The sequence below is a fragment of the Cannabis sativa genome, chromosome 5, assembly GCF_029168945.1.
Source record: "Cannabis sativa cultivar Pink pepper isolate KNU-18-1 chromosome 5, ASM2916894v1, whole genome shotgun sequence".
NCBI lineage: Eukaryota > Viridiplantae > Streptophyta > Magnoliopsida > Rosales > Cannabaceae > Cannabis > Cannabis sativa.
In genome coordinates, this window is record NC_083605.1 from 1,193,103 (window position 1) to 1,334,263 (window position 141,161).

At 33.0% G+C, this 141,161-nt stretch overlaps 18 protein-coding genes and 1 long non-coding RNA gene across 27 annotated transcripts; 9 read left to right on the forward strand and 10 right to left on the reverse strand.

Annotated features, from left to right (window-relative positions):
* Positions 1-734: 734 nt before the first annotated feature.
* Positions 735-3,751, forward strand: LOC133037728 (protein OSB1, mitochondrial-like). The gene is made up of 4 exons (XM_061115162.1): positions 735-1,226; positions 1,660-1,798; positions 2,891-2,972; positions 3,114-3,751. The coding sequence occupies exons 1-4, from the start codon at positions 898-900 to the stop codon at positions 3,392-3,394; spliced, it is 831 nt and encodes a 276-aa protein (XP_060971145.1). The 5' UTR covers positions 735-897; the 3' UTR covers positions 3,395-3,751.
* An 855-nt stretch (positions 3,752-4,606) lies between these two features.
* LOC115716184 (probable LRR receptor-like serine/threonine-protein kinase At1g07650) lies at positions 4,607-13,737 on the forward strand. Of its 6 annotated transcripts, none has more exons than XM_030644924.2 (24): positions 4,607-4,906; positions 4,994-5,162; positions 5,317-5,388; positions 5,969-6,037; positions 6,129-6,200; positions 6,283-6,354; positions 6,449-6,520; positions 6,608-6,679; positions 7,262-7,333; positions 7,428-7,499; positions 7,581-7,652; positions 7,831-7,899; positions 8,581-8,646; positions 9,556-9,621; positions 9,705-9,740; positions 9,828-9,862; positions 9,937-10,316; positions 11,061-11,256; positions 11,366-11,506; positions 11,593-11,711; positions 12,002-12,212; positions 12,306-12,537; positions 12,939-13,089; positions 13,173-13,737. In XM_030644924.2, the coding sequence occupies exons 1-24, from the start codon at positions 4,759-4,761 to the stop codon at positions 13,536-13,538; spliced, it is 3,030 nt and encodes a 1,009-aa protein (XP_030500784.2). In that variant the 5' UTR covers positions 4,607-4,758; the 3' UTR covers positions 13,539-13,737. The 6 variants fall into 6 exon arrangements, with proteins under 6 accessions (XP_030500784.2, XP_030500785.2, XP_060971142.1 ...); XM_030644925.2 differs by having other exon boundaries at positions 4,634-4,906; positions 12,309-12,537; XM_061115161.1 differs by having other exon boundaries at positions 4,766-4,906; positions 5,061-5,162.
* A 1,968-nt stretch (positions 13,738-15,705) lies between these two features.
* On the reverse strand, positions 15,706-18,637 carry LOC115716701 (riboflavin biosynthesis protein PYRD, chloroplastic). Its single transcript, XM_030645566.2, has 4 exons — positions 18,370-18,637; positions 17,287-17,670; positions 16,614-16,912; positions 15,706-16,492 (listed from the first exon to the last, which is right to left on the reverse strand). Exons 1-4 carry the CDS (start codon positions 18,454-18,456, stop codon positions 15,868-15,870), a joined length of 1,395 nt encoding a protein of 464 aa, XP_030501426.2. The 5' UTR covers positions 18,457-18,637; the 3' UTR covers positions 15,706-15,867.
* A 980-nt stretch (positions 18,638-19,617) lies between these two features.
* LOC115716596 (uncharacterized) lies at positions 19,618-23,546 on the forward strand. Its single transcript, XM_030645426.2, has 9 exons — positions 19,618-20,002; positions 20,108-20,354; positions 20,570-20,719; positions 21,259-21,316; positions 21,409-21,501; positions 21,661-21,759; positions 22,210-22,301; positions 22,840-22,899; positions 22,991-23,546. Exons 1-9 carry the CDS (start codon positions 19,800-19,802, stop codon positions 23,246-23,248), a joined length of 1,260 nt encoding a protein of 419 aa, XP_030501286.2. The 5' UTR covers positions 19,618-19,799; the 3' UTR covers positions 23,249-23,546.
* Positions 23,547-24,384: 838 nt separating this feature from the next.
* On the reverse strand, positions 24,385-24,780 carry LOC133029095 (uncharacterized). Its single transcript, XM_061116020.1, has one exon. It carries the CDS (start codon positions 24,778-24,780, stop codon positions 24,385-24,387), a length of 396 nt encoding a protein of 131 aa, XP_060972003.1.
* Positions 24,781-28,387: 3,607 nt separating this feature from the next.
* Positions 28,388-29,684, forward strand: LOC133028922 (uncharacterized). Of its 2 annotated transcripts, none has more exons than XM_061115167.1 (2): positions 28,388-29,053; positions 29,183-29,684. In XM_061115167.1, exons 1-2 carry the CDS (start codon positions 28,538-28,540, stop codon positions 29,543-29,545), a joined length of 879 nt encoding a protein of 292 aa, XP_060971150.1. In that variant the 5' UTR covers positions 28,388-28,537; the 3' UTR covers positions 29,546-29,684. The 2 variants fall into 2 exon arrangements, with proteins under 2 accessions (XP_060971150.1, XP_060971149.1); XM_061115166.1 differs by having other exon boundaries at positions 28,816-29,089.
* A 2,054-nt stretch (positions 29,685-31,738) lies between these two features.
* On the forward strand, positions 31,739-37,867 carry LOC115717175 (uncharacterized). The gene is made up of 18 exons (XM_030646127.2): positions 31,739-32,319; positions 33,743-33,910; positions 34,014-34,097; positions 34,253-34,303; positions 34,431-34,487; positions 34,573-34,655; positions 34,778-34,901; positions 34,991-35,050; positions 35,215-35,433; positions 35,673-35,820; positions 35,936-36,063; positions 36,175-36,222; positions 36,334-36,464; positions 36,553-36,635; positions 36,727-36,830; positions 36,935-37,005; positions 37,147-37,451; positions 37,578-37,867. The coding sequence occupies exons 1-18, from the start codon at positions 31,912-31,914 to the stop codon at positions 37,730-37,732; spliced, it is 2,427 nt and encodes an 808-aa protein (XP_030501987.2). The 5' UTR covers positions 31,739-31,911; the 3' UTR covers positions 37,733-37,867.
* Positions 37,868-38,969: 1,102 nt separating this feature from the next.
* On the reverse strand, positions 38,970-40,582 carry LOC115716519 (uncharacterized). The gene is made up of 3 exons (XM_030645329.2): positions 40,263-40,582; positions 39,785-40,029; positions 38,970-39,405 (listed from the first exon to the last, which is right to left on the reverse strand). The coding sequence occupies exons 1-3, from the start codon at positions 40,422-40,424 to the stop codon at positions 39,072-39,074; spliced, it is 741 nt and encodes a 246-aa protein (XP_030501189.2). The 5' UTR covers positions 40,425-40,582; the 3' UTR covers positions 38,970-39,071.
* A 7,628-nt stretch (positions 40,583-48,210) lies between these two features.
* LOC115716521 (uncharacterized) lies at positions 48,211-50,557 on the reverse strand. The gene is made up of 3 exons (XM_030645332.2): positions 50,239-50,557; positions 49,859-50,106; positions 48,211-48,544 (listed from the first exon to the last, which is right to left on the reverse strand). Exons 1-3 carry the CDS (start codon positions 50,398-50,400, stop codon positions 48,253-48,255), a joined length of 702 nt encoding a protein of 233 aa, XP_030501192.1. The 5' UTR covers positions 50,401-50,557; the 3' UTR covers positions 48,211-48,252.
* A 6,740-nt stretch (positions 50,558-57,297) lies between these two features.
* Positions 57,298-58,746, reverse strand: LOC133038531 (uncharacterized). Its single transcript, XM_061116700.1, has 3 exons — positions 58,396-58,746; positions 58,024-58,271; positions 57,298-57,634 (listed from the first exon to the last, which is right to left on the reverse strand). Exons 1-3 carry the CDS (start codon positions 58,555-58,557, stop codon positions 57,325-57,327), a joined length of 720 nt encoding a protein of 239 aa, XP_060972683.1. The 5' UTR covers positions 58,558-58,746; the 3' UTR covers positions 57,298-57,324.
* A 3,603-nt stretch (positions 58,747-62,349) lies between these two features.
* LOC115720284 (uncharacterized) lies at positions 62,350-64,584 on the forward strand. Its single transcript, XM_061116021.1, has 4 exons — positions 62,350-62,613; positions 62,816-62,893; positions 63,005-63,865; positions 64,005-64,584. Exons 1-4 carry the CDS (start codon positions 62,350-62,352, stop codon positions 64,269-64,271), a joined length of 1,470 nt encoding a protein of 489 aa, XP_060972004.1. The 3' UTR covers positions 64,272-64,584.
* LOC115717459 (uncharacterized) lies at positions 64,424-66,789 on the forward strand. The gene is made up of 8 exons (XM_061116022.1): positions 64,424-64,433; positions 64,478-64,626; positions 64,843-64,923; positions 65,055-65,085; positions 65,202-65,385; positions 65,492-65,621; positions 65,762-66,258; positions 66,390-66,789. The coding sequence occupies exons 1-8, from the start codon at positions 64,424-64,426 to the stop codon at positions 66,577-66,579; spliced, it is 1,272 nt and encodes a 423-aa protein (XP_060972005.1). The 3' UTR covers positions 66,580-66,789.
* A 12,782-nt stretch (positions 66,790-79,571) lies between these two features.
* LOC115717249 (uncharacterized) lies at positions 79,572-82,422 on the forward strand. The gene is made up of 2 exons (XM_061116023.1): positions 79,572-80,352; positions 80,833-82,422. Exon 2 carries the CDS (start codon positions 81,583-81,585, stop codon positions 82,420-82,422), a length of 840 nt encoding a protein of 279 aa, XP_060972006.1. The 5' UTR covers positions 79,572-80,352; positions 80,833-81,582.
* A 3,558-nt stretch (positions 82,423-85,980) lies between these two features.
* Positions 85,981-88,295, forward strand: LOC133037729 (uncharacterized). Its single transcript, XR_009687750.1, has 2 exons — positions 85,981-86,233; positions 88,040-88,295. It is a non-coding gene; the product is annotated as an uncharacterized LOC133037729 (long non-coding RNA).
* Positions 88,296-89,096: 801 nt separating this feature from the next.
* LOC115715839 (uncharacterized) lies at positions 89,097-94,146 on the reverse strand. Its single transcript, XM_030644505.2, has 6 exons — positions 94,000-94,146; positions 92,792-93,291; positions 91,553-92,128; positions 90,609-90,797; positions 90,313-90,526; positions 89,097-90,188 (listed from the first exon to the last, which is right to left on the reverse strand). Exons 2-6 carry the CDS (start codon positions 93,287-93,289, stop codon positions 89,437-89,439), a joined length of 2,229 nt encoding a protein of 742 aa, XP_030500365.2. The 5' UTR covers positions 93,290-93,291; positions 94,000-94,146; the 3' UTR covers positions 89,097-89,436.
* Positions 94,147-117,472: 23,326 nt separating this feature from the next.
* Positions 117,473-119,672, reverse strand: LOC133037731 (uncharacterized). The gene is made up of 6 exons (XM_061115165.1): positions 119,070-119,672; positions 118,670-118,989; positions 118,327-118,417; positions 118,066-118,167; positions 117,798-117,969; positions 117,473-117,712 (listed from the first exon to the last, which is right to left on the reverse strand). Exons 1-4 carry the CDS (start codon positions 119,331-119,333, stop codon positions 118,105-118,107), a joined length of 738 nt encoding a protein of 245 aa, XP_060971148.1. The 5' UTR covers positions 119,334-119,672; the 3' UTR covers positions 117,473-117,712; positions 117,798-117,969; positions 118,066-118,104.
* Positions 119,673-119,678: 6 nt separating this feature from the next.
* LOC133037730 (uncharacterized) lies at positions 119,679-124,824 on the reverse strand. 2 transcript variants are annotated; one of them, XM_061115163.1, is made up of 6 exons: positions 124,710-124,824; positions 120,625-120,876; positions 120,316-120,534; positions 120,148-120,240; positions 119,958-120,068; positions 119,679-119,879 (listed from the first exon to the last, which is right to left on the reverse strand). In XM_061115163.1, the coding sequence occupies exons 2-6, from the start codon at positions 120,874-120,876 to the stop codon at positions 119,700-119,702; spliced, it is 855 nt and encodes a 284-aa protein (XP_060971146.1). In that variant the 5' UTR covers positions 124,710-124,824; the 3' UTR covers positions 119,679-119,699. The 2 variants fall into 2 exon arrangements, with proteins under 2 accessions (XP_060971146.1, XP_060971147.1); XM_061115164.1 differs by lacking the exon at positions 124,710-124,824 and adding an exon at positions 120,992-121,112.
* On the reverse strand, positions 120,996-124,716 carry LOC115710489 (uncharacterized). The gene is made up of 2 exons (XM_061116024.1): positions 121,871-124,716; positions 120,996-121,782 (listed from the first exon to the last, which is right to left on the reverse strand). Exons 1-2 carry the CDS (start codon positions 124,165-124,167, stop codon positions 120,996-120,998), a joined length of 3,084 nt encoding a protein of 1,027 aa, XP_060972007.1. The 5' UTR covers positions 124,168-124,716.
* Positions 124,825-130,839: 6,015 nt separating the features above from the next.
* LOC115715691 (uncharacterized) lies at positions 130,840-137,473 on the reverse strand. Of its 2 annotated transcripts, none has more exons than XM_030644351.2 (6): positions 137,330-137,473; positions 134,643-135,142; positions 133,228-133,803; positions 132,287-132,475; positions 131,991-132,204; positions 130,840-131,864 (listed from the first exon to the last, which is right to left on the reverse strand). In XM_030644351.2, exons 2-6 carry the CDS (start codon positions 135,138-135,140, stop codon positions 131,110-131,112), a joined length of 2,232 nt encoding a protein of 743 aa, XP_030500211.2. In that variant the 5' UTR covers positions 135,141-135,142; positions 137,330-137,473; the 3' UTR covers positions 130,840-131,109. The 2 variants fall into 2 exon arrangements, with proteins under 2 accessions (XP_030500211.2, XP_060971151.1); XM_061115168.1 differs by having other exon boundaries at positions 134,643-135,145; positions 137,330-137,435.
* Between the last annotated feature and the right edge of the window lie 3,688 nt (positions 137,474-141,161).

Sequence of the window (141,161 nt, forward strand, 5' to 3'; positions counted from 1 at the left end):
TGAGCTTGTTTAATACATAGTCTACTAATATATCGCTAAGTGTTTCTAAGTTGACACTTGATGGCTAAAAAGGAATACGACTACAATAAAATCTTAAAATTTTACAGTTATTTTTTTTATTAGAGTTGTTAAGAATCATGAGTTTTCATCTCAAAATCAATTAATAATGAGTGGAGTAATTCATGTTCTTAAATATGACTCAATATTTTTACATTTAATCCATGTAAGATAATATTTTTTAATAAAAATTAGGCTAATTAGTAATTTTTCTCCCGAACTTTGACATATACCAAATCATGTCCCCTGAACTTTTTTGGTCGTTAAAAATTCCCCTGAACTATTGAGATTGTTAAATTTAAGAACTTTTATCTAATTTCATTCAATTTTACTATTTCAAGTACTAAATCATGCTCCCAGACTTTGATATCTACCAAATCATATCCCTCAAACTTTTATATGTATTAAATCATGCCCCATGAATTTTTATTCATGTTAGAATTTTTTTACTAAAATTAGATAAAAGTCTTTAAATTTAACAATCTTAATAGTTCAAGGGAAATTTTTAACGGTCAAAAAAGTTCAAAAAACATGATTTAGTACATGTCAAAAGTTCAGAAAAAAAAAATTACTAATTAGCATAAAAAAATTATACGTATAACAATTGTAAATATTAAAAAATTTCCCCACAACTATGCTGTAAAATTATTATATAAAAATATATTATTTTGTGTAAAAATAGTTGTTGGAAACCAAAAACCCAAAACCCTTGAAATACAATCAATGCTACCAAAAACCCAGAAGAGAACAACAACCCAATCCGCCATTGATGACAGTACCAACACCTCCATCCAAGCTTTTCTTTCCAACTAGTCTGTTCTTCTGTCTATTCACTTAGTTATGATGATTGCACTTCGTCTTCGTTATCCCACCAAGGTTCGGAGTCTATTATCACCATTTCAGAGTTTCAAATTGATCCCCTTCTCTTCATCTACGGCCTCTGCTAACCCTACCTCTTCCAACTCAACCGAAAGCTGTATCGGACTCTACAACCACATCCTCAAATCTCAACGCCCTTCTTCGATCACATGGCGGAAGGAGTTTTCCAATTCCGCCAGCTTTATTGGCACTGTGACTCAACCGGTTAAGGTGTTTAGCTCTGACGATCGATTTTGTGCTTACACTGTTCTGAACGTCAGTAGCTCCAATCAATCAAATGCTCCTCTTTGGTAATTTTCTACTGTGTTGTTATTTGTTACTAAAAAATGGTGATTTTTACTCTTTGATTCTCTCATGGCTTAGCTTTATGTATTTTTGTGTGTTTCTAATGAAGAAGAAAGAAAAGAACACTTTTTTTTAGAGGGCATCAACTCAAATTTTTTAAAGGCTAAAAAGGATTTTTTCCCTCGAGTTATTCAGATTGTTGGATTAGAAGGGCTTCGGTCCAATTCCGTTCACTAAAGTTCAGAAAGCACGATTTGGTATATGGACAATCAACTTTGAATGGAATTGGACGAAAAGTCCTTAAATTCAACAATCCCAATAGTTCAGGGTTCAAAATTCTCCATAGCCTTTTTTGATATATGGTTTATTTTTAATATCTGAATCTATTTAGTATTGTATGATCAATTTGGCTGTATTTCATATATGATTTGTGAACAGGGTAGTGTTGAACATGAGGGATGAGATGGGAAAACTATGTCTTAATCATTTGAAACCGAATGATATCATTTATGTTTCTGGTCCTTTAAGGACTTACACAAAGGCTGATCAGAGTGGCAACCTCAGTCTACGCTACAAGGTTAGAATCCTCGTAAGGAGTTTTAATACTTGTTTGCTTCATTTTTTTAAGGGGGTACTAATAGAGTATTTGTGGAAAGTAGTTAAATAGTTCCTTTGTCATCCTTTTACTCTCATTGAAGCTTTTAAAGAATCAATCATTTCAGCAATTATTTTGAGGTTAGATTGTTATTAAGTAAGAATATTTGGTTGATTTTCCGTTGTGAAAACCAACAACATCATGAACTGAATAAAACACAAGCTAAAAGTAAGAATCAAAACTTCTAGAACAGAGATAATCCAATGCTAGAATGTAAACTCAGCACACAAGGATTAATGAGGTTCGAGCCTAGTGCAGTGCTCTACTTCCTCGGGGAGGAACACTCGTAATCTCTTTATTGATCTTCAATGAAATAAATTACAAGATCTTTCAGCTAAAGACTTTGCTCTCAAGTGTTTCTTCTTACAAAACTCTCTCTTTACAAATAATGAATTGACTAAACTTAAAAAACACAGGAAAGACAAGCCTTATAAAGGGATCAAGACCTAACCGATTTTTTTTTGTTGAAGAAAGGCGATAGATATTTCCTTTTCCCTTTCATAATTTTCTTAAATTAGAATAGGGAAAACAAATGCTCTAACTACTAGATAACGAATTACAAATTACAAAAATGAAAAACTGTGCAGAATAATGAGAAAGTAGCACAACGAATGGCACTTTGGAATGATTTTTGCCCACCATCAAAAGGAGCACCGGTTAACTTAAGAGAAACAATTAAACGGCTTTCACTAGTGACACTGATTCTTGTTCCTACTGCTTGCAAAAATTCACCGATCCCACATCACCTGAAATATGGCAGGTCTGTGTTTTAACCATTGAACCATATCCCTATCCAATTGAGAATTACTTAAAACAGCATCTAGCATAGGGCGCTCTTGAACGACCATATTCTGTCCTTGGGCCAAGGTCTCTGCAGCTGCTTCTCCATCCTTGACACCATAGAATGAGTCCAAGCCTTGATAAGTCCGAGCCAATAGAATGAGCCCAAGTGTCAAGTCTTAAATGTATAGTTATTTGTAACCAATCTGAAAATCTCTAAATTATGCTCTTCAGGTTATAGTGAAGGAGTTGAATTATGTGATGCAAAGATGTGGTTCAGCTAGTCGAAAGAACGAAGAACAAGAATCCGACGAAGGTCAATCCCTCTGCTCTGTTTGATCTTATTCTCTATATTTTTAAACTTTGACCTGATTGCCATACATGTTATGATTGAAAATGTAATTACAAATACAAGGAGATTGATTTTTTTTTTTCATTTCGTTTGTGAAAATTTCAGGCCAAACAATTCTTGAGAAGTACAAAAACCGTCTACACTTGTGGCAAGTGTTTTTCGCCAACCCATATGAATGGTGGGACAATCGAAAACACAAAATAAGCAATCCTTTACTCCCTGATTTTAAGCACAAGGATACTGGTGAATCTCTTTGGTTAGGCCGAAATGATCCTCCATGGATTAAGAAACAGCTTGAAAAAGTTGACTCAGCTATGGCAGAACATGGTCCAGTTGATAGAATAGGACGCCGAGCTCGTGTTTCTGAGTGGGAGTATGATTCGTAGCCGTAAGGACGAGGTGTTGAAAAAGAAAGAGTGGTAGCATTACAGCCCGGCCTAAGTGCATGAAGTTTATGTCCTTGCTTGCTCCATTGATGAAGGCAAACTAGCTATCACAGTACAGTATTTTAAACACTGTAAATATTTGACAGGTTTTTGTTTATACTGTAAATTCCTTGTATACTTTTTCTTTTTTTCTTTCTTGTAATTTAAGTTCTTTGTGTACTAATTATACTTGAGACATGGAGAAGAGTGTATTACTGATAGAAACAAATAACTAAACATTGTTTTTTTTTTCTTGTTCAATTACAATAAAGTTTGAATCATCTCACCTTTAAAGGGATAATTAGATTTTTGACAATAGAGGAGAACAAGTTTTCATTTTTTTTTTTTTTGACATGTTAGATTATCATGAATTTCTCAACATATTCACTAGATATTTTAAATAACTATGATGTATATTGTTCCATAAAAAAATAGAATTTAAACAATTTAAATATCAAAAACACGAGATCTCTGACTAAGTATACTCTAAGTTGTCGAATGAATTTAGATTACACTAAATCTACTCAATTATGGAAAAATTGTTTAATCACTTAGAATAACGAGTACTTAAAGAAAATAGTAAAAATATATGTATTTAAATAACTAATAAAAAGTACAGAAATTATAGTGGTTCAGCTCGAGATTTGAGCTTACTCCACTATTGAAAGAGTACTCTTTTTTTTTCTTGCATTATTTTCAGCCCCTTTAATAGAGGTGGATTCACCTAGTGTTTGATTGGAAGGAATGAAAATATAAAAATATAATAAGAATAGAAATGAGAATAGGAATGAAATGGAATAAAATTTAAAATGCATAAAAAAATTGATAAAAAAATTATTAAATTTTTTCTCATCATGCATTGGAATGGTCTTTCCTTCCATTTCAAAATAAAATTATCATTTCACCAAAATAATAGAAAGGCCATTCCAACACTTTAATATGCAACCAAACAAAGAAATGAAATGAAAATTATTTTCTTTCCTTTCCATTCCATTTCATTACCTCCAACCAAACACTAGTAGGGAATGTTACAATGTTTGGAATTACAGAAACTAAAAAAGTTTATGAAATGTTTGAATTTAATGTGGTTGAATTCTTGACCATTCACATCTTTTTCATTGATACCACTGTGTTTATCTGATATTGCCAGGGTCTCTATAGTGAAGTCATTCTCACAAGGGGGGTACTGGGGCTGTACTAGGACTGTGTTGTGGGGGCACTGGGGCAGACCATCATTACTGCACCAGAGCCAGAGCCACCTATCATATGACAAATCTTATCTTTTTAAAAACTTAATCTGTTAATGCATAACCATTTCAGGTGGAATGAAGATGATGAAGATCATTTTCTTTAGCCATGAACATGGCCATGGCCATGTCATTGTTATGTTACTTCTGCTTGTGTGTATGGAATTGGGAGTGGTACCACCAACCACATCCACATCTCAAACTACAACTCTTCCCCACTATGAAGGTACATACATACATACATACATAGCCAAGTTTTGCTAGTGCAAAAATTGGTATTATTATTTATTTTTTATTGAAATGATTGATGCAGTACAAGCCATTAAAGAGATAGCTAAAGAGCTGAATAAAAATGACTGGAACTTCAGTGATCCATGCAGTAATGAAACCACCATTGATAGGCCGCGGATCAGTGATAAGTACAGCAATACCATCATCTGCAATTGCTCAATCTCTGCCAATTTCTGCCATATTCAAAGCATGTAATACACTTTGTTAATTTTCTTTGCCTTTGTTTTTGCTTAATTAGCCTTCTAGACTTGTCACAACACACACACACTCATACTTTGTTGTCTTTAATGTTAATTTTCTTTGATGGTTTCAACTGATCTCTTTTCTCATATTTCGATTTTGCAGCTCTTTCATCGGTCAGTACCTTGATGGCGTGTTGCCACCCTCATTGGCAAAGCTGCCTTATCTTAAGAAAGTGTAAGGAGTTATATATATGTCCTACTCTTTCTTACTTACTACCTCAAATCAACATGAAAAATAACGAGAAAACCAACTTCATGACAACTATAAATAAAATGAAACAACCAAAATAGAATATCGAGCAGTTTATTTTTTTTGAAAATAAGCATAATCATTCAATAAATAAAGCAGCAGTTAGACTTCTCGGTCATTACAAAATAGCTCCTCCGGTAAGGAGGAGATCAAAATAGAGTCGTACAACTAGTGGGTAAAAGCCCACTTAGCCACATTATAGGCAACAAAATTACAAGTCCTATTAACATTAGAAAAATTATAACTAATAAAAGAAAGATGACTTAATACAAAAGGAGACATAGTTATCAAGAGCCCAATGGAGCCGTACAACTAATATCGAGCAATTTATTACTTTTACTGAATAACATATATTTGTAAATAAAAAAGTTCAAACCTTAAAAATTAACTTTTCTCCGCGCGTGTTAACATATTTTTGTAATTCCATTCAAATTTTCAGTGTATTATGTAAATTTTTTTACTTACTATCTTAAATCTGTCACTATTATTTCTTACTTGTTTACAGTATTTTGGAGCAGAACTACCTCACCAGTCCAATACCTCATGAATGGGCTTCTACAAAGTTTGAACACTTGTAATTTTTCTTTACTCACTTGATTCATAGTCTAAGCTAGCTTAAAATTCTCATAGCAAATGTGTTAATGGAAGGAAGCAATCCAATGCAGGGTCATCAGTGCCAACAATTTATCAGGACCAATACCTGGATTTTTGGGCAACATAACAACTCTCTATGATTTGTATTCCCATAACCAAACCTCTCTCTTATCATGTTATTTGTTAATCATGAATGATCATTTTAAGATATTTTTTCCATTTAAGGTCTTTGGAGAGCAACATGTTTTCTGGAGCAGTTCCTAGAGAGTTTGGAAAATTGGTGAACATGGAAAAACTGTCAGTTTTTTTTTAGTTATAATTTTCTTCACTAATTGTCATCTTACTTATGTTAATGGCTGTTAAAGAATGTCTTTGTTGTGAATAAGTGCAGCTATCTTAGTTCTAATAGTCTCAATGGAGCATTGCCTTGGACACTAAGTAATCTGACCAAATTACAAATTTTGTAAGTGCAAAATCATGGGATTTATGTCTCACTCAATATTTCAATATGATTGTTAAGAATCATGGGATTTGTTTTGGTCATGTTTAGGAAGATTAGCAGCAACAAATTCACCGGAAGAATTCCCGATTTAGTCAAGAGTTGGAGACAACTTAAAGTTTTGTAAGATATTTTTCTCATACATAATACTTTTTAAGGATATTTGGGGCGAAATTTTCTTAACATTTGTAATTGTTACACATAAGACCCTAATAAAAAAAGTGGCTGCAAAAGTACTTAATCTTACGATTTTGTTGCAGTCGTACCTTTAAGTTCTAACTCAAAAACACATGACGACATATTATTGGACTACGTATTAAATAATTATTATTTATCCTATTTTTTAATTTAAGAAAAATATACAAATATGAATAAAAAAGCTAAATCACTTTTTCTTTAATTAAAAAAATAAACGTTTTTTTTATAGAGAATTATAAAAGAATTTTTTTATTTAATACGTAGTTTAATAATATGTTACCACATGTTTCTTAGTTGGTACTTAACGAGCTTAGTTGGAACTTAAATGTATAACTGCAACAACGTAAAATAAGATACTTTTGTCGTCACTTTTTTTTTTTATTAAAGTCATATGTGTAACAACTTTAAATGTTAAGGAGATTTCGTTGCAAATATCCCTACTTTTTAGGTCTCTTAAATGTAAAATTCTTGTTGACATTTTGTATGAATAAATGATTTCATTGACAGAGAAATGCAAGCAAGTGGTTTTGAAGGGCCAATTCCTTCAAACCTTTTTGTCTTGAATAACTTAACACAATTGTGAGTAACAAGAGTAGCTAAGCTAGTTCATCTCAAAATCTTTGTGTGCTTTTTCATAATTCATGTGTTGAGATATTTCAATTTCAATTTGTAGAAGGATTAGTGACTTAAACGGCGGCGTTTCAGAGTTTCCAAACTTGAGGAACATGAAAAGCATGGAGAGATTGTGAGACATCTTGATGTTTTAGCATGAAATCTATTTTTTATGATACGAAACCGTGACAATCGAAATATGTTGAGATTGCAGGATGTTGAGAAGCTGTAATATAAGAGGAAGAATTCCAGACTACTTATCTAACTTGACAGAGCTAAAAACTCTGTAATTCTTCTTTTTCCATCAATATTTTTGTGTTGTATAATTCTTATTGATTTGATGGAATATAATGTATACAGCATAGATAACTTTGTACTTAAACCGAAAAACAAGCTTCTTCTAGGTAGCCCTCATGTTTCCTTTGAACAAGTATTTCTTTTTCTTTCTTTCTCTTATGTTGCAGAGATCTTAGCTTTAATAGGTTGGAAGGCACCATTCCAAACCTTGAAGATCTACTGCACTTGGCCGGAATGTAAGTAATGTATGTTAGATAATCGTAAAACAACAGGATACAACTAAGTTTTCGTCTCTAGATCTCTAAAACAGAATGTATTTATAGAGTTAAGGAGGGGACATAGCAACAAAACCCTAGTTGGTGGACTGAGCTTCCTCATCAAAGAATTCAGTTAACTAGAAAAACTCACACTTTTGACTATTGATGACTATATGGGCTAAAATGACAAAGAGCTATTCATCAACCCATATTTTGACAAAACATTTAAAACAATTTCTAGGTCATGTTATGGTTGGAGGTAATGAAATGGAATGAAAATTATTTTTATTCCATTCATTTGTTTGATTGCATTTCCAATAGAATAATTTTTCTATCATTTTGGTGGACTGACTATTCCATTTTGAAATGGAAGGAATGACCATTCTAATGTAAGATGAGAAAAATAACTTTTTTACTAATTTTTTTTTATGCATTTCAAATTTAATTTCATTACTATTCTTATGTTTTCATTTATTTCAATAACTATCCGAATGTTTCGGATCAGCAATGATCCGTCGTCGGATCGGATCACTGACCCGACCCGAATGAATGGATCTTTTTGCCATGCCTAGTTGGACTCAAATTGTGTTTGTAGAAAATACAAGTGAAAAAGTAACATTTTTTCTATTGTTAATGTTATTACATTTTCCTACTAAACAGATATCTGACAAGCAACCAGCTCATTGGACCTATTCCATATTGGATCGAAATGAGAGATAATCGCTAGTATGTTTTCCATCCAATCCTATCAGAAATTATTATTTTTCTTGTTTTGATCTCTTTTCATATTTGTTATCATCATTATTTTTCTTGTAAATTACAAGATTTTCTATGATTAGAAGTGAACTTTGTGAAATGTTTATGCTGCTAATTAATCTAATCAAGAAGATATGACTTTGAAAGTCACCAAAACATAATCATGGACAACATTATTGTCAGCTATTTGAAGTAAGCAATTTGAGATCAAAGAACACGAAATATGTTAGTTGTGACAGTTAAGTGACAGTTAGAGTTAGTTATCTCTAGTTAACTTCTTTTAATTTTAGTAAGTTTCATAGTTAGTTCTAGTTAACTTCTTTTAGTTCTAGTTAATTTGATTTCAAGGGTACCGAATCCTATTGGACTTTAGGTGGCGTTTGGTTGGAGGTAATGAAATAGAATGGAAGGGAAACAATATTTATTCTATTCATTTGTTTGGTTGCATTTTAAAGTATTGGAATGTGGCTCCAATGGAATTACTTTTCCATTTTGAAATAGAAGGAATGACAATTCCAATCCAAGATGAGAAAAATTTTAATAATTTTTTTATCAATTGTTTTTATTCATTTTAAATTTGATTACATTCCACTCCTATTCCTATTCCCATTCCCATTCTCATTCCTATTCTCATGTTTTGGTTCTTTCCAACCAAACGCCACCTAAGTGTCTGTATGAAGTGCCTGATTCAACTTGAAACATAAGACTATTGACTCATTTGTAAAGAGTTAAAAAACCATTCATTGAGAGCTTGAGATTGTTTTGATTCAAAGGCATAGATTCTGGTTATGGTTGCGAGGCATTCGAGTTAGAAGCTAAACAAAATAAGTATTTTCGACTTAAAATTTACCAACTGAAGAATTTCCATTTCATTTGCAGCATCATAGATCTTTCATACAACAATTTTTCCGAGACTTCTATCCCGCCAACTTGTCGAGAAACCTTGTAAGAGCCTCTCTCTTTTAACATTTTCTATTTGATGAGATTTGATTATTTAGTTTCTAAAAATTTGTTGTTAATTTCATCAGAAATCTGTTTCAAAGCTTTTCAGACAAGAAAAACCAGTAAGCTTCAAAAAAAACTACAATGACATGAGTAATTCTTTCACCAACAAAAGTTTCACATAGTCTAATAATAATGCTTCTTTATAGATTACTAAGCAAATGCTTGAGTCCATGTTCAAAAGGTAATCAAATCTCTCTTTACATTTTCATACAATATTATTCCCATCTCCAAATGGAGACTTGTGTTTTAGTGCAGACCAATACTCGTTGCATATAAACTGTGGTGGGAAACAAATGGCCATTGGTAACATCAAGTATGAACAAGATGAAGATCCAGGAGGTGCTGCAAAATTCGTACACAGCGCGTCTGGCGATTGGGGATTTAGCAGCACTGGTGATTTTTGGGATGTTTCTAGTACAACAAAGGATTACATAGCAAATAATGTATCAATTCTTAGAATGAACACTTCTGAGTTGTATACAACTGCAAGGCTGTCTCCTCTTTCGTTAACATATTATGCTCGTTGCTTAGCAAATGGAAACTACACAGTGAAACTTCACTTTGCAGAGATAGTATTCAGAGACTACAAATCTTATTCCAGTACTGGAAAGCGATTTTTCGATGTTTATATCCAGGTAGCTACTCAGACATAGTTTTCAGTGCATTATGTTGATTTAGTACACCATTTAGATCAACTTCTTTGCCTTACCAAGCAAATTTCAGTATTTATTTCTTACCATCAGAAGTAAGGGTGGTAATCTGGGTCAGACACGATAACACGTCTCGAAACCCGTACAAAATAAATGGATTTGGGTTTGCCTTAAATGAGTTTGGGGGATTTTTGGGTTGACACGGCTAACCTGTTTTTTAAAGGGATCATTTTCGGGTTGACATGCTTAACCTGAAAAGACACAATAGTGACCTATGTAAGTAAGAGTATGCACTCTTGAATTTATTATATTTATTACATGTAAATTATATCTTTCAGTTAAATAGGACATAAACATGTCAAATTGTCAATAAATGTATGATAACAAGATTGTAAACATGTTAAAACTTGTTTATGAGTTGATAAGTTAACTACAATTAAGCATGATTCTTTATATAATTGAATTAAGCTAATCGGGTCAAGTCAACCCGTTTATAAACAAGTTGAGTTTGGATTTTAGTTTTTGACACAATTTATAAATTGGTCGGGTTTGGATTTGGCATTTGCTTGTAATACCTAAGCCTCTAAACAATACGAACACGAATTGTCACTCCTAATTAGAAGAAAGTTTGACATTTTACATACTTTTTCATTGTTGCTTTACATGCTAAGCATAATAGTCTAGTGTTTTTGTTCCTACATTTTTGTTTATATAAAAATTTCATTGCAGGGAACAAGGGTGTTGAAGGATTTCAATATCGAAAAGGAAGCGAAAGGAGTTAACAAAGAAGTTATTAAGATCTTTAAAGCATTGGTTGTGAACAAAATTTTAGAAATCCGTTTCCAATGGGGTGGGAAAGGGACAACAAATGTTCCAAAGAGAGGAATTTACGGTTCTCTTGTTTCGGCTATTTCAATGAAGTCTGGTTAGTACTTTTTATTGCCATGTTATATAGTTAATCAACTGAGAAACTCACCTCTATCCTTTGATAATCACCATTACTATTTTTATACATGTTTGGTTGATATTTGCAGATTTCAAACCTCCTGATGAAAGCAAAACCAAGAAACTCATTGTCGTCGGCATTGTTTCTTCATTCTTCCTTGTGTTGATGATGGCCTTAGGAATTCTTTGGTGGAAAGGTTACTTAAGAGGCAAGCCATCAAGAGAGCAAGGTAGGTGTTGTGTACTGTTAATACCTTTTTGTTTTCAATGCACAAGAGTTGTTGGTGAATAAGCAATCTCCATTGGTGTTTGACAGTTCTCAAAGGATTGGACTTGAAAACTGGTATCCTTACATTTGATCAAATTAAAGCAGCCACTAATAACTTTGATGCTGCTAACAAGATTGGGGAAGGAGGATTTGGATCAGTATACAAGGTATGGACCTATTTTCTTAACTTGGATCATTATACACTCAACTCGGGGGACTTTGAGATCCCATAGGGCCACATTTCGGGCCCTCGAAAATACTCTTGCAAAAATGAAAAAGACCATGGCCTCGGCGTAACCACCTAAGCAATCTATGAACATTCGCTTCACGGTTTCTCCACTCCAACCAAGCTTTAATTTTGTCAAGACATTAAACTTGATATAATAGGCCTCTAGTCTTCAAAGGTAAAAACATACTCAAGATGCTTAATATGACACAAATGTTGTTTTTATTGCAGGGTGTGTTATTAGATGGTACTATTATTGCAGTTAAACAATTATCATCAAAATCTAAGCAAGGAAATCAAGAATTTGTGAATGAAATAGGCATGATTTCGGCTTTACAACACCCGAATCTTGTTAAATTACACGGCTGTTGTGCCGAAGGAAAGCATTTGTTGTTGGTATACGAATACATGGAGAACAACAGCCTTGCACATTCATTATTTGGTGAGCTTAACTCATTAATTAATACTTCACTAGCATTTCTCAAGTTATATTTTGCTAAAATTTTCATTGTCTTTCCTTGAAAAATATGGTTAGGAGAAAGTAAACTGAAATTAGACTGGTCAACAAGACACAATATTTGTCTTGGCATTGCAAGGGGTCTAGCTTTCCTGCAAGAGGAATCACCACTGAAAATTGTTCATAGAGACATCAAAGCAACAAATATTCTTCTTGATAAAGATCTTAACCCGAAGATTTCAGATTTCGGTCTTGCTAAACTGAATGAAGAAGAGAACACCCATATAAGCACTAGAGTTGCTGGAACCATGTGAGGAACTCTTATGCTCTCCCCTTATTCTTGTTGGACTCTCATCATATAAGATAGCTTAACGAATGCAATCATAATAGCTTAAAGGGTAAATAGCGGCATAAATACTTAATGTTTGTAAAACTGTAATTTCGTCAATACATGCTTCGTTTTGAATTTATTAAAAGAAAATTTGGAAGTAACAGATACTACATGTTTCCCTCCAGACTCAATGATTTAGAATCTAGATCTTATATATGCCCAGTTTAAAACAATAACAGAGTCTGTACCGAAGAAACTAGAGGAAAATTACAATTTTACGAACATTGAGTACTTATGCCACTATTTACCCGATAGTTAAATGAGACGATTCTTTTACTAGACTTGATAGATTAAACCACAAGTCTCATATTATTTTGCAGAGGATACATGGCACCAGAGTATGTCTTATGGGGTTATTTAACTCCTAAAGCAGATGTTTATAGCTTTGGAATTGTAGCATTGGAACTTGTGGCTGGTATTATGAACACGAAATTCAACTCATATGAAGAGTATGTTTGCCTTCTAGATTGGGTAAGTTAAACCATTATGATCATCCTATTGTTCTTAACAAACATCAAGCTAAAAACTTCAAATGTGTTTGGTGAATATCACAGGCTCTTGTTTCACAACAAAAGGGAAATCTTATAGGGTTGGTGGATCCAAAGCTAGGATCTGAGTTTAACAAAAAAGAGGCCATAAGAATCATTGAAGTAGCTCTTCTATGTACTAACCCTTCACCAGCGCTTCGGCCTACCATATCTTCTGTGGTAAGCATGCTTGAAGGCCGGACTCTTGTTCGTGCTTTGAGCTTCCATCCAAGTGTTCATGGCGATCGCTCAAGATTCCAGGCCTTATCAGAATACATGGACCACTTGAGAGAACCAATTTCGGGAGAACCTCGAAATTGTTTTTATTCTTCTTCTACTACTGAGATTGGCCCTTCCTCTACATCAGAATTGGTTGCACCAAATGAATCTTAAATCCTTAATCTAGTGATTCAATAAGGCACACTTTTACATGATAAAGTTGAATATATGTATGTATATGTCTTTATATCTTCTTGCTAACAATGTCTTCTTTGTTATCTTCCAAATTTGCAAAACCAAAATTAAACTAAGCTAACTTATTTGATATTATAGCTTAATATGAATGCAAGATCACTATAAGGCTTAGTTATTATATTCAGGCTATCACACATATTTCAATATAAAAGAATCAAAATTCATTTTTATGATCACAATTCAATTAGTTTTGTGAGCTTTTTATGGCTTTTAGATGTGGCTTCTCTTTTCTTAAATTATGAGAGGGCTGGTCCTAATATTTGAAAAAATCAATGTCGAAAAAATAACTCTCTGTATTTTTGTAAAAAATAAAAATAAAAATAAGAAGTCGTAAAAATATAAAAAAAAAAAATTAAATTATAGATATGTAAAAATATAATTTTTTCATCATTTTTAGGCATTTATGAAATAACAACTAGAATCTTTATATATAAAATTGTTGGTTTAATGGTGTTTATTATTTTAAAGGTTGTTTTCTTCACTTGCCTCCTCGCATCCATTGTTGCGCCATGACTTTGATCCAATCTGCAAAGTATAGATATCCGCACTTGTGCAGATTGGATTGAATTGAAAAATTCAAAATCCGTACTTCTGCGGATTGGATGTTGATTGACATGTAAAAGTAACTGATCTAATCCAATTTACGCATATTTATAAAAAAATTTAAAAAATTATATATACAAATAACATTTTAATTTTAAAAAATAGTTGTTTAAAAGTCTAATACATATAATATAATTATATTTCAAAACTTAATAGATCAAATGTATATTCTATTCTTATATACAATTTTTTTTCTACATATAATTTAAAATAAAATTATATATTTCTTTATACATGTAATTTTTTTTCTTCCTTTGAATTTGTTATTTGTTATTTTATTTATTTTAATGTGTTGTTTGAGACATAAAATAACTATAATTTATTTTGTTTTATTGCTATGTAAAAAAAAATATTTTTTTTTCATAAATATTAAAAAGTAACCAATCCAAAATAACCGATTCTGGATTGGATTGGATTTGAGCTGTTGTGCGGATTGGATTGGATCTAAAAAATAAAATTCGCACTTAGTGCGGATCGAATGTATTATGAGCAAGGGGTGTACATCGGTTGGTTTGGTCGGGTTATAGTGCATTTTTGCCAACCCAATATAAATTTCGGGTTGTAAATATCTATTTGTAACCCGTCCAATGAAAAATAAAAAAGTGTAACTCGTCCAATGATTTTCGTCGGTTTGGTCGGATTAACTCGTTTAAACGGATCTTTATTTTTTTTATTTTTTTCATTATTGTTAGTTTTTGGTGTTCAAATAATTGATTTGAAAAAATAAATGTATAGTATAGGCCTTTCAAGATTAAAATATTTATAGTTTAAATTAATGTTAAAAAATAAATATAAATTGAATAAACATTAAAGTATTAAACAATATTTTTCAAAAAATAGAGTAAAAAAATATACTCATATCTAAATTTTAAATTTCAACTTCAATTTTAAAATACAATTAAAATTATCAACTATAAATTCTAGATTGTAAATTAAATATTATAAAAAATAAATTTTAAATGTAAAATAGTTTAACTATTAAACTTAATTTATATATATTATATTATAGATAATTTTAGTAAAAAATATATAAATCGGTTTGTTTGTTCGGGTTATTTAGGCGGGTTAGAATAATATTCAACTCACCCAATACATTCATTAGGCGGTTTGAATTTTCGTAAAGTTATTCGAGTTATATTTTTTATCGGTTTATTTGGTTTGGTTTGGGCGGTTTATTCGGGTTGGATAGTTTGTAATTTTTTTTGAACAACCTAAAGCAAAATAGTACGGATTAAATTAAATGAACACCCCTACTGCAAATACCTCAATGTTTGAAAATAATTTAACAGAATGGTAATAACAGAAGTAACAAAAAAATGTAACTTTAAATATTTAATCCATATAAAAGTATAAGAAACTGAAAACATAAGATATTCATGCAGCATTTGATTACTAAATTTCCTTAATGCTCGATTCTCATTTAATTAAACATATTAAAGATGTAACTAGGCATAAATCATTTTTTTAGAAAAATAAAAAATTATTTTAAATTTAAAAAGAATATTGATATTAAATTCAACACCAAAGAGCATTACAAAGTTAAATTCAACAATAAAAACAACTAACTCTAAATGTTCTTAATGGCTAATAAATATAAATTCCAAAAACTAATGTTACTATTAAACATAATTTCTCAATTTTTCACTCAAAAATATCCCTCAAGTAAAACACTCTTACCAGAAATTTTAGGCTTCAATTTCTTAATGTCCAAACTCTTATCCAGATTGCTCAGAGCTGCAACACAAGAGTTCTCACCATCCTTTTCAACCCACTGAGGCAACACATGTATCACAACCTTTTGCAACAAATTTTGCTCAATACCCTCTTTCACTAGCTCATTAATATCATCTACATTTCCTCTCAAATCCAACAAAACACTGCAAAACCCTTGGCGCTTACTGTATTCCAGAATGGCGTTCAAGCTGATTTGATTCAAAACTACTGTTTCTATTTCTCTCTTAACGATTTTCGGGTTTACTACTATCTCTTGGTTACTGAAAACTACCACCTTAGTAGATGCTTCTTTTATGGGCAAATCAAATATTTTATCCAAAGATGTATTGTTAGTATTATTACTTGTTGTGATGATCCAGAGCGGTTGATTGGCTCCGAGTTCTTGAGATTGAGGAATTGATAGCTTGTCAGTTATCGAGGCAGATGAAACTATAACAGCATCATATTCTTGCAGCAACTGCGAGTAGTAACCACCGGACTCTGTAGATCCTTCTCCGAGCTGGTCTACAATTTGGCCATTGACTGAGAGTGAGTATCTGCTGGTCAGGAAGAGACCCTTAAATAAACATATTTTGAATGTCACACAATTAATTCATAGTTTATAAATTTGTAGATCAGTTAACTGAAAGTATCAAAAGTAGCAATTAATTTATTTACCTAAGCGTGACGAAAGGCTTCCCAGTGAGCATTAGGTGGACAAAAGGCTCATTCAAGCTCTTGCATAGCTCTTCTTCGATCCCTACAGTAACTTCAATCCCAGCATTTCTGAGTCTCTCAACCCCTTTCGATGCTACAAGTGGATTTGGATCTACCATTCCAATCACAACCCTTTTCACTTTGGCTTTAATGAGAGCCTCAGTACACGGTGGAGTTCTTCCAAAGTGGTTACACGGTTCTAAGCTTACATACGCTGTTGCATTCTCAGTCGAATCTTTAGCATCTCTAAGAGCAAATACCTATAGAACATGCATGCCCCCTAACTCAGCATTAGAAAAGCTACTTGACCGAAAAGCCACTAGTTCTATAAGCATAAGCTTTAGCTTTAATAATTGAAGATCAAATGGGCTACTTGGGATTTTCACAGCATCAAAAGCTTCAGTTTTTCATGCCAACTTAGTAAATATATGCCCAGAAAGCCATAGCTTTACCAACAGAAATAAGGCTTTTCAGTATTAAAAACACCTAGAAATCAAAGAATTTAACAAACCCCTTAGAGTCAATTAAATCTAGTCAAATCTCCTGATACCATTTTACTACTTTTGTAACAATACAACACTAATATGACTTTAATATAACTAATTCACAGAGTTTTATTATAAGTGAAATTTACCTCAGCATGAGGCTGGCCAGCTTTAGGATGAAACCCTTGACCAACAATTTTTCCATCCTTGACAATAACACAACCCACCAAGGGATTGGGACTGGTACACCCGATAGCCTTTCTTGCAATCTCCACACACTTCCTCATGTAAAACCCATCATCATAATCAAAATCACCATCGCCATCACTGTATCCTTGTTTAGCAGATACCCCACTCATTAACTTAGGCAAAGTGGTTGGTGATATAGAGATTGTTTTGGATATGAGAGGACCAGAAGGAAAATTCGAATTGGATAAGAAAAGTTGGGTTATAGGAAGAAGGGGATAGTTTGAGGAAAGTGGTGTAGAGAGAAGGGCCAAGGGAAGTGACAGTCTTTGAACTTGCATTCTCAACTACAATAGTGATTAGTTGCCAATATGAAAATATAACAAAATCAATATACATGATTGGTTGTGCTGAATTCAATAAAATGGATTTTAAGAACCTCAAGCCAATATGCATATCCTTACAATCTATGTTCTTTGTATCTAGGTAGACATGGTATCAATTATCACAACCATACAATTATATTCAAATTCCAAGATACTAACCTAAATATGTCACACTAAGTTGCCTTACTAGTTGCTCTTTAGTTCAACTAAATAAGAAATAGTGGAAAACCATATATAGTCCTTTGATACAGATTGGATAAATCATACTTATAAGAAATGAGCATGTACTTTAACATTACATAAACAGAGAAAGCTAAATCAAACACAACATTCATGGTTATCATCTAAATTGAAACATTAATTATTTGTTTCCTGAAAAATTGGTAAAGTATCCATTTTTTTCACAAGTGTTTGTTGTGGAAATTGGGTATTGGTTGGCTTTGAGACATTTTATCAAACAGTTGGTGGTGGGAAGAGACCAAATCTTGAATGCACTCTTTACTAACATATTCAGATTTGATTTCAGTAAAACAACAACCACCACTACAAAATTACAAATATATTACACTCATGTACCCAAAGAAAGAGTCTTTAAGATCCAAAAGTTGTGTTCATCACAGCATAATTCATTTGTATATACACAAAAGAGAAAAAGGGTACCTTTTGAGAGTGAGATGATGCGGGGTTGAAGTTGGGTATTGTAGAAAGCCATGAAAATGTGACAGCAGCAACAGAAGTTGCAGCCATTGAATTTTGTGTTTCTCAGAGAAATTTCTCCATATCAATTTTTTTTGTTAGGTGAAACATTCACATACAACACAACTGTTTGAGGGGTATAATCGTCTTTTCGCCCCACCTTGATAATCCGATGGCTACAATTTCAGTCAGCGTAAGTATTTTTACAATCAATTTAATAGATTGTATCTTAGGTCTAGCCTTAGTGACTTTGTTTATTATTATTTTTTAAATAAATTATGAAATTTTATTGATAATAATGAGCTAAAATAATAGTTTTAATTTTTTATTGGAAACATTTGGATTACAATTAAAATTCTAATTTTGAGATCATTTGATAGAAAAATTAAAATAAAATGAGATAGAAAAATATTGCAGCAAAATTTACTAGTCAACTTTCTAAAAAAAAATTACTTGTCAACAAAAATAACAAAATTTAATTTTTCATGTAGAGGAGTGCTACTATCAACCTTCTGTTACAATCTATTAGTCAGTCTTGCACCCGAATATACATGTTGGAATTTTTTTTTCAATTTTTTTATGGCGGTATTTGTTATAGTTACAACATCATACTGCACCTACTAGGTTATGATCAATAAAGTTTAGTGACGACTACTCTGTGAGGAATCACATCAGTCAAAAAGGACAAAGGACTGCACTCATAAAATCCTTACAGAACCTAGGGATTAGACCACGCATTACTTATGATATATTCATTGGGAATGTGTGACTTTACTTATAGTTACAGAAATGCATGTACCTTAATTCTAGGGATCACCTCACAAAAACACTATAAATACTCCCAAAGTTCATTAAAGAGGGTTGAGAATTCTGGGTTTCATAAGAACTAGAAGAGGAAAAAATTTCTGTAATAAATACTATCATAAATACACAGACTCGTAGACTAAGGTTCATTAACGCCTCAACCACGTAAAAATCTCTCTCTTAATTCCTTATAGCTCTCTAAATTATTATTATTATATTGGTTGCCGAAAACCTCGGTCAACATGTAATTTTTTTAATATATAATTACTGAAACAAAAACTGTATTTTTCTTTCTACTTTATATTATTAAAAAAAAAAAAATTAGCGGTTAAACACACTCAAATGTCGTTTACTTGCATTAAATCTTTCATAAAACTTAAAAGAAAAAAAAAAAATAGTTCTTGGGTATTTTTAAAAGATTTCCAAAATTGTTTATGCTTGGAGAGAAAGAAAAACAAAGTCAATTAATTGGAAATTAGGAAGAAAGACACCATTTTTGTGAAAAACCAAAACCCAAAACCCAAAAACCCTTCGATTTGAATCAAATTCAAAACTACCAAAAACCCAGAACTGAACAACAACCAATCAAGATGAGTAGTCTATGGAAGACCAACTCCTTTAGAAGAACTCTCAAATACGCCATTGATACCAATACCAAGACCTCCATTCGAGCTCTCTCCACTTCTTCACCCTCCATTTTCAAACACCCACTTCCTCTTCTTTCCAACAGATCTTCTTCTTCGCCTTATTCGCTCACCGTTCGATATCTCCGTACCGGTCGCGATGGATCCAGGTAACAATTAGTAAGTTTTTGTTTTTCTTGGGTTTTGGTTTGTTATGTGTTTGATGAAATGTGTGAGTGAGTGAGTGATTCCAATTTGTGTTTTTTAATGTTTAGAATCTATGAGATTACGCCTCCTGTTAATTGGGGTGTTCGGATTGTGCCTGAAAAGAAGGCCTTTGTGGTTGAGCGGTTTGGAAAGTATGTCAAGACTCTTCCTTCTGGAATCCATTTCTTGATTCCCTTTGTTGATCGGATTGCTTATGTTCATTCCTTGAAAGAAGAGGCCATTCCCATTCCTGACCAGTCTGCAATTACTAAGGACAATGTCAGCATTTTGATTGATGGGGTTCTTTATGTCAAGGTTTGTTATTGGGATTTCTTCTCTTAATTACTTATTGGGTTAAGAAATATTCAATTTTTTGGTTTAGTTGGTTATTGGGATTTCTTCTTTTTAAGAAATGGGGTTTCTTTTGTTTAATTGGTTATTGGGTTATGAAATATTCAATTTTTTGGTTTAGTTGGTTATTGGGGTTTTGAAAGTTCTCATTTTTTTCATGTGGGTTTTGATTGATACAGATTGTGGATCCTAAATTGGCTTCTTATGGAGTTGAGAATCCCATATATGCGGTTATTCAGCTTGCACAAACTACAATGCGTAGTGAGCTTGGGAAAATCACTCTTGATAAGACATTTGAGGAAAGAGATACTCTTAATGAAAAGATAGTAGTAAGTTTTCTTTATCTGAGAATCTGAATATATCATCTGTTAGTACTGAGTAGCATAGATTTGAATATAAACAAAATGCTGGCAGTATTGCAAGGTATCTGTTGAAGCTTTGTTGTTTACTAAGACAGAATTTAATAATTAAAATTGAAATTAGTTATCATGAAGAAAAGAACTAATTGTTAACAGGTGTTTCACTTGTTTTGTCGTTCCATTTCTTTTTTCCTTCACATTTTTCATCAGTCCTTTTCATTCTCATTCATGTGAATGGTAATGACATAAAATCATGCGGATCACAGATTGTTTGTTTCATTTTTGTGTCTTTTTGCTGCTGAGAACATTTGATGATCGACTTAAAGAACGTAGTATAAGTTTTTTGAGAGTCATTTTTCGTTTATGTCGGTAATTTGTGAATCATGTTATACTTGGTTTTGTATGAATTCAATCTTGTGAGTAGTTTAAGTTAAAGGTGTTTACTAAAATTTCTCATACCCTTGATAATCGAGGACCACTGAATGACTGTTGCATGGCATCTTGTGCAGGAGTCCATTAACAAGGCTGCAAAAGAATGGGGCCTTGAGTGCCTCCGTTATGAGATAAGTAAGTCACCTTTAATGTTCTATGATGGACTTTCTTTGTTTATGTTCCCAATATTTCTTTTATAAACTTTCTACTATCTATCCTTGTTTTAGGGGATATATCTCCTCCTCGTGGAGTAAGGGCTGCTATGGAGATGCAAGCAGAAGCTGAACGTAAAAAGCGAGCCCAAGTTCTCGAGTCAGAAGGTAATAGAAATTAGTTTATATCAGTTATATCTATAAGGAAATTTGATGTGGCCATGGCAGAGAAGTACCTCTTAATCTGAAACCTTGTATTCATAATAATGATATTTAGGATTTTATGACTATTGATTTGTTAAAAAAAAATCTGTTTAATCTTTACAGGAGAAAGGCAGGCCCATATCAATATCGCAGACGGTAAAAAGAGTTCTGTGATCTTAGAATCAGAAGCTGCAAGGATAAATCAAGTCAACAGAGCACAGGGCAAGTTATATTCTAGTTATCCTAAATTTATTTAATTGTTGAGTTGTACTCTATTTATCCTAATTTTGTTTAATTCTGAAAATGCAAGTAATATAAAGTTGTACTTTGTGAGTCACAAAATATATTTTCTTACTTAGGATCTCTAAATGAAGTCTTACTAGTCTTTACTTGTGTATCATTTAGCATGCTCTACTCTGCTGTACCAAGTTCTTAATGTACAAGTAATGTATGATGCTCTTAATGGGTTGTTGCTTGCTTGAATCTTTAGCGAAATTGGGTTTAGAGGATACATGTGGGACAAATAAATTACCCAAGCTCTTACCAAGGGGGTAGAGTTAGGGGTATTGATTCTCCTTGACCTATTGATTAATCATATTTCATCTACATTATTATGGTTTATTCTGATGTTGATGCTCTCTTCTCATTCTTAACATATGATTACTTCTACAGGAGAAGCGGAAGCCATTCTTGCCAAAGCAAAAGCAACTGCTGAAGGTCTTGCCGTTGTGTCAAAGACTCTCAAGGAAAATGGGGGAGTTGAGGTATGGTTTTTCAATCCCTTAGATTGGATGTTGATGGTCTGCTCGTAATAAAATGCTCAAATTTTTTACTTGTTTGTCGTATCTTTGCTGAGCTCCTGTTCGGATTGCAGCAGACAATTTTATTTTGTGTTATATTTTGTTAAATTGTGTCCATTCTTGATGACTGGTTGACCTCTATTCTGCACCAAGATTTTCCATGAGATGGATACGAGTCCACATGTTTTATTTATATATATATATAATATGGGCATTTACATGGAGGAAACCATTGGTTCCATTATTAGATTGTCATCATTTACCAAAAGAGAAATCTTACTGTTTGGGGGACAAGCTTTTGCTTTATATTTATTGTTTTCGTCTCTCATTTTAGGCACCCGATCTTTAGGGCGAACGAAATGAAAATATAACAAATACTATTTTAAGTGTTCGAGACGGGCTTGAACTTCAAACTTTATAATATGTTCGGCCGGATGAGTTACTGTAGGTCCGTAACTACTGAAAGTATATTGAGTTGCTAACCTTATGATGTCATTTGCAGGCAGCAAGTTTGAGAATTGCTGAACAATATATTCAAGCCTTCAGTAATATTGCTAAGGAGGTGAAAAACATATATTTTCTTAACATTCTGTGGACTTATGTCTTTGCTTCAATTATTTATTTTCCCCATAAATTTAACATTTTGTTACCAGGGCACAACAATGTTGCTACCGAGCTCAGCTTCGAATCCTGCCAACATGATGGCTCAAGCTCTCACCATGTACAAAAGCCTAGTTAGCAATAATACTTCCAGTAATGGGGTTCATAAAACACCTGGCGAGACAATAGCCAAGGTAGAGGATGAGGGTGACGATGCTCCATACGAGAGCGCCTATACTTCAAGAACACCGAAAATTGCTCCACGCGAAGAAGAAAAGCCTGGGTTTTCACTCCAAAGTCCCAAGAATTAAGAATAGAGTTTTGATTCCACCAAACAATTGTGCCAACAAAATATAATTTGATTGATGAGCTTTTGACATTTTGTAATTTGATGTATGATTCCATAATGGTTTCTCTAAAGAGGAGGTTGGTAGTATCTTTAGGATGCTCATACAAATTACTTCATTTTCCGGCAAAGAGTAAAACTTGTCCATCTTATATGATGAGCAATTATTAGGGGCCTTATTCAATAATGAGATTAAACAGATGTTATTGTCATGTTATGGAATTGGAAATTTTTCACAATAGACCACTTTTCATTTTTGTTCATATATTCATTTTTTTATTGCCAAGCCAGAGGCAAAAAGAGTCCTTCAAAAGTTGGAGGGCTTAAATGTCAATAATTGCTATAGTTTTTCTTTGTCATTTCTCTCTAATGCCAGTTCACATGTTTCATCAGAAAGCCAGCAAAACCAACCTGGATTTAAATTACTAATCAATTATGTATAATTTATTCAAACAAAACCATTGTTTTTCTTCAGAATCTTCTTCAAATGGTATGAAGTAATTCTACCACCATCAAATTGTGTCTATTATTATTTTATTTAATCATTTGAGCTACACTTGTTGGGTATTGATAACTATTATTATATTCTTTCAAAAAATCCATTTACATAACTTGAAACTCAAATTCACCCAATTTGCAATAGAATTAACAAAAATGTCACAATTTTTTTTAAACAATTCAATTCAATTTTGTCTATCATGAAATGAACAATTCAATCCGAATTATCCAAATTCTAATCCTGAGAAACATGTTGGTTCGAAATTGAGTTCATTCTCATTAGAACATTCAACAACTTGTAAATTGCTAATATATATTTATATATATACATATTTACATATAAATATAAATATAAAACAATGCAAAAATTGGAATCAATGTGAATATATGTGATAACATTAAATACAGAAGAAAAAAAAATCCCTCTTTTACATATACATCAATACACAAATATCTCCGGCTCTTTCAATACACAATGATCAAAGAGCAAAGAATTTTCAAACGAAATGAAGAACCCTAATATCTGATCTTAGAGAAGAATAAGAAATAAGAAGAAGAATCAATCAATTATATTCAGTAATAATATATATAAAAAAAAATGGATTAGAAAAGACCGAACAAGACTGAGAATCCAAGAACAATGAGCCAAACTATGTGTACCAAAAGCAGAGCCTGAGCTGAGAGAGGAGCAGAACCTCCATTACCGACCTCACAAAACCCTAATTTGGCAACTTTCACACCGTTACATCGTGCTTCGGCGCATCCACACCAATACGTAACACCGTCGACCCCACAAACGGGGTCGGTTCGAAAGCAGGTGACGGGGCAGGAAGAGGGTTTCTCCAGTGATTGGCCGCATGGATCTTGATGGGTAGCGTCGGAAGGTAATCGGATGGCGGAGGAGAATTGGGGGTCGGATCGGACGGTGGGGACGGAGGCGAGGCAGAAGAGGAAGGTGGAGATGAGGAGGACGAGAGGAATCGGATTGAATCGATTCATGATTGGGAAAGATGCGAGCTTTCTTTGACAGAAAGCTCGGTGGTGCATGAAATTGGGGATTTTGAGAAATTTCTAGGGTTTTGTGGAATTTGGGGGAAAATTGAAGAAGAAAGCTTTTTTTTTTTTTTTATATATTTTGAAAATTGAAAAAGAAAAAGTGTTAATTGAAAATGGTATTGGAACGTTTGGTTGGTTTTAGGTGTAGAGTAGGGTCCAATCATCTATTGTCTTCTTTAACAAATATTCTTGTGGTTTTCATTATATTATTTGGGAAAAGAAGAGTAATTTCAACGTGGCACTTAAGCTATCGATTTCTTTGCGAAAACGTCAATACCTCCGTATTTTGGTGGGAAAACCCTCCAGAAATCTTAATGTTTACATTTTAAGATGCCGTCTGTCCAGCTCATAATTTTGCCCACGTGGCAATGACAAGTCACTAAAAAATTATCCTATGTGGCCATATTTTACAAAATAAAAATAAAACTTTAAGAGTAATTTGCGGCAAAACTCCCCCAACTATCAATTTACTTGCAAAAAACCATCTAAAAAACTTTAAGGTTGGATGGTTTTTTGCAAGTAAATTGATAGTTGAGGGAGTTTTGCCGCAAATTACTCTTAAATTTTTTGTTTTTATTTTAATTTTTATTTTGTAAAATATGGCCACGTAGGATAATTTTTTTATTGACCTGTCATTGCCACGTGGGCAAAATTAAGACTTAACGAGGCTGAATAGACGACACCTTAAAAATGTAAACGAAACAGTACTTTGGAGGGTTTTCCCACCAAAATATGAGGTTGGATGGTTTTTTGCAAGTAAATTGATAGTTGAGGGGGTTTTGCCGCAAATTACTCGGAAAAGAATAATTTTATTCTACAACTCTATTTATTTATTTATTTTAAAAAAAAAAAGATTATTTTAAGTGTAATTTTGAATTTTCAATTCATTATATTTTTTTTGAACCAAAAATTTAATCTTTATTAAATTAAATCAGTTACCAAGATAGCTTCCAAACCAGCAGGGACAACACCCCCGCGTGAAACACTGCCAGAAATAGAACTAGAAGAACAAGCTAAAAAGTTAGCCGCCTGGTTCTTGGACCGTTTAATAAAATTAATTGAAATAGGAAACAAAAGAGAGGATTGCATAAGAGTAACATAATCTGAAATTAAAAGCCCCACCGGAGACAACAAACGCTTCTTTTGATGCACGACTTGCACCAGCAGCAGCGAGTCCGACTCCAAAACCACACCAGTAAGCACACGCACTCTCTCTATCTTAGAACGATTGGATAGAGTCTCACAAAAAAACACAACACTGGGCTTCTTTTGGATCACAAGATCTTTAAGGAATTGTAAAGTCTATGGGTTCCCAAGCACATGGCAATTCCAAGATAAAATATTCATAATGATTGGTGGGTCTGGACACCAGTACCCACCAAACTCAAGTTATTTGAACCATTTACCACTTCGCTCGTTGCCACATCAACCCTCACATGGACCCCATCAGTATCTTCCAAAGCCGTTCTTATCCTCTTCGTGTCAAGAACCATAAGATAAGCCTTCTCATTGATATCCTCAGATAATCCCTTATGCATAGCAGCTGGTAAAATATCTTCCATAATTATAGGGTCCCCATTAACAACCTTTGATGTTCCTCACGTTGAACCAAAGTTTCCTCCACTATCATCGGACTCAACCCCAGCACACCACGATTCTCCTCAACCATTACCATCGTCGACCGAGAGACCTCACCCCGAGCTGCGGTTTTTGCTACAGAAACATCGTCCAAAGCAGCAGTAAACTGCTTAAGCCATTTAGCTCCGATCATGTGATTTCTACGTATAGGTCTCACTCACATCCATTCTCCATACGACTTGATTATTTGACCCTCTCCAACCTCAAACCGCGCGCCGCGGACAAACTAATAATGTCAAAACCAATTGATATTTGAGAGAGTAGCCATACCACATTATTTATTAGATCCCTTATATATTTTTATATAAAAATATATATTTTTCTCCTTTTTTTTAGGAGAGCTATTTTTCTTTTCTTCTTCATTTTTTTCTCCTTTTTTTTTATCATTTTTTTCTTCTCCTCATCAACTTTTTTTCTTCTTCTTCATTTTTTTTTTATTTTCTTTTTTTTCCTTCTTCATCTTTTTTTTTTTTCATTTTTTTTTTTTTTTGCTTTTCTGGATTTTTTTTGCATGTGATCATAGGATGAGACGAGAAAGAAAGTGGAGATGAAAGGATGATACTTGTCGACGGTAAACCTCCACCACCGAGAAGGGTGGGTGATGAATCGTAGAATTTTTTTATATATATATTTTTCTTTAATAAAAGGAATTGAAGAACCTTTGTGGACTTAATTTTCCCTCTTTATAACATTGAAGTTGAGACCATTTTTCATTTGGTTGGGTGTGGCTATGCTCGTTCCTGTTGGAGCATTTCGAGTGTTGTTAAAATTGCAGCTGATTTGATTTTTGCAGATTGATTTTCTAGTCTACTTAGTGTGGGAAATGGTGAGGTTGTGGCTGAAGCGACTATGGTGACTTGGAGGATTTGGAAGGCTAGAAATGATGTCTTTTAGAACAATAAGCTTAGTACTGCCTTAGAAGTAGTGAGATCGGCAAGGTTGGCTCTTGACCAATGACTAAATGATCAAGCATAGAAATTAGGTCCTCTACTGAATGTAGTTTTTGGTAGTGGTGATGAGCATTGGAGAAAAATTGTGATACATAAGGTTAAGATAAATGTCGATGGAGCAATTTTTAAGCATAAAATGTGTTTTGGTGTCGGGTGTGTGGCTCGTGACCAAGAGAGAAATCTAATTGAGCCTGTTTCAATTAGGAAGGTGGGGTTGGTTCGATTTGATGTTGCTGAAGTAATTGGGATCGAATAGGCTTTAAGTTGGATAAAGCGTAAAGGGTGGGCTGATGTGGTTCTTAAAACAGATTCTCTCATAGTGGTCCAAGTCCAAGCAATTAACCGTTCAGTCTAAATGCCTTTATCAAGCAATTTTAAAAATAAAAACTATAATTAATTTTTTATTTTATTAATATTATGATATTAAATGGCTGCCACATTACTACTGTATTATTGTGCCCTTAAATTTTTTAACCCGTTAAAAATAGTTTATAAACTATTCACAATATTGTAAAGTGGTCCTTCTGTCAAATTTTGTCATATGTGACAAACAAATTGATGACGTGCATGTTTATATCATTGTCACATAGACGTCACGTGTATAATTTAAAATAATATGTATATTCAAAAATTATTAAGCTAAAATCAATTAATGATTAATTTTTTTTAAGTAAAATTAAATTAAAAAAAATTAATTTATTTTTTCAAATTAATTAGACACGTGGAATTGGTATAAAAATGGTTTAAATTGCTACATCATTATACTTTTTACCACATGTGACAAAACATGATAGAATGATCACTTTACCACAATGTGAATAGTTCGGGAACTATTTTTAACGGGTTGACAATTTCAAAAACACAATAATACATATGCTATAGTTCGGAAACAAAAATTCTCAAGAGTCTTTTAAAAATTAATGTGGTAATAATTCATTTTTCATATTTTGATGGAAATGTGGTAATAACTTAAGTGTTAATTCTTAAAAACAAAAAAGCATATGAAAAAACAATCTCTTAAAAGAAAACCATAAAAAAAAGTTAGGTTCATATGCTTTGATATAGTAATTTTATATTATTTTAACTATAATTATTAGTACCATAAATAATATATGTATATACATTGTCAATGTCATTGGTGTCTAGTTTTTGGTACTTCGAAGATGATCAAATGGCCAAGAAGACAACATATCATTGTTTTAAACGACAAATTTGATTCCCATAATAAGCTAACTGTCATAACTAATTTTTACCCTTATTCCCTCCAAAAATTCTTCTTGTCCATACAAAGATTGACCCAAAATAAATCACACCACAAATGCCAGGTTGAACACCAACAAAATCTCCTAATTATTACAACTATCTTACCCTATATTACTCCCTTCACCATCACTATTTTTCTTTGCCTCAATTCACATATTTGCAACAAGAGAATAAAAAAAGGGAAGAAACAACAACCTCCTTTCTCCCCCTTCCTCTTCACCTCCGAAGACTCGCTCATTTGTCCCACATTTTTTATTTCGTCAATAATGGGAGGATGTGCGAGCGTGCAAAAGGAGTCTGACATCGCCCAGCGCGAGTCTCTCCCAAGCGAGTCTCCAGCTAAGCTGGAACAGGCTCAAACTGAGGTTGATACTGAGGCTGAGACTGAGACTGTTGCTCAAGTATACAATTATCTTAACTAAAAGTACTCTTGAATTTGAATTTCATGTTATGTTGTATTGATTTGTGTTTGTTTTTTTACATTGTGATCTTAGGAGAAGACTGTTGATGAAGGTGAGAATAAGAGCGAAACTCCTAACAAGGATGAGGAGAAGGAGGAGAAGAAGGACGAGGAGAGTGAGAACTCAACCGAAACTAAGGGTGCCAATAAGGTAGAAGGTGATGTGTCCAATGCCGAAGTTGATGTGAAAGTTGAGGCTACAAATGATAAAGTCGACGCCACTAATGCTGTTGAGACACCTAAGGACAACGATGTTAAGGTTGAGGCTGTTGAGGAGCCCAAGGAGGAGGCGCCAAAGGACGAGAAAGTTGAGGCGGACAATATTGAGAAGAATAATGTTGCGGTGGCGGCTCCATCCTCAGAGGACAAAGCTAATGCACCTATTGTGACTTTGTAATGATATTTCATACTTTTAATGAGTGAAAGAAAGAAAAATTTGGTTGGTAGAGCCATAATGTGTAAGAGGGGTGTGTTGCAATTGTTCTCTCTAGTTTTTCCACTTGAATTATTGAAAATGTGAAAATTTACAGGTTCAATTTTTTTCATTTATATTATGATTTAATACTTCTTATAGCCTTTAATTTTTTAGTATTCACATTTGAAAGTATAATTCATTGTGTTTATTGCTTAATATATAAGCATGTAAACATTAAGTAAAGTTACAAAGTGCAATAAAAAAAATGAGAGATACATTTTTATTTGGAAAATTAAAAGATGAAAACAACAACAATATAGTGTATTAACATTTTTATTTTTATCTTTATTTAGAAAAAAATAAAGAATAATAATAGAAAAAGATGAACTTACCACTGAATATGTACATTTAAAAATATTAGAAATAAAATATTATTCACTATTTAAACTTTCAAAATTAATACTCATGAAAATAAAAACTCACAATAACAACAATAATAATAATAATAAGTCAATCAAATATTGTAACTTTTTTCATACATTAATATATTAATAAAATTACAAAATTAACATTCTCATGAAAAACAAACTCACAAATTACAATAAGGCTAATTAGTATTTTTGCCCCCTAAATTTTGACATGTACCAAATCATGCCCCCTGAACTTTTAAGGCCATTGAAAATGCCCTCTGAACTATTGAGATTGTTGGATTTAAGGACTTTTGTCTAATTTTATTCAATTGTACTATTTCAATGATTGTCTATGTACTAAACCATGTTCCTCAGACTTTGATATCTACCAAATCATGTCCTTCAAACTTTGACATGTACTAAATTATGTCCACTGAACTTTCATCCATGTTGGACTTTTTTACTAAAATTAGAAAAAATTCCTTAAATCCAACAATCTCAATAGTTCAAGGGGCATTTTCAATGACCTTAAAAGTTCAGGGGGCATGATTTGGTACATGTCAAAGTTCAGGGAGCAAAAATCCTAATTAGCCTTACAATAATAATGAATAGTTTTATTTTTAGACACCTTCACAAAAGGTCTTATACTAATAAAGTAGGTATAACACTTATATTAAAGATTAAGTACCAATTAAGCCCATTAAGCACCAACTCATAAACACATGTGACATATTTTTTTAGTTTATTTAATACATAGTCTAATAATATATCGCCATGTGATTAGAGTTGACACTTAATGGCTAAAAAGGGATATGATTGTTATAAAATCGTAAAATAAAGTACTTTTACCATTATTTTTTTTCATTAGGGTTATATGCGTAGCAATTATAAATGTTAAATGAGTTTTACCGCAAATATGTAGTATAAAATAGGCTAATTAGGATTTTTAACTCCTAAACTTTAACATGTACCAAATCATGCTTCCTGAATTTTTTTTGGCCGTTAAAAATTCTCCCTAAACTATTAAGATTGTTTGATTTAAGGACTTTTGTCTATTTTCATTCAATTTTACTATTTTAGTGATTGTTCATGTACTAAATCATACTCTCCAAACTTTGATATCTATCAAATCATGTCCCTCGAACTTTGACATGTACTAAATCATGCCCTCTGAACTTTCATCTATGTTAGAATTTTTTTACTAAAATTGGACAAAAGTCCTTAAATTCAATAATCTCAATAGTTCAGGGGTATTTTTAACGACATTAAAAGTTCAGAAAGTATGATTTGGTACATGTAACAATTAAGAGGGAAAAAATCTTTAATTAGAGGGTAAATACCATTTTGGACCATGTGTTCTGCAAAAGTTACAGATTGGATCCTGTATTTTGTTAAATGACAAAATAGACCCTGTATTTTCTAAAATAGTAAAAATAGGACCCTAAGCTTAATTTTTAACAACTTTTTTTTTAATACAACCAACTTGAAGACAATGCTTAATACGAACAGATACAAAAAAATGTAAACAATTTTGTCATAATACTTTTAGATCGGATTATAATAAAACTTTATTTTGACAAAAAATCAATTCAGGGTCCTATTTGTACTATTTTAGAAAATACAGGATCCATTTTGTCATTTAACAAAACACAGGGTCCAATTGATAACTTTTGTAAAACAGAGGGTCCAAAATTGTATTTACCCTTATTTACACTATAACATAATATATATTTAGATTAAATATGTGTATAAAATAATATGAGAGCCAATTGCACAAACAAACCACTCCTATAGTCCTATGCCACTCACTCATTGGCCTTCATAATCCATTTTGCTTACTCAAAACAACTCTCCACACCTTTCATTTCTTGCTGGGTTTTTCTCATTGGCCAAGTTTAATCATTGGGAAATGATAGAGTAGAAGGAGAAGAAGAAGAAATGCTCTCTTCAGCCCCATTTGCCCATCCTATCTCCATATCCATATCCATATCCTTTGCTCCCACAATTCCTAACCCTGTAACAATTGGAGTAAGATTAAAGCACGAAGCTTTACAACTCACTCACTCCTTATCTTCATCCACAAACCAATCTGTTCTTACCCAAGAAGAAAACAATTCTGGGGTTTACTATGATAGTCTCAGAGTTTTGGAATGGGACAAGCTTTGCGATTGTGTTGCCTCTTTTGCTCGTACTTCCTTGGGTCGTGAAGCCACCAAGGCAAAGCTTTGGTCTTTGAATCAAAATTACCATGAAAGTTTGAGGCTTTTGGATGAAACAAATGCAGCCGTTGAAATGCTTAAGCATGGTGGTTGTTCTTTGGATTTCACCGGCGTTGATGTTCTTCTGGTTAGTTTTTTTCAAAACCCATTTTGATTTTTGATGTGTTTTATTGGTTTGGTGGGAAATTCATGGTTTTGGTTACTAAAACTCTAGTGGGTCATTTAGATATAGTATAAAGAATTAAGTTGAAACAAGAATGGAAACACAAGAATTTTGTATGGGAAAGAATATGATTCGTTTTAATATGTAATTCTAATCATTTGCTAAAATTCAACCAAGTTAAGCTTAGGCATTTCTTCACTCTTGATCTTAATTTGAGACCTTTAGGCAAGTTTGTACTCATATGTAGTGTTGGATTTTGTGGACATAGTCGAGCTTTGTAGGTACAAATATTTAACTGTGAATTTTGTTGTGTATTAAAAATAGTTTCGTATTGAAATAATGTCAGAAATAAAAGTAACCTCACATAAGGAAAATGTTGAGAGTTTATACCTACAAAACACACAAATGACAAACAAAGCATACCAAGAGAAATGGCTGAGACAAAACAACAAGCAGTACTAGTAAATCCAGTATGAGAAAACAGAATGTTAGGCCCGAGGATTAGTATGGTGAGTAAGGGGTTAGTGGGGTATGCAGGAATTTAGTCTATTCTATGCATCATGGAGGGCTTTTACTCTCTGCCATTGTAAGAGATCTTAGTCTCGACTCTCGAGAGTTGAGCCGCAGACAATCAAAATTAACCAACTGGACCAGGCAGGGGGTTCTGGGCAAGCTGCGCATAAATCATCTTGTTGCGTGTCTTTAGAGCCCCAAGCAAATTTTGATTCAAATGGTGAATTTAAAAAGCAGCCATCCATCCTTTCGATTGGAAAAATTGATTTTGCTACAATGCTTGTATTGATTTTCTTTGTCATAATTCTAAAGTTAGTTACTGAAGGATGAGGGGTATGCCTTCAATGTCTTGGTGCTACCAGGGTGTTAAAAGATTAATTATTCTAGATTACCTTTTGGCTTCCTAAGTTTCACACCCGACCTTTGAGGTTCTCATTAAAAGCACCAAGTTACTTGGTTTGGATTCAATCAATGTGATTGATCCTACATCCAAGGTAAGGCAGCAATGGCCTTAATGAAATCCACTATAGAACCGGATGAATACTTACACCCTCTCGAATAACACTCAAGTATTAAAAGAACACTTAAGCTATGCGCACCAAAATACTGATTTTGTAAAGCTCTTTCTAGTTTCCACACACTTGTACAATTAGCAAGCGTTCTCACACCTTAGGGTGATCATACCTAAGGCTATTCATTGAAGCTGAACAAATACAAGAGAAACCTATAACTGAATCTGAATGTAGCTAAAGCCACCAAGCTGCAGTCTTGAAAATAATCGTAGAACAGAGTTAATTAATAACTAAAATGTTTTCCCCTTCTATTTCGTAAATGGATTAGCTTCTTCTAAGTGTTATAAGTTTTGTATGTGAAGGTTCAATCTGCTATCCAACGTGCTCGAAGGAGCTCACTAGTGGAAGGCAATGAAGCAATGGCTGTCGTCTCTCTCTTACAATATGCCGATGCTCTACAACATAACTTGAAACTAGCTCTGAAGGAAGATGCAGATTGGTATAGGCGTTTCATGCCTTTGACAGAAGTAGTGAGTATTACTACCATATCCATAGACTCTTTAGATTTTAGCTGAGCACCATATGATTCAAAGTTTCCAACGCCTTATTTTTTCTTAACTTAAATGTGTGCAGATAATGGAATTTGTCATAAATCGGTCATTAGTTAAGTTGATACAGCAAATTATAGATGAAGATGGCTCTGTGAAAGACTCTGCGGTTTGTTACTGACTGCCTTTTTCAAGTGTAATACAATTCGCTATGTTTGACATTATTTTCCGCTGCTACAACCAAGTCATTGTCTTGATTGATTGTTCAAATGTTTTTCCCATTTGGTCTATTCTTTTAATGTTCGGTTTTCCTCCTATATTCAGAGCCCCAACCTAAAGCGATCACGAGATCAAGTTCGGACACTAGAAAGAAGGGTAATAGCTATTCATTCAATTTCATATTTTTTAGTTTTTAAACATTTACATGCTTATAGTTTGCTTGCCAGTTTAACTTCTCAATTTGGAAAACTTGGCTCATCTCGCTCACTTAATCTGTATTCAGGTATATCAGTTAGTGGACAGCCTAATCAGAAATGAAAGGAATGATTCGTCTTTAATGGTAAGAAACCTAAGTCAGATACCTTTCACTTGGCACCTTCAAGATCATTTCCCCAACCCAACACGCTTAACCGTTATTTTTTCAGGAAGTGTGTAACATTGAAGGAAGGTGGTGCATAAAATCAAGCTCTGACCGTATGACAAGTTTCAAGGGTCTATTGTTGACGAGGTCTGTAAAATTTGCTTTCTCACTTTCAAGTTTCAACAACTACTTTTGTTCTAAGATTTCTTCATTTGTTAGGAGCTCAGTTCTTCAATATTTTTGTCCTGAGAGTTAATATATTGTTATAGTAATTCAGGCGTTGGAAGTATTGTAGAGCCACTCCCTGCTGTGTCTTTAAATGATGAGTTGCAACAAGCGAGGGCGTCAGTGGCAAAAGCCGAGGCAGATGCACTTTCAATGCTCGCAACAAAGGTCACTTGCAGCCTAACTTACACTTTCATTTTTGCCTGTGCTTAGAATCCTTTCACTTATAAGTTTTTGTTTTATTGCTTCGGTATCAGATGCAAAACGATCTAGATGATATCGAGTTGCTCTTGAATAGCATCATTAAACTAGATGTGGTAGGTGACGATCCCTGCTCTACCCTCGCTTATTCTTTTAGTTTCTTTCTGTCATTGTTAAAAGAGACACTCTTCAAAACTTGTCTTGTCGAAATGAGGACGACAAAGAAATTTTAGCCTAGCTCAGCAAGCAAGTGTTGTGATATGCTAATGCTGTGCTTTAGGTCAATGCTCGGGCAACCTATGGTATGTCATATGGTGGTTCATGCCCCGATCTGTCTCCACCAAGAGATGGTGGTTCAGAAAGCAAAGATTCAAACAATTTATCGACCTATAAGAGGGACTGGATCTTGTATATGCCGAAAGCTTACCATCCATTACTACTCCATAAACACAAGCAAAATCTAAGGAAGGCGAGGAGAGAGTCCAAGAAAGCTTCTGAGGTATGATAATAAAAAATAGAATCTACTTTTACTTTGTTTCATTCCTAAATCGCTTGCTCTATGTCATGAGTTAGTTTTTAGCCTCTTAAGCATGCGAAAAGAAATTCATTTAGGGTCATCAGCAGTGAATATTCTCTTCTCAAACCGGAAGATAATAGTGCAACGAGAGGAGAAAACAATACAATCACTCCATTTTTTATTATGCGTGATGAATGTTCCGTTTTTTGTTGTAAGGAAAGATTGCTGCACTTGAGCAAGCTCGGCCAGTTCCAGTCGATTTTTTTATAGCACAGAAAACTCGAGTTTTGGTTATAACTGGTCCTAATACTGGGGGTAAAACTATTTGCTTAAAGACAATTGGATTGGCTGTTCTGATGGCAAAATCAGGTTCTTACATTTCCTTTCTGTACAACGGTTCTCGTTGGAATTACTGATTTTAATCAAACATGGATTTGGTATCTAGACATCTAGAAAACCACTGATAATTTGCTAAACTTTGCAGGACTTCATGTTTTATCTTCTGAATCTGTACGAATCCCTTGGTTCGATTCTGTTTTTGCTGACATTGGTGACGAACAGTCCTTGACTCAATCATTATCCACCTTCTCAGGCCATTTGAAACAAATAAGTGTAAGACACATCTTAATTCCTCTCACACTACCCGAGTCAAAGCTAATTTTTCTTCCAGAATTGTACTGTGTTTCTTTCCTGATGAATACTTTCCATGTTAACATCTTACAGGAGATTCAATCACAGGCTACTAGTCATTCATTAGTGCTATTAGATGAGGTATGCTTAAATCTAAACCATTTCAATCACGAACACGAGAAACATAGTCCTATGTCCAAATGGGAATGTACCGATATCATTGCATACCATGTAATCTTGTATATGTGTTAGGTTGGTGCTGGAACAAATCCCCTAGAAGGAGCAGCTTTAGGAATGTCACTGCTAGAATCTTTTGCTGAAACCGGTGTTCTGTTAACTATAGCTACGACTCATCACGGGGAACTTAAAACCTTGAAATACAGGTTGCCAAGTCAAAAGATGAAATGTTTGCGATTATAATGTCACATTTGGTTTCAGTCGTTTCACCCTTTTGAGATTTTTGTTGTACAGTAATGATGCCTTTGAAAACGCATGTATGGAGTTTGATGAAGTGAACCTTAAGCCAACTTACAAGATTCTTTGGGGAGTACCAGGTTCTTACTCGAAGCTATGTAATTTGTTCTAAAATTACAGTGATCTCAGCACTTACAATGACATCTTAGAAACCGAATTTTTATCTTGTAGGGCGTTCAAATGCAATCAATATAGCCGAAAGGTTAGGACTATCAAGTATTGTAGTAGAAAAGGCCCGTGAACTGTATGGTGCCGCGAGTGCAGAGATTGATGAGGTATCACACAACTTATAGTTCTATAGGATGAAGCTTTTGAGAAGAATCTTTCGATTCTTTGATGAGAGCTAATTTAGTCTCTAAGGTTATATTTCGTAATGCAGATTATACTCGATATGGAAAAGTTAAAGCAAGAATATCAAGAGCTTTTAGATGAAACACAGCATCATCTGATGTAAGAATGCTCTTTTCCTTTCTGAATTCTTATAAAAATTACGAAAGAAAATAATTCAACCGACAAATCCTTGAAATGATATGACGAATCACATTGGTTAAAGCTTAAATTTCTCATGTTGAGTTATTGTTGTAACAATAGGCTCTCACGGGATCTTTACGAAAAGCTTTTAGTAGCGAGAAGGAAGATCATGAAACACAGCGCAGAGCAAAGGTTCAGAAAAATGCGTGTAATATCCGAGGCTGCCTCCAAGGCACGCTCTATCATTCACAAGAATGTTCGCCAGCAGCGTGCATCTGCAACTCGAGCCCCCTTAAACATACAGAAAAATACAACAGATAAAGAAAGCAACCATAAGAAGGCTATTAACTCGGGAAACACTTCTTCTGCAGCGAATATGAAATCGTCTTCTGCTGCTGTAGATGTCAAGCAATCACCACCAATAGGTATCATCTGTCATTGTCAACTTAAGATTAACAAAAATTGTTTGATAGAAGAATTTTAATGGCTATTTCGGTGTCGAATCGTATAGTTGCAATGTCATAATCTTCATAACTTGTTTCACCTTTCAGGAAAATCTAAGCCTCCTAAGGTTGGTGACATGGTACATATCCTTTCCTTGAGAAAGAAAGGGACAGTTCTAAAAGTGGATTCTTTTAAGGAAGAGCTTTTAGTTCAAGCTGGTAATTTGAAGTTGAAATTGAAATTGATAGATGTTGAAACATGATTAGGAACTGATTTGTGCAAATGAAATAGTGTGATTAGTGTTAATTATTGTCTTATAGTGACACCATTGTTTAGAAAATCTTAATGATAAAAATATATATAATAATAATAGCACATATAAATTCTTGAACATGGATTTTGAATTAAGAAACACATGAAACTAAAATTTAAATTTTCAATTAGTAACATAAGTTTTCATGTTTAGGGAAATTTTATGGTGCATCTTTTAAAAATTGGTGTACTAATGAATCTCTTTCGTATTTTTGACATTTATATTTTTTCATATGATAGTCTACATCATAATTATTTAAGGCATTCTGTAAATTTTTTAGAAATTCAGAATAATTTAACCGCCAAAAACAAAGTCAAAAAAGTCTGTTGCACAAGTGGTTTTTTTATTATTATTTATTTTATAAACGCTTGTGAAATAGAGAGTTTGAACCCTACTAGTACTATCTTTATTGTAAATATTTTGAATTTTTCAAAATTGTAAAAAAATTAAATAATATAATTACAATATAAACCATCTTGAAATTATAATTATTTAGCTATCGAAAATACAAAAGAGTGCGTTGATGCATCTGTTTTTGGGATGTACTATAGAAGCGCTTAAAATGTTATAATCATTATTAAACATCCATTATTAAATAATCTTTAGTGATTAGAAAGAAAATGTAATAATACAATACATGAAAAATCTTAAAACTTGGATTAAACATGTATAAACATGAAAGGGTTTTCAATTAATAACATAATATTTCCATGTTATTATTTGACTTATTTTTCTTTTTAGCCAAATGTAGGTTTCTATAAGGTGAGAGAATATACATATATTTTGTTAGTCCTATTCTAAACATTTTCACACTAATCTTTTGAAGAAGAATTCCCTTTTTCTATGCTTTTCTAATATTTTCTTTTTTTTTTGAGAAAAGCTTTTCTAAATTCAATGTGTGTACATTATATATTAATTAATTAATTATTATATTATATGTTGAAATATGACAAAGCCATGAGAGTGACACAATTGGTATATATACTTTTTTTGACTTATTAAATTTTTTTAAACCTCTATTACCAACTTAAAATAAACGTATAAGAAAAGAAAACTATCACCAAATGACAAAAATCACTTCCTCTTTTCCTTCCCATTTATGTGTTAGTGGAGTCCTTGTAATTGTTCAAGAACGTGTCATAATATAACATAAAATTATCATGATAAAGAATAAAAGAACAAAATAGAACAGAACAGAATCCACTTCTAATTTTTTTATTTTATTTTATTAAATTCAATTCAACTTGGGTTGAATATGAATTTACTTTCCAAGAAGTTGACCAAACATTTAATTTGGTCTCCCAAGTTCTTCATCTTTGGAGTAATAAGTAATAATGTCATTGTTGGAAACATCAACAACCCACCCACATTCAAAGGTAACATCCAAGAAATAGAGCATGAAAATCAAAACAAAAGATGAGATAAACATGGGAAGAGGACCAAATATCCATAAGAATAGAGGGAAAGAGAAGTAGAAAGCTCTTAACCCTAGTGACCAAAAAAAGCTTCCTCTATTCACATTCTTTGCTACAAAATCAACTGTCAAATGTTGGTGTTGTTGATGATCTCTTGATATTTTCTTGTATGGTACATTTATTAGGATGCTTGCATGGCTGAAGTACCTACAAACATAACACAACATACATTTAACACATTATACATAAAAATACGAGTAATGATATGTGCATTTAAAATATAGACTTAAAAAATACATATGGATTAAGGAATCAATAGAGAGTGTTTCGCAAAAAATAAACTTTGTGCCCACCCTGTTATCCATTTACATGGGAAATTCCTGAACCATTAGGAGATCTTATGGCTCCCACCCTTTTTAACAATTAGAGGTAAAAGATACTCCTCGTACTTATCACGTTCTTTATTTAGACAGAAAATCTCTTTCCTACTAGAGAAGAAAAATGTGCATCACTAAACATTATAAAAACTACTAGATTCTTATATTAATGGTTTTACATATATTTATATATGTAAAAGAACATATACCTTATAGATTGGACATTGAATAAGAAGGCAACCAAGAAGCAAGCCAAAATGCAAAAGTACTTGAGAGAAAAGCTGGCCTCACTTCTATCACCAAAAACAAACAAATCAGTTTTGTTTCTACCACCATTGGTCATTAACACAGCAATGAGAGAACTCAACATAATGGCCGTCGATGCCAAGAGGGTCGACGCCATTATGTTATTTCTCAACGTTTGAACAGCAAGAACTCCGTTCTTTGACACATCCTGCAAAATTAAACACAAAATATAACATGTCGTTTATCACAATTAATCCATGCAAATAAAAAATTAACAAATGTCACACCAAATTGATCTCATTATATATATTTCATTCTCGAGTAATATAAAGCATTATTAATACAATTTTAACAATACTATATATTACTCGAGAATGAAATAGAACAGAACTACATCCGAAACGTATATATATATATAAAAAAATAATAATTGCTTATTACCTCCATCATGGCGCGGACCCAATACCGGCGATGAATGGCATTGACACCGATGACAGTCTTAGTTGGATGGTAAATAACTCGATAGAGAAGCCAACCATGGTAAACCACCATACCCAAAATTCCTAATGGCACTAACATATAATCAATAACCCTTTTCTCCATTTTTCTTCTTCTTCTTCTTGAAATATTCAATTTGTTTAGATTGTGTAGTACTATTATGTTTGTGCTTGGTACTAATAAAATTGGGTTTCAAACCGCACAAAGAAGAAAAGGGAAGCAAATTCACATTTGGCTTGTGAAGAAGTGAAGGAAGAGTAGTAGTAGTACTATAAATATGCATATTTATAGGGAAAGTAGAGAGAGTGACAAGGCTGGCAAATTGGACCTCATACGTGTAATGTAAGAGTACCCCTTATTAAGCAAACTCACACTCAACACACTCTTTTTATTTTTATTTAAATTAATTTTTTTTTTAATTTTTTATTAAAAAAAATAGAAAATATCAATTATGTGTTTTTGTGTGTTTTGTTAAATCACAATTCACATCCTAAGCTCAATCCCTACGTACAGTTGACAACTTTTTATTCAGAATAAATAGTTATTTGTAATTAAAATATAGTATTTAGATATAAATTGTCACTAATTTAATTTTAATCACAACTAATTGTGCTTTTTGTGACTAATATCTTTAGTCACAGATTTTTTGTGATAATATAAGAATAATCATTTATAATTAGTTATTGTTAGACATTTATATGTATAAACTGAATATACGTATGTGTATATAATATATGTATAATCATTTATAATTAGTTATTGTTAGACATTTGTGACTAATTTACACACGCTTTGCTTATTCTTAATTTTGTAATATTTGTTTTTCCAGGTCATGCAAATATGTTCTTGCTACTATTATTTTAAGAACTGGAACAAATGCAACATATATTATAACCTTATTATTATTATTGTTTCCAATATGTTTTTACTGGACATAAAACTTTAATTTAAATTTATTATTCAAATCTCTCTAAATTAAATATTATTTATTTTTTATTCATTTATTTCCTTCCGAACTCATAATATAATACTTAATATAAAATATTGCATACATGCATCGCACGTAACAATATACTAATATATATATATATAATAATTTCAAACGAAAACTAAGATCTAGTAATTTGATTTAGAGTATTTTACATTAAGTGTTGAAAACAATTTTTATATATATACATTTTATTTACAAGATTTTAAACATTTTGTATGGAGTATGATTAATTTTTAGGATTTTTTTATAAAAATTTTAGTTACATTTTCTATGCCTCATAAAATAATATGAAAACATCGCAAAAAACTATATAGTATAAATATTTTATGAAAATAACGATCTATATTTTTGCAGAATAACTTATTATCCATAAAAATATTTATAATATAAATTCGTGTTTATGTAACATTTTAGTATTTTTTTATTAGTTATGAAATAAATTATTTTAATCTATTTTGTAAAACATAAATTTTAAATTGCCATTAACCAAAAAAAGAAATGAAAGAAAATTGCCTATTTATTAAATTAATTGATATTTTTTTATTTATTAAAAGAAAAAAGCAAGTAAAAATAGAGCATGTTACAGGGCACTAGTGGTGTCTAGCACCTGTAGACATGTTGTCTTGTGATTAGCTAGCGATACTCTTTAAAAGCTATTATATTAAACGACCTGATATTTAGTTAGACCAATAATAATATTGATATGTTACTAATTAAGATGAGATTAAGGTAAAATTGAGTAGAGAGATTAACTAATTAAGGCTCTCGTGCTGCCCACTTTGGAAAGTAATCAACTAATTAATTAGTTAATTAAATACGCAATTAAATATATATACATAATTAATCCTAGTTTAGCAGTAAAGTGAAGCACTAATATTATGACCAAAACATATTCCAACATCATGTTGATCATGTGTGGCTGATTATATAATATTGTTACTTTTTTTTAATTAAAATATTAATTTTAAGTTATTTGAATTTCAACTAACTAATATGTCATCACATTAGTTTGAAACTTTTGAAAGTTACAATAAATAATTCTAATTAGATAATATTATCCCTTAATTTAAATTGTAAATTTAAATATTGTTATTGGTGATGTTGAAAATTAATTCAATAACAAATTTGCATTATGATTTTGAATTCTTTACATTAGGATTGATCTAATCAAATTTATGAATTATGCTAGTTTACATAATTTCTCTTAATTATTGGCAATTCTCTTTTTAGGCCTTCCGTCTTTCGTACTGAAAGTAGTTTGGACTAGGGCTGTACATCGGTCGGTTTAGTCGGTTTATACTATATATTTTCCAACCCAACATAAAGATCGGGTTATAAAATTCTGCATGCAAACTGCCCAATTTAAAAAAAAAAATTCTGGACCCGACCGACGGGTTGGGCGGGTTGGGCGGGTTAACCCGCCCAAACCGAATTAGGAGTTTTTTTTTTTTTTTTTTTTTTTTTTTTCGATTCAACTAAAATAAAAATTAATAACATTAAATACATAATATTCCAAATCTAAATTCAATTTAGGGATTGGGTTTTTTTTTAATATATATTATATATTATATAATATATAATATATATAAAAAAAAAAAAAAAAAAACTCTTAATCGGGTTAAATCGGTTTGGGCGGGTTCATTGGGCGGTTTGGGTCAAAATTCAACCCGCCCAATTTACAGATTGGGCGGTTTAGAATTTTGTCAAGTTATGTCGGTTTGTATTTTTTTTCGGTTTTGTCGGTTTGGTTTAGTCGGGTTATTCGGGTTGGGCGGTTTACGAAAATTTCTGTACAGCCCTAGTTTGGACTGGTATTCCAACAAAATTTTGATTAGTCTGATGTGTTCAAGAATTCGTAAATTTTTGAGTAATGAGGTATTCTATTTATAGGCGAGAATTATTGGGCCCGTCCCTTTTAGTGGGCCTTGTACCAAATAAGGGCACTAGCCCATTTAAAGAAACAATAAAAAAAAAGGAGCGTTGATGGTTGTCCTAGAGAACAAGAAGCTAGCAGCCAAGAAAAAGAAAGAAAAAGAGAGGGAAAGAAGAGAAGAAAGCTAAAGAGAGAAAGTGGAATTTGCTATTTTGCATTGAAGATCAAGTAGTTGATTCTCATTCATATTTTAGCTCAAAGTTTGGATGTTGAATCCTTGTAGGCCGATTTTACGATTATTTTCTCTAAAGTGCTCTTCCACAATACTCACTTGGTGAGACCCAAACTTTCTTTCATTTGTGTATCCATCTTTAAGATGATGATGATTGTATTAGTGATTCAAGATTGTTTAATCTTGATGTTGTTGTGAGTAGGGATGCACATTTTCTCCATGGAGATGGGGCTTCGTGGGGACCCGCCCCTAATGGGGCGGGGATTCCCCGTCTAAATGGGGAACGAGGCAGAGACGGGGATTACTTTTTATCCTCGAATGTTAAATGGGGCGGGAACGAGGATCACACTCCCCGTCTCGACGGGGACCTATTTAGTATTTTATTTTATATTTCTAGTAATATTTTATAATTTATAATTTATGTTTGTATTTTTTTAGTATATTAGTATTATTTTTATGAATTATAAGTTGTGGTTTGTATAATAATTAGTTTATTAAATAATAATTAATGTATAATATTTTAATTTTTACGTAATTTAATATTTTTATATATTTAAATTTTTATTATAAATTTTATTTTTTATTAGGGGATTTCTTGCCCCGTTCCCACCCCATCCCCAATAGAAAATAAGCGGGGATGGGGATAGGGGAGCACTCCCTGCCAATTTCCCGCGCTATGTGCATCCCTAATTGTGAGCCTCTAGTTTTACTAGAGAAGAATATTGTAATCTCATTATTGAACTTTGGTGATACATAATGGATGATTTGAGCGGACTACGGTCCCATGATTTTTTCCCGCATTGAATTTCTACGTAAAAATCTTGGTGTCTTATACTTTTATGCTTTATTTGTATATTTTCTATTACTTGTGGTGTTTTGGTTTTAATATTTCTAACATGTTTGATAAATATCTCATTTTTGGCATACAAAGCGAAAAATATTATGAATAATTTCAATAAGTTTTTCCAATAAGTGGTATTAGAGCTAAGGTTAATTGGAGTTGAATTCTTGTGTGTTGAAAAATGGATGAGTCGGATGGAATGATAGAATTGAGCTTGTCAAATTATGCCTCTTGGAAGCAATTGATGGAAGATTTGTACAAACCTATTAAAGGTAGTGAGAAACTGTCTAAGTTACATGATGAGGAATGAAAAGTTCAACATAAAAAAGTCATTGCCTATATTACACGATGGATGGATATAAATCTTCATGAACACATCTCTAATGAAATCAGAGCTGATGCTGTTTAGAAAAAGCTAAAAAATCTCTTTGCCAAAAGAACGACTGATAATAATATTTTTCTACTTAGAAGATTTGTAAATTTAAAGTACAAGGATCGTGGTAGTATGGTTGAGAAAATAAGTCAATTTCAGAGTCTTGCGAACCAGTTAGTTGCCATGAAGATGAATATGGATGATGAGATGCAAACATCATTACTCCTCAGTTCTTTACCTGACAGTTGGGAAACTTTTGTGATAACTGTTTCTAATTCCACACTAGAAGGGACTTTGACCATGGATTTGGTCAAAGATAGTTTGCTTAATGAAGCCAAAATGAAAGCACAATGTGAATCTTTTTCTTCTTCTGGGACTCTTGTTACTGAAAAGCATGACATGCATGGACGAAGTCAGACTAGAAATTAGTATGGTTCTAGAAGAAGATCCAAGTCTAACAAAAATATTAAGTCTTATCATTGTAACAACCAAGTCACTTAATAAGGGATTGTATAAAATTAAAAAGAGAGCAGAATCAAGGGAAGAAAAACTAGAAAGAGACTAATACAATTGCCACTGAAGGTAATGTTTTCATTGTATGTGATGATGGGTGTGTTTGTCTTGCAACCCAAGATTGGAGTTGGGTTATTGATCCTGATGCTTCATTCCATGTTACTATCGTAGTGATTTCTTCACTTCTTACACTACTGGTGACTTTGGCAATATCAAAATGGGACACAGTGGTTCATCGAAGATTGTGGGTATTAGAGATATTTGCTTGAAAAGTAATGTTGGTAGCAAATTGATTCTCAACGATGTTAGGCATGTTCCAAACATTTGCCTTAACTTGATATCTACTAGAAGACTTGATGATGAGGGTTTCATAAATTGGTTTAGTGAAAGTAAATGGAAGCTCACAAATGGTTCTCTTGTAGTGGCAAGAGGAAAGAAAGCGAATACTCTCTATGTCTTGGAAGCTAAGATACACAAAGGAGAGATTAACTTAGTTCAGAAAGATACAAACATTGATCTTTGGCACCAGAGGCTCGATCATATAAGCGAGAAAGGACTTCAAACTCTTACTATAAAGTAATTCCTACTGGATTTGCAAAATATGCCTCTTAAAACTTGTGATCATTGCTTAGATGGAAAAGCACATAGAGTTTGTTTTCATACACGTCTACCATCTAAAAGATCTAATGTTATTGACTTGATTAACACTGATTTCTGTACTATGCTAACTAGAACTCTTTGAGGTGCACTTTATTTTGTTACTTTTATTAATGACCATTCTAGATTTTTTTTTGATTTTTGCTTTGAAATCTAAAGACCAAGTGCTCGATGCTTTAAAAGAAATTCATGCTAAAATTGAAAGAGAAACTAGAAGAAAGTTGAAGTGTGTTCGTGCAAATAATGGTGGTGAGTATAAGGGTCCATTTGAGTACTACTGTAGACTCCATAGAATCAAGCTTGATAAGTCAGTTCCAAAAACTCCTCAACATAATGGTGCTAGAAAGAATGACTAGAACAAATGAAGAAAGGATTAGGTGTATGTTTTCCCATGCTAAGCTACCTAAGTACTTTTAGGGTGGGGAGGCTGTGAGAACTCCAATTGATTTTATTAATCTTTCTTCTTTAGTTGCTCTGAATGGTGATGTGCCTAAGAGAGTATAGAGAGGGAAAGCTGTCTCATATGATCATTTGAGAGTCTTTGGGTGTAAAATATTTGTTCATATTCCTAAAGATGAGAGATCCAAGCATGATGACAAGGCAAAACCATATATTTCTTAGGGTATGTTCATGAAGAGTTTGGGTACACATTATGGGATTCAGTGAACAAGAAATTAGAAGCATTTTTGGGGACCGAAACTCAAAAATAGAAGTTTTCTATCGATAAAAAGTATGACAATACCCTAAATATCGAGGAAACACGAAAAAACAAGATTGTGAAAAAACAGCCTGAAAAATGGCAGGCCATTTCTATAAAAAATGAAAGACTATTTTTTTTGGGATTTTGCCAGTTAAATGGTACCATTTTCTGCTACAAAGAACACAAAATCTGAATTCGAGCTCAATACAACCCCAAACTTCAAACTATGCCTCAGATCACCTAATTACATCACAATAAACATAACCTAAGCAATAGCAGTAGCTCGAACACACATAATCGAAAAATGTCATTGTTGACGCAAGTTTTAGTTTTTGAACTCAAAATTGCTCAACCATTAAACTAGGCACCAAAACCAGTTCAAATAAACTTCAACTAACTCAAAAATAACCCAGCAAACCCATCACCTAGGGTTCAAATATAATCAAACCTCAAACTTTGCATGCTTGAACTAAAGTTGAACTTTCAAAATTAAGGAAGAAAGAGTTTCTAAGGCTTACCTTTGATCTACACCCTTATTTTCTACTAGAAATCACAAGAAATTAATAAAGAAAAACTTTATTTTCTGCTGGTTCTTTTGGCCAAAGGAGAAAGAGACTAAGAGAAGAGTTGTTAATGGTTTTTTTTTTTTTTTTTTTTTTTTTTTTTTTTTTAAATAATTTGCGAAAATGAAACAATAATCAATAATTGATTAATTCTAGTAAGACATTATTCGACTTAAAACACTTAAAAAAGCCTAGGATTCTACTAAAGACAAAGTTAACCACTTGGGTCATTTCTAAAATTGTCCCTTACTTCTCATTTGAGTTATATCAAGACTTAAAAGGGAAAATGGTCAAACACTACAACTCCATTTAAACCCGATATGTCAAATATCACTTATGATTGTCTCGCTAGATAAAATATTCTAAACAATCCCATTTGACTCTAACGGCCATTTGTCACATTTTTATCGTTACCGAGCAAAAATCATAAAAACAATAAATTTCACATATAGCATATATATAATACACCAAGAGTTTAATAAAATCTCTAGAATTAAAAAATTATAACCCTAATACTTATTTCTTGAAAATAGGGCCCCACAATATATATAATCACATATAATCATAAAATGTAAATAATTAATACTAATTACTCTACTAATTATTTATATTATAAGTATGCGGTCATTATTCTTTTGGTATAATGGTTAAGCTAGTTTATTCATATAATAGAGGTTAAGGGTTCAAATACTTTTGATTTTTAAAAAGTTACTTTTTCTATTTCTATCAATAAAATTTGTATTTAGTACTACTATATTTATTGTTATTTTTTATTTTAAATTATATTTAATACTATAAAATATATGTTTGTATTTATTTTTAACATGTTATATTATGTAGGAAAAAAAGTACACTCCCTCCCTTTACAAAAAAAAAAAAATTACGTCATCCTCAGTTTAAATCTTATGTCTGCCACTGCATATAAATAATTTTGTTTCAGTAAAATTATAATATAGTTTAAATTTACACTAGGTAAGCATTAATAGTATTTAAATAAATAAAGAAAAATTTGTAACTCCACTTGGATTATTAAATTATACATTACATAATATAATAATAATCTTATTAGAGATTACACCATATGTACTTTATTTTCTAAATAAAATAATCAAGAAGTTGACTAACCCTATACATAATATAACAACAAATTAAAAGAAATATTATATTTTTTATTAAATCTCAATATTTTTTTATATAGTAATTTCCTTGTTAGAAACATCAATAACCTTGTTCTCAAAGGAAACATCCAAGAAATAGAGCATGAAAATCAAAACCAAGCAAGAAACAAACATGGGAAGAGGACCAAATATCCATAAGAAGAGAGTGAAAGAGAAGTAGAAAGTACGAAGCCCTAGAATCCAAAAAAAGCTTCCATAGTGAACATTCTTATCTACAAAATCAACTGTCACTTGTTGGTGTTGATCATCTCTTGATTTCTTTTTGTATGGCACATTTATTAGAATGCTTGCTTGGTTTAAGTACCTACATAATAATAATACAACAAATTAATTAACCAATATTAACAAAAAATAAATAAAATTAATGATCATGATTGTTGATATTCAAACTTTTTAAATCTTTGCTAACTAGGTTTTGAGTTTGTTTTTCGAAAATATTCTCGCTTTATAATTTACAGAGAAATGTTAAGAGACATCTTAAGATTAATTTCAATCGCTATAAAAGATTATTAAGCCCTATTATTTGTCACATCGATATATATGATGTTGGATATTTTTTTTTAGTAAATCAGTCAAGTATATTGTTCAACTACAATAACAAATTACAACGAATTTTAATCCCCTATTCAAGTACTTTCAAACCAAACTCCTATCTATATCCTCAATCTTCCCAATATCTATACTATGTATTGTGTTATGGGCACTTCATGGTAACAATGCTGGGTAGTTGGATACCTTAAGGTGTCTAATGCTCTTTACCACGTAAACACTTTATTTATTAGTGCTTAGGGCGGAGCATAACATTCAGAAAATTGAAAAAATTGTTCAAACCGATCTATCGAACACTATTAAAATCGAAACCAAAAATCGAAAACACTGCTCACGGTTAAAACCGTCAATGAACGATCAATTTTTTTTGAGTAATAAACCGACCGTTATACATATATATTAATTTATTAAGTTTTTTTTTGCTTAATGTATTGTAGTTACTAATAATATAATAATATATTATTATTTTATTAATATTAAAATTAAAAGAATAAGATAATTAGTTTTTAAATAATTAATGTATATGTTTGTAGTTGTAAAATGTAGAATAATATGTTTATAGAATAAATTGGATCATATTTTAAAGAAAAAAAAGTTCGGTTTGGGCGGTTTAAACCGACCAATTACCGTTCAAAACGGTCAATTTTAAGATAGGTTCTGGATTGGTCGGTCGGTTTTCAATTGCACCAATCTAGACCGAAAATCGAATTCTGAATTTTTATATAGAAAAAAATCGACCAAACTGACTGATGCTCATCCCTATTAGTGCCTGATCTTAAATATAAGCGGACTATATTTGTACCTACAACTCTTGCTAACAACTCTCATTTTTTTCAAAATATTATGTTATATACATAAAAAGGCTTCAAATTTTTTCAAAAATACCATTTTATATAAAACATTACAAAAATATCATAAATTATTTTGGCTTCAATATTCACAAAGTGACCTTAGGTGTAGATTACATATGGAATTGGCTTTCTTCATATTTTAAAAATAAAACATAACATATAATATTTTGATGCATATAAATTATGTATAAATATGTAACAATTATAATTGATCATACCTTATAGATTGGATGTTGAATAAGAAGGCAAGTAAGAAGGAAGTCATTATACAAAAGTACTTAACAGATAAGCTGGCCTCACTTTTATTTCCCATAACAAACAACTCATGTGTACTTTCACCAGTACCGGTAGTCATCAAAATCGCGATGACCGAACACAACATGATGGCAACCGTCGCCAAAAGTGTCGACGCCATCATGTTGTTTCTCAATGTCTCAACCGAAACCATTCCATATTTCGTTACATTCTACAAAAACAAACAAACAAACAAACAGAAACAACGAAGATTAAAATAAACATATAGCTTAGTGATACTACACTTCCTTTCAGATATCCAGAATATCGAAATTCATATTAAAAAAAACATGGCGGGGCTCACCTCCATCATATTTCGGACCCAAAAACGGCGGTACATAGCATTGACACCGATGACGGTCTTGGTTGGATGGTGTCTAACTCGGTGGAGAAGCCAACAATGGTAAAGAACCATAGCCAAGAGTCCCAATGGTATTAACAAATAATCAATAACCCTTTTCTCCATTTTTCTTAATTTTATCTTCTCTTAACAAAAGTAATGAAGAAAAAGTTCTATAAATATGTATGTATAGTAGAATTGAGTTAAAACTTATATAACAAGATAAGAGAAAGAAAAGCAAGCTAATTAAGCTATATGGGATTTTGCTTTGGAAGAGAGACAATATATTTACGCGTATATATAAAGAAAAGTGGCTTAGATATTCTTCTTAATCATCACATATACGTACGTGTACGGCCTTAATTTCTTTTGTTATTATCTATATAAATATTATTATTATTATTAAAACCCTAGCAAGGCACCACCGTTGTTGACGGCGTCATCTTTGGGTTTTATCAATTAAGGCTGGCATCTTCTTCAATGTCAAACCATGATTTATTAAATAAAGAAAACATGTACATATATAGATATATATAAATATTTATAATGAAAAATTAATTGTTAGGTGGTGAATATATCTATGAATAAGTTACATCTTTATTTTTGTTTTCATGTGATGATGGTACATGTGTAATATAATTATAAGGAACCTTTAATTTTATGAATTTTTTAGATAGTTGCATGCATTCATATTTATTTTTGATATATTTTTTTACGTGTGTGTAACAAGTTGTTAATATTTAACTTCTTAAATTTGTAAAAATTCTCTTATTACTATACATTGTAAAAAAAATGATATTATATATATATATATATAAAATACCTAATTACTATAATTTATACATTTAGAAATAAATGTACATGAATTTTTTTGGTGAGAGAGTACAGAATTTTGAGAAATGCTAAAGGGTACCAGTGGTGCCTAGTACTTGCCTATGTGTCAATATTGCTATTGGTCCAATTAAGTATCGGGTCTCATATAATTTAATATAATAGCTTTTAGGAAGTATCGCTAGCCAATCGTAACGTGACATGTCGAGAGGCGCGTCTGAGTGCACTGCAGTGCGCCTTATAAGAATGTCTTTCTAAAATTTTAGTGTAGCAAATATAAATATTTATGTGTGTGTGAGCACTAATTATATTAATTGCTCTCTCTCTCTAATCTCTCTCCTTTGAAAAGTTTCACAACGTACGGTACACGATGCCCTTTTGATCAGAGAGATTTCGTATCAATAAGTATAAGTGTTTATAAATTTCAAAAACAAACAAAAGAAGAAAAGTATATAAGTGAATGTGCTTGGAATATCATTCCAATTTTATTTGATATTATTTTAATGAAGAGTAAGATATTATTAAAATTATAAAATCTTATATTAATGGCTAGGTGAGCTGTATGATCATGAAAAGGAGTGTCAAGCATATAAGTTTGACTGCAATTTTCTCCACATAGTGGTTGAGTTCCTTACATCACATGGGGTGTACGGTACTTGAATAATGAGTTTCATATATATAATGTGCTTTATTATTTTAATTACAAGTTCTATCTCAAGCTAGGTCATCAATTCATAACAAATGTATTGTGAAAATTAATTAATTAATTAATTAATTGTTGTTAGTTGAGTCGTAAAAGCAAATTAGAACCTGCCTAGTTCTTTGGAAAGTCGTACGGAAAATAGGTTTCATATATTTGATATGATATAATATGACTCTAAACTAACACGAAATAAAAATGTTTGGATTTATTTTAGGAATTATTTCACAAAAATATAAAAACAACAAAAAAATTACAAAAATATAGTTTCACGGAATTTTAAATATTTTTACGATATTTTTTATTTTATTTACAGAAAATACGGTCTTTTTATGTTGTAATCTTGTTAATTTGTTGTTGATTTTTTTGTTATCCTGTATGTTATTTTTTATTGTTATTTTGATGTTACTTTTATGTAGTTTTCTTGTTGATTTTATGTTGTTTTCGTGTTATTTTTTGAAAAACCGTAAAAATATAAAAAAAAAACATTCTTTGAACGTAAAATTGTAATTATTTTTGATCATTTTCAAATTTACTTGTCTATCCCGTTTAATAAATAGATTATATTTTGGTTGATACGACTAATATAAAACTTGTTAATGAATTGTTTAATTAATTTAAGATTTTAACAAGTCATAAAAAAGATCATAAAGATGTTAAATAAGTTGTTAATAGGTTAAGGGGTCGATGTGTTTGATCCAATTATAGAAAAAATCCATTTATGAAAGGTTTACATAAATTGTATCTTATCGTGTCAATTCGTTTATAAATTAGTCATGTTTGGTTATCATTTTTTGATACAATTATTATATAATAAGTCGTGTTAATTTGTGTTGAGCATATATCTATATTAATATATATGGATCTCGACATAACATCAATATAAACACAAATGGCCACCCTCTACACAAGGCCACTAGGTCACCATCTCGCCAGGCTGCAAGATCACCATCTCACGAGACTTTATTTAGGCTTGGAAGGTCCAAAATGTTAAGTTTCCCAATAATTAGCAATAAAATAATAAATAACTTAAAATCCGAGATGTATTGAGAAAGTAAAACGCCAGAGGTACACCAACATTAAAGGACATGAACGAACAAGACAAATCAAATCTACGACCACACCACATAACAAGGCTTCAAATGAGGAGTGACATCAGTGCAAGAAGGTATACGAAAGTTGTAGCATCTCGACGCTTCTAATAGCATGCATGCTTGAAACCCGACTACCACTACCTTTTTCGCTCTATTAGTATCTCCAGCAAAGCCTCGGATCTAATAGAGCTTACTTATAAATAAAATGTCACCCTCTTTGTAAAGTAGTTGGAAAATTATTGTATCAATTACCAATAATCCAAGAGAAAAATACATTTTTTATTATTACTCTGAAATATTTTTCCTTTGAAGTTAAGTTTCTCTATAAGTTTATTGCAGTTTTACGAGTTTTCACCGTTTACATTAGGGTTGGACACAATTAAGTGTTTAAATATTAATTGGGCTATTTATTAATTCAAAGAAAGAAAATAACCTAGATTATCCTACTATTTTCAAATCAAAAAATTCAATAAATATTAGTATATGAACATATGTGTACGTAGAATTTTTTTCTTTTCAAAAACCAACAATTCCATATACTACATATGCGGTTTGAAAATTAGTGTCAACATGTGACATAACCTAATAATTTAGTTTTAGTCACTAAAAATATATTTATTAACAACAAATTATAATATTTTTGACTAATATTTTTAATTAATAATTACATAGAAATAATAATTTATGCTTAGTTACAATTTTTTCACCTTTAATCATAAATTTATTTTCTTGTAACTAAAAGTAAAAATAGAACGGTAGCTTATATACGAGTGGTGTTAATCACTACAAAAAACTGTTACATTTATAGATAATCTTTTAGTCACAACATAATTTTTTTATGATTAAATTAATGAGACTAATTTTAGTCACAACAAAAAGTTACTTATGACTAAAACATAATATTCAGTTACAAGTTGTCATCACTAATTTAATTTTAGTCATAATAAATATTGTGACTAAAAGCATTTTGTCACAACAAATTATTATTTTTGTGACTAATACTTTTAATTAACTACGGATCTTTTAGTCACAACACAATAATGATAATTTATAATTAGCCACAACTTTTTTATCTTTAGTCACAAATTTTATTGTGACTAAAATTAAATAAAAAATTTTGTAGTAAATGTTAGACATCATCACATGCATCACAGTTTTGATTTTCGATATTTTTCTTTTGAAGTTTCTCTATAAGTTTAATGAGTTCGTATAGTTTAACTTGAAAATCCGATAAATACTAGTAGTATGCAGTTTGAAGATTATGTAACACAACCTAAACAAATATAATAAATAATAAACTAAACTCTACATGAATAAAATTGATTTTTTCTAGCACTACTTTTTCATCAAATGGGGGAAGAAAAATTAAAACGTATAGGGATATAGCAAGTTTTAGAATTATGTGACATGATAATATATGACTCATGACTTTTAAGCTACAAATTATTAATTCATTGTAAAAATATCATTACGTTACACTCAAAAAAAAAAAAAAAATAACATGATAATATGACTCTACAAAAAATCAGCTTTTAATGATAACTTTTTAATCGTAACTTAAATTTTTTATTTCTAAATATTTTAATCTTGAATATTTTAGAAGTCTATCCTCCATCTTGCTTTAGTGTACAAACATCCTTCCAAGTTATTTATATATATAATTTCCCAAGAACTAGTCCATATAGAAAATCTCTAAAACTCAAATATTAAATAAAATTTGTAGATTTGTAAAAAAAAACTTAATTGTCTATTAATTGAATGATTTAAAATTGTGAAGAAAATAAACTTGAATAAATTTGTAAAATTTAATTTTGAATAGATGCACTTTTAAGCTGTATAAGGTATAAGGTAAATTAATAATTAAAAAAGTTATGGAGAAAAATCAATCTTCCACCATCGATCATTTTTCATTTATCTCTTTGTTCTAAATTACAATAGAATTTTGGTAGTATATATTCAGATGCACTTATTAATTTAATTTTAATTACAATAATTATGTTGTAGTTAATAAAAATATATTTAATGACTAATATTTGTTGCCGTAAACTTTTTAGTAACAACATAAAAATAATAATTTACGTCTAACCACAATAAACATTTTTATATATAGTATGACATCGATAGCTTATATACATGGTACCAAAACCAAATATCATATGCGTCACAATTTTAGTTTTGATATTTTTTCTTTCACATTTCTCCATATGTTTATTAATTACAGTTTTACGAGTTCTTACAATTTACGTACATTAGGGTTGACAATTAAGTGCTTCACTATTAATCAGACTATTAATTAAAAGAGAAAAAGTAACAAGCTCGATTATCCTACTATTTTCAACTTGAAAATCCAATAAATGTAAGCATTTGAAAATTAGTGTCAACCTGCTCATGTAACACAACCTAACCAAATATATAATAAATAACATATACTAATTCTACAAGAAAAAAATTGATTTTTTCCTACACTACTTTTTCATCAATGAAGAAAAATTATTAGTAGGATAGCAAATTCAAGAATTATATGTAAAGGCATCGGTAACTTACATGCCAAAACCAGACATCACATATGCGTCACAATTTTAGTGTCGACCGATAACTGTACCAATGCTAATTTGTTTTCGCTTCACTTTTCTATTAATGCGAAATTTTCTTTTCTCTTTCTCTTCTTTTTTGTAGTGTTCATTACAGATTTTTGACTGAGAAGTTAGGTTGGTTGAACCAAAATCTAGAAAACTAATTAAGAAACAACAATGGGAATAAGTCTAGACAACAAAGGAAAAAAGAGATAGTTCCTTTCACTACTACAAATAAAGGCTTTTAATCCCGGTTTTTAAGGCCTTTTATCCCGGTTTTCGCTAAAATGAAAACCGGGATATATGCGAGTGGGATAAAAAGTTTTTAAAAAACTGGGATAAAAGGGGAACTTTTTATCCCGGTTATTTCATAAAAACCGGGATAAAAGGGGGACTTTTTATCCCAGTTTTTATGAAATAACCGGGATTAAAAGTAAAAAATAAAATAAAAAAATAAATCAAAAAAAAATATATCAGTTCCTTGAAACAGTTTTTGTAATTAGATTCCAAAAATTTATACCAAAATATACATATTAATACACCATCAAGGGTTCACAACACAAAAAAAAAACTCATCAAGGACCACCAATGACGAAGCTTCGTGCACCACGAAACGCCATGAACCTAGAAGCACTGTGACCGACGAATGGCCACAGATCAACTCTATCAACCTAAGAAAAAAAAGAAAGAGAGAGATTTAGAATAATGGGAATAAGTCTAGACAACAAAGGAAAAAAGAGATAGTTCCTTTTATTCATATTTCTTCCTTACTTCCTCTATTGTGAGGGTTTATTTATCAATTAATTTTTTAGTGAGGGCTTTTATATAATTTTATTTAGTAATTTAAAATACTTTCCCTTGCTTTTTCGTCATATTACTATTAGGGTAAATGCTATTTTTGATTCTTTTTTTGTAAAAATTACTAATTAAACTATCTATTTTGATAAATAACAATTTATAGACGTTTTTCAAAATAATACAAAATTAATAGATCTTGAACTCAATTTTTATCAATTTTTTCATTTAACATAATCAATTTGAAACCAGTATCTACCATGAATAAATAAAAAAAATATAATTAATTTAGTCAGAACACTTTTAAATTTGATTATATAAGCTCAATGCTTATTTTTTTTTTATAATTTTCAAAAATATAAATCTAATTATTATTATTTGACAAGACAAAAATTCTAATCAATAACTATTATTGAAAATAATATTTACTCATACTATTATATATCAAGCTATTATATATACATGAGTTGCTTATACATATAAGTGATATAATTATTTTTATTATATAAGCAATTATATATATGAATTGACAATTTCACATAATTTTTTTTTTAGATTATGAAAAAAAGTACATCATATTTTTGTCTTTATGTTTTTATATTTATATATGGATGAGGTGTAAAATTCATTTGGTACGTATATGCATGCATAATTATTTGACTTTTTATTAATTAGTTTTTTTGACCAAGTTGCCAACTTGAAACTAAAATATGAAACATGAAATCACCAACGACAAAACTATCAACGAAAACGACAGCATTTAGTACTTTTTTGTGTGTTAGTGAATTGTCATTTTCTAGAATAAATGGTACGGAATATACAGTATCTATATATATACATATATGTGAAAACATATTGAATAAGTTGGTACTACTTTTATTATTATTTAATTAATAAATATGCAATTTAATTACTTGGATTGAATATGATTAATCACAACAACAATTCATCAAGATATTAATTACACATATATATGTTATTTATAATAATTAATTCTCATCAAGAAGTAGTTGACCAACCTAAACAAAAATACAAACATAATTATTTATTTATTTAATTAGATTATTGGTCTCCTAACACTAATGTCTTCATCAGAAACATCAACAATCCCCTCACAATGAAAGCTAATATCCAAGAAATAGAGCATGAAAACCAAAACAAAGCTGTAAATAAACATGGGAAGAGGACCGAATATCCATAAGAATAGAGCGAACGCGATGTAGAAAGCTCGTAACCCTAATGAAAAGAAATAGCCTCCCATGATCACGTTGTTCGCTACGAAATCAACTAGTAGTTGTTCGTGTTCATCATCTTCCGATAATCTCTTGTACGGCATGTTAATTAGAGTGGTCGCATTGCTATAATAACTGCAAAACAAAACACGCAAAAATGTTAAAAAAATACTTTAAGGTGTCCAACACAATAAATATTTATATTATTATTAACGTAAATAAATACCTGATTTAAAATATTTGAGTTTATATAACTTTAAATTTAATGTACTAAATTGCACCCACACCATTAATAATATTTCATGTCTTAGAGTAGTTGGACCTTATTATAGCAAATGCTCCACATGAATTGGAATATATTAATTATCTTACATAAAAAAAAAATAATTACTTTGGAGATGATCATTTTGGTAATTTTATAAGCTTAATTAATGTAATTACTCTAATTACTATTAATTATTGATGATTTAATCTAATATTTACATGATAATTACAAAATATAGATAATCTCAAAGGGAAAATACCTTGTTGATTGCAAGTTGAATAAGAAAGCAACTAAGAAGGAAGCCATTATGCAAAAATACTTGACAGATAAACTAGCTTCACTTTTATTTCCAAAAACAAACAATTCAATTTTAGCTTTTCCATCGTAATTAGTCATCAGCACAGCGATTAGAGAACTGAGCGTTATGGCCACCGTAGCCATAAGAGTCGACGACAATATATTGTTTCTCATCGACTGAACAGACACAACTCCATTATTGTGTAAATTCTACAAACAAAACAACAGTTTAATAATTAGACTTTAACGACTAACATATATAGACACGAAATCTTTAACGACAGTTTAAAACTGTCATTAAAGAGTGTCATATGTTTTTGCCCTACTTTCTTACCTCCATCATAGCACGAGTCCAAGAATGGCGATGGATGGCGTTGACACCGATAATCGTCTTGGTAGGGTGGTATATAACTCGATAGAGAAGCCAAGCATGGTAAGTCACCATAGCAAAAAGCCCTAATGGAACTAACATGTAATCAATAGTCTTTTTCTCCATTTCTGCTTCTTCTTCTAATTAGAGATTGAAGAAAATAGTTTAGTATAAAAGTTGAGCTAATAATATTATTGCTTTGTGTTATAACAAGATGTTGCTTTGTGAGATTATATTCGTATATATAAAGGAAAGCAGATATTCTTCTTCATAGGGTACGTGTACGGTCCTTTCTTTCTTTCTTTTTATAATATATTAATATATATGTGTGTATATATAATAAACCCTAGCTACCACCATTGTTGACGGCGTCATCTTTGGCTATATCATGCTTGGCATCTTCGAAGAAAACTGCAATGTCAAATCACAAAAATTAATTATCTCATCACTTTATTATATTCACTAAAATATAATCAACACAATATATATATAAATATGTATATATATATACGCGTTGAAAAACTTCATGGCATATTCCTTCGTACATGGATCGTATTCAGACATACGATACACGATCTATATAGCTCCTGATCAGAGACAGATCGTATCAACTTATATAAATAAGTATATATGTATGTATTGTGTATATATATATATTATATATATATAGCTCCATAGTTTGGTTGACTTCAAAAATAAGACAGATATATGTTATATATATATAGTAACGTGTTTAATTTTTTTTTTAAAAAAGATTGAGTAATTGTGGCAATTATTTCAGGTTACCTATTTACTTTCAAGTCAAAGAAACTATAATATTTTATTTAGGGCGTTGTTATTATTTGGAGTGCTTAATATTATACCGATATGATCACACCTTATATTATCTGTTCACTACAAGAAAAAATGGATATTGGCACGATTAAATTAGTGCCAACAAATTCATTGTTTAGTATCCATCTGTTGATTGGCACGACATGTAGGTATTTTTTAAAACTAAATTGGCACGACTTTATCATGTCCATTGGGCCACATGTCGTGCCCACATACCTCCAAAATTAAAAAAAAAAATATATAGGGGCACGACTATAGTAGTGTCGGCCCAAAGTATACCAAAATATGGGCACCACTTTAAGTCGTGCCCTAATTGAATGTGCCAATATCCTATTTTTCTTGTAGTGGTTATTCATATTATTTTATTAAATTAAAATGTGTACAATTATTCAATATTACAATGCATCAACAAAAATATTTTACTACTTATGCTTAAAGTCCCGTAATATATATTTTTCTTTTATTTAGGTGAGTATTTAAATATTTTTTCTATTACCGACAAAAGTACATATATAAGGGAAGGACTGAAGAATTTGCTATATATAGAATATATACAAATTAAATACGACTAAAAAAAAAATCTACATATATCAATATCATCAATTAGTCAACTACTTTTGTATTGTATTGATCGTACTTTATAATTAAATTGAGTACTTATATAGTTGCATTTGTGTGATTGAATAAAGTTATGAATATATATTTAACTATAATTTTAACTAGTTGAATGTATATAAGATTTAGTTAATTAAAATTTAAATTCACAAAATTATTTAATATCGAAAATAGTTCTGAAAAAAATAACAAATTTAGAAGGAACCATATAGCATATATACATCTATGAAATATTCCATTTTATAAGAGTTGAAAAACACAATATCTCTTTATCATCATATATATAGCTAAGTGTACATTTTGTTCAAGATTTCAAAGTTAATTTATATGATTATATAATAATTAACAAGTTGATCAACAATAATATACTAATTTCTTCTTATTTTAATTGATCAACCAAGCTGTTTTTTTTTTTTTTTTTTTTTTTTTTTATAATATATAGACCAACATAGTTAAAGAGAAAAATTTAATTAAGGCCCTTTCACTTTTGACTCTTTTATTATTTTTTTTATATATAATTTATAATTAAAACAATATTTTATGGTCATCCTTTATGGGCTCTTTGTTTACTCTCGGTTGGGATACACTGAAATTGATGTGGAATCAGGTTGTCAAAGAGTCATCCTCACTTTGTTGAAAAAAGAAAAGAAAAAAAAAAAGAAAAAAAGAAAAATTGACTGAGTTTGGTTCTGTAAATTCTTTCTATGTGTTTCAATGTTAAAAGATGTTAATTTCTTGTATTTTAAACGAACTGAGAGCACCATGGCACATTTTCTTGTTTAGATGGTTGGGTTTTTGAAATTTTTAATATATATTTTTTTTTTTTAATGTGGGACGAAATTTTTTCAAAAATAATGCATTCTGTATTAGTTTTATACTGTGCACTGTGTTAAGTTTTCAATGTTGTTTTACGGTTGTTTTTTAGTTGTTTAACTGTTATTTTTAATTGTTCTGTTTTGTTGTTTTACATGTGTTTTTAGAAAGACAGTATTTTTGTAAAAAATTCTGTGTGGAAGTAAAGTTGTAATTTTTTTATTTAAAATTCAGTATTTTTGTAAAAACTCTTCTTTTTTTAGACTATATATATATATATATATTATGGTCAGAGTCGGTTCAAATATTTTGAGGGCGTTGTTTAAAAGTTTAAAATTAGATCATTTATTAAAAAAAAAATTATTTATGTACATTAGACCATAATTTTATTACTAGCTTTTATTTTTAAGATACAATTATAATTTTTTTTATTTATGTATGTATAATAGAAAGAAAATAAAATTGGTTAAAAAAAATGAAAAAAATTGAACCTTAAAAAATGTAAACCTTTATACAATGGCCTAAACTATCTAATATTTGGGCCGCGACCCTGGTTATGGTATTGGTGGCGGAGTTTACATGATTGTGTTTGAGTCATTGTATTCGGGTTTTTGGTAGATGCCTTCAATGATAATTTCTCCATTTCTTAAAAAAAAATACAAAAATTGGGTCTTAAAAAATAAGAGTCTTGTGCAATAATTCAAGCTACTTAATGTTTGAGCCGATTCTGATTATAGTTTGGTGAACGAATTTACTAAATTTGTATTCGAATTTTTGACAAATGCCTTCAATGAGAATTTCTCCATTTCTAAAAAAAATAATAATGTATATGTATGTACTATATAGACTAACTTTTCATTTATCTTATCCAATACATATTTAATGTAATCCAATAATGGCTAGGTATAAATAATTAATAATTACCTATATATATATCCTTTTAAGATAAGCTTTTTGTGAGTTTATAAGATAAGCAGCCAGAGAGCATGTGACTCAGCATGATTCCAACATGGTTAATTATTAATTCTAGTGTAATAATAATTAAGATTACCTTACCAAAAAAATATTAAGATTACACATTTTTTAAATTTTTGTTTGACCACTAATTTAGCCGATCCTCTAAATTTTAAAATTTAATTTTACATATATATACAACAATATTAATTGTTTTTAGGGAAATTTACACCCACTACTGATTTTTCCCATTTTATTACATTTATACTGTGCCACGCTGGAAACAACATTTATACTGTTTTTTTTTTTTTTTGGCAGTTTACTGCCTTTTAAACTTTAGCCGTGTAAGGGATTTATCATTGCCACTTGTCACGATAGGGTTTTGCCACGTTTTTTTTTTAAAAAAAAAAATTTAATTGTTTGATTTGACGGTTATGTGTTCTGATCAAAAAGTATTGTATTTATGTATTTTTCTTTTATTTTTTTTTATTATTTTCGAATCTAAATTTTGTAATTGGTAATCTCTCTCACCTCAACTGTTCATCTTCTTCCTCATTTTCAGTTTGCTTAGACGGTTGTAATAGTGGGTGGTTTTTTCATTTTAAAAAATTTCAAATCCCATCCCACTATCTTAAACTTCCCTCTCATTTTCCCTCCCATTTTTATTATTTTTGTCTATAAATACCTTCATAGTTCTTCATAATGGCCGTTACTCGTTCATCACCATCTCCGGCCAAAGTTACAAAACCCACAAAACAATCGCAGAAAACCAGACCCAAATCAAAAATGGGTAAAAAAAATCTGAAAGAGAACCCTCCTAGCCCCACTTCCCCTTCTGTTAAAAGAAAAACCATTGCTGGACCTTCGAAGAACACTCGAGGAAAAAGACCTCGAACTGTTGTTGAAAATTCAGACTCAGATTTTGAGTTGGATTCTGAATTTCTTAAGTCGCCTGTTTCTGTTAAGGTATTTTACTATTTATCTGTTGTTGTTTTTGAGGTTTTTTTGTTTTTTTGTTAAATTCGATTTTTGAAGTTCATATATCTGGGTATTTGTTTGTTTTTGTTTATGTATTTGTAATTGTTTTATATATCTTGTTTGATTTATTTATGTGTTTTTGTTAATTTTTTATTTGTTGTTTTGTTGGTGTTGTTTTTTTTTATTTTAGGGCAAGGATAAATCCCCTGTGAAGGTGTTGCCATCATCAGGTGTTTCTGAAGAAATTCCTGTTAATAGGATTGTTGAGGTTTGTCATGTTATGCATTCTGTTCTATGTTTTTTTATTGTTTTTTTGTTGTTGTTATTTTCGTAGTGTTTTATAGTGTTTTATCAGTGTTTTCATTGTTCTGTTTTTTAGGATTGGGAATGCAAGTACACTCGATCTCAATTTTATCATTCTAGAGTAGTAACATCTGGGTATTACTCTGTACTTGGTGACATTAAGAGAATTTTAACTGAAAGCCAATTGGAAATTTTTTCAAAATCTGTGTTTGGTTATTTTCTTCGAATTCCTGAGTACATAATTCATTACCAATTGCTTCATTGTTTGCTGTTGAGGGAGGTTCAGCAGCCTAATGGGTTGGAGTTTTGGGTTTGTGTCCAAGGGAAATACCTTAGGTTTAGTATCGAAGAGTTTGCGTTGGTCACGGGGTTAGATTGTCATGTTGATTCTGATTTTTATCAGTTTAAGCAAGATGATAATGAATTGGTCAAATCTTGTTTTAAGGGGTACAAAAAAATTACCAAGGGTGCTATTCAGACTGCTTTTATTGCTGACAATCTTAAGGATAACGACGATCTTGCAGTCAAGTTGGCTGTATTGTATTTTGTGCAGTGTTATTTGTTAGGTGGTCCCCCGGGTAAAGTTGTTTCGTCTGAGGAAATAGATGTTGTGGATAGTGGTCGATATAATGAATTTGGGTGGGGCAAGCATTGTTTTGATATCACTATGCATTCTTTGAAGGGTAAGATAGATTCTGGTTATAAGAGGGTAGTTCGTAGTGACGAGGATGGTGGGTATTACAGGTTATTGGGTTTTCCTTTGGCTATTCAATTCTGGTTTTTCGAGTGTTGCCCGTATGTTATTGGGAAACTATCCTTGTACTCAAATGTTGGCATTCCAAGGATTTTGAATTGGCCTAAATTACCCAAGGACAAGGAGGGTATGGTGAAAATGGATGTCATGAACACCCTCATTTTCGATCGGTCTTTGAAAGAGGTAATCCTGTTGTTTTTTATTATTTTTCCACTGTTGTTTTAATGTTGTTTTTGTATACATTATTTATACTTTATGTTTTTATTGTTGTTGTTATTTTATAATTTCAGTTTCATGTGCATATTGTTTTTTGTTGTTTCAGTTAAAATTAAGAAACCTCACTCCAACTTCCGTTGAGAGATTGAGTTTGAGCCTCACTGATTTTTTCTCTGGTGAGACTACTCCCGAGGCTGTGAAATTCAAAATTAAAGGTGGTTCCAAGCCTGCTGGTCAACCTGGCTTGATGGGTTCTTCTTCATCAACTGCTCATGAGAATGTCTCCCGAGTTGAGTTTGAGGAATTTAAAAAGTGTTTATCTGTTGTTGTCAGCCAGCAAGGGATTCTTATGAAATCTCGTTCTTTGAGATGAACAAGAAGCTGGACATTCTTATTGAGGTGTTTTTTTTTAATTGTCATTACTTTTTCTGTTATTTTTTTAGTAGTGTTTTTATGTTGTTTTATACAGTTAATTAATTTTTTTTTTTTTTTGTTCTCAGTCATCCCAAGGTGGTCTCACTCACAATGGATCTCAGTCTGAAGATGCTCTTCGTACTTCAGAAAATGAGGATGATGAAGATTCCACTTCGGAGGAAGACGAGGATGATAAATTCGACGATGACAAAGGAGATGATCATCATGACGATGAAACTGATGATGATGATGATGATCTGGGTGGAGATGGTGTTGGTCTTTGGTCGGGGATGAGGCTCACACGGGCGATGTTCGTAACGATGAGGGTGTTGTTGTCCCTGAGGTTGTTTCGAGGGATGATGATACCGGCAAGGTGGATGATGCCAAGAATTCTGACCCTGTGGAACCTATTGCAGAGATCAAACATGTGTATTTCTTGTTTGGACATCATTTTTGTTTGTGCTTTTTTGTGTGTATTTCTGTGTTTTGTGTTTGTTTTAATAGTTTTTTACTGTTTTTTTTGTTATCAGCCTGAACAGTCTCAAGGTGGGGAGGAGAACATTGATGTTGATGCAACAATTGCATCTGCTGTTAAAGCTGTGGAGAATTTGGTTTGTGTTTATGTTTTTTTTTTTTTTTAATTTGTATTTATTTGGTATTCTATTGTTGTTTTTATGGTGTTTTTATTGTACTGTTTGAAATTTAAAAATAAGTCTTTTTATTTATCCTTTCTCTTTTTTAGATTGGTTCCTCAACTCATGCCCCTGCTCCCCGTTGAGACTTCGAGAAGATCGATCTTGAAATGGTTGTTTTTCAAGAGACTCCTATTTTACGTCCTCAAAAGAGGGATCGGAAGAAAGGAGGCGTTTTGAAATCCCCATTCATTGAGCTTGCTTCGGTGCATCTAAATCGAGTTCATCCTCGGTTTCTCCTGATGATTCTGTGTATAAGGTCGTTAAATATGTGCGTGGTTTGTGCCCGTTGGACAACAAGATTGGTGAACCTGTCGATCCGCAATTGGAAGCTGAGTTTGTCAAGTGGGTTGATACAGGTCTTAGAAAGCATAAATCTAAGTAAGTATTTTTGTAGGTGTTTTCAGTTGTATATCTGTTATCGTTTTCTATTTGTTTTTTATTTTTTCATTTGTGTTTTGATATTTTTTTATTTGTTTTTTTTTAGCACAACAACTAATGTGTATTGTAAGGGTAAGGACACTATATTTCCGCCATTTCGTTTTGGTGTTGAGGACATCAGCAACAAGATGTGGTTTCACAACCTTGCCTACCCTAATTGTTTCCTTACCAATTCTGTAAGTTATTATTTTATTATTATTATTATTTTACATATTGTTTTTTTATTTATTTTTTTTAATGTTTTTAAGTGTTGTTCTGTTAGTTTTTTATAAGTTTGAATGTTTTTTTACTTACTTTTTTTTATCTGTTTGTTCAGCACATTGACATCATTTTCTATTATCTTCGTAAGAAAATAATGTACTCAGCCGAGCCGAAAATCAAAGTCACCACAACTGATTGCCTCTTTTGTTCTAGCATAACAACTTTGTATGAGAGGTTTGTTGAGAAAAACAACGATATATCGGTGTTGTCTCTTTCTCACAATGTGGCCCAGTACATTCAAGGTGGTAAGATATTATGTGCCACTCCTTGGCATTTGGTTGATCATGTTGTTATGCCTATCAATGTAAAATTACAGGATCATTGGATTTGTGGTCGTCTTAACATAGTTGATAGGCGCATATATCTGTACAATTCATTGCGTTCTGGGAGGTATATGACTGCTGCCAAAGAGGCTTGCAAGCCTTTCTCTGTTATTTTACCATATTACTTCTCTATGTTAGACTTCAAAGGCCTTCGCAACGAAACTAAGTTTAGCACTATGGAACCGTTCCCTACTGTTGCTGTTGATGGTTTACCCGAGCAGGTCACAGCGTAAGTTTTATGTTTAGTGTTCAATGTTTTTCACTGGTTGTTTGTATTTTTATTTTTTTTGTTATTGACTTTGTTTTTTATCAGTGTTCTCATAGTGTCTTTTTTTGTGTTTTCTTGTTTTTTTTTTCCAGTGATTGTGGTGTTTTTGTTGCATCATTTGCTGAGTATTTCATTGATGGCAAACCCATCCCATCCTCTGATTTTGATGTGGAAATTCACCGCGATCGTTTGGCTGCTTTATTTTATCAATATGGGATGAAGAAGCAAACTGAGAACATTGAAAGTGAATCTGAGGCCCCTCCCAGCCTTCCCAAGAAGTGATTTGTTTTTTCAATCAGAATGTCATTGTTCTTATAGTTTTTTAATGTTGTTTTAATATTTTTCATGTTGTTTTTCGTAAACAAACATTGGTGTTCTGTTGTTTTTCCTTACGTTTTGTGTGGACAATATGTAATCTTTTATTTTTGTATGTTTTTTCTTATTATTTTTATGTACAAACAAGTTGGTATGTTAAAGTTGTTTGTTTTTTCATTTCACATCCCTTCTTTTTTTGTTTTTTTTTTCTTATAGTTTCTCTGTTTTTTTGAATCCAAATATTCATTTCAGTATTAAAAACACAAACTGTTTCAATAACAAACTTCATATATATATATATATATATATTCAATTTAGTATCCAACATCTTTTAATATCCAATCTAGAGTATCAACAATTCCCAATGTAATCAATGTTTTTCAAATAAAAACTGTATTCCCTTTGTATTTCAGAAATTTAAATTCCTCAATATCTAATTCTCAAAACGTATGTGTAGTTTTCTTTTGTTTTTCCACTGTTGTTCTGTTGTTGTTTTTATTCCCTTCTACGTCTTCTGCTGCATGTTCTTTTGTTATGCCCCAGTTCACCACATTTGCTGTACTTGTTGTGTTGATCCTTTTCCCATCCAGCCTTCCTTCTTAATGTTTTTGGTCTTCCTGATTTTACTCTTTCATGTGGAGGCAAGACTATAATATTTTTCACTTCTTCCGGTACCTCCCATTCACTTTGGTGTCCTATTGGGTAAACTGTCCCTGAATAAGTTGCCAGCCAATTTTTTTTTGTGTAGTAATCTGAACAGTAGGTGTACGGGTCCATGTTCATCTCCCTCATCACGGCCCTTTGCGTGCCCGCATGGCATTTCATCTATTTGGAACCTGTTGCACGTGCATGTTCTTTTTTCTAGGTCTACTTCCCACGATTCTTTCATTCTTGTTACCTCAAATAAGTAATCTGTTGTTGCTTTAACCTGTTTTAAATTTTATTGAAAAAAAAAATCAAACATAGCTGTAATTCCTACAACAACAATACAAAACTATTAAAACAGCACTACAACAACACTACAACACTACAAAAAAAAAGAAGCATAATTAATATTTTACCTCCAGATTCAATGAGTATGTGTAATTTTTCAACAGTATGTCTTCTCCAGTTGGTGATAGCTTAGTGAAGGTGTTGTGTGCTTTTGTCCTATTAGTATGCGTCCATTGTTGCACCAATGCTCTCAAGCATTCTAGCAGCGTTGTAATTGGTAGCTCCCTTGCTGCCAAATTTGCAGCGTTCAGTGATTCTGATATGTTTGAGGTCATTGTGGAATAACTCTTGTTTTGGCTATGAATTCTTGACCACTTTTCATACCCGATTTTTTTGATGTAAGGTCTTATGCGTTTGTCCAATCCATCCAATTCAGCCATGTGGAACTCGAATTGCTTTTCTGTGTAGGCTTTCACTGCTCCAAAGAATGACAGATTGTATTTGGCAGCATGTTGTTTGAAGCTTGTTTTAAGGTTGCTCAAAATGTGGTAACCGCAAGATATCGTGTGCAATTTACGGATAGATTTCTCTCGCGCTTTGATGAGGCTTTCATTTACGTTCCGAAATTAGGCATTGGTGTTCCCGTACACCATACGCTTCTTTAAATTTTTTGAAGAACCATTTCCAAGATTGGTCATTCTCAGAATCTGCAACACAAAACGCTAGTGGAAAAATATGACCTGCTGCATCTTGTGTGCATGCGCACAACAAAGTTCCCCCATAAGCTGCTTTGAGGAACGTTCCGTCCACAACAACTATCGGTCTGCATGCTCCCCACCCTTTTATGGATGCATCCAACGCCATGAAAACAAAGAGCAAGCCGTTGTCTTCTCGCCGTTTTCGGATCGACAAATGATCCGGGGTTTGTTTTTTCCACCATGTGTAAGAAACTCGGTATTAAGTCGTACGAGTCACTAGCATTACCTCTCAAGTCGTTTCCGCATGTTCCTTACTTCTCCAAGCTTTCATATAGTTCATTTTGATGCCAAATCTGTATTTCAACTCCCCTTTTATGTCCATCGCTGTTGCCTTGGTCTTTATGTTCAAGAACTTCGGTTTTATGCATTCCCCTATCAGTTTCGATGTTGCTTGCCTTTGGTCTTCATGCCTAATATTTATGGGGCATGTGTGCATATTTGAGAACCTATTGAAACAAAAAAACAACAAAAAAACTATTAAAACAAACCTGTTGCAGATACCAAACATGTGTATTTCAGTACAAATTGTGGAAACAGGGCATTTGTTAAGGCTGACAACAAAAACAACATTAAAAAACTATTAAAAAACCAACCTCCTGATTATGAATGTGTTTGTTGGGCCATTTCTCGATGCTCTTAGTGACCAATTGCAGCTTTCGTAAACACATTTCAATTTGTACTCTTGAGAGCAGGACTTCCACACTTTGTACTGAAAGTTGTTTTTGATTGCGTAGTAGCTGAGGACATTTTTTAGAGTTTCTTTGTCTTTGTATGCCTATCCTTTTTCCACTTCGGGGTGTTGCTTGTCTGTTATTAACTTTGCATTGTTGATGTCGATTTCTGGATCCAGTTTTTTACTGGTGTTTTCAAGTTGTTCTACCATTTCTTCAAAGAACTGTGATTTGCATAGTCAATTATGTCGAATTTGTCCTCCTCATCTTCTATTGTTTCGACTTTTCCCCTTCTTCGTTTCTTTGTCCCGTTGTGTATGATTCTGTTGTTGTTATGTTGTTTTCAAGCGTTGTTGTGTTGTTTTCGATCATTGCCACATTATATTCATTCGGTGTTGTTGTGGATATCGAATTTGGTGTTGCAGCAGGTGTTGTGTTGTTGTTTTGCTGGTTGACACATAGTGGATATGTCGTGAAATCTGTTTCCTTCATTTTCAATTCCAAGTAAAAGTAGAGGCTTCGATCGTTGCATATTTTGATCGGTGGTATCCCTTCTTTAGCTTGGTACTGTATTTGTAGTGTTGTGCTGGTGTTTTCGCACCCCAATGAAGTAACCAGTATTTGCAGTAACTCTTCGTACTTGCATTTTGTTGGTATGAATTCTCCACTAGCCACATAGTTCACATAATTGTGATCTTCATTCCATTGTCCATTGCTCTTGATGAGTACTGGTAGACGTTCCATTACCTGTCATTCCAGGGTCTTATTTAATGTTAAAACAATAGTACAACAACAATAAAACAATAGCAAAACAACAAAAATAAAATCAACAAAAAAAAAAATAAAATAACAACAATAAAACAACACAAAAACAACCAAACAGAAATACCCATTATTTTTTTTTTAGTTTTTATTATTATATTTGTCTGATACATATATGTATGAATGTTGTTGTATTACTAACCGCAAAACAACATTAGAACAACCCTGATGTTGTGTTTGAATAATTGTACTAATTTATCACTTTTTTTTTTCGAAATCATTTTGTGTTACAAACGTCAAATTAACAATAGAACAACCCTCATTTATGTATTTGCATCATAAATTAAACAATATCACATTTGTGTTTTCGTTTTTTTTGTTTAAAACTTCAGATCTAAATCTTGATTTTTTTTATTTTTTATTTTTTTTTTGGTTTCTTAAGAATTAAATTATTTTTTGGGTTTTGTTGTGTTTACCTCTGTTATTTTGGGGGGACAGTTTTCTGTACGTCTTGTTCTTCAATTCTGATTCCTTCTCAAAAAACTCTTCGCCGGATTTAATGGTTTTTTCTTGGTGATTTCCGTCTCCGGCGTCTCCCCACACACGAACAAGGTTGTTTCCCGTGTGTTTTACTGTTCACAGTATAAATGAAATGATGTTGGGCTTGGGCAGTACAAAAGTAATGAAATTGGGCTGGGGCAGTAAAAATGTTGTTTTTGCCGTGTCCCAGTATAATTGTAAAGTTTTGGTTCAAAAGCAGTATTTTTGTAAAATTCCCTTGTTTTTATTATATATTGAATTTTATTTTAATGTAATTAGGTACAATATTTAAAATTCATATATACAAAACTTAAAGTCATAATATATAATATCAAAGTAATAAAATTGAAAATATAAAATTTAATCTATCATGAAGGATTGTTTAGCATATCATCACATGGATGAGGTTAGCACTTAGCAATTAGTAATTAATAAATAAAAAAAATGTATGGTACCAATTTTTTTTTTATTTTTATTTTTAATTTGTTGGTGTAAAAGTGATTCAAAATTAAAGAAAATTATTATAAACATTATTGAGAAGGAAGAAAGATCGACTTGTCTAGTATTTTTAGTCTAGCTAGCTACCACTAAGAATAATACTAATTACTAAACCGGCCACTTTAATTAAACTAAATATCATATTGTTAATTGTATGAATATTCCATTTAAAAAAATTAGATGAAAATTAATATATTTATGTTTAAATTATACTCTTTGTATTTTTCAGCTCTCGTTACAAATATTTCAAATAATTCATAATGTTATAATTAACATATTCGTCAAGTTTTTTCTTGGTAAACAAAATAATAATATTAATAATTATATTCTGTTTAACACACAAAACTTGATAGAAATACCACATTACTACATTGTAAATAGTTTGGGAATCATTTTAATTAGTAGATTGAAAAATTCAAAAAAACAATAATACAAAAGTAATAGTTTAGGGACAAAAAATCTTTAAAAAAAAAAATTAATGACTACAGTTACTACAATATTTTTATTCTATTTATAGATGTATATATATTGTTATATAATTATTTTGTGCTTTCAAGAAAAAAAGATATTATTTTTTATTTTTTTAAAAAAAATTTACTGTTTGAGTTGCTCATACAGATTTTGGTTGTGATTTAAGTTGCTCTATTAATTGCTATAATAATTTTTGTGTGAAATTTCTTAAAAAAACAAAAAACAATTTTTAAAATGTAAAAATAAAAAAATCATACCAAAAAATATTTTAGTGAGTTTATATATAAGATAAACAGGCATATCATGTGACTCAGCAATATTCCCACACGGTTTTTGTGAGCATATATATTTTATTTGTTTTTGGTCACCAAGTTAATTTATATATATTTTTAGTATAACTTGGATATTATATTATTATGTTATTTAAGTTAGCTATATAAAATTTATGATAGCATATGAGCACATGGTGTGTGTATGGTTGATGAGAGTTTGAATGACACTAACAAAAAAGTCTTTACTTACATATTTTTTAGTTGCACATCATGTGTAATTGAATAGCCATTCTCCTACACATAATTTCTATGTGTATCACAAACTTATATACAAATAAATTAAAGTCTTTACATATAATTTTAAGCCGCGTTTAATTGGAAGTAATAAAATATAATAAAATTGAAATTCCTTTCTCCTCTGTCTAGGCCACACCTTGGCCAAAGAAGCCTCCTTGGCGACCTACTTTTCCCAACAACATGTCACTTCCTCTTGCTCTTCTCCTTTCCAATAGGAGTGTTGTCAGGCTCCTCAGGTGGGTTACTTAGAGCAACAACACCCTCAGCAGGAGGGTATAGACTATATCTCCTAAAGTTCTCCTCACAGGCCAACGTGCAGATGTTGCGCCTAGTTGCTAGGAGAGATAAAGTGTAGTTGGCCCTGTCCCTCAGTCTCAGTGTGGGGAGTGGCCAACTATAAGTTGGTACTCAATGAAAAAATGACGGACGTCCTTTATGTCATGTGCCATAAAGTAGTTTCTGCCATATCCTCCAACCTTGGACATGTCTGCATCATTAGCGCTGCCAAGCCACTGGTAGCCCTACTGGCTAAAATAGAAGTACCCATTGATTGACAATACATAAATTGACAACACATAGTTCATCTCCTTATTGATCAAGTATCAGGCTCCATAAGTCAATTGAGGCCGGAGAGGTGGGTCATGGTCGTGAGCAAAGATGTCATGTTCCTCAGTCAAACTCTCCATCATCATGCCATTCGGGTAAGTGTTTTAGTTTTATAGCACTTGCTTTCTAATTGTTGATGGTTTGATAGTTTTTTTCTACTAAGTATCTTCTCTTCGTCTTTTTAGGATGCTTTTCTTATCGAGCGTTGTGCAAACATAACAATGAAATTGGCTCTGGAGCTAGAAAATATCTAGGTTAAGCGAGACGCCACCGAGAGCAAAAGTATCACGACCCTAGCGGACTTGGAGAAGACTAAGACAAAGCTGGATACTGTTAAAAAGGACGTAAAGAGTACCAAGGCAACTCTAGAGAAAGCCAATAAGAAGGCCCTGCACCAAGACACTCAAGAAAACTGTGCCATGAAAGACAACTTCATGGAGGTTCGGAAGAAGAAAGTGGACACTAAAATTGAATCTAAAAGATAGACCTATCTGGAGGAACTAACCAAATTGATTAAGGCAGCAGAAGACTTCAAACTCAGTTATTGATTCTGGTGGTTGTCGAATGCGTTGCTGTGGAGTGTTTTGATTGAGCAAGATCGATTCAAGATCATGAGCCCTTATTGCTAGTAGAACTTGGGATCTCCAGAAAAAGTAGTTGTTTCGATCTAGACGCAGAGGTGGCAAAAAATGGTTTGGTACAACAAAGTTGTTGTTGTTCGAACCTCCTGGTGGTGCCGCCATGGATGAACCTTCGGCTCTTGATACCAAGTTGAATATTATAGCAGTAGTAGGAAAGATAGAGAGAACGAGAGAGAGTGAAAAGAATCTTGTGTTTCATTACTTGAATTGAATGAATAACAATACACTATATATAGTCCAATAACAGAGTAGAGAGAGTACAAAACTAATAACAGAAATAACTGAAATTATAACAACCTGCAACTAACTCTAACAGACTTAGTTAAACTAATCTTGACTATCCTCAATATCCCCCCTCAAGCTGGAAGGGATTTGGTCCAGGGACAGCTTGTGACTGAGAAAATTGAACTTTGGTAGAGTGAGAGCTTTCGTGAGTAAGTCAGCAGGTTGCTCCTCTGTTGGTATATAAGATATTTGGACTTTGTATTTTGTGATGAGTTCACGAATATAGTTTATATCCACTTCTTTATGTTTTGTTCTGGAGTGGAAAACTGGGTTCGAAGCAAGTTGTTGAGCGCCTTGATTGTCACACCAGATGGTTGGTGTCTGTTGCAGATGGATTCCAATTTCGTTGAGAACAGAGGTTATCCAAACAACCTCAGTTGCAGTGGTAGATAAGGCGCGATACTCAGATTCCGTGCTTGATCTAGCCACGACAATTTGTTTCTTTGAACCCCAAGTGATTAAGTTGTCTCCAATCATGACACAAAACCCGGTAGTTGATTTTCTATCATCTAGATTGCATGCCCAATCCGCATCTGAATATGCATCAATGGTCATATTTGTAGCAGGTGTGAAGACAAGACCCAGAGTTGTTGTGCCTTGGATATATCTAAGAACTCTTTTGCAGGCATTCCAATGTGTGACTGTAGGATTTTGCATGTATTGACTTAGTCTATTTACAGCAAAGGAAAGATCGGGTCTTGTTAAAGTGAGGTATTGTAAGGAGCCAATGATGCTTCTATAAAGTTTGGGATCATGGAATGGTTCCTTGTTATCTGTGTACAACTTGTTACCAGGGCACATAGGGGTGCTACATGGCTTGGAGTCTTCCATATTGGCCTTCCTTAGGATGTCTTGAGCATACTTAGTTTGAGTGAGATGAATTTTGGAGGCAGATCTGTATGCTTGAAACCCCAGAAAGTAATGTACAGAACCCAGAGTTTTGAGGCCGAATGTATTGTCAAGAGCAGAGATAATTTGTTGAATAACAGCTTTGTCATGACCTGTGATTAAGATGTCATCAACATACACCAAAATGAGGAGTAGATGACCCTTTTGATTTGAGAAGAAGAGGGAATTATCTGAAATGGAGTTGGTAAAACCGCGTGAGACAAGGGCTGTTTTCAATTTTTCATACCAGGCCCGTGGGGCTTGTTTGAGGCCATATATGGATTTTTGAAGCTTGCAAACATGAGTAGGATGATTACTGTCTTCGAAGCCTTTTGGTTGTTGCATGTAAATGGTTTCTTTGAGTTCCCCATTTAGAAAAGCATTGTTTATATCCACTTGTTGTATGTCCCAATTGTTTGTTACAGCAAGAGTGAACATAAGTCTTAAGGTAGATGGTTTCACAACCGGACTAAATGTGTCAAAGTAGTCTATTCCCTCTTGTTGTTGAAACACTTTAGCCACAAGTCTGGCTTTTAGCCTTTCCACCGAGCCATCACTGTTGAGTTTGGTTCGAAATAGCCACTTATTTTGTATTACCTGCATACCATCAATATAGGGAACAAGAATCCATGTCTTGTTTCTAATAAGAGCATAATATTCAGTTGTCATAGCTGAGTTCCATTTAGGGTCAGCTAGAGCTTTCTTGACAGATCTTGGCTCAAGAAAATTATTATTTAATCTAGTTATTGTAGCAGCTAGGAGTTTGGGCTTGTGTATACCAGACTTGGATCTGGTTTGCATGGGGTGATATGGTCGGTGTGATCAGGGAATGATGTTTGTTGTGGTTGAGTTTGTGCTATAGCAGGTGGTGTTGATATTATGTCTCGGGTGGGGTCTGAGAGTGGTGCCTGTGGCTGAATGGGGGTTATATCAGTTGGTGATGTGGTTCCTGTGGACCTGTTTGTTGCAGTAATGGGGTTGGGATTATGATCTGGTGGTGGTGGAGTATGAGGGATAATTATTGGAGAGAGAGGTAAGATAATTGGTTGGTAATTTGATGAGGAATCGAGTATGTGTAATAGTGGGAAATAATTGAGAATAAGGAAAAGTTTTCTCATCAAATTTGACACTTCTCACTATGTACACACGACCAATAGAGTGCAAACATCGATATCCTTTATGATAAGGACTATAACCAAGAAACACACACATAGAGGTCTTGAACTCAAACTTGTGTTTATTGTATGGTCTTAGGAATAAGAAGCAAGCACAACCAAACGTTTTTAAAAAACTATAATTGGGTTGTTGGTGAAACAATGTTTCAAAGGGAGAGATGTAAGAATTTCTTTGAACAGGCAGCCTATTCATTAAATATAGGTGACTGAGACAAAAGAATCCCACCAATACTTTAAAGGCATTTTTACTTGAGCAAGCATAGTGAGCCCAACTTCAGTGACATGTCTATGTTTTCGCTCCGCTCTACCTTGTTGTTGGTGTGTATGAGGACACGGGTGCCTAAAGACAACACCCAATTGAGCTAGGATATGTTTCAATGGTCTATATTCCCCTCCCCAATCGACTTGGAGGCTTTTGATTTTGACCCCAAATTGTCTTTCAACATAGTTGTTGAAGAATTGAAAAATAGTTTGGGTGTCAGATTTAAGTTTGAGTGGGAATATCCAGGTATATTTGGTGAAATCATCTATGAAGATTATGTAATATTTGAATCCCTAACCTCATGAGTAGGAATGTCAATGGGGCAGGTCGGATCTGATCCGACTCTGATCCAACCTGATCCAACCTGATCCAGGTTATATACGGATCTGCCCCGCCCCGCCCCGCTGGATTAGATACTCGGATCGGATCTGATCCGACCCGCCTTATACGGATCGGATCTGATCCGACCCAACTTTTTTTTTTTTAAAAAAAAAAAATATATATTTTATATCTAAATTTATATTTTTTTTTTCAAAATTTATTTGTTTAAGAACTAATAATGCATCATTTTTTTTCTTATATATTTTTATTTTATTTGTCAAAATCAATAAAAAAAAATATATCAAATTCTTATCACATAAAAATGTAATTTTACTATTGAAAAATTAATTTACCAAATTTTAGAAATTCCACTAATATAATCATCAATAATAATGTAGTATGATGATTACATGAAATAAATCTCCTCTAAAAAAATACATGAAATTAACTATAAACTTTTTATATGCTGTTCTTCCAGTCTTCAAGATTTACTGTGTACGGCTCCTAATATTTAAAAATAAATATGTTAATAATAAAAGTAAGATTTTTTTTATACTGAGTCACCACAAATTGTAATTTTTGTAACTAATACTTTTAGTGATGGACCTATTTTAGTCACAACATAATAATGATGATTTATAATTAGTTACAACTTTTTTACTTTTAGTCACAAATTTTGTTGTGATTAAAAATAAGATTTTTTGTAGTGATATTTTTCTTATCAATTTTTAAAATTAAAAAAAAAAAAAGAAAACAAAAATGGTTATAGAATACATATTTTTTAAAAACAAAAAATTACTTTTATTTTTATGATTAAAAAATTAAAAAAATTAAAAAAATAAAAATATTACCAAATGCCCCTTAAATAATTAAATATTTAAGAGTCAAATAATAGTATTAATTACTCATTATTATAATATTTAATTAATTAGTATTTTTATTTGATAAACAAAAATTAAATATTATTCTTATTAATTAATAATATGTTTATATTAAATGTAAATTATTGTTGCATACATATATAAAAGTCATATACTATAAAAGTGTAAATTATTGTACAAATTAATATATTTAACAGTGCCTATACATAAATCGATCTATTGTGTATAACATTTGTTACTTTACTTTCTTATTATAGGAAATTTTGCAAATAATAATAATTATTATAATCAAATAATTAAAATATAGAGTGGCCAGTATGCATATATATTTTTATTTATATATATATACGCATATATAAGAATTAAATGAGAGAGTAATTAATTCGAATAATAATATATAGTGTGGTCTATGGGTAGATCATATATATCTAATGGTGGTATTCCACTGGCCTTACACCTTAAAAAAATATATTAAAAAGTAAAAATCTTTTTTTTTTTAAAAAAAAAAATATATATTTAAAACGGATCGGGTCAGATCCGATCCGTAAAAAAATTAAGCGGGGCGGATCGGATCTGATCCAAGATCCAATAACTATCCGAATATTTCGGATCAGTAATGATCCGTCGGATCGGATCACTGATCCGATCCGAATGAATGGATCTTTTTGCCATGCCTACTCATGAGTGGGATAAGGGGAAGGTCCCCACAAATCGGTATGGATAATGTCAAAGGGTTTGGTTGTGTGATGTTGTGAAGATGGAAAGGTACATTGATGTAATTTGCCATATTGACAGGCATTGCAAAAACTTGGACTGGCTGTAGGAATCTTTAAAGAATGTAGAACTTTATTTAAAACAGCTATGGAAGGATGGCCCAATCTTTGGTGCCATAGATTTACAAGAGAAATATTTTTGCTATTATTGCTACTCTTATTACATGAAAAAGATTGTAAATGTTGTCTTGGAACAGGGAGATGGTGAGATTGATTTGAGTGAGGTGCTTGACTTTGGGAAGGCTTGGCTTGAGTGGGAGGCAGCTTGGTACAAGCCTTCTTTAATTGTTCCCTGAAGAAGAGGGGTCTTGGTTTGGTTGTCCTTAACATAACAACAAGAAGAGTTAAATTCAACTGAAACATCATTATCTTTGGTGAATTTGGAGATACTAATTAGATTCTTGGTAATGGAGGGGACATGTAATATGTTTTTAAGGTGTAGGGGTTTTCTAGCTGCTAAAGAACAAGATCCAATATTTTTAATTTTGAGAGAAGAGCCATTACCTCCTACCAGTTTTTCTTTGCCCTTGTAGGAGGTTTGGTGTTGAAGCTGTGAGTTGTCTGATGTGACATGGTTAGAAGCACCACTATCCAAGTACCAGTTGGTGTCTTCGGTTGTGGAAGGTGAGGCCACATATGCCTGTGGTTGATTGTTGGATTAGGCAGGATGTAGGTTATCTTCAGGACCATTGTAGCTGAGATCAAACCGTTTGTAACATCTTTGAACTGTGTGACCAACTCTGTTACACAATTGATAGATTGGTCTATTTCCTTGATTGGGAATTCGGCCTCCTTGAGTGCCTCTGCCTCTGGTATGTGTGTTGTTGCCACGACCACGATTTCTTGTATTGAGGTTGCGATTTTGTTGATTGCTGTTGGGAAATGGAGGCTTCTTGAACTGTGCCATATTCGCAGAAGCTCCATTAAGATCAAGTGAAAGGGCAGCAACTGCATATTTAGGGCCCAAACCAGCAAGTATATACAGAATTAATTGATCATCGGTGATTTGATTGCCTACTGCTCTTAATCCATTTGCAAGATTCTTCATTTTTAAAAGATATTCATCAATTTGCATCGTTCCTTTCTTGGTGTTCTGTAACTGGTTCATCAGGTGTATGAGGCGAGCTTTAGAAGTGGTGCCGAAGAGTTGTTCGAGAGTTCTCCAAAGTTCATGCACAGAGTTGCAATTGATAACATGTCCGAGCATATTTTCAGAGATAGAGGACATTAGCCATGACAGTAAAAATTGGTCTAAACGCATCCAACGAGTGAATTCAGGGTTGATTACCTGAGTTGTTGATTCTGGTGGTTGTCGAATGCGTTGCTGTGGAGCGTTCTGATTGAGCAAGATCGATTCAAGATCATGAGCCTGTAATATCCAGTTTATTTTTATTATTATTATTATTATCATTATTATTATTATTATTATTATTGTTGTTGTTGTTGTTGTTGTTGTTGTTGTGCGTGTGTGATTAAAAAAAAAAATGATGATATATATATATATATTAAATAGTGAGATAAATAAATAGTGAAGCATTAGATTAGTTAGTTAGTTTAAAATTTAAAATTTAAATTTAAATCAGCATAATTTTATCTGATTAGTTAGATATTTATTTTTAAATTTAAACCTATTATACGATATGTTATATACGTATATACTCTATAACCCTAGCAGCCAGATAGTATCGTATTCCCTTATTCTCACCATCTCTCAATTTCTTTTTTTTTTATTCTCTCTATTGAACCAAATCAATTGTTTTAATCTTAAGAGCTTCGGGGTTAGCAATCAACCGATCATCGTTCCGTGTCTTCAAAATCTTCAGGTAAAATTCGTACTTGTTTTTATTTTCGTTTTCAGAGAAATAGGCTTTCATAAAACGATCATATCTCTCTCCCCATAGGTCCGTTTTCAGTGATCTAGGTACCGTTTTAAAGATAAATTAATGATCTATATTTTCTATGAAGAAACTCTTTCCTAATTCTGAATATTTCGATGTCAAAAAATTCATGTTTTACAGACTGTCGATTTACAGTTTTTTTTAAAATTTCTTTTCGATATTGCCTTAGTAAAAGTGTCATATCTCTCTCGATATCTATTATTTTCAAGCGATTCTTGTACTGTTAGAAAGATAATTCAATAATCCATATTTTCTTTGAAGAAACCTTTCCCTAGTTCGGAGTTCTTACCAGTCAAAAGTTAGGATCTTTACTCGGTTATGGTATTTCGTTTTAAGTTTCGTTTCAGAAAAAGTGTCTTCAGTAAAAATTCAATATCTCTCTCAATTTCGATCCATTTTAAAAGATCTTTATCTCGTTTTAAAGCTTAGGAAAATAGCTACATTTTTTATGAAGAAAGTATTGTCTAGATCAGGGTGTAACTATTTTTAAAACATTTATTTTTAGGCTGTATTCAGAAATCGGCGTGATCCAGGATTTTAAAGAAACTGTTTTGAGAAAACATGCATAACTCCTAGATTATAGCTCCGATTTTGATGATCTTTATACCGTTAGAAAGGTCTTTCAATTAACTAAAAACTTTGTGAACAGTAGGACTTCTAATTCAAACGTTTTATATGTCAAATTCTAGGTTAAACTTGCTGTACAGTAAGAGTAATAAATATATTGAGTTTATCGGTGGACTAAGGGTTTCACTAATTGTTATAGGGCCTAGAAGGTATCGTAAGAGTTAATTACAGCGGAGTTGAGGTAAGGAAAAATAATTATACTTTATACTTGCTTTTTATATGGTTTGAGTATCTAGTATGACTGCTTGAATAAATTGTATTGAAACTGTGGAATGTGATAGTTTCGGTGAAATAGTGTTTTATCGATGAATTGTATATGGTTGTTTAATCATGTTCCAGGTACTTGGAAGTGGTTGGAAACCACACATGTATGGTGATGTGGTAAGTGAGGCAGTGTACGTAAGGGTGCACTGGTTATTGGTACTGCGTTCTGGTTAAGAACGTAAGACACTCCAGATTTGTATGGAAGCTGGAGTGTGATTGTGAGTGTGAGTGTGTGGTATTTCAGTATTTGTGTGGCTGCCTCTATTTATACTTATGATTAGGTTGTTGTATGTTTGATGTATATGTTTGTGCTATGATGTGTGAATGCTGGTACATAGTATTGTGTTTTTCCTTACTGGGCTTTGCAGCTCACCCCTTATTTACCCCCTATGTGCAGATAAGTAAGCCTGTAAGCTTTCGGTGACAAGTTGAGTCTGGGCAGCATGGGGTGTATCTCGTGTGATCATGTAACTGCGTGTGGTCTTGGCCATCTTCCGCTGAAAGTTTTTTTTTAATTTATTAAACTTATCGAGGATGTTGTCGTTTAAATTTTCTATTACTTTTCCCTAAGTGGTAATACTTTATTTTCAACTGGGTACCCATGTTTTGAAAAGTGTTTTTTTTTTTTAAATAAAGGCAACATTAGTATCTTAACGCCAGTTTATTTATGGCATCTTATTTTACGTAAGTAAGGGCGTTACAAATGGTACCAGAGCCACAGTTACATTGATCTTGAATTCACGCGACATACACACCATCGCTGCAAAGGATCAACTTGTCATCAAGTATGTATGCTTTATATATGTTATGTCTTATATGTTAAATTTGGTTTAGTCTTTATCTTTTAATTTTCCTTTAGTTAGCTAGAAGTTTAGGGTATGTTAATCGAAACAATTAACTGATTCTTCGGAGTTAGAATTTTAGTATAACTCAAACAATTTTCTTATTAGTGTAATTTTTTTTATGAGTGAAGATTATTTATTTATTTATTTATTTTACATGGTGAATTGTTGCTTGATGATTTACGTTTTTTTTTAGTTTATATAATTTAGTGTATAGATATTTCCTTTTTGAGCGAGATACATCTTTGGTTATTTTTCTTATCGATACCATCTCCTTTCTTTTGAAGAACAAGTTAAGGGATTTGATGGAAAACGGTGAACCCAGAAGATCAACCCGCTTGAATGAAAGAGCGGCTGTAAGAGACCGAGCTAGAGGTCGAGGGCGAGGATGTGCTCGCGGTCGAGGCAGGGGAAACCAGCATGTCCCTGCCGAGGCGGTGATCCAGGAGAATCAAAATGCCCCTGTAAATGGACAGCAACCAGGTCAAGGTGGGGGTAACCACGAAGTCCCTGCTGGGGTAGTTGGTCAAGAACACCAAAATGCCCCTGTAGTGGTGCCACCACAACAAGAAGATTTGGCGCAAGAAGTTGCTCGTCTCAAGGAAGAAATTAGGAAGCGAGATGAAGAGGCTCTCAACCGTCAGGAACAACCCAATCAAGGACAACATCAATTTTTGCCGGTGCAATACATGCCTGTGCCGGAGGGTCGATGGGAACCAATATATGAAAGGTTCCGCAAGCAACACCCACCAAATTTTGAAGGGGGCTCAGATCCAATGGAAGCTGAGGAATGGTTAAGAACAGTGGAAGGTATTGTTGAGTACATGCGGCTCGGTAACGGAGATAGTGTAGCTTGTGCTGCTAGTTTATTGAAAAAGGATGTCCGCATCTGGTGGGATGTTATTAAACAAACACGGGATGTGGCCGCAATGACCTGGGCTGACTTTGTACAAGTTTTTAACAAAAAATACTACAGTGAAGCAATACGCTCAGCTAGAGTTAATGAGTTCACAAACTTGAGGCAGGGTAAGTCTACGGTTACGAGTATGCTCGCCAATTTGACGATTAGCAAAGTTTGCCACGTATCCGGTTCCTACCGAGTTTCGAGGATTCATCGTTTCTTGAAGGGCTCGACTCCCGAATAAGTCGGGACATAGCGATGTCAGGAGTAAGGGCAACCACGTATGCTGAGGTACTAGAAAAAGCCCTAGAAGCTGAGTTGTGTGAAAGTCGTATACAGAAAGACAATACAGCAAGGTGGGAGGCCAGAAAGGCCAGTAATGGAGGTGGTGATAACAAAAGAAAACTGCCAACTAACCAACACAACGAAGCCGACAAGAGAAACAAGATAGGGTCCAATAACTACAAAGGGAAGAAGCCATATGTGGAGTACCCGCTATGCCCAACATGTGGTCGTAAGCATCCGGGAGAATGTCGGCGAAAGGCAAGACTTGTTACAAGTGTGGGCAACCAGGCCACTATAAGAAGGACTGTCCACAAAAAGGTGATCAACTCAAGGATGACAAACTTGTCCCAGCTCGAGTATTTGCACTAACCAGAGGGGAGGCTGAGACTAGTAACACTGTGGTTGCAGGTCAGATTTCTATCTCTGAAAAACTATGTACTGTTTTATTTGATTCTGGAGCTACGCACTCATTTATTGCTTTAAAGATGATAGATAAGTTAGAACTACCGTATGTAAACTTTAGTTATAAGTTCATGACGGAGTTGCCCTCGGGCGAGGTTATGATATCATCTAGAGGAGTGCGGGATGCGCCAATAAGGATTGCAGACAAGGAACTTAGTGGAGATGCGATAGAGCTGGAGATGAGGGATTACGATCTTATCTTGGGTATGGATTGGCTATCACGACATGGAGCAACAATAGACTGCCGAAAGAGGACAGTGACTTTCACCCCTGAATCTGGAGAGGCATTCATATTTGAAGGAATCAAAGTCAAGTCAAGCTTACCGCTAGTTACAGCCCTAAAGGCACAAAAGATGATACGTGCGGGATGTCAAGCATACTTGGCCAGCATAGTAGACAAGTCCAGAGAAACCACCCTCAAGCCAGAGAATGTCCACATAGTATGTGAATTCCAAGAAGTTTTTCCGGAAGACCTACCAGGGCTACCCCCAGATAGAGAGATAGAATTTGTGATTGAGTTAGCGCCAGGCACAGCACCAATCTCGAGGGCTCCATACCGCATGGCTCCCAATGAATTGAAGGAATTGAAGGCTCAACTACAAGATCTTTTAGACAAGGGATTCATTAGACCAAGTTACTCACCTTGGGGTGCGCCAGTGTTGTTCGTCAAGAAGAAGGACGGTAGTATGCGGATGTGTATAGACTATCGAGAGCTGAACAAAGTGACTATAAAGAACAAGTATCCCTTGCCTCGCACCGATGATTTGTTTGATCAGTTACAAGGGGCGATCGTCTTTTCAAAGATCGACTTGAGATCTGGGTACCACCAATTGAAAGTCCGAGAGGAAGATATAGCAAAGACGGCATTTCGAACACGGTATGGGCATTATGAATTTCTAGTGATGTCATTTGGGTTAACCAATGCCCCAGTGACCTTCATGGATTTAATGAATAGAGTATTCAAGGAATATCTTGACAAGTTTGTGGTGGTATTCATTGATGACATACTCATTTATTCAAGGACAATGGAAGAGCATGAGGAGCACTTAAGGCTAACTCTAAGTAGACTCAAAGAGCACCAATTGTACGCCAAATTCAAAAAGTGTGAGTTACGGTTGGAGAAAGTGGCGTTTCTAGGCCATATAGTGTCCAAAGATGGGGTAGAGGTGGACCTGCGAAAATTGAAGCGAGTGAAGAGCTGGCCAAAACCAAAAACCGCAAGTGAGGTTCGGAGTTTTCTCGGACTAGCTGGATATTATAGGAGATTCGTTGAAGGGTTCTCAAAAATAGCCACACCATTGACGAATTTGACTCGAAAGCAACAAAAATTTGCATGGACAGATAAATGTGAGGAAAGCTTTCAGACATTGAAAGATAAACTCATAACAAAGACTCCGTCCTGTGTGTTCCAACTAACAAAGACAAATTTGTAGTATATTGCGACGCATCAAAGCAAGGGCTCCTGTGTGTTGATGCGGAATGAGAAGGTGGTAGCCTATGCCTCTAGGAAGCTAAAGGAGTATGAGACAAGGTACCCAACTCATGACTTAGAGTTGGCGGCGGTGGTCTTTGCATTGAAAATGCGGAGGCACTACCTTTATGGAGAGAAGTGTGAAATATACACGAGATCACAAAAGCCTAAAATACTTCTTTACGCGAGAAAGAGCTCAACATGAGACGAGGCGGTGGTTGGAACTGGTAAAAGATTACGATTGTGAGATACTGTACCATCCTGGAAAGGCTAATGTAGTGGCGGATGCACTTAGCAGACGCAACTATGCAAGCTTATCAATGTTAAGGGCATTAAAAGTGCCGTTGCAACAGGAAATCGAGAGATCTGGAATAGAGTTAGTAACAGGAAAGCTAGCTAACCTCACAATTGAATCAAATTTATTAGAGAATATCAAAGAAGAACAAGCCCAAGATGAGTTTTTAATCAAGAAGCGGGTCGAACTACAAAATGGGAAAGCCGGGGACTTCTCAGTTAATGAAGAGGGTATTCTACTATACAAGACAAGGGTGTGTGTACCTAAGGAAGCGGAGTTGCAATCAAAAATCTTACAAGAGGCGCACACTACACCCTATTCTTTACACCCGGGATCAACCAAAATGTACAATGATCCGAAAGGTAGGTATTGGTGGCGGGAATGAAAAATGATATAGCAGAATTTGTAGCAAAATGTCTTACCCGCCGGCAAGTTAAGGCCGAACACCGTAGACCCGCAGGGCTGTTGCAATCTCTTGATATTCCTGAGTGGAAATGGGAAGATATTGCTATGGATTTTGTGACGGGTTACCGAAGAACAAAGAAACAACGGGATTCCATCCGGGTGATTATCGACGGACTCACTAAATCGGCACATTTTCTGCTGTGCGCACTAATTACAACGCAGAGCAATATGCCGAACTCGTATGTAAAAGAAATTGTAAGGCTACACGGAGTCCCAAAGACCATTGTATCCGATAGAGGTTCGTTTTTACTTCTAAGTTTTGGGAAAGTGTGCAAAGTGCTTTGGGCACAAAGCGAAGTTGAGTACAGCATTCCACCCTCAAACTGATGGACAATCAGAACGAACTATTCAAATACTAGAAGACATGCTACGAGCTTGTGCGTTGGATTTCCCAAGTAACTGGAGCAACTATTTGCCACTAATGGAGTTCTCGTACAACAATAGCTATCAATCTACAATAGGGATGGCACCCTATGAAATGTTGTATGGGAGGAAGTGTCGATCACCACTACACTGGGATGAGGTTGGCGAAAAGCGATACTTAGGCCCAGACCTAGTAAGAGAGGCCACTGAAGCGGTAAAAAAGATTCGAAATAGAATGGTAACTGCACAAAGCCGCCAGAAAAGTTATGCCGACGCAAAGAGACGGAATGTGGAATTTGCAGTGGGTGATAAAGTGTTCCTTCGAGTGTCACCTATGAAAGGGGTTATGCGTTTTGGAAAGCGAGGAAAGCTAAGTCCAAGATTTATAGGTCCTTTTGAGATATTGGACGAGTGGGACGGGTAGCTTATCGATCGGCATTGCCACCGCATTAGCCGAGACGCATAATGTGTTCCATATTTCTATGCTACGAAAATACGTGTCGGATCCATCACACGTGCTGAACTATGAAAGAATGGAGCTAAAGCAGGACTTGAGTTATGAAGTGCGACCAGTTCGCATTATAGAGAGAGGAACGAAGGAGTTAAGGTCCAAAAGTATTCCTCTAGTAAAAGTTCTGTGGAGCAACCGTTCAGAAAGGGAGGCAACGTGGGAAATGGAGGGAGACATGAAAGAACAGTACCCCGAACTTTTTGGTAAGTCTAATTTCGAGGACGAAATTTCCTTTAAGGAGGGTAGAATGTAATATCCAGTTTATTTTTATTATTATTATTATTATCATTATTATTATTATTATTATTATTGGTGTTGTTGTTGTTGTTGTTGTTGTTGTGCGTGTGTGATTAAAAAAAAAAATGATGATATATATATATATATTAAATAGTGAGATAAATAAATAGTGAAGCATTAGATTAGTTAGTTAGTTTAAAATTTAAAATTTAAATTTAAATCAGCATAATTTTATCTGATTAGTTAGATATTTATTTTTAAATTTAAACCTATTATACGATATGTTATATACGTATATACTCTATAACCCTAGCAGCCAGATAGTATCGTATTCCCTTATTCTCACCATCTCTCAATTTCTTTTTTTATTTTATTCTCTCTATTGAACCAAATCAATTGTTTTAATCTTAAGAGCTTCGGGGTTAGCAATCAACCGATCATCGTTCCGTGTCTTCAAAATCTTCAGGTAAAATTCGTACTTGTTGGGCATAGGGGGTACTCCTCTAGGTACCGTTTTAAAGATAAATTAATGATCTATATTTTCTATGAAGAAACTCTTTCCTAATTCTGAATATTTCGATGTCAAAAAATTCATGTTTTACAGACTGTCGATTTACAGTTTTTTTTAAAATTTCTTTTCGATATTGCCTTAGTAAAAGTGTCATATCTCTCTCGATATCTATTATTTTCAAGCGATTCTTGTACTGTTAGAAAGATAATTCAATAATCCATATTTTCTTTGAAGAAACCTTTCCCTAGTTCGGAGTTCTTACCAGTCAAAAGTTAGGATCTTTACTCGGTTATGGTATTTCGTTTTAAGTTTCGTTTCAGAAAAAGTGTCTTCAGTAAAAATTCAATATCTCTCTCAATTTCGATCCATTTTAAAAGATCTTTATCTCGTTTTAAAGCTTAGGAAAATAGCTACATTTTTTATGAAGAAAGTATTGTCTAGATCAGGGTGTAACTATTTTTAAAACATTTATTTTTAGGCTGTATTCAGAAATCGGCGTGATCCAGGATTTTAAAGAAACTGTTTTGAGAAAACATGCATAACTCCTAGATTATAGCTCCGATTTTGATGATCTTTATACCGTTAGAAAGGTCTTTCAATTAACTAAAAACTTTGTGAACAGTAGGACTTCTAATTCAAACGTTTTATATGTCAAATTCTAGGTTAAACTTGCTGTACAGTAAGAGTAATAAATATATTGAGTTTATCGGTGGACTAAGGGTTTCACTAATTGTTATAGGGCCTAGAAGGTATCGTAAGAGTTAATTACAGCGGAGTTGAGGTAAGGAAAAATAATTATACTTTATACTTGCTTTTTATATGGTTTGAGTATCTAGTATGACTGCTTGAATAAATTGTATTGAAACTGTGGAATGTGATAGTTTCGGTGAAATAGTGTTTTATCGATGAATTGTATATGGTTGTTTAATCATGTTCCAGGTACTTGGAAGTGGTTGGAAACCACACATGTATGGTGATGTGGTAAGTGAGGCAGTGTACGTAAGGGTGCACTGGTTATTGGTACTGCGTTCTGGTTAAGAACGTAAGACACTCCAGATTTGTATGGAAGCTGGAGTGTGATTGTGAGTGTGAGTGTGTGGTATTTCAGTATTTGTGTGGCTGCCTCTATTTATACTTATGATTAGGTTGTTGTATGTTTGATGTATATGTTTGTGCTATGATGTGTGAATGCTGGTACATAGTATTGTGTTTTTCCTTACTGGGCTTTGCAGCTCACCCCTTATTTACCCCCTATGTGCAGATAAGTAAGCCTGTAAGCTTTCGGTGACAAGTTGAGTCTGGGCAGCATGGGGTGTATCTCGTGTGATCATGTAACTGCGTGTGGTCTTGGCCATCTTCCGCTGAAAGTTTTTTTTTAATTTATTAAACTTATCGAGGATGTTGTCGTTTAAATTTTCTATTACTTTTCCCTAAGTGGTAATACTTTATTTTCAACTGGGTACCCATGTTTTGAAAAGTGTTTTTTTTTTTTAAATAAAGGCAACATTAGTATCTTAACGCCAGTTTATTTATGGCATCTTATTTTACGTAAGTAAGGGCGTTACAGAGCCCTTATTGCTGGTAGAACTTGGGATCTCCAGAAAAAGTAGTTGTTTCGATCTAGACGCAGAGGTGGCAAAAACATGGTTGTTGGTACAGCAAATTTGTTGTTGTTCGAACCTCCTGGTGGTGCCACCATGGATGAACCTTTGGCTCTTGATACCAAGTTGAATATTATAGCAGTAGTAGGAAAGATAGAGAAAACGAAAGAGAGTGAAAAGAATCTTGTGTTTCATTACTTGAATTGAATGAATAACAGTACACTATATATAGTCCAATAACAGAGTAGAGAGAATACAGAACTAATAACAGAAATAACTGAAATTATAACAACCTGCAACTAACTCTAACAGACTTAGTTAAACTAATCTTGACTATCCTCTTATGCTTACAACTCTTTTAAGAAAGCTATTTTGTAAGGTGCAAGACATTATTAGTGAAAAGTGAGTTTTCTTTATTGTGACCTTGTATTCCATCATTGTGAACATCAATAAAGTTTGGTCAAAAAGCATTATTGATTAGTCACTACAAAATGGGTGGTGAACCACACTCGTGTCAATTTCTTTAATCTTCATTCTATTGCATTTTCTGGTTTTGTCCATTACTTGATGACATGTTTTATTACTTCAGTTCGTGTTATTTTGGAATTTTGGTAAATGTTAATTCACCACATATTTAAACACACCAAGATTCACCTATAATTCTATTAACACAGGAATAAAGTAATAAAAAACTTAGCATATATAATAAAAGAAAAATTGGACAGAAGAAAATTATTATACTTATATAAATCACAACAAAGCTTCCGTATATATGAAAACAAAGTTTACACACACTAATATGACTCAATAGATAGAGAACAAAGTTTGCGTACACACACTACACTTGAGTACACATACACTCAAGTGAGCCATTATTCCTTATTTCCCTTATATATTAGTAATGATATGACATAGCATTACTAATATGATAGAGATTATTATGAGATTTATATATATATATATTCAATAATGAAAAGGTCGACCAAATATTATATGATCGTGTACATATAGGAACACGTACTACAAGGCATGCATGCATGCATGCAATATTAATTCATCAACAACGTCTATCTCGAATGCAAAGATGGCCAGTCAAATGCCAACTTTCACCTTTAACATCAAGACCCAATGGTTTTGCAATTAGGGGACGTATTATAGGACATAATGAGGGTTGTCTACCCTTTGAGTGTTCCCCGTATTGCTCTACATATTTCTTCCATGACTCATTGGGATCACCTATTGAGAACTTCGTCCAACTAGCGGCGCCATTCTCAAACCTACTATGCGTAACACGAACAAAGATCACATCATCTCTATTCTTCTCATCATTGTTGTTTAGGATATCATCAATCTCGACGATGAATATGTCTCCATAAGGTCTAACAGAATGCGTAAAAAGAGGCAATGAGATGGGATCAATAGATACCGCAGCAAGATCTGCAGTTACAACAATTCTTTTTCCATCAGGACTGAAAAAGGGATGGTTTACATGACCCGCGAAATCATCACCACTTCCTAACACTTTTATCACAACGCGAGTATTCGCGTTCACTAAGTACACTGCAAAATATCCTGGGTCAAGACCATTATCACTCGGAGGAGCATTACTTGGCTTGTCGCGAGTTGAGGAGAAAACGATCCAATCTCCACTCGGAGACCACTGACAATGTGTGTCAGTCCAAGCCCCATTCGTTAGTCTTGTTACTTTGCCATTATTGAACTCCCCAACCTGGGAATTCTCCATTATGTATAGATTTTTGTATCCATCTTCTCCACCATCTCTTGCTGATCGAAAAACAAATCTTTTTCCTAATCAAAATAACAACATTGCTATTAGTTATTTTTTTTATATAATTTATTAAATTAAAATACGTGAAACCTAATATTAAAATGCATCAATAACGATTTATAAAAATGTTAGTCAAATTTATACCATCTGGACTAGGTGATGGAAATGCATTGTTGTATCCATTTGTGAGTTGGATAATGTCTTTAGATTGGAAATGATGATGATGCCTAATATTGGGCAATCGACAAATATCCAATTCATGGTTTACATTAAATGCTGGTCCCTTGCATACAAACAACTCATCTCTTCCATCGATTTGGTTCCAAACTGGTCCAAACACATTGTCTGGGCCTTCGGTCTACAAGGGTTATAGTTCATGAGGATAAATCTTATTTATTATATCATATATATGTATGTATGATTATGTTTATGATATGTACCTGGTAAACCATATACAATCCATCTTTGTCAGCTACCCAAACTCTCATGAACTCATTGTCAACAAATGCAAGCCTCGAGCCATCTCTCGAAAATGAAGGAAATACTCCTTGAACCCTAAACAAGTCTACGTTTGGAGGTGGACAGTCAAGCTGGATAATTTTTCTTTCCATACTATTATAATCAGGAACCTGTAACAAATAGTAAGACTCAATATTAAATTACACTATTAATAACATATATAATCTATATTTATTGTGTTGGATATCTTTAAGTTAACTTATGGGCATTAATTGCTATGGGACAAAAGACATCGAGAATTGCTAAAAAAATACGACTGGTGCCTAGCATTCTCCTCAGTGTTATACCACTATTGTTGTAATTAAGTATCAGATCTCATATAACTTAACAAAATAATTTTTAAAAAATATTGCTAACTAATCGTGCGGTGCTACCTATAGAAGCTGCTGGACACCACTGATGCCCAATAGCAATGCTCCTAAGATGCCTGGCACCTAGGGCCGGTCCTGAGTTAAAATAGGTCATAGAAAAAAAAAATTTGGCCCTTACTATAAAGATTATGAATGGTATTTTTAAAAATTATTAAAAAAATATGTATACTTTTAAAAAAAAAGTATTTGGGCCCTTAAAATGGGTGAGCCCTAGTCGCGGGCCTAGCTTACTTATGCCTAAGGCTGACCTTACTAGCACCACTATGAGGTGCTGCCCTATAATTAGTTAACGATTTTCTATAATTTTTATTAAGATAAAATAAATAGGACCCCGATATTAAGTTACACCAGTAGTGATATTACACCTCAAAAGATGTAAGGCATTTAAGTGCCCTTTAGCATTTCTCGTTCTTTGTTTTTTTGGTGTGTAATTAATAAGCAAACCAAGGCAACAATAATTAAAAGTCAAGAAAAGTTTTGAGTTATGTACGTACATTAAGATTGTCGCTCTTGCAACGATGGTAACCAATAGCAATTTTATTGGGATCTCCCCCCTCATCCACGATCACAAAAGGGTTAAAGTGGTCGGCCTTTGGTCTAGTTCTTTGAGTTATTTTTATGGGATCTCGATTCAAAGTAGCTGGATAATGAAAAACCTCAATGTGTCGATATTGTTCAAACGAACGAGCAGTATCATCAAATTTTGATTCTTTGCGAATAGTTGCGACGGCCACAGTGGTTTCGTCGATGGCAGCTGGAGTCATTGCATGAAAGCCTTCGGGAGTAACACGAGGAGTGTCCGATGTAAAACCATTGCTAATGTCAGCTCTAAACACACCCCAATAGTTTCCAACCTTTCGATGGAAAAATAAAATGTTTTCACTTCCCCATGTTGGCCATCCACCATTCTTTATAACCATCTTACGATCTAAATCAGGTCCATCTACATTAAACACATAAATATCTGTTTTTAGATCTTCAATTTCCCCTTCCCAACCTTGTTCTTTAAATGATGCCACTGCAATCTTTTTTCCAGATGGTGATACTGATGGACTTAAATCAGCTTTTCCCTAAAAATACACAATATTGTATGAAAGAAAAGAATAGGTTAATTTTGTTATGTTCGTAATGCATTTATGGGACAATATTCATGAGAATTTAATGAGAATAATGGGTGTGCAGTGTATATGATGATAGTAGCTAAAGTATGTGTGATGAATGGGACAATATTCATTATGTTTTAAAAAAATTTATTTCTAGTGACAGCAAAATTTTTTATTATAAATATGTAACAACTTTTAATATATATGTTTACTACATAAAGGTTTATTCTTAGTGACAACGAAATTTATAATGACTGAAAAAAAATATAAAAAAAAAAAATTATGTTATTATTAGTATGTATTATCACTAGCTAAAGGTATTACAAGAAGTTATTGTGTCTAGAACAAAAATAGTAACAATTTATATTTTGAAGGGATAATTATGTACTATTTAGTCAAAGAAAATTATTTATTGCTACTAAAAAGTTATCAATATAAAATTGAAGGTGTTATAAAACAGGGAATTCTAATTAAAATTTAAAATCCAAGCGTATGTCTATGTATAAAACAATAATTAAATATTTAGTTACTACTTTACAAATTATGATGAGTAGTTTTGATGTAAATTTATATAAATTTAGAAAATTTTACATCCATCAATAACATGTGAGAACATAATATTAATCATACCTGTGGGGTGAGTCGTTGAGTTTCTGAAGTCTTAAGATTTGTTTTATAGACTGATGTCCATGGGAAACGACGTTTGTGAGGATTATCCTTAGTTGTGACATAAACAAGATAATCACCAGCAATACAACCACTATCCTCCATTCGAATACCATCAAAGGTCCCAAATTCATGAGCAAAATCAATGGTTTCGACTTCAGGATAATCACTATTATTATAGTGAAGAGCTATGTATAGTGTTTCGAGGTTGCCTTTTCTTTCAGATACGTAAACCAAGCCCGAGGAGATATCAACATCGTTTTCGCTATCTCCAGAAAGGCGTTTATGAATTGTTTGAAGAGCATTAGATGGAATAGGTCGGCCATTGTAGTTATAGGACACACCATCAGTCATGTGAACCTCATGAGGATTTTTGTTCGATATATATTGTGAGTATATGTCCAATGGTACCGGGGGTCTATAAGTTGTGAAGAAAGCGATGCTACTCTTCTCATTTTCCATACCTATTATAGTAGTTCATAGTAAGAATTTTGATTTATTTTAACTGTTTCAATAAAGATATTTTATTATTATAAACATTCTTTCTGAAAGTGTTTGGATATCATTAATAAAATAAAATTGTAAATACATTAAGAAGTAGACAAATTATTTCAATTTAAAAAATAATTTTTTAAAAGTCAATTTAGAGAAGCTATAAATCATAGCTTCACTTCTAGCTTAAAAATGATAGTAAAGATAAGAAACAAAACAAAAGGTTTACTTAATTGAAAATCAATTAGTCTTCTATATCATAAATATATTTATGTACATGTTGTCAATGTAGAGTAATTAGTTCATAAACAAATAAATTTTGTTTAGGTAGAGTTTTTTTACTTTTAGAGCGTTCACATCTCATGAGCTAAACTTAGTTCAAAAGGTAAAAATATATATATAAAAAAAATGCTGTTAAAAATGAGTTCCATCAAATGATTAGAATCTCAAAAATGACTTAAATAAGCTAATTAGCCAAAGACAGCTAATAATTATATATATGGCAATTATAGTACTATAGGTAATGAATAATAATAATAATAATAATAATAATAATAATAATAATAATAATAGCAAATAACATCATATAAATATGATAGCAAGAAAAAGAAACAAAACAAAAGATTTACTTAATTGAAAATCAATTAGTCTTCTATATTTATTATAAATATACTATATACCTTGTGGATGTGTAGAATCGAAGCCTTGCCAAGTCTTGGATATATAATTTGGAAGAAAGATAATTATGAGAAACACCTATGGAGCTACAACTCCTATATATTTATAGTAGTTTTCAACCAATCAAAATTCTCCACCTAATTAACCAAACATCTTAGTTAACATAATTTACTAACCTTCCAAACTTGGTTAACTTTAACTCAACAGATCATGCACATGAATGTGTTTCTCATGTATATAGTAGCTGGCAATGCTGTCCTAGTTATAGAGGTCCATTGCATTTATCATCATCATCAATGGATATAAATTGGAAAAGCCAAAACACACAAAATAAATAAATAAATAAATAAAAATCTATTAATTATAGAGTTTGAGGGTTGAATTGAATCGGATTAGATTATTAAGATTGAATTGAATTAGATTGAATTGATAGCGGATCCAAGATTTAAATTTAGGGTGGGCATTGTTATGCCCATATTTCAAGCGGCCAATATAAACATATGACACGTAAACATGAAGTTAGAAATAAAATTTATATATAAATAAAGAGGAATGTAATAATGGTTACATCACCTCGGTCCACCATCGCCGAAGGTGGCTCAACCACGTTTAGCCGAGAGAAACAAGAAAGAGAGATGCATATTGAAGGAGGGAGCTCACAATTAGTAGAAAGGGGCACTACAAGAAATGTCACTTTTGCCAGCACATTTTTGTCTCTACTCATTTTATTACCTCAAATACCAACATATTTTTGTATTAGTTTTGAAATGTATATTGAAATTAAAAATATTTTTAATGCCTCATTTTATGCTTTTTCTTTTACTCTTTTTTTTTTCCTCCTAGCTAGTAGCTAAAATCATTTTTTTTTTTTTTTGTGTGTGAATAGAGGTGACAACACATTATATATGTGTATTTTTTTCTTTTTCAAAATTTTAAAAAATTTTTTAAACTAAACTATTTATTAATTTGACTCAAAAATTATACCATTGTAATCTATTTTTTATGATGATCATTTTAATATATGGGAAGCATATATTTTTTTGCCGCTACAGAAACAAATGACTCGAAAGAGTAATTTTTAAGTTTCTTTTCTATGTATCTAGTTAACAAAAATAATCAAACTCTCAACTTAAACGAAATTTAATATATCAGCCAATTTTATAAGTTATTAAGTAATAAGTTTATACACTTAGCTTATTTTGTAACAATTTTGATATGTTTCTAAAATAAATATATGGCAATCACATAGTATCTTAAAATTCAATACAACAACCAACATTTACTCCATATTTCTTAGAATAAATTACATCTCAGCAATTATTAAATTGTTTAGGGAATTATTGTTGGTTATTAAAATACCAGCTATTATGTAATAGTTTCACACACATACCGGTGGTTTACTGTACTTGTAGTTTTTTTGAAATAGATTGAAAACACCAAGGACGAGGCACAACAAAATCCATGGCAAACAGGGGTGCATCAAAGAGCAGGACATGATGATAGCCAACCAAAACTTCAAAGATCAACAAGAGTGTGAAAGTCATCAAATCTGAAATGTGCTAATGTTGATATAGCTGAAGAAGAAAAGTTCAAAAAAAAAGAATCATATAAAGAGGCATACCAAAACTCCAAGTGGCTAGGAGCTATGAAAAAATAAATAAGTGCGCTAACGAAGAATCAGACTTGGGAGTTGGTGCCAAAGCCGAAGGAAGTAAAATTTATTTTGTGTCTATAAGGTAAAAACTTATCCTGACGGCTCAATTGAAAGTTACAGGGCTCAGTTAGTAGCTCAAGGATTCTCTCAACAGTATGGGTTAGATTATGACGAGACATTTACCCCAGTTACTAAGATTACAACAATGCGAGTTTTGTTAGCACTTGCAGCTAGTAAAGACTATGGCAGATGGATGTGAAGAATGCTTTTTTACATGCAGAACTAGATCGAGAGATATACATGGTGTAACCAAGAGGATTTGAGGATAGAGCACATCCTGACTATGTTTGCAAATTGAAAAAGGCACTTTATGGATTAAAGTAAGCTCCACGGGCATAGTATGCCAAGATTGCAGAGTTCTTAGTAGAAAGTGGATATATTTCATGGTGCATGCAGATTCAAGCTTATTCATTAAAGTAAGGGAAGCAAAAATCGTGATTGTTCTAGTATATGTCGATGATCTCATTATCACTGGAGATGATGATGCAGAAATTTGTCAAATGAAGGAGAACCAATTAGTACACTTTCAAATGAAGGAGCTTGGAGAACTGAAACACTTCCTCAGATTAGAAGTTGACCGAACTAAGGAAGGCTCATTTCTCTGTTAGCAAAAGTATGCTAAAAATTTGCTGCAAAGATTTGAAATGCTTGAGTGCAAGTCCATCTCAACACCTATGGAAGCTAATGCTAAGCTGCTCATGCTGAAAGTAATTCGCAAGATGGAGCAATGTATCGACAACTGGTGGGAAGTCTAATCCTCTTTACATTGACTCGACCTGACATTTCTTTTATAGTTGGAGTAGTAAGTTGATATATGCAGCAATTAATGAAGCCACATTTAGAATTAGTACTACGAATACTGAAGTATGTAAAAGATACCATTAACTATGGTCTCTTCTATAAGAAAGGTGATAAGGTTAAGATCGTTAGCTACTGCGATGCTGATTATGTCAGAGATCATGATACACGACGATTAACTACTGGGTAAACTTGGATTTGGAGTAGTGTCGTAGTATAGCGAAAGGCAACCAACAATATCTTTGTCAACCACAGAAGCAGAGTATAGAGCAGCAGCAATGACGACTCAAGAAAGTGCGAGGTTGATGCAACTAATGAAGGATTTACTCCAATCCACAGATTTTGTAGTGCCACTTTATTGTGATAATCAGACTACTATCCCTCTAGTAGAGAAACCAGTGTTTTATGCTTAAACAAAGAATGTGGAGGTGAAAAACTGGTACTGAAACAGTTTTATACATATTAAGGGTTTTCTCTCTCTCTTTGCTCCTTGCAACACTCTGAGTTGGTGCCATGGTGAAAACAAGGTCCAAGAATGTGGGGAAATCGCAAATTTCGAACAGGAAGAATAAGAAGAAAGGTCCGAATTCGACTGCTGATGTAAGGAAGACTAAATCCATGGAGGAAATCCTTGGGGTTGAACCAGTCGAGTTCTCGGATGATGAGGATGACAGAGCAGGAATTGATGAACAACCGACCCTTTCTCCGGAGTCATCTTTGAGAATGTTAAAGAGACAAGATGAGGTAGCTGTTGATTTTGGCTATTTCTTAGCTGCTAATAAGGAATGTCAAAAATCTATTTCGAAAGGAATTCAAGCCACACCTCCGGTTCTTCGAGCAGAGCCAGTGATGCGCAATCTAGATTCAGCTTTTAAGAGTTCAAACAAAGAGGGGAAAGTGAAGATAACAATGGATGACATAGAGGAGGAGGTTGCATACTGGAAATCGGCTATTGTTTGTTACGTTCTCGGTGCCAATCCACCTCTTGCAGTTCTGGAAGGCTTTGCACGACGGATCTGGAAGGACAAAGTGGATAAGATAGGTATGGTCTCTTATGGTGTATTTCTCATTAGATTTACTAGTATTAAAGATAGAGATGATATTCTTGCTGGGGGTTATATCTTCTTTAACAAGAGGCCTGTCATTATGAAGGCTTGGGACCCTAATTGTAATGTCAAGAAAGAGGATATTAGAACCATTCCTATTTGGATTCAGCTAGAGGACTTAGAGTTGAAGTACTGGGGACAGAAATCATTGTTTAAAATTGTTGGGCAGCTAGGAAAACCTATTATGGTTGATGAGGTTACTAGGGAAAGGGATAAGCTACTTTTTCCTAGAATCCTTATTGAAGTTTCAATGGAGCAAGAATTTCCTGGTCTGATCTGTTTTGAGAATGAGTTTGGTAATGATGTTTCTGTGGTTGTCAATTATGAGTGGAAGCCTATTTTGTGTAAACATTGCAAAGGAATGGGACATAGTTCGAATGATTGTAGGAAGAAGGAGGCAAAAAAGCAAGAATGGGTGGTGAAAGGGATGAAGCAACAAGTGAATGCACTGCCTGGGGAAGATGCAGATGGGTTTCAGCAAGTGGTGAAGGGCTGGAAGCTTAAAAATCAGCAGGTTCCTGCTGAAGCATCTACCTCGAATCAGTATACAGCCCTACAGAATGAGGAAGAATATGAATTGCAGAAGGAAGAGGATCGGGTGATTGAAGAAATGCATGAAGAGATATTAACTAGAGGAGGGGGAGCACCTCCTTTAAACAATGGATAGGATTCTAAGTTGGAACGTCCGGGGAATCAACAACCAACACAAGCAAATGGAAGTTAAGCAATTTATTGCTAAAAATAATGTTGGTTTGGTTGGTCTCCTTGAGACGAGAGTTAAGGCTTCAAGTCTTGGAGCCTTATACGTTAGAATGTTTTCCAATTGGTGTTTTACGGCAAATAATGCTTGGCATAAAGGGGGACGAATTTTAGTAGCATGGAATCCTTTGAGTTACATAGTAGACATACTATTTTGCTCAAGTCAAATAATTCATCTTTCGGTTACAACTATGGATACTAGGAACAAGTTTCTTGTTTCTTTTATTTATGGTTTTAACAAGGAAGTGGATAGGAGGCTTCTTTGGAAAGAATTAGAAAGTTTGAAAACAAATGAACCATGGGTAGTGCTTGGGGATTTCAATGATATTCTTGAGAAGGGAAAAAGAATTGGGAAGAGAGCACACTTTACACCAACAGCTTTTCGGGAGTGTATAATCAAGTGCCAATTAGAAGATGTGAAATATGGAGGGAACTATTTTACCTGGAATAATAGACAACAAGGAGATGATAGAATATACTCTAAGATTGATAGAGTTATGGCAAATCCTAGTTGGCTGAATTTATATCCAACTGCTGAGGCACTTTTCTTGCAGGAGGGACTTTTTGATCACACCCCCGTAATATTGACGGTTTATCCATCACTTCCAAGTGGTAGAAAACCGTTTAAATATTTTCGAATGTGGTCGAGTTCTCCTAATTATCAAAGGCAAGTCGGGGATAGTTGGAAGGGATCGGTTGTGGGAACTAAAATGTATCAACTAGTCACTAAATTGAAGCGACTAAAACCTGTTTTGGCAGCAATCAACAGGTCTGGTTTTGCTGATATACAAGGAGAAGAAATGAGGATGAAGGAGCTCATGACCGAGTGTCAAAGAAGACTGAACCTGGACCCATTAAATGAAACATTAATGCAGCAAGAGAAAGGTGTTCGTGAGCAGTATGCTGAAAAACATAAAGCACTAATCTCTTTTCTGCAACAAAAATCCAAGGCCATTTGGATTAAAAATGGGGATTCCAACACATCAGTTTTCCATTCGAGTATCAAGGACCGATCAAGGCAAAATAGAATTCTCTCTATTGTCAATGCTCAAGGTGAAAGAGTAGAAGAGCAAGAGAAGATTACTCAAGCTTTCCTAGATTACTACAAAGAGTTGTTGGGGACTAGTATGATAGGAAGGAAGAGGGTGAAAAATTCTGTTATGAAGGAGGGACCATTGATAACACCTACACAAGCTGCAACTTTGATGGCAGATTTTTCCAATGAGGAAATTAAAGAAGCCATGTTTAGCATTCCTGGGGTGAAGAGTCCGGGGCCAGATGGTTTTGGGAGTTACTTTTTTCAAGATAACTGGGATCTGGTTGGGGGTGAAACTTGTGAAGCAATTGCCTCCTTCTTGAAGTCAGGTAATCTCCTAAAAGAAATTAACTCAACTATCATTACTTTAATTCCTAAGATGAAATGCCCGAATAAGGTGAGTGATTTTCGGCCTATATCTTGTTGTAATGTGCTATATAAGGTGGCTACCAAGTTGATTTGCTCTAGACTTAAATACATATTGCCTGAAATAGTCTCTCTAAACCAGGGAGGATTTATTAAAGGCAGGTATATAGCTCATAACATCATGATTTGCCAAGATCTCATTAGGAATTATGGTAGGAAGGATTCTAAGCCTAATTGTATGATTAAGCTTGATCTTCAAAAGGCGTATGACACAATGGATTGGGAGTTTTTGGAAGAAATGTTACATGCTTTTGATTTCCCGGAGAAGTTCATAAGGTTGATCATGACATGTATCCGAACGCCTAGATACTCCTTAATGTTTAATGGATCCATGCATGGATTCTTTGAAGCAAAAAGGGGTTTGAGGCAAGGAGATCCAATGTCCCCTTTGCTTTTTGTCTTGGGCATGGAATATCTAAGCCGAATTATGAGCAAGATTGGAAGGAAAACAGCATTCGGGTATCATGAGAGAAGTGCAGAAATGAAGCTAAACCATCTTAGTTTTGCGGATGATGTGCTGTTGTTTTGTAGAGGAGATTTTAAAAGTGTCTATTTGTTGATGCAAGGGCTCAAACTATTCACAAACACTTCTGGTTTAACACCAAACAAGGGTAAGTCTGCTGTTTTTTTCAGTGGAATGGATGAAAACGAGATTAAAAGGGTGCTGGACATGACAGGATTCTTGAGGCAGGAAGCTCCTTTCAAGTATTTGGGAGTTCCCATTTGTGCAAGGAGAATTGCAGCTTCTGATTGTGTAACTCTTGCTCAAAAAATAACTAAAAGAATACAGGTATGGGCAACCCGAAATCTGTCATATGCTGGGAGATTGGTGTTGGTTAATTCTGTCCTTAGTACAATTCATATGTATTGGAGTCAAATCATGGTTCTTCCTAAAAAAGTCATTAAAGAAATAGAAGGAATTTGTAGATCTTTCTTGTGGACAGGGAAGGGTTTAATGGAAGGAGCTGGAGCTGTTGGTTGGGAAAAGTTGTGCTATCCGAAAAAAGAAGGAGGGCTTGGTCTCTTGAACATTGCTCAATGGAATATAGCTGCTATGTTTAAACACATATGGGCTGTAGCTAATAAAAAGGATAATCTTTGGGTGAAATGGGTGCATTGTGTATATATAAAAAATCATAATTGGTGGGAGTACAAGGCTCCCCAAGGTAGTAGTTGGTATTGGAGGAAATTGGTGTCTATCAAAGACTTAGTGAAACAATCTTTGAACTATGAGGAATTCTCAAATGAAGAGTATAAGATTGCAAAAGGTTATAAGGTACTGGTTCAAGAGCATGAAAGGGTGGACTGGTGTAATGAGGTTTGGGCTAGAATTAACACCCCGAAACACAGTTTTCTCACATGGTTAGCCATTCAGCAAAGGCTGAAAACCAGAGATCGATTATGCAGATTCAGAGTAATAGACTCCCCAGTCTGTAGCTTCTGCAACAGCGAAGATGAAACAACTGAACATCTGTTCTTCAGGTGTGTATTTTCCCAGCAGTGTCTGGTGCAAGTGAAGAATTGGCTGCATTGGAGAACTCAGGCCGATACACTGCAGGCAGCTCTCAAAGCAGTTAGGAAAGCCAAGCAAACTAAATTCAGGAAAAATGTCAAAGCATCAAGTATTGCAGCACTTGTTTACTTGATCTGGAAGGCAAGGAATGAGTTCATTTGGCAAAAGAAAGACCCCAAAATTGAAGATTTAGTCCAGCGGCTACAGCAGGTAGTTAAGAATAGAACAATGCTTGTGTTGCCTCAAAAAGTGAAAATCAAAGATAGAGATTGGTTTGATAGTTTGTAAATAATTGTATAGATTATTGAGGCCAATGTTGGTGCTTTTAGGATGTAAATAAAAGTTTTGTGCAATGAAATCTTCTGATTCATCAAAAAAAAAAAAAAAAAAAAAGAATGTGGAGGTGCATTACCATTTTCTTAGAGAGAAAGTACTTCAGGAAGAATTAGAGTTGCACCTAGTGAAGAGCGAAGATCAAGTAGCAGACTTATTCACTAAAGGACTCAACAGAACGAGATTTCAGAAGCTGAGAGACCAACTCAATATGAAGAGTCAGTGTTGAGGGGAAGTGTTAAAAGATCAACACCTACTCTATAAGTGTCTAGAATTTTCTATCATTTTAGTAATATTATAGAATTTTCTAGAATCATAGAGAATTAATAGTCATAAGAAGTTTCAAGAATATTTTAGGCTATAATAAATTGACAATTCGGTAGAACATTCTAGCATAATAATGCACCATCCTTTGAGTAGTATAAATAGGGGAGTTGGTTCTTTGGTGGTGCATGGTGAGTTGAGTGATAATTCTAGTGCACAAGTAAGTGTAATCTAAGTATTCTAAAGAGTGTCCTAAAAGTATTAAGTTATATACAAGAGTGTTATCAGGGGCGGGTGTAGGTGTATAGTACGTTGGGGTGGCCTTGGCTCCCTCAAAATTTCTAAAAATAATTTATAGTTAATGACCAAAAATCATATGCATTAATTTATAGTTTCTCATGAGTCATTACAAAGGAAAGTCGAAGAAAAAAAAAGTAGAAAGTGGTATACTTAATTGTTAAATTATTTTATTTTTTATTTTTATAATAATTTATATAATAATATATTTATAAATTAATAATAACTTGTTATTATATAGAAAATAATAATTAGAGTGAAAAATAAAATTTAGTGTATTATTTTTAAATTTTACTACAAATATGCATGTTATTTTTAAAAAAATTATAGTATATTATTCAAAAGGTTGTTTAAGTATACCTTTTATACCTTTTATATCATGTATATTATAGTTATTTAGAATAACTTGTAAATTTTTAAAATAGTTCACATTACCAAAAATACTAAAAATAAGATTCAAATATTTATTGCACAAGTAACTATTTTTTCTTTTGTAGCGCAGAATAACTTCAAATTATTTGAAATCTTTTAAAAATTTATAAGTGGTCCTAAATAATTATAACATACACAATCATGAAAAAAAAAATTAAAAACTCCTAAATATCAAAACAAGTAGGAAGTATGTCAAAACACGCCTTTTAAGAGGTGTACGTATTATAGATTTATCCTATTATTTTTAATTAATTAAGTGTCCCTTAAAATTTTAATCATGTGTTGATTATCCTGCTTTCAAAATTCTCTCTGATTTATGAATAGATCTTTTATCTAAAGTACCAACTTTTATTGCTAAACAAATGTTATTTTTTGTCGATACTTATTTTTAATAATAACCCCCAAGAATTTAATTCTGGCTCCGTCCCTGAGTGTTGTAAAGGTGTCTAGTATTAAAATAAGAGTGTAAGTGTTTGGTGTATTGTGGTCTAGTAAAACGTGTTCAAGTCTTGGTGTAATTGCTTTTACAATAATAAAATAATTATGTTTTCATGTGTTGTAGTGTTCGACAGTCTAACATCAATCTAGTTTGTATATTACTATCTGTGTAATTAAATATTGAGTTTCATATAAATTAATGTAATAACTTTTAAAGAATATCATTAACTAATTACAAGGCACCACTTCTAAGTACTGCTAAGGTGCCTAATAATGCTCTTAGGGCTCGTTTGTTAAGTCGTATTGTATTGTATTTAGATTATATCGTATCGTATTGTATTATATTAGTATTATTTAATAGAATACTATGTTTGGTATATTGATTTGTATTAATAGGTTGTATAAAGTTATAATATATTTGCAATAAACTCGACTTCAACACCGAATATGGATCGGGTCAGGTCCAGCGTCCGAGTCTGGCGTTTGGGGTTCCAGTTCGGGTCTCTAGATCTAGGTCAAAGACTAGGGTTGACTTTGGATTCTTTGTAAATATCATAATACAAGTTAATACAGATTATTTATTATATATTAAATAATACATTTTACATTGTTTTAAAAAAATTTTATCGTAATAGTTAATACAATACATTATATTATCTAAATATTATGTTATTTATTAATATTATTTAATACAATATGCTTATACCTAACACCAACTAAAAGTGGTACCTAACACCAACTTGAGGTGCTATATTAATCATAAATTAAATAGAGAAGAGTAGTCCCCTCATTATTTATAAAAACGCGTATAGATCTGCCCATAAAATTGAAATATGAAGCTGTCTAATATTTTGTAATATAATTTCTTTTTGTGATTTTTTTTTTTATAACAATTTCTTTTTGTGATTTAATATTACCTTGTGTAGTGTATACTTTCATTTTGTGGTTTTTATTTTCTTGTTTTGATAACATCTTTTGTATGTCGTAACCAAAAATAAAATAAAAAAACTTGTTAACAATTTATAGTTATTAATAATGTAGTATTAGTTATTTTATGGTATAATGAGGTATGTAATCACTATACTGTTGATTGATCAATACGATGGTCAATCATACAGACCGTTGTTGTATGGTAGGAAGTGTCGTTCTTCGAAAGAAAGTATTATGGTCTAGAATCAGTTTAGAGGATCAGTGATGCTATAGAAAAAATTAATACTCTGATACTTACTTCCCAAAACATGCAGAAAAGTTATTTAGACCAAAAGCACAGAGATATAGAGTTTCAGGTAAGAGATCATAATTTCCTACGAATTTTACTAATGAAATGAGTAAGCGCTGCGAAAAGAAAGCCAAGTTGTGCCCTAGGTTTATAGGACCTTTTGAGATTCTCAAGAAAGTTGGACAAGTAGCATACCATCTAGCCTTACCTCTAGCATTGTTAGCAATGCATAATATTTTTCATGTATCAATGTTGAGGAAGTATGCGTCAGATCCAACTCATGCCTTGAGTTATGAAACTTTAGGGCTATAGCTACACTTGTCCTATGAGGAACAACTAGTTCAAATATCCTCGATAGGAAGGATAAAGTCTTTCAAAACAAACATATCTTTTCTCAAAGTACTCTGGAGGAATAACAAGATGGAGGAAGCCACCTGGGAGTTAGAGTTTGACACGAGGGTTCAATATTCGGAGTTGTTCAGGTTAGATTTTGTAACGTCCCCGCTTCAAGCCTCCATTGGGCCCCTACACCCACGGACTAATGGCTCTTATACACGAGTTCGTCACTCTGGCTGCTTCCTGGATCGATGACTGACCCTACAGACCAACACGAGTGTTTCCAGCGTGCTTTGTCCTCACTCGCACGCTTCCTGGGAAAACTTCCCAGGAGGTCACCCATCCTGAAATTGCTCCCAGGTCAAGCACGCTTAACTGTGGAGTTCTTTCGTGATGGGCTACCGAAAAACAAGATGCACCTTGTTGATATAGGTAGTACCAATCAATCCATTTAAGCTCTCTTCAACTGTGTAGTCCCATACCTACACAGTCTCAGAATCATCCCACTTGACCTTCCCCAGGCGGTGTGGGATTGCACAGCTTACCCGGTGTTTCCCCTTACGGATCACGGGACTACTGACTGTCACAATCACCCCCCCTTACGGGGTCCGACGTCCTCGTCGACCACACTTCCGGCTGGGTCAAGGCTCTGATACCATTTGTAACGTCCCCGCTTCAAGCCTCCATTGGGCCCTTACACCCACGGACTAATGGCTCTTATACACGAGTTCGTCACTCTGGCTGCTTCCTGGATCGATGACTGACCCTACAGACCAACACGAGTGTTTCCAGCGTGCTTTGTCCTCACTCGCACGCTTCCTGGGAAAACTTCCCAGGAGGTCACCCATCCTGAAATTGCTCCCAGGTCAAGCACGCTTAACTGTGGAGTTCTTTCGTGATGGGCTACCGAAAAACAAGATGCACCTTGTTGATATAGGTAGTACCAATCAATCCATTTAAGCTCTCTTCAACTGTGTAGTCCCATACCTACACAGTCTCAGAATCATCCCACTTGACCTTCCCCAGGCGGTGTGGGATTGCACAGCTTACCCGGTGTTTCCCCTTACGGATCACGGGACTACTGACTGTCACAGATTTCGGGGACAAAATCCTTTTAACGGAGGAATAATTTTAGTGATCACATATTTAGACATGGAATTAGCAGACAAGCTAGTAACATTTGTTAGTAAATTAATTAATATGTATGATTATGTATTCATTAGTAGAAATTAAGTCGTATTATCATAAATGGGCATAAGTAATTTGATTTCTCGATTTTAAAAATTTTATTGAATTCTAGGTGTGCCATGTATGTTATTTATGAATTATGATATTTTTATGTTTTATGCCTCATAACAGTTGAATTTGATGATTTGGACATTAGAGTCACTTAGATACGATTTAGTATCTTAGAATTAGCGAGGCAAGATTTATAGATAGTTAGAATGTCGGGATTACACGAGGATAATTACTTATGACTATTTTACCCCTAGTTATAAAAGTTATACTTAGAAACCAAGTAAAGGGTGTCACTACAAGAAATATCATTTTTATCAGTACAGTTTGCTACTGCCCTGGTAAAAGTAACTTTTACCAGCGCATTTCGCAAACTGCACTGGCAAAAAGGTCAAAGTTTTACCAGCGCACATTTGCAGTGGCTAAAATCTAACTTTTACTAGCGCACTTACGCGCTGAAAAAAGTCATTTTTGCCAGCGCTTTTCATTTTGTGCTGACAAAAATTCTAACACCAACGTTAATTTGCTAACCCCTTTTGCCAATATATCCGAAGTAAATTCCATATTACCAGTGTAATACCATACTTTTGCCAGCACAAAAAATGTGCTAGCAAAAGTAACATGTCTTGAAGTGTGTTGAATGTAAATTTAGCCAACTGAAGCAGAGTCTGACTAGGATCAAATTTCGTTATTTCACCCTTGGCCGGCCAACTAGAGGTTCGACCAAGGTCTTGTGTATCCCTGTCTTTGTTGGTGAAACCGTTCATGATCCCCATAGCTTTGTTGGAGATTCTGATATTAAGATGAACTTGTTTTAGAAGCTTGAACAAGTGGATCTTACAACCCTAAGATCTTGAGGGTTAGGGAGCTGCACGACACTAGCCTGGCCAATTAGTGTTCACCTATCTCCCATGTGTCTTCTGCTTTTGGCCACGTGCAGGTGCCACGTCAGGTGGGCCGAAATTGAGATAACATTTGTCCCTAACCTGTCCAAACGTCTAATTGGATAGCGACTTTACACTCTGCTTGGTACTATGACACCCTTTGCCACACAGATATGCATGGTCACACTTTGATCTCTTTGATTGGCTACTCTTTTATGTCAATTATTGTGAGAAATCGTGTTGACGGCTGTACACTATCCCATTTTTGAACTCTTGGCTTTTTCTCTCCCATGCATGCCTATTTTTGTGAAATTAACTCCACATTAATACTTTTGAGGGAAAAATCAAATTCAAAAACTATAAAAAAGAAAACATTTCAAAAGCCGAAGCTTTGTGAGCCAGAGGTTCTTCATGAGGATATGATTGCATGGGCAATGAGAAGCTGACATGTGTACCGAGTAAGGAATATGAATCAGCTCAAGAATTGCATTATTAAATGCACATTAAATAAATCACTTCAGCTATTACAATTGATAGAAATATTCAAAATTACGACCACATAGGCAGAAGTGAGATAAGAATAAAAATTATTAACTAGTAAGATTGATGAGACATCAAGTCTATCTCAGGATGAATAGAATACATAATGGAATAGTTTTTCAAGACGAGTTAACAAAGAACTTACAGCTCATTGACCCACATACTTGTGAGTAAGAGATTGCAACTAATTGACCCACATACTCATGAGTATGTTCAAAGAGTGATAACAACATTCATTCATCTCACTCTTTATGCGTTGAAGTAACCGCCTCGCTAATACCTTCCAAAATGGCAAAAGAGAACTACGAGAAGTGTTGTATCCCTATACTTAGCAGTTTTCCTACAAATACAGTAAAGAGTCAGCATAGTTGTCTGTATATAAAGATAAAAGAGCAGTTGAACGGTTACTTAATGTTATCCCATATGCATAATAATAAAACATGGGAAATATTAATGTTTCATGAGTGGTTATGAATGAATAAATCTCAAGGGAATAACTGTTACCCTAGATATCTATAAATAGGAACAGAACCCAGGGTAAAAGGGGCGAAAAATCGAGAGAGAGAAAAAGCTAGACATTATTATTATTAGGGATAAAAGTTGTATATTTATGGAAGTTCTAAAAAATCTATTTTGATTTTTCAAAATAGTAATTATTTATTTTATAATAAATAATTTATTTTTTAAATTTATTAATTAAATTAGGAAAAATATAAAAGTTGTCTAGATAAAAGACCTCCCAATGTCTCGTTAAGACATAGGTGGCACCACTATCATTGTGTTCTGGCACAGTGATAGGCGCCCACACTAATAGGGTTGTCCCACTAGATTTGTTTTTGGGTTAATTAATTCAAAAGATCAATATTCATTTAAATTTGAATTTGAAAAGTAGTTAAAGATATTACTGTTGGTTGAGATATTCTCTAAAGGTAATTGAGAGATTCCCTCAAGTGGTTGAGAGATTCTCTCAATCAATTATAAGAAATAAATATCTATAACAGAATCCAGTTATATTATTTATTAACATAATTAAATATGTCTTAATTAAATAAATTGAATTTAAATAAAAGCATTATTAGTTTAATTTAAATATACCGTATATTCAAAAAATTATAGACATTATTTTTGGTAAGCCTAAAAATAATTAATTCGATTAATCTTTTCTATCCATCACTATAGAATAGTTATTGCTCATGTGTTAAGAATTCAACCAGAACTTTGTATACACTTTATTCTACTAGCCCACACTAGTCCTTGTGTGTGGTGGAAGATTCGAAAGACTACGATGTGAGTACTTTGAGATCAACTAAGGATACAACATGCGGAAAGACTTGAGGATACTCAAATAGGCTTCGAAAGGTAAATTATATTTTTCATTTATTCTTTTTTATATAAATATAATATATACATATGATGATCCTGATGATGTAGTACAGTGATAATCAAATACTTTTATTCTGATGCGTACCTGATTTAGTACCACAAAACTAAAAGTCAGTTCAATTAGATAAGGAGGGCATGTTTATGAATGAGGAGAGAAGCCAATTGATCCTCTGAAGGTATGATGTTGGGAAGGATGATGTCCATACACCTACTGGTCAGATCACCCTGAGGTAGAACATCGAGTTGGCTGCAAGGGATCCGAACATTCCTTCCAAGACGATAATAGTGGATAAGTTTGTAGCAACAGACAAATTTCAGCCTCCATGAGTCAATTGAGGCTAGAGAGGTGGGTCATGGCCGCGAGCGAGGATTTATGTTACTCAATCAAACTCTCTGTCATCATGTCATTAGGGTAAGTGTTCTAGTTTGGTAGCACTTGCTTTCAAATTGTCTATGGTTTGATATTTTTTTTTGCTAAGTATCTTCTTTTCATCTTTCTAAGATGCTTTTCTTGTCGAGCGTGAAAACACAACAACAAAATTGGCTCTAGAGCTGGAAAATGTTCGGGTTGAGTGAGATGCCACCGAAATGAAAAGGATTGTGGCCCTAGCGGACCTGGAGAAGAATAAGCCAGAGTTGGACACTGTTAAAAAGGAGTTGGAGAGTACCAAGGCAACTCTAGAGAAAGCCAAGAAGGCCCTGCACCAAGACAATCAAGAAAATTGTGCCATGAAAGACAACCTCACGAAGGTTCGGAAGAAGAAAGTGGGCGCCAAAATTGAATCCACAAGATAGACCTATTTGGAGGAAAAAACCAAATCGATTAAGGCAACTGAAGACTTCAAATAACTCAGTTATACCCAAGCCCCCTGCCAACTCATCTCATATGAAGCCAAGTATAATGAGGCTGAGAGCAAGTTACAGCCCATTGTGGGGAATTTTGACGCACTTCAAATGGACCTCAACTCAAAGATTGAGTAAGTCTGACTCTTGGAGGGACAAATCCAAGCCCTTTCTAAGAAACGGGAAAATGCCTTGTCTACAAAAGAAGACCTTAAGCTTGATCAAAAGCTTTAATTGGATGATGGAAAAAAATGAAATTTCTGACATGAATGCAGATAGGGTGCGAGAGCTAAAAGAAGTCATTGAGGTGGCAACATTTACGATATGGCACACAGACTGAGACATGTCTCTCAATGTATTTAGCCTAAAGGAAAAGGAGACGAGAGCCAGGTTTATTGCTTGAGAGCAGGAGATACTTTGGAAGGAAGAACTTGAGAATCACAAGAACAACTTGTTGCTCTTTCGTCTCAAGAAACATGTGCCGACTCCGCATCTTAGGAACTCACTGTTATCCATCGGGCATGAGAGCGTGATGCCAACCTTCCATCCCAAGAAAAATACAACGCTTTTGATCTTCCAGCTTTGAACCCCACTGGCCCAAGGATTCGTCGTCGATCGTCCAACCTCAAGTTTAATTAACTTTTTCCTTTTATTTTTTATTTAGAGGATATGGGTTTCCCTTTTAGTATTTGTGGAGTCAATAGTTTTTCCCTAACCACATGTGTTTTATACTTGTAATATTTTATCTATCTTTTGACAAGTTCCTGGGAATTAAGATAGCTTTTATTACTTTGAATATAATTTCACATTTCTGATTCATATAACATTATAACTTTATAGAATTTTAATTAAGCTATTTACTCTGAATTCTCTGAGGCTCCGGTTCCAACAACTTGAGCCCTTGGGTTTCAATCTTATACTTAGTTCTTTTTTCAACGTTTTTATTATGTTATCGATTTAGGGACTCCTAGAGGTTCCGATTCTAATGGCTTGAGCCTTTAGATTTCAGTGTACTTACTTTAACCCATCAATTTTAGGATGGAAATTCTCACGAAAGCAATTTACTTTCGGTTCCTTGAGGTTCTGGTTCTAATGGCCTAAACCCTTTGGACTTCAATTTTCACTAATATTTAAGAATTCCCTTTTCATTGCTCAGAATTTGCAATTATGAAAGCTTGAGCTTCCCTTTTCATTGCTCAGAATTTGCAATTATGAAAGCTTGAGCTTCCCTTTATTGTCTACTTGAGTTAACTTAAAATTTATTGATCTTATAGTGGTATGAACTTTTCACCCACGAACTCCATGAGGGTTTCGGTTTCAATGGCCTGAGCTTGCCGATTTGAACTTCCACCCCAAGACCAAAAAGTGAATGATTATGGTTACAAGTCTCTCAAGTGAGCTATTTTGTAAGGTGCAAGACATTATTAGTGAAGAGTGATTTTTCTTTACTGTGACCTTGTATTCCACCATTGTTTACATCAATAAAGCTTGGCCAAAAAGTAGTGATTAGTCACCACAAAATGGGTGGTGAACCATACTCGTGTCAATTTCTTTAATCTTCAATATTCTATTACATTTTCTGGTTTTGTTCATTACTTGATGACATGTGTTATTACTTCAGTTCATGTTGTTTTTCGATTCTTGGTAGGTATTATAATTCACCACATATTTAAACACCAAGATTCACCTATAATTCTATAAACACAACTTATACAAAGTAGCAATTATTTCACAGGAATAAAGAAATAAACAAACTTAGCATATATAATAAAAGAAAAATTGGACAGAAGAAAATTATTATACTTATATAAATCACAACAAAGCTTCCATATATATGAAAACAAAGTTTACACACACTTCACTTTAGTACAAATGACTCAATAGATAGAGAACAAAGTTTACAACACACACCACACTTGATTACACATGACCTTTATTATACCTGAGTGAGTCATTATTCCTTATTTCCCTTACATATATTAGTAATGATATGAGATATTGTTCCTTATTTCCCTTTTATATTAGTAATGATATGAGATTGTTCCTTATTTCCCTTTTATATTAGTAATGATATGAGATATGGTTACTAATAATAGAGATTATTATGAGATATATATATATATATATTCATTCAATAATAATAGAAATTTTACATGAAAAATTCATTTTGAACAATTTATTACCTAAATACCTCTACACGCCTATGTCTACATTTTTACTTACAAAGTTGGTTTTATTACACAAATACCACTTAGTCATCATTCCATCCATCATCTATCAAATCCTACTCTCTTCCCTCTCTTTTTTCATTTTCTATCAATCAATCCATCATTTCACTCTCTTTTTTTCTTCTTTTCTTTTATTTTTAATTTTATTTCAGTTTTTAATTTTTTATTTTTATTTTTATTTTCAGTTTTTAATTTTTAATTTTTTTTCCATAACAATTCTTCTTTTCTGTTTATTTTTAATTTTTAATTGTAAAGCTAATTGCTTATATATTGTTGCTTAGGTCTAGGATTGACTTCTATTAATCAATCCATCATTTCACTCTCTTTTTTTCTTCTTTTCTTTTTATTTTTAATTTTATTTCAGTTTTTAATTAAATCTTTTTAACTTATTAGTTTAACATTACAACTTCTGAAATACTTTCATGACAAAAGAGAAGACTTTGACTAGGTCATTCAACTGATATAAGCATGTACAAATAAATTCGTACAATTTTAATGTCATTTTCATTCTCGCTGGACTAGCTCAAAGCCACGTCGAAATAATTAGATAACAAAATAAAATAATAAGAAACAATTACCGATGATATTCTATACTTGAAAAGAAAACGATCTAATTCATGCTTATAGTAGTATTGACGTGAGTAGAGTTATAAAATTAATATTAGAAAAGTATTAGGACAAACATGATTAAGATTTATGAGTAAAGGTGGCAAAGCTAATAGATTAGATTAACCTGGTCAGTCCCATTTTTATATCATCAATGGGTAACAATGAGATTTATCATGGATGTTGATGTTCAAAGAGTTTTTCCTGTATTTTAGTTTGTATACAGTTGTTTTGTAGTTTTATTATAGTTTTGCTACTTGCATATGTTATTTCACTATAAAATTAATATGCAACTATTTGCACAAAACTTACTATGTATAACTACTATTTCTTAGTCCCCATCAAATTAAATTCTTGCATAATATATAAACTATCATAAAACGATAATGCAACTATAAGGCAACTATTTGCACTTGCATACAGTTGTTTTGTAGTTTTATTATAGTTTTGCTACTTGCATATGTTATTTCACTATAAAATTAATATGCAACTATTTGCAGAAAACTTACTATGTATAACTACTATTTCTTAGTCCCCATCAAATTAAATTCTTGCATAATATATAAACTATCATAAAACGATAATGCAACTATAAGGCAACTATTTGCACTTGCATACAGTTGTTTTGTAGTTTTGTTATAGTTTTGCTACTTGCTTATGTTATTTCACTATAAAATTAATATGCAACTATTTGCACAAAACTTACTATGTATAACTACTATTTCTTAGTCCCCATCAAATTAAATTCTTGCATAATATATAAACTATCGCAAAACGATAATGCAACTATAAGGCAACCAAAACAAAAAATAAATCAAAATGCAACTGTATATAACGTAGATGTATTATTCATGAGGTTTTTTTTTAAAATTTTCACATCATACATTGTTTTGGATTTAGTGGGAGCTCCAGATCTGTTTGTTACAGATCTACATTTCATGAATATAGATTTCGATATTAGGAGGAGTTATTTTGATCGAATAAAATAGAAAACAAATGTGTAATTTCAGTTTCTTCACAGTTTTTCTGATTTTTTTTTCGTCATTTTCAGTTAGATCATTGCAGGTATTCTTTTCCAGTTGATTTTGCCAGAATTAATAGTTGTATTTTTCTCGTTTTGGTTTCATTTTGGTTGTTTTGCGGTTTTGAAACGAGCGCGTATTTTCATCTTCATGGTTCGCTCTGTACAGCTGAAGGCTTAGTGCATGTGGTATTTTTGTAAATATTTGTATGTGGACTGTATAAATGTTTAATGGGCCGGCCCAAAGTATTTTTGTAATTTTTTTTCCTTTTTTGTATTTTTTTGTTTTTTTCCCATAATAATAAGGTCGACCGAATATATATTTTTAGTTTATTTTTTTAAGAGAAATTTGCGGCATAAATACTTAAATTATTTGATGTGTTGCTAATAAATACCCAAAATCAAAAAATAGTGGCATAAATACCTAGAGGAGTGCTAATCACACTCTATTTTACACTCTCTTTTGCACTCTCTTTATATTCTAATGACTAGTGTTATTTTTTAAGCAATACTTACTTATACCTAATAATTAGTCTTAACATTATAATTTAATTACATTTGTGCTATTCTAATTAAATTGTCTATTATTCTACTAATTTAGCAATTTCTTCTTTATAGGAGAATAAATATATTTTTAATTGTTTAGTTTTTTCATCATTTAAACAAAAACTATGATTAATTATGTATTCTTGTAAATTATAATTTTTATAAAATTTGCATATCATTTGTAAGAGAGATAACACGAGTACATGCAATTTTTTTTTCTTAATGTTTTATATTGATACTCTTTTAAATTTAAAGTTACTAATATTATAATGGTGCTAGTATATATATTATTGTTTTTCTTTTCATTTTTTAATTAATTAATAAATTTTATTATATTTGATGAATACTTTAATTTTTGTTATGTAAATTATTTCAATTAATTAATGATCCTATTCTTTCTTAATTTTGAATTTCATAATTTATTATTTTTGATTTACTGATAGATTAGAACTATTTTACAGAAGAGAAATAATTTTAAGTTTTTACTTTTTATTCACAATTATATATTGTGTTAATTGAGCTAATTAAAGAAAATAATCAAATTATTTTCATTATTATAATGTTCTAATAATAAATTAATATTTATTAAACTAATTAAATTTTTAGTCATTATTTATAAACGAAAATAAGTTTAAAAATATTTATATATTGAGTTAAAATTGATTTTCATTTAATTGTATATATCATATCAATAATTTGTTAATGTTAGAAAAGAATATATAGTGACAATTAATTTTGTTCAATTTAAAATGGGAGAACTAAAATAAACTAAAAAAGTTTATTATATACTCCAAAAATTTATTGACACACCCCAATAGAATAAATCAACTTAAATTATTTTAAAATTTACACTTATTACTTTTTTTTTTTTATAAATATTTGTTTTCTGTTAATTTTTAATATTTTTTTTAATTTTTTTTTCATATATTTTTTAAATAATAACTTTATTTTATTTTTACTATAATATTTTTCTATATTATTTTTTAATTTTTTTTGTATTAATATTCAAAATATATTCTGTTTTACATGAATATATTTTTTATAATGTGGGAAAGAAAAAAAGAAGTATGAATTAAATATATATATATATGTATTTTATGCCAAATGAATTTATATATTTTAGGGTGTAAATATTATTTCATTTAAAAATATTTATTTTTCTATAAATGAAAAAATTATTTAACTAGTAGAGTAATTCAATTAAAATGGCACAAATGTAATAAAGTTATAATTGTATGACTAGATATTAGGTATAAATAAACATTGCTTAAAAAAATGACACTTGTCATTAGAATATAGAGAAAGTGCAAAAGAGAATGTAAAATAGAGTGTGATTAGCACTCCTCTAAATACCTATATCTTCAAAACAAATTGCTTTGTTGGTACCTACTTCACACCTCAATTTTTTATTTGAATGCAATATTTAATTAGTCAAAATAATAATTTTATAACAAAACTAATTTTGAGTGATTTATAAAATAAAAATTTATTAAAACTAAAGGAAAAGAAAATCAGTTCTCTTTTATATTTACCAACTTCTTATACATGAACCACGAATCCAGCTCCTACTCCCCATCTTTTTCTCCAGATCCTAACACCTGAAATATTAAATGATAACTTAATAATATTATTTCTAATTATTTATAAATATAAATGTTTAAAACTATTTATTCTATACTTCATTCTTTTTGTTTCCAATAAACTTATTAATCAAAATTTATAAACAAATCATAATTTGTACTATTAGACGAACATTTGATTTGGTGCCATCTAAAAAAAAACTTCAAAACACATCTCTCTAAAATCGTGATGGCAAGGAAATGATCTCGATAGACGCAACAAACCTTGGGGAAGACGTCGGAGTTAAGGTCGTCGAGACTTTTTCGACAGAAATGATGATGACAAGGACGAGGACGTTACAGGGCCGGCCCTAGGCATAGGCGGGCTAGGCCCGCGCCTAGGGCCCACACTTTCCGAGGGCCCGAAATAAAAAAAATAAAAAAAATTATTTAGGCTTTTATTTAAGTAAAATTTAAGTGTATTACAAGCAACAAATATTCATAGCTTAGTTGGTTGAGGTGGATGGCATAATGTCTAAGGTCATGTGTTCTAATCCCATAACATTCTTCTTTTGATTATTTTCTTATATATTTTTGAGGGTCCCCAAATTTAATTCGTCTTGGGCCCATATATTTTCAGGGCCGGCCCTGGGACGTTACAGACGGTTCTTCAACTGGTCAAACGGTCGTCGGGACTTGTACGACTAGAATGACGAGGAGGGGTCTTGGCAGTGTTTGGTTGAGGAAGATTAAATTTCATGGATTAGGAATTTTTTGGATTGAAGGAGCTGAATAAGTTTCTAGGTTTGAGATTTTTCAGGTTGAAGAAGATGAACAGTTCATTCGTTTATTAATTATATATTTTTTAATATAATTTATAGTTTTAATCAATTTTTATTTGTTCCATAAAAAAAGAAAAATAAATCTCTTATAAAAATAATAATCATTTAAAATTAATTCTGTTTTACTATTGTTATTTTGACTAATATAATATTGACACATGGCATCCAAATAAAAAACTAACGGAGCTGTGAATTGGGTACCAATAAAATAGTTTGTTTTGAAGATTTAAGTATTTATGCTACCAATTTTTGAATTTGGGTATTTATTAGCAACAAATTATATATTTTAAGTATTTTTGCCGCAAATTTCCTTTCTTTTAATATATATATAATATATATACATATGGTGATTCTCAGAATTTGGTACAGTGAATCATAAATTTTTATTTCGCTACGTACACGATTTAGTACCGCAATACCAACCGTCAGTTCAATTAGATATGGAGGGCATGGCTCTGAATGAGGAGAGAAGCCAACTGTCCCTACTACAAGAAATATTATTTTTACCAACACAGTACGCTACTGCCTTGGTAAAAGTAACTTTTACTAACGCATTTCGTAAACTACGTTGGCAAAAAGATCAAAGTTTACCAGTGCACATTTGTAGCAGCTAAAATCTAACTTTTACTAGCGCATTTACACTACTACAAGGAAAGGCCTTTTATCCCGGTTTTTAAGGCTTTTTATCCCGGTTTTCGCTAATATGAAAACCGGGATGTATGCTAGTGGGATAAAAGGTATTTAAAAAACCGGGATAAAAGGGGTACTTTTTATTCCAGTTTTTTCATAAAAACCGGGACAAAAAGTACCCCTTTTATCCCGGTTTTTAGAGAAAAGTGGGATGAAAAGGTACTTTTGATCCCACTTTTGATGAAAAAAGTGGGATAAAATGTACCCTTTTATCCCACTTTTTATGAAAAAACTGGGATAAAAAGGTTCATTTTATCCCATTTTTTTTTTATAAAATTTAAAAGTGACCTTTAATTTGAAATGTATAGGTTTTTTATTTTTTTTCTTTTAATTTTATTACATTTCATTTCATTTATTTTTTTTCAATAATAATAAATATAATTTATATTTTTATAATTATATAGAGTATGTATTAAAAAAACTTAATTTAAAATAAATGATTAATATCATTTTTAATAACAACAATAATAATTTGTAAGTTCAATTCTAAATAACACTTTACATATTATGCATAAATCTCTAAATTAAATACTACACATTGTCTAAAAAAATACAATAAAAGACTACTAGTTAATTTTTATATATCAAGGGAAGCAATTGACTTAACCACTGTTGTCGAAGCGGTAAGAGATGATCGTCCTCAGAATATTGGGATAGGCCGCCAAACTGTCAATTTAAAAAAAATAAAACTAATTAAGAAGATAATACTTTTATATGTTTGTATTTATAGTAAAAATGAGTATATACTTACTTTTGCTTTTATGGCTTCAATGGGATTTGAATGTTGAAGCATATCACGAATGTAAGTTAGTACATAGTAACCACATTCGTAATTGTATGGTTGCTTTAGACAAGCAAAGGTCCATATCTCCGGTCCATTTTTGCCAAATACAATAGCATTTGAACTAATATTTGCATATGCACTGTTAAAGACATTAAAAAAAAATTATAATTTAAGCATTTAGAATTTATTAATTGATGATTATATTAGAATGAATAACTTAAAGTTCTAAACTTACGCCTTTATCATCTGAGCAATGTCTGACGGGATTTTAGATTTAAGCGGGTTTAAGAATACAACTCTTCCCGATGTCATTGCTATAATCAACATCCAATGCTTGCTGAAAAAAGTAACAATGTTATATTAATATAAAAATAAATATCATAGGGAAAGTGAAAGAGATGTGTGATTCTTACCCTATGTTCCATGGTATAAAATAATATTGTCCTACATGAATCATAGTGTTTAACCAAATTGATAATTGATTGATGGCTATCACCTTGTCCTGCTCATTGTTATAACTAAGAAGCTCGACATCATAAAACTTGTATAACTCTTTTTGTCTTTGATTTAAATTTTCCCAAATGCATCTGTTTAAAAAAGAAAAAAAATCAAATAGAGTCCTAAAAAAAAAATGGGCAGAGTTTCCCTTATTTCCATAACATTCCCGAAATTTTTTTAAGTGCATAACAATACAACAAATGGGTAGAGTTTTTCCTTATATCTCCACACAGTCAATCAAACCCAGAACCTACTTCCCTACGGATGAATATCTAAGATATTCAAACTCCACTAACATAATATATGACTATATGATATATTAATCAAAGTTAATGAAATACCTTAGTCCAAATAAGATAGCTGAACCCGTAAGTTCATCTTGGGTGGCCACTTGTATGACATCTTCGGAAGTTATGTAGATGTGAACTCGGTAGAATAAGGATGGGTTAACAGGAACCCTCACAAACTCATTTTTACCTTTTACTCTCATATATTCCAAGAACATGGCCTGAAGAGAAATATGAGTCTTGTCAAGTACCTCTGCAATGAATTTCTCATAAGATTTAGTGGAATCAAGATGTTCCACTATCTTCTCTTTTCCTTTACATTTCTCTTTCCCCTTCGAGTTGTTTGAACTATGAAGCTTCTTAATTAGAGAACCCTACATAATTACAAGTAAAATTGTAATACAATTCATATATAATTTAACATTAATGTAAATACAAGTAAATTATTCCATACCTCTTCAGTCAAAATCAATTCCCTAGGCCAAGGAACCAATTTGTTACATGCATCACAAACATAGCGTATTGCACCTCTTGGATATGGGATTTCAGCTTCCCCTTGAATAACTTGTGTGATTTGAACCCGTGCATAATCATTTGTAATTATGTCACCATGATATGAAAAGTAACCAACCGCCTCAATTATGACACCCTCAGCCACAACATTGTCAATGTTATCCGAACATAATTTTACACATTGACTTACATCCTCATAGTCCATTCGTTCTTGGTGTTCATAGTTGCCACTCGGTTCTTGGTCTTCATTTTCCAAGGGTTGTTCTTGTTCTTCATAGATGTCGGTCGGTTCTTGGTCTTCATTTGCCAAGGGTTGTTCTTGTTCTTCATAGATGTCGGTCGGTTCTTGGTCTTCATGCCATTTTGTTCATTTCTATATTCATTGTCTAAGGCTTGAAGCTCTTCTGTTTGTGCATTTTTTTGTGCTTTTAGCCTTTCAATTTCAGCTTTTAATCTTTTGATTTCAGCGACATGTTCACTATCGACATTGTCCTCAACTCTTTTCTTTCTTTGAGTTCTACCAAACACGGTAGAAATCTTTGGCAAATGACCTGCAACATAATGTACCAACTTAGTTAGACTCTAAAATATATATAAAAAAAAAGAAGTAATATGACTCAATTAAAGAAACATCATACCCAGCAGCTCTAACACGACCTGGGTGCTCAGGTGTGCCTAAAGCTTGCGTTAAGATATCATTCCGACCCTTAGCTTCGATTTCACCAGTACTAACTTTCTCTTTTAATTCATTCTATGAAACAAACCAATGACAAAGTTAGTAACAAAAATAAATGTTATTGTTTTTTCTTACCATAATTGACATACTTACTATTTTCTGCTCAATTTGCTTGTCATATTCTGCGATCAAAATATTGTTCTTTGTCCGTGCTCTCATCCAGAGTTGGTATCTCTCAACATTGTCAACACCGAGTTCTTTTTTCTATATATAAAAACTAGATTAAATTCTATTGGCGTGATTAAAATCTAACATTGTAAAAGAAGTCATACAAGCTACTTACCAAATCTTGTTCGACGTTGGGCATGCCTCTACGAGATGAACGATGATGAGATAGATTCATCCTGGCTCTGGCGACTTGCGCTTCACTCAAAGCCTACACAATATAATCAAAATTAGAAACAATTTCATAAAATAAACTATCAACAAAGATTACTAAGTGGAATTGTACCAGAAATTCAGGGGTAAGACGAGTTAGAACAAATTCATTCCAGTCTTTATTGTTAAGTTCTGGATACTTCTCTGGAGTAGCACGAAGTTCTTCTATCCTACCACTTTTAGCAATCGGGAGGATAATTGTCCGGGTCAGGAGCTTCTTGAAACTTTTCATCATTTTCCCCGCATCTGATAGTAGTTTAGGCTTATACGTTTCTGGAAGCTCGAAAGCATCCTAAAATCACAAAAAGAATTGATTAGTACCCATTAACAGTGTTGAATTAAATGTGTTGAAATATATATTGAAAAAAAATTTAAGTCTTACGTATGTGTCTTTCCATATTTTCTCCTTGAGTTTCGAATCTACATGTCTCCAATCATCATAAGTTAGAGGGACTGTAGATCTTGCTTTAACCCCAATCCATGATTGCATATCTGCATATGCTGTTCCTATAGGTTCTCCTTTCTCATTCCACTCTAGTTTTGTCTTGCGTCCTTGAGCTTTCAGATTGTTGATGTCATTCTTTTTTGTCCTGCCTCGTCCTTTTGGCTTATTTGCATCCTTTTGCTTTGTCATCTGCAAGAAATACACTAATTAAATCGTTTAGTAGGAAACATCATACTGAAAACATCATACCTACTCACTAAAGATCATTTGTATTAACACATTATTAGTAAACTAAACATCATACCTACTCATTTAACACGTTTTCTTTTCTTTTTAGATGATGCACAATCAACCCATATCCCTTCACTAACATCGCTTCTAATGTATTCATCATCATCATCTTCATATGTATCATTGAGTTCATCAACTTGTTCGTGTATCCGTTGATGATCAACAAAACTATCATGACATAAATCAACATTTTCTTCTTCATTTTCGTTATCTAAATGTTGTCGCTCTGGTGTCCGTAAAACAACTGACCATTTAGAATCAATGGGATCAGTTATGTAAAATACTTGTTTCGCTTGGGTAGCCATGATAAAAGGATCGTTCTTGCTACCTCTTTTGCTTAAATCAACCAAAGTGAAACCAAGTTCGTCTGTTCTAACTCCGCCTTTATTCTCCACCCAAGAGCATTTAAGAAGTGGAATTCGAAGCAATCCATAATCAAGCTCCCAAATTTCATCAACAACCCCGTAATATGTCATAGTGGATTGCACCGGGTTTCTGTCCTTTGTTGATGCAAAATGCATTGCTTCTGCAACAATACTTACTCCACTATTTTGAACCGTTCGAGCATCATCTCTTTCCTTTGTATGAAATCTTTTCCCCCCCACAATGTAAGCATGATGCTTTACTACTTGAGTATCCGGTCCAAACGATATGTATTCTAACTCTTTCGACACACCATGATCAATAGCTAGAATGGTATTCTTTAACCATCCAATAAATGTTTTACGATGCTCCTCTAGTACCCATCTCTGTTTATTCTTGACCTTAGTTGGAATCATTGATTGTAATAATTCCAAGTGATCACTGAAACGATATAGTATAAGTCATATCAAATTTCATTTGAAGTAGAAGAATATAAAGTATAAAGTTGAATAGAAAATACATAACTTACGTTATATATGGTTGGACTTCAGGGTTATTCTCAAGCACAAGCAAATGAGCTTGATCCAATTCCGATCTAGATACAGTCACCATTGATCCTTTCCCTCGTAATCCTCTATCAACCCCGTTTGAATGATTTCGTGGCTTGCTAAGTCCGATTGCATCAACTCCTGCTATGTACTCCGTGCAAAATTCCACTGCCTCCTCTGATATATAACACTCAACCATACAAGCTTCAGGCCGATTGTGATTACGCACGTAACCTTTCAATACCTTCATATTTCGTTCAAATGGATACATCCATCTCGCCCAAACTGGCCCACACAACTTCGCTTCTCTTACTAGATGGACCATCAAATGTATCATGATGTCAAAGAATGATGGAGGGAAATATTTTTCAAGATTGCATAGAGTTTTAACTATGTCATCATGCAATGAATTCAATTTCTTCATTTCTAATTCTTTCCCACACAATTGATTAAAGAATATGCAAACCTTTGTCAAAGTTTGTCGAACTTTTTTAGGTAAGACTGATCGAATGGCAATTGGAAGTAATTGTTGCATTAACGTGTGACAATCATGCGATTTCATACCCATTAACTTTAATTCTTCCATACACACTAAGTTTCGAACGTTAGATGAATACCCATCAGGCACTTTCATCTTTGCAAATGAGTTGCATACGGCTTGTTTCTCTTCTTTAGACAATGTGAAAGCTGCAGGAGGTAAATATGTACGTTTGCCTTTATCCACAGGTGCCAAACTGTGTCTTATACCCAACTCAACAAGGTCTAAACGACTAGACAAACCATCTTTACTTTTACCAGGGATGTCAAGTAACGTACCGACAATGCTTTCACACACATTCTTTTCTATGTGCATGACATCCAAACAATGTCTAACAAGTAAATCTTTCCAGTATGGAAGACGGAAGAAAATCGATTTTCTTTGAAAACATCCATTGGGGTTTCTCTTTTTCTTGCCCTTTCCATACTTGAAATCTATTTTCTCAACTTCTTCAAGAATTTGTCGCCCTGAAAGTGGCAAAGGTGCAACTTCTCGTTCTACAGTACCGTCAAATGCTTGTTTTTTATTTCTGTCAGGGTGACTTAGGGGCAAATATCGTCTATGGCCCATGTAACACATTTTGCGTCCATTTGACAACCGACGAGCTCGTGTATTGGTACAACAAATAGGACAACCTTCATAGCCTTTTGTGCTCAACCCTGATAGATTACTATACGCAGGGAAATCACTAACAGTCCACAACAGCACAGCCTTCAACTTAAAAACTTCTTTCTTAAAACCATCGTATGCATCAACACCATCTTCGTACAACTCTTTCAAGTCATCAACTAATGGTGCCAAATAAACATCGATATCATGTCCCGGCTGTTTAGGCCCTGAAATCATTAGCGATAACATCGTAAATTTCCTTTTCATCACCAACCAAGGAGGAAGGTTGTACATAACAAGAAACACAGGCCATGAACTATGTCGGCTGCTAAGAGATCTATGTGGATTTACTCCATCGGCTGATAGACCAAGCCGTAGATGTCTTGGTTCAGCTGCGAAGTCTGGATTCAAATAATTTACTTTTTTCCAAGCCTGTGAATCAGCAGGATGTCGGAGTTTACCGTCTTTCACTCGCCTTTTCTCGTGCCATAATAAGTTTTCAGCAGTTTCTGCACTTCGATAGAACCGCTTCACTCGCGGAATTAAAGGCAAGTACCACAAGACTTTCTCTGGAATAAGTTTTCGGATCTCCTTACTCTTGTTCGGCTTGTACCGTGGCAAACCACATTCCGGACAAGTGTCCATGTGGGCATGCTCTTTACGATATAAAATGCAATCATTTGGACATGCATGAATCTTCTCATACTTCAACCCTATCGAACTTAAAGTTTTCTTCACCTCATATGTCGACTCTGGAAAGCAATTTTCCATCGGCAGGATCTCTTTAAAAGCAGATAGAAATTGACTAAAACACTTATCACTTACTCCATTCTCCGCCTTTATGTTATAAAATTTCACCATAGTTGATAGTCGGCGTTTTTCACAACCACTAAATAGCGACTTATCTGCATCTCTAACCATGCTATCAAATTTTTCAGGATCATGAATAAACTCTTCTTGAGCATCATCAAGCAATTCTGTAAGATGATCATCACAATCATTACTTTCAAAATGATCATCGACCCCTCGCCTACCTAACGGATATGGGTCTCCCTTCATCGATTCCCCATGCCAATACCATTTAGTATAACTTTTATCGATTCCACGACAAAATACATGATTCTTTAACATGGTAATATTTCCTTTTGATATATTACCACAATCGATACAAGGACAAATAATTTTTCAGGATCGCTACAATTCTTTAGGGCAAACTCTAAAAAGTTATAAAATCCTTCTACGAATTGTGGGGTTTCTCTCTTCTCTTCCATCCATGACTTATCCATTTTAAAAATAAAAATAAAATTCCTAACAAACAAGATTGAAATAAGAAACTTACAAGTTGCTAGAAAAATCCTAAGCACACTTAGTAATTAAATATTAAAACACATGTTCATTTAAGAATCCTAAAAAAAATTGGCCATAGTTTCCCCTATTTCTACAACATTTTCCAATTTAATAACTATCTAACAATGCACGCAAGTAAATCAGATAACAATAAAAAATAATCAAAATAGCATTTAACAATATAATAATTGTCACCCATCCGACCGCAGTACATTTATATCGCAGAATCTACTTCACTATGGATGAATATCTAACATATTCAAACTCCTCTAATAGCTTTATAATTAGTAAAATAAGGAGTGTAAATATCAGCGAACAGAACCAACCTTGTCTTAGCTCCTGGAAAGCTTTTCAGAAACTTGACCAAAAATAAAAGTCCAGATCTAAAATCTGAAATCTAAATTTCAAATTATGACAGTATGAGTGAGATCTTCCAAAACCTGAAAAAATAAATAAAAAAAAAACAAAAACAAGCTTAATTTAAGAATAAATCTGATCAAAACAAAAATTAATTTTAAAATAAACCTAAAAAAATTAACATGCAAACCAATTAAAACAAAACAGGTTGTTTTGTGGATACAATATCAATGAAAGCTAGAATTTTTTATTAACAAACAATGAATGAATACAAGTTAGAGTGTATATACAAGCTTTAGCTTTGATCTGATTACATAACTCAATGATCAAACATACATTGCTCTTCTTAATATCTCTCAAAACCTTAAAAAATTCAGAAGAAGAAAAAAGATGTAATTGGAAGTGTGAAAAGAAACTAACTACTTAAACTAAGTGTGACATCTTAAAATTAAGTTGGCTAAAAATATACTGCTTATTTGGTGTCTATTAGAAAACAAAGAAAAAGAGTAGTTAAATCACTTTCTATGTCATAAAAGTAAAATAATAATAAAATGAAAATCTTACTCATATAATTATCATGAGTTAATTGTTTAGTTTTGTTTAAGAATTGAAATATATAAAAAAAAAACTTATGGGGAGCACTACTAAGCAGATATGCTCGAATTATCATTTTTCAGATGGGGGTTCTGTGGGACCCCATTCTTCACCAGCAGATATGCTCGAATTAGGCAATGCTACTAAGCAAGTTAAAGATAACACAAATCATACTCCAATCTGACAAATTACCAAACAGGAGATGGGATGCAACCAAAGTTGGAAAATTAAGACTTTATAAGGTAAGGTAAAAGACACATACATTGTACAGTACAAATTATATATAGAGAAAATACAATACACATTGGCAGAGACCAGGACACAAACTCAGTTAAGTACCATGATCGCATCAAGGAATTTCATTTCAAATTTATGCAAGAATGACATTTAAATTTAACACAACAAGATATTGGTCAAACATGGCAATTATCGTCAAATGATGCAGTAAGAAAAGGAAGTAACACAGCATAATTAGATGAAAAGTAATGGTAAATAAAGACAATAAAGTTCACTGTATACTAACATTATTTAAACCAGGTGGGGGGACTGGATCAGCAGCTTTATAAGAATCCAGGATTGGTCTCACCACTGCTGGAAGGAAGAGACCTGAAATTTCAACAACAAGATAATCAGTTCTTTAACTGTATTCTAATCTACAATATAGTACATATCTTAAAAAACCCAATAAACAATATCATTAGAGGAAACACTTAAAATGGAAATCTGGTGCAGAGCAGAAACAATAAACATGTATATAGACCTGTCATCCGAACTGTCTTCTTTAAATGATACAAGCTAAGTGAGATCAATGCTTCATCAGACAATAGAGTAACATTTGCACTAACAAGAGAAGCAATTCTAAAGATCATTGATGAAAAATTAACCTACTTAAGTTACTATAATCTGTAATCCCAAGCGATCGTCCAGAACTAGTACCGCTACATGAATAGAGTCATTTACAACAAAGCATTAAAAACCGAGGCCTAATCATCACTACTTACAAAATTTTGGCTGAATTAACTATGAATATAAAATATTCATCTGATTATAAAATATCAACAGCAAACCAGTAATGCAATAGAAAATAGGAATAAAGAAATAAAAAGAAAGAGCAAACCAGTAATGAATATAAAGAAATATCGAGGATACATTGAAAAAATAACTATGAATATAAAATATTCATCTGTCGAGATAATATAAAGAAATAAAAAGAAGAGCAAACCAGTAATGCAATAGAAAATAGGAATAAAGACCAAACGGGAGGCGTTATCTTCTACGGCGCCGCCAATGTCGGTTTGGGCGAGGATTTAGACGAGAGGGTTTGGGTGAGAGGGTTTGCGTGAGGGTTTGGGCGAGGGTTTCTGGGTTTGGGCGAGAGGGTTTCTGGGTTGGGACTTGGGGGTTGTACGTCGTCGAGCTGGATATGTCGATCAAGAGGCTGATGTTTGGGATTTTAGGGATGACTTTTTATCCCGGTTATTTAGTTAAAACCGGGATAAAAGGGTTTCACACTAAACCCTTTTATCCCGGTTTTTAACTAATAACCGGGATAAAAGGTTTCCCTAAAAAAATTATCCCCTGTTTGGCAAACTCATAAAAATCAAATCTTGAAATTATTTTTTTGCCTTTAATATTTTTTTTTTAACTTTCTACCAAACAGAGCCCTTGTCTAAAAAAATATTTGCTGCATATTTGAGGCGCCAAATCTAAAAGTGGGATAAAAAGTCTTTATCTATCTTTTATCCCATTTTTTATTTTTGTTAACTAAAAAAGTGGGATAAAAAGTCCACTTTCTTGTAGTGTTACGCGCTGGAAAAAGTTATTTTTACTAGTGTTTTTAATTTTGTGCTGGCAAAAGTTCTAATACCAACGTTAATTTGCTAACCCTTTTTGCCAACATATCAGAAGTAAATTCTATTTTGCTTTTTTTGTGTTGGCAAAAGTGACATTTCTTGTAGTGTCCTCTGAAGGTATGATGCTGGGAAGGAGGATGTCCATGCGGCTACTGGTTAGATCGCTCTGAGGCAGAACACCGAGTTGGCTGCCAAGGATCCAAACATTCCTTCCAAGAGGAAAATAGTGGATAGGTTCGCAACAAAAGACGGATTTTAGACTTAGCTAGGTAGAAATAGGTAGCAATGTGGCTCTATTATTTGTGGATGTCCTTGATCAAGTATCAACCTCCATGAGTCAATTGAGGCAAGAGAGGTGGGTCATGGCCGCTAGTGAGGATTTTGTGTTCCTCAATCAAACTCTCCGTCATCAGGTCTGTTAATCTATTTTTGGCATATTTAATTGACAAAAATATTTTATTATTTATTATATATTTTCGGCTGGAGAGTTTAATTTGGTGTCCATATTTTGTGTATCTAAATTTGGAAGGAAAGTTGTCTAGCTTTCCTATTTATAGAAATTGAGGTAAAAATGGTAAGTTTGATTACACAATTTATTATTATCTAACCAGCTGGTATATTCTGATCTTGTGTAAGTTTCCTATTTTATTAGATCAGATTTCTTGAATAGAAAAATGAAGCTAAACTTTCTTTTTCTATAAAAGGAAAGTTGCACTTACTGCCCACAATTCTATAGGTACAGAAATTAAAATTCTTGGGCTGATTGAAGATTTAGTTTAGGGAATTTTCTAGTGGGGTGGGGTCTTGTTTACACCGTGTGTGAGTTGTCAGCAAGGTGTATATTGATTATAAATACACCTTATAGCAGCTAGGTTTAGTACCTCTTTTGAATCTTTGATTTTCACTCATATCTTTAGAAAAGAGTCTTCGTTTTGTAGAGAAGTGCTTGTTCAACTCTTACTCTGTTTATTTGTATTTTGTATGTCTTGAGTCTGTATTCAAGACTACAAAGGAGAAGACGAACAATGCTACCTTTGAGAGAAGGTTTTTCAAAGCTTTCGGGAGATTGTTTTTCAAGTCTTGCATCGGGAGGAAGCAAGCACTCTTCAAGGAGATTGAAGGGAGTTCGAGCACTTGAAGTTTTAGCAAGATTCGATTAGAAGATAGAATACATCAAGCTTGCGGCATACAATAAGAGAGAGTCTATTTATGCATAAGTCAATTACTTTGTATTTTCGAGATCTATCTAATGAATATTATCTCTAGGCGTGGCCCCGTGGACTGGTAACAATCTGAAAGGATTATTGAAACCACGTATAAAAACCTTGTGTGTTTTTACTTTTCTGCACTGTTTATTTTTCTGATTTCTTCTGGAGTTACAGAGTTGTTTTCTGTAGCTACAAAAAAATTATTTCAGTACCACTTTCATTGTTCCGCATTTAATTAAATTATAAAACTGGGAATATCAAAATATGAAATTTCAAGGTCATCGGGGTAAGTGTTCTGGTTCTATAGCACTTTCTTTCCAATTGTTGATGGTTTGATAATTTTTTGCTAAGTATCTTCTCTTTGTCTTTTCAGGATGCTCTTCTTTTCGAGTGTTGCGCAAACACAATAACAAAATTGACTTTGGAGCTGGAAAATGTTCGGGTTGAGCAAAACGCCACCGAAAGCGAAAGTATTGCAGGAGTTGAAGAGTACCAATGCAACTCTAGAGAAAGCCAAAAGGCCCTGCACCAAGACACTCAAGAAAATTGTGCCATGATAGACAACTTCGCGAAGGTTCAGAACAAGAAAGTGGGCGCTAAAATTGAATCCACAAGATAGACCTATCTAGAGGAATGAAACAAATTAATTAAGACTGCTGAAAAATTCAAACTTAGTTATACCCAAACCCCTTACCAACTCATCACATATGAAGCCAAGTATAAGGAGGCGGAGAGCAAGTTACAGGCTCTTGTGGAGAAGTTCGAGGCACTTCAGACGGACATCAACTCAAAGCTTGAGCAAGTTCGACTCTTGGAAGGACAAATCCAAGCCCTTAACAAGGAATGAGACAATGCCTTGTCTACAAAAGAAGACCTAAAGCTTGAAAAAGATGATCAAGAGCTTCAATTAAATGATACGAAAGATAAATTTCTGACATGAAGGTGGATAGGGTGCGAGAGCTAAAAGAAGCCTTTGAGGTGGAAACCTTTACGAAATGGCACGTAGAATGAGACATGTCTCTCGCATAGTTTGGCGTAAAGGATAAGGAGACGGGAGCTAGGTTTATTGCTCGAGAGCAGGATATACTTTGGAAGGAAGCACTTGAAAAATATCAAGAAACATGTGTCGACTCCACATCTTAGGAACTCACTTTTATCCATCCGGCACAAGAGCCCGATGCCATCCTTCTGTCCCAAGAAAAAGACAAATTTTATTGATCTTCTAGCTTTGAACCCCACTGACCCGAAGGATTCGGAGGGGACCGTCCAGCCTCAAGTTTAGCTAACTTTTTCCTTTTATTTTTTGTTTAGGGGACCTGGGTCGCCGTTTTAGTATTTGCGGAGTCAATAGTTTTGCCCTAACCGCGTGGCTTTTATAGTTGTAATATTTTATCTATCTTTTGACAAGTTCCTGGGAACTAAGACAACTTTTATTACTTTGAATATAATTTTCTGTTTCTGATTCATATAGCATTATAACCTTATGGAATTTTTACTAAGTTATTTCTGGATTCTCTAAGGCTCCAGGTTCCAATGGCTTGATCTTAGGCTTCAATCTTATACTTAGTTATTGTTCCAAGGTTTTTATTAAGTTATCTACTTCTGGATTCCCTGAGGTTCCAGTTCCATTGGCTTGAGCCTTTGGATTTCAATGTGCTTACTTTAACCCGTCAATTTTAGGATAGAAATTCTCACAAAACCAATTTACTTCCGATTATCTGATGTTCTAGTTCTAATGGCCTGAACCCTTTGGACTTCAATTTTCACTTTAATTTAAGAATTCCCTTTTCATTACTCTGAATTTGCAATTTCGAAAGCTTGAACTTTCGTTTATTGTCTACCTTAGTTAACTTATAATTTATTGATCTTGTAGTGGTATGAAGTTTTTACCCACAAACTCCCTGAGGATTCCAATTTCGACGGCCTTATAGCTTGCCAATTTAAACATCCACCCTGAGACCAAAATGTGAACGCTTATACTTAAAACTCTCTCAAGTGAGCTATTTTGTAAGGTGCAAGAAATTATTAGAGAAGAGTGATTTTTCTGTATTGTAACCTTGTATTCCACCATTGTTAACATCAATAAAGCTTGGCCAAAGAGTAGTTCCTCTCGGAAATTAGTCACCACAGAAATGGCGATGAACCACACTTGTGTCAGTTTCTTTAATCTTCAGTCTATTACATTTTCTGGTTTTGTTTATTACTTTGTTTTTCGATCAATTCTTGATAGGTGTTAGTTCACCACATATTTAAACACAAGGGTTCACCTATAATTCTATAAACACAGCTAGCTTAGTATAGCAATTATTTCACAGGAATAAAGAAATAAAAAAACTTAAGCATATATAATAAAAGAAAAATTGGATAGAAGAAAATTATTATACTTATATAAATCACAATAAATATATATATATATTTATGAAAACAAAGTTTACAGTACACTCTTTACTTAAGAACGGATGACTCAATAGATAGAGAACAAAGTTTACAACAGACACTACACTTGAGTACACATACACCCGAGTGAGCCATTATTCCTTATTTCCCTTATATATTAGTAATGATATGAGATATCATTACTAATAACAGAGATTATTATGAGATATATATATTTATTCAATAATGAAAAGGACGACCGAATACTATATGAATGTGTACAGTGTACATATAAGAACACGTACTACAAGGCATGCATGCATGCATGCATGCAATATTCAACAACGTCTATTTGGAATGCAAAGATGGCCAGTCAAATGCCAACTTTCACCTTCATCATTAAGATGCAATGATTTTGGTATTAAGGGACGCATTATAGGACATAATGAGGGTTGTCTACCCTTTGAGTGTTCCCCGTATTGCTCTACATATTTCTTCCATGACTCATTGGGATCACCTATTGAGAACTTCATCCAACTAGCGGCGCCATTCTCAAACCTACTATGCGTAACACGAACAAACTTCACATCATCTCTATTCTTCTCATCATTGTTGTTTAGGATATCATCAATCTCGATGATGAATATGTCTCCATAAGGTCTAACAGAATGCGTAAAAAGAGGCAATGAGATGGGATCAATAGATACCGCAGCAAGATCTGCTGTTACAACAATTCTTTTTCCATCAGGACTGAAAAAGGGATGGTTCACATGACCTGCAAGATCATCACCACTTCCTAACACTTTTATCACAACATGAGTATTATTCGCGTTCACTAAGTACACTGCAAAATATCCTGGGTCAAGACCGTTATCACTCGGAGGAGCATTACTTGGCTTGTCGCGAGTTGAGGAGAAAACGATCCAATCTCCACTCGGAGACCACTGACAATGTGTGTCAGTCCAAGCCCCGTTCGTTAGTCTTGTTACTTTGCCATTATTGAACTCCCCAACCTGTGAATTCTCCATTATGTATAGATTTTTGTATCCATCTTCTCCACCATCTCTTGCTGATCGAAAAACAAATCTTTTTCCTAATCAAAATAACAACATTGCTATTAGTTATTTTTTTTTTATATAATTGATTAAATTTAAATACGTGAGACCTAATAGCAAAATGCATCAATAACGATTTATATAAATGTTAGTCAAATTTATACCATCTGGACTAGGTGATGGAAATGCATTGTTGTATCCATTTGTGAGTTGGATAATGTCTTTAGATTGAAAATGATGATGATGCCTAATATTTGGCAAGAGACAAATGTCCAGTTCATGCTTTACATTGAATGCTGGTCCCTTGCATACAAACAACTCATCTCTTCCTTCGATTTGGTTCCAAACTGGTCCAAACACATTGTCTGGGCCTTCGGTCTACAAGGGTTATAGTTCAGGAGGATAAATCTTATTTATTATATTATATATATGTATGTATGATTATGTTTATGATATGTACCTGGTAAACCATATACAATCCATCTTTGTCAGCTACCCACACTCTCATGAACTCATTGTCAACAAAAGCAAGCCTCGAGCCATCTCTCGAAAATGAAGGAAATACTCCTTGAACCCTAAACAAGTCTACGTTTGGAGGTGGACAGTCAAGCTGGATGATTTTTCTTTCCATACTATTATATTCAGGAACCTGTAAGAAATAGTAAGACTCAATATTAAATTACAATAACATATATAATCTCTATATTTATTGTGTTGGATATCTTTAAGTTAACCTATGGGCGTTAATTGTTCTGGGCCACAAAGATATCAAGAATTGCTAAAAAATATTACTGGTGCCTAGCACCATCTTCGATATCATACCGTTATTGTTGTAATTAAGTATCAAATCTTATATAACTTAACAAAATAGCATTTAAAAAATATCACTAACTAATCGTGCAGCGCTGCCTATAAAAGGTGCTGGACACCACTGGCACCTAATAGCAATGCTAAGATGCCTAGCATCTAAGGTCGGTCCTGAGTTAAAATAGGTCATAGGAAAAAAAAATTGGGCCCTTACTATAAAGATTATAAATGATATTATTAAAAATTATTAAAAAATATATATTTTTTAAAAAGTATTTTTTTTTATTTGGGCCTCTAAAATGAGTGGGCCCTAGTCGCGGGCCTAGCCCGCCTATGCCTAGGGCCGACCTTGCTAGCACCACTATGAGGTGATGTCCTATAATTAGTTAACGATTTTCTATATTTTTTATTAAAATAAAATAAGTAGGACCTGATATTGAGTTACACCAATAGCGATATTACACCTCGTAAGGATGCAAGGCACCATAAGTACCCTTTAGCATTTCTAGTTCTTTATTTTTTGGTGTGTAATTAATAAGCAAACCAACGCAACAATAATTAAAAGTCAAGAAAAGTTTTGAGTTATGTACGTACATTAAGATTGTCGCTCTTGCAACGATGGTAACCAATAGCAATTTTATTGAGATCTCCCCCTTTATCCACGATCACAAAAGGGTTAAAGTGGTCGGCCTTTGGTTTGGTTCTTGGAGTTATTTTTATGGGATCTCGATTTGGAGTACCAGAATAATAAAAAACCTCAATGTGTCGATATTGTTCAACCGAACGAACAATATCATCAAATTTTGATTCTTTTCGAATAGTTGCGACGGCCACAGTGGTTTCGTCGATGGCAGCTGGAGTCATTGCATGAAAGCCTTCGGGAGTAACACGAGGAGTGTCCGATGTAAAACCATTGCTAATGTCAGCTCTAAACACACCCCAATAGTTTCCAACCTTTCGATGAAAAAATAAAATGTTTTCACTTCCCCATGTTGGCCATCCACCATTCTCTATAACCATCTTACGATCTAAATCAGGTCCATCTACATTAAACACATAAATATTTGTTTTTAGATCTTCAATTTCCCCTTCCCAACCTTGTTCTTTAAATGATGCCACTGCAATCTTCTTTCCAGATGGTGATACTGATGGACTTAAATCAGCTTTTCCCTGAAGATATACAATGTATGAAAGAAAAGAATAGGTTAAATATATATGAATGATAAATATTGAATTACTACATAAAATTTTATTTTTAATAGCAATAAAATTTATGACTAAAAATAAATATAAAAAAAGGACTAAAATTATATTATTATATGCATTATCACTACATCTTGTAGCTAAAAGTATTACAACAAGATATTGTGACAAGAACAAAAATAGTAGCAATTTATATATTATATAAATTATACTATTTAGTTAAAGAAAATTAATTTATTGCTAATATAAAAATTGAAGCTGTTATAAAAAAAAGGAATTCTAATTAAAATCCAAGCATATATATAAAATAATAATTAAATATTTAATTACAACTTTACTAATTATAATGAGCAGTTTTGATGTAAATTTATATATATAGGGACACGATTTTGTCCCGTAATGTACTTTCACGGAATGTATTTCGTAGTACATTAGATGGTTCTTCAGGGTATATTAGATGTGTCTCAGGATACGTTACCATTTTTTAACCCTAATTACTCCTAGATCAACCCCAGCCCTCATATCAAATAATTCTCTCATCTAACGGCTGCCGTACATCACGGAATAATTCCGTGAAAGTACAATAACAGGACAAAATCATGTCTATATATATATTATTTAAAAAAATATTACATTCATAAATAATGTGTGAGAACATAATATTATATTTATAAGATATACATAGCTTACTCTCATAGGTAACTAATTTTGAGATGAAATCTATACATTTTATCATACAATTCATTTTATATATCTTAATTTCTCAATTACACTTTCACATTCTCAATATATATTATTAATCGTACCTGTGGAGTGAGTCGTTGAGTTTCTGAAGTCTTAAGATTTGTTTTGTAAACTGATGTCCATGGGAAACGATGTTTGTGAGGATTATCCTTAGTAGTGACATAAACAAGATAATCACCAGCAATACAACCACTATCCTCCATTCGAATACCATCAAAGGTCCCAAATTCATGAGCAAAATCAATGGTTTCAACTTCAGGATAATCACTATTATTATAGTGGAGAGCAATGTATAATGTTTCGAGGTTGCCTTTTCTTTCAGATACGTAAACCAAGCCCGAGGAGATATCAACATCGTCGTCGCTATCTCCAGAAATGCGTTTATGAATTGTCTGAAGAGCATTAGATGGAATAGGTCGGCCATTGTAGTTATAGGACACACCATCAGTCATGTGAACCTCATGAGGATTTTCGTTCAATATATATTGTGAGTATATGTCCAACGGTACCGGTGGTCTATAAGTTGTGAAGAAGGCGATGCTACTCTTCTCACTTTCCATACCTACTTCATGGTAAAACATTGTTGAAATGAAGTTATTAGTTCACAAAGAAATAGATTTTTGTTTAACTAAAGTTTTTACTTTAATTTATAGTTAAAAGTTGAATGAATTAAATAAGAGTTTTGATTTATTTTTAGTGTTTATATAATATATTAAAAAAATTATTTTTCATTTATAGAGATTCTTCTCATGAAAGTGTTTGGATGAAAAAACAAAAAATAGCTTTTGTGAATATATTAGGAAGTAGGTAAATTATTTCAATTTTAAAAATAATTTTTCAAAAGTTATTTTGGAGAAGCTACAAGTTTGTTTGATATTGTTTTCTGTTTTTTATTTTCGAAAAAGTGTTTTAAAAAATGAGAACAAAAACAGTTTTTGAAGTTTTCAAAACACAAGTCACATTTGGCTAATGTTTTCAAAAACAATTTTTATTTTAAATTTATTTTACTTTTTGAAAAATACTTCAATACTTTGAGACCCCGATATTAACAAGACCCCACCATGAATCGGACCCGGACTTAGATCTCGACCCCGACCCCGGACTCAAAAATGGATTGGGACTGAACCCGGACTTGTACCATCCCTGAACTCAAACTCGAACCCAAGCCCACCTCGAACCCAGACTCAAACTCAGACCCATGCCCATCTTACACCCTAGACCACAGACTTGGACCTGAACCCAAACACGCACCCGTACCCTGACCCCTACCTCAGACTCGTCCCGGACCTGAACCTGGACCCAGCCCCGACCGTAGACCTGAAACTTGGATTCGTCCCAAACTTAAACCCCAGACCCAACCCTAGCCCTAGAGCCCCATCTGACCTCAGACCCACACTCCAGCCCCGAACCTGGCCTTAGACCTGCACCCCGGACTCGACCCCAAACCCGCACCCGTCCTTGGACCAACACCCCGGTCCAGCTCCGGCCAGCTGGACCCAAATCCCATACCCAAAACCGAACCCGGTCCCGACCCAGACCCCGGCTCCCAAACCTGGGTCCGAGCCCAAACCCGACCTCGGCCTGGCCCTGGATTTGACTCAGACCGAAAATGTGGAGAGAGAAAGTGATGAGAGAGAAAATGATGAGAGAGAAAGTGAGGAGAGAGAAAATAATGTGTAAAAATAATATGAGAAAATGAAAAGAGAGAAAATAATGATATATAAAATAATGTGAGAAAGTAATAAGAGAGAAAGTGTGAGAAAATAATGAAAGAGAAAATAATGCGAACAAATGATGAGTGAGAAAGCGATGAGAGAGAAGGATAAGAGAGAAAGTGATATATAATAGGGAAAATAATATAAGAAAATGATAAGTATAATTATATGAGATAAAGTGGAGAAAAAATATTGACCAAATGAATTGCTTTTTAAAACATGAACAACATTTTGTTGTTATTAAAATTCTTATTTTTTATAATTTTATTTTTTCAAAATCTCATGTTTTCTAATAACAGTTTTCAAAAGACAATATCAAACATGTTTAATTATTTTTAGAAAATAATTTTCTATTTTGAAAAATAAAAATTTATTTTTTAATATAATACCAAATGAACATTTAGTTTCTCTTTGTAAAGTTTGTTCAAATGATTATAATATTATAAGAATTCAAAGCTTAGATATAGTGAAAATAGGAGATAAATTTAGTTTAAATAATTATTTGGAGATTGAGTTGAAAATTTACAGCTACTCATGAAATAGTAGTTTGATGATGCAATACAAAGTTCACTTATTTACCCTCACCCCTAAAACAAAAGTAGCTTAAATAAGCTAAGCCAATCCACATCTACACTATATGTATTTACTAAGTCCATGACTTTTTGTCATCTTCCTTTTTTTATATAAATCTAAAATATTTTGTCCTTATTATCAAATATTTATATTTATATTTAATTATGTGGAACTCGATTACATAATTATAGTATTAATAGTATGACATATGAAATGGTGTTAAACAGATTGTTATCTTATAACATTCACCTAATATAAATGCTCAGAAACTATATAAACTATTATTACTTAATAAGACTACATATAGTATAATTTGCTAGTGCATTAATGTATATGTAATTATAGTACTATGGAATATCAATAGCTAATAACATTATATAAATATGATATATAACAAGAAAAAAAAAACAAAAGAGATGATTTAATTAATATTACAAAAATATTTATATATATTTATATACCTGTTGTGGATGAGTAGAAGCCTTGCCAAGTCTTAGATATATAATTTGGATGAAACACATATGGTATCCTACATTCCTATTTATAGTAGTTTTCAACCAATAAAAATTCTCCACCTTAACCAAACATCTTAGTTCACATAAACTAACCTTCCAAAATTGCTTAACTCAGGTTATGTTTAACTCAACATCATTTCATGCATGTGTGGTATCGTGTATCCCAACAGCTGGCAATGCTGTCCGGTTATCATCAATGTCATAAATTGCACAAGCCCAATATTTAAGACCGTTATTATTGAGTATCAGTAGTGTCCAGTGTAGTATTATACGATTGTTTGGGTGCGTTTGGAAAGCTACAATGTAATTGAATTTATGTGTAATTAGAGGTAATTACACAATTTGGCATATTTGTCTGACCATGTAATTACACTGTAACTGTATAATTTGAAGTAATTGAGAGGTTCCAATTACACTCTCCAATTCTCATGGCGGCCATGAGAATTGAATGTAATTACACTGAGTAATTACTAAAAACTTTCCATATTAAACATTAGCTATTAAAAAATATTATTTTCTCATGTAATTACTAACTATTTTGTCAAACAAGATATTAGTAATTCATATGTAATTACCACCTCATATCCAAACACACCGTGCATTTTAAAATATAGTGTAATTACTAAATTGTGTAATTACTACCCTAGTAATTACACTACCTAGTAATTACACAGTTACTTCCAAACACACAGTAATATTTTTTAAAAATTATTTTCATAAGTTATTTGAAACCCGATATACTTAATTATACTAATAACAATATAATACTGATGAGAGTGTTAAACATAGCAATTCTCAATATTTATATATGAGTATTGTTATTGAGTACTAGTGGTACCTAGCACCTTCGATAGGTGGTGCTCTACAATTATTTTCTTAAATTATATGACACTCGTTACTTAACTATACCAATAACAGCATTATGTCGAAAAAAAAAAATACTAATTATTATAAAGGTCATTGCATAAGAACATGTACCTCGTAACTTCCGTTAAAATCTGTGGATCAAATATATCTTATTTTTTCCCAGCAGCCACACAAAATTTAATTAACCACTTGAGGCTAGCTCAAGTGGCCATATGTGGGTGTGTGAGTGTTGGAGGTCCTGGGTTCGAGTCCCAGGTAAAACATGTTGTAATATATAAACGCTTAAATCAAAAAAAAAAGTTTAAACAAAATGTTTGTTTGTTTTTTTTTTTTTTTTGAAGTTAAGCTTATATAATTCTTTTTACTATTATTTACTAATAATTTTTTTAAAAAAAAAGGGAATAACATCACAAAATATCATATTAACATCATATGTAGGGTATTATTTTTTTTTTTTTTGAAAATTAAAGGAAGCTTTATTAATAAACTTCTTTCATGATTACATCACGAACATCAGGAGTAAAATCATTACTCCTAAAAACACGATCAGCGACAAAAGATGAAGCTCGAGCAACAGCATGAGCGACACCATTAGCAGATCGTTTAACAAATAAAATAGACACATCACTAACACCTTCCAGCAATGTCTTACAATCAGAGATTACACCCCCAAAGTATGAAAACATAGGAAGTGGACTACGTAAAGCTTGAATCACCGTAAGACAATCAGACTCAATGGTAACCCGATTCCAACCTTTCTTTTTGAGCCAACTCAATGCCTCCCTCACACCCATAGCCTCAGCTAGTTCTGGAGTTACAGTCCCTATTTTACAGCTAGAAATTGCTTCCAATACATGCCCCGTAGCATCCCTAGCAACACAAGCAAAACTATACCTGTTGGGGTCAGAGAAAAGAGCCGCATCGGTATTAATTTTGATCTCTCCTGTTGCTGGTTTTTGCCAAGAAAGAGCACCATCAGCTGATGTCAAAAAAGCAGCAGTAGGAACGTACTCCTTGTCTTGCGCTTTACTCCACTGTTCCAACATACTTGAAGCCAAGACAGTGACAGTCGCCACACTAGCACTTTTATCCTTCCAAACACAATCATTTCTAACCTTCCAGATAGCCCAACAAGTCATGGCAATGAGCTTCCTTTGATCTCCCTCAAATTGTTGAAAGCAAGCCTCTATCCAACTTGTGAAAGTACCAACATATTCCAAATCAACTTCTATTCCCGCATTGACCCAACAAGCCCGAGCAAAGGAACAATTCACCAACCGATGCAATATTGTTTCATTATTGGATGAACACACAGGACATATTGTATCAATGTTGACATGTCTATACCGAAGCATGAATTTGGTTGGTAAACAGTTTGAAGCCGCTCTCCACAATAAATCTTTCACCTTAGGAGGAACTTTAAGTCGCCATAACTTACCCCAGAAATCAGACCCCACCAGCTGCAAATCATCTTCCTTTCTTTGTTGCAAATGTCGATACATACTTTTTACTGAAAAATTCCCTGAGCTCTCAAAAGACCAGAACCAAACATCATCAATACGACTTGAATTTAAGGGAATACTCAAAATGAGTTGAGCATCCCTTGTATTAAACAGATCACGCACCAAGTCCACATCCCAGGTTAAACATCCAGTAACCATAAGAGCATCAACATTTTGATTTAAAAGAGCAGGATGACTCGAACTGATTCTCGGATTTTCATCACATGGAAGCCAAGGATCTAAAACAATATTGATTTCAGACCCATTCCCAACCCGCCTGCGAGCCCCCATTTTAACCATGTCTATTGTTTCAAAGATACTACGCCATACAAAACTGGGATTACTACCCAACTCTGCACACAAAAAATTCTTCCCCGCATAATATCGTGCCTGAAACAAACGACCAACAAGTGTATGAGGCCTACAAAGCAAACGCCACCCTTGCTTACTCAAAAGGGAAAGATTAAAATCATGAAGATCCCTAAATCCCATTCCCCCTTTTGATTTGTGAACCGTCAGCTTATCCCAACTCTTCCAATGAATCCCTTTATTATTCTTTGAAGAGGATTTCCACCAGTATTTGCACATCAATTGCTCCATTTCATTAACAGTCTTCAAAGGAAGCAAAAAGACATTCATGGCATAACTAGGCAAGGATTGAGCAACAGTTTTTATCATCAGCTCTTTGCCTGCTTTAGACAAAAACTTTCCTTCCCAACTCTGAATCTTCTTCCTCATCTTCTCTTTTAAGAACCCCAGTAAAGCATTTTTATTTCTACCCAAGATGTTTGGAAGACCCAAATAAGTACTTGTTTCCCCTGCCTCTTGAACCTTCAATACAGAACAAATTCTTGCACGAACATATGTAGGGTATTATTTATTAATAAGTTATTAATAAAAAGATAACTATAAAAAAAATGAGCAAACAAAAATTAAAGAAAAAAATATACACGAGAGAAAAATCTTTTATGGAAAAAGTAAAACAAAAAAGAGAGAGACACATCGAAAAAAAATAAAATAATGAAAAAATAACTTAAAAAAAAAAAAAAAAAAAAAAAAAAAAGAAAGACAAATTTTCCATTTTGTATACTTTTTTTTTGGTTTCGGAAAAGTTTCATTCATACCAAATGAAACTTACACAAGAAGGGGTAAGTCAGCTAACACAGCTGCACTAATCACTGAGGGAGTAATCCTCTTCCAAATAACTAAAGTTTTAGACTCTAAAACTTTTTTTAGCTAATAAATGAACAACAACATTAGTTTCTCTAATTGAGAAGGTAAAAACATTACAACTTGTGCATCCAATGTTAGGGTTGAAATCTGTGCATCCAATGTTGTTGGCATTAACCAACTTGATTGCATGAATGCAATCTGATTCCAGAATACAGTTAGGAAAGCCTTCGGTTTAG

Bases quoted from the DNA above. Each gene is read 5' to 3' on its own strand.
- LOC115717249 (XM_061116023.1), top strand. From the start codon at position 81,583: ATGGAAAACGGTGAACCCAGAAGATCAACCCGCTTGAATGAAAGAGCG.
- LOC133037730 (XM_061115163.1), bottom strand. From the start codon at position 120,876: ATGACAAAGCAAAAGGATGCAAATAAGCCAAAAGGACGAGGCAGGACA. The intron at 120,241-120,315 runs GTACAATTCCAC...TATATTGTGTAG, and splicing joins GTCTTACCCCTGAATTTCTG to GCTTTGAGTGAAGCGCAAGT. The intron at 120,069-120,147 runs GTAAGTAGCTTG...TTTTATATATAG, and splicing joins CCAACGTCGAACAAGATTTG to AAAAAAGAACTCGGTGTTGA.
- LOC133029095 (XM_061116020.1), bottom strand. From the start codon at position 24,780: ATGAATCGATTCAATCCGATTCCTCTCGTCCTCCTCATCTCCACCTTC.
- LOC115715839 (XM_030644505.2), bottom strand. From the start codon at position 93,289: ATGGAAAATGAGAAGAGTAGCATCGCTTTCTTCACAACTTATAGACCC. The intron at 90,798-91,552 runs GTACGTACATAA...TATTTGTTACAG, and splicing joins GCAAGAGCGACAATCTTAAT to GTTCCTGATTATAATAGTAT. The intron at 90,527-90,608 runs GTACATATCATA...TAACCCTTGTAG, and splicing joins GATTGTATATGGTTTACCAG to ACCGAAGGCCCAGACAATGT.
- LOC115710489 (XM_061116024.1), bottom strand. From the start codon at position 124,167: ATGTTAAAGAATCATGTATTTTGTCGTGGAATCGATAAAAGTTATACT. The intron at 121,783-121,870 runs GTAAGTTATGTA...ATATCGTTTCAG, and splicing joins GAAGTCCAACCATATATAAC to TGATCACTTGGAATTATTAC.
- LOC115717175 (XM_030646127.2), top strand. From the start codon at position 31,912: ATGCTCTCTTCAGCCCCATTTGCCCATCCTATCTCCATATCCATATCC. The intron at 34,488-34,572 runs GTAAGAAACCTA...TTATTTTTTCAG, and splicing joins GGAATGATTCGTCTTTAATG to GAAGTGTGTAACATTGAAGG. The intron at 36,223-36,333 runs GTATGCTTAAAT...TATATGTGTTAG, and splicing joins CATTAGTGCTATTAGATGAG to GTTGGTGCTGGAACAAATCC.
- LOC115716596 (XM_030645426.2), top strand. From the start codon at position 19,800: ATGAGTAGTCTATGGAAGACCAACTCCTTTAGAAGAACTCTCAAATAC. The intron at 20,720-21,258 runs GTAAGTTTTCTT...CATCTTGTGCAG, and splicing joins CTCTTAATGAAAAGATAGTA to GAGTCCATTAACAAGGCTGC. The intron at 22,900-22,990 runs GTGAAAAACATA...TTTTGTTACCAG, and splicing joins TCAGTAATATTGCTAAGGAG to GGCACAACAATGTTGCTACC.
- LOC133028922 (XM_061115167.1), top strand. From the start codon at position 28,538: ATGTATATACATTGTCAATGTCATTGGTGTCTAGTTTTTGGTACTTCG. The intron at 29,054-29,182 runs GTTGATACTGAG...TTGTGATCTTAG, and splicing joins TGGAACAGGCTCAAACTGAG to GAGAAGACTGTTGATGAAGG.
- LOC115716184 (XM_030644924.2), top strand. From the start codon at position 4,759: ATGAAGATGATGAAGATCATTTTCTTTAGCCATGAACATGGCCATGGC. The intron at 6,038-6,128 runs GTAATTTTTCTT...AATCCAATGCAG, and splicing joins TCTACAAAGTTTGAACACTT to GGTCATCAGTGCCAACAATT. The intron at 6,201-6,282 runs GTATTCCCATAA...TTTCCATTTAAG, and splicing joins ATAACAACTCTCTATGATTT to GTCTTTGGAGAGCAACATGT.
- LOC115716701 (XM_030645566.2), bottom strand. From the start codon at position 18,456: ATGGCTGCAACTTCTGTTGCTGCTGTCACATTTTCATGGCTTTCTACA. The intron at 16,913-17,286 runs GTAAATTTCACT...CATGTTCTATAG, and splicing joins CTGGCCAGCCTCATGCTGAG to GTATTTGCTCTTAGAGATGC. The intron at 16,493-16,613 runs GTAAATAAATTA...CCTGACCAGCAG, and splicing joins AAGCCTTTCGTCACGCTTAG to ATACTCACTCTCAGTCAATG.
- LOC115715691 (XM_030644351.2), bottom strand. From the start codon at position 135,140: ATGGAAAGTGAGAAGAGTAGCATCGCCTTCTTCACAACTTATAGACCA. The intron at 133,804-134,642 runs GTACGATTAATA...GTATATCTTCAG, and splicing joins CTCAACGACTCACTCCACAG to GGAAAAGCTGATTTAAGTCC. The intron at 132,476-133,227 runs GTACGTACATAA...TATTTCTTACAG, and splicing joins GCAAGAGCGACAATCTTAAT to GTTCCTGAATATAATAGTAT.
- LOC115720284 (XM_061116021.1), top strand. From the start codon at position 62,350: ATGGCCGTTACTCGTTCATCACCATCTCCGGCCAAAGTTACAAAACCC. The intron at 62,894-63,004 runs GTTTGTCATGTT...TCTGTTTTTTAG, and splicing joins CTGTTAATAGGATTGTTGAG to GATTGGGAATGCAAGTACAC. The intron at 63,866-64,004 runs GTAATCCTGTTG...TTGTTGTTTCAG, and splicing joins TCGATCGGTCTTTGAAAGAG to TTAAAATTAAGAAACCTCAC.
- LOC115717459 (XM_061116022.1), top strand. The intron at 64,627-64,842 runs GTAACGATGAGG...TTTTGTTATCAG, and splicing joins GGCTCACACGGGCGATGTTC to CCTGAACAGTCTCAAGGTGG. The intron at 65,086-65,201 runs GTTGAGACTTCG...CCATTCATTGAG, and splicing joins AACTCATGCCCCTGCTCCCC to CTTGCTTCGGTGCATCTAAA.
- LOC133038531 (XM_061116700.1), bottom strand. From the start codon at position 58,557: ATGGAGAAAAAGACTATTGATTACATGTTAGTTCCATTAGGGCTTTTT. The intron at 58,272-58,395 runs GTAAGAAAGTAG...TTTTGTTTGTAG, and splicing joins GGACTCGTGCTATGATGGAG to AATTTACACAATAATGGAGT. The intron at 57,635-58,023 runs GTATTTTCCCTT...TTTGTTTTGCAG, and splicing joins TTCAACTTGCAATCAACAAG to TTATTATAGCAATGCGACCA.
- LOC115716519 (XM_030645329.2), bottom strand. From the start codon at position 40,424: ATGGAGAAAAGGGTTATTGATTATATGTTAGTGCCATTAGGAATTTTG. The intron at 40,030-40,262 runs GTAATAAGCAAT...TTAATTTTGCAG, and splicing joins GGGTCCGCGCCATGATGGAG to GATGTGTCAAAGAACGGAGT. The intron at 39,406-39,784 runs GTATATGTTCTT...TTATGTTTGTAG, and splicing joins TTCAATGTCCAATCTATAAG to GTACTTCAGCCATGCAAGCA.
- LOC133037728 (XM_061115162.1), top strand. From the start codon at position 898: ATGATGATTGCACTTCGTCTTCGTTATCCCACCAAGGTTCGGAGTCTA. The intron at 1,227-1,659 runs GTAATTTTCTAC...ATTTGTGAACAG, and splicing joins CAATCAAATGCTCCTCTTTG to GGTAGTGTTGAACATGAGGG. The intron at 2,973-3,113 runs GTCAATCCCTCT...TGAAAATTTCAG, and splicing joins AGAACAAGAATCCGACGAAG to GCCAAACAATTCTTGAGAAG.
- LOC115716521 (XM_030645332.2), bottom strand. From the start codon at position 50,400: ATGGAGAAAAGGGTTATTGATTATTTGTTAATACCATTGGGACTCTTG. The intron at 50,107-50,238 runs GTGAGCCCCGCC...TTGTTTTTGTAG, and splicing joins GGGTCCGAAATATGATGGAG to AATGTAACGAAATATGGAAT. The intron at 48,545-49,858 runs GTATGATCAATT...ATTATTATGTAG, and splicing joins TTCAACATCCAATCTATAAG to GTACTTAAACCAAGCAAGCA.
- LOC133037731 (XM_061115165.1), bottom strand. From the start codon at position 119,333: ATGGACTATGAGGATGTAAGTCAATGTGTAAAATTATGTTCGGATAAC. The intron at 118,990-119,069 runs GTATGGAATAAT...GTAATTATGTAG, and splicing joins AATTGATTTTGACTGAAGAG to GGTTCTCTAATTAAGAAGCT. The intron at 118,168-118,326 runs GTGATAGCCATC...TACTTTTTTCAG, and splicing joins ATAACAATGAGCAGGACAAG to CAAGCATTGGATGTTGATTA.